The sequence below is a fragment of the Erpetoichthys calabaricus genome, chromosome 16 (assembly GCF_900747795.2).
Source record: "Erpetoichthys calabaricus chromosome 16, fErpCal1.3, whole genome shotgun sequence".
In the NCBI taxonomy this organism is placed as follows: domain Eukaryota; kingdom Metazoa; phylum Chordata; class Cladistia; order Polypteriformes; family Polypteridae; genus Erpetoichthys; species Erpetoichthys calabaricus.
The window spans coordinates 42,579,454-42,723,632 of record NC_041409.2 but is presented as its reverse complement, the minus strand read 5'-3'; the positions used below and the strand labels follow the sequence as shown (position 1 = coordinate 42,723,632).

The window sequence follows — 144,179 nt, the reverse complement described above, 5'->3', positions numbered from 1 at the left end:
TGGACAGACAACAATCCGCTAACCTACATCCTCACAAAGCCCAAACTCGACGCATGCGAGCAGAGATGGGTAGCAAAACTGTCCCCATACAACTTCAGCATCAAGTACATCTCTGGTAGTAAGAATATTGTTGCAGACGCCCTAAGCAGGCAGCCCTTTGTCCAAAATCGTGTTTGCCAGAGGCTCATCAAAGAGCCGTACAAAGCACTATTAGAGGAGTCAGAGCAGGTTAGAGAGGGCATGGTCCAGGAGGCATTTAGAGTCAGTGCTAACAACCAGAATATCAAGTGCTCATTCCCACCAGAGAGCCTTAGACACTGCTATATGACAAGCGGTGAAGTGTCTGCGGTCCTTTCAGGTCATATGGAATGGGACCAAGGAGCCAACCAGAGGGTGGTCACTTGGTTGGCTCAAGACCTGGAACAGCTAATCCCACCTGGCCAAGATGCCTTGCCTGTCTTCTCACTCCAAGAGCTCCAGGATGGAATGCTTGATGGTATCCTGTACAGGGCATGTAAAGACTCAGTGACTGGGAAGAAGCGCCACCAGTATATGACATCTTCCTCCCTAGTCACACATGTTCTTCGTGGTGTCCACGATGATGCCGGTCATCAGGGTCAGAGTAGGACACTGTACCTGGCAAGGCAGAGATTTTTCTGGAGTACCATGGAGCACGACGTCCGAGAATATTGCAAATGCTGCAAACGCTGTGTAGTCAGCAAGACATTGGAGCCAGAGGGAAGAGCCCCACTCGAAAGTATCAAGACTACGTACCCCCTTGAGCTGGTTTGTCTGGACTTTTGGTCTGCAGAGGACTCCAGAGGAAGGAGTGTGAATGTATTGGTGGTGACAGACCACTTCACCAAGATGGCCCATGCTTTCTGATGCTCAGACCAGTCAGCAAAACAAGTTGCGCGCCAGCTCTGGGATAGATATTTTTGTGTCTATGGATTCCCCCAGAGGATCCATTCAGACCAAGGGGCGAGTTTCGAGAGCCAACTGATCCAGGAGCTGTTACAGATTGCAGGTGTGAAAAAGTCAAGAACAACACCTTATCACCCAATGGGGAATGGCCACACTGAGAGGTTCAACAGAACCTTAGGGAACATGATCAGAGCCTTACCGCCCAGGGATAAGATTAAATGGCCGCAAATGCTGCAGACATTGACTTTCGCATATAACTGTACAGCTCATGAGTCAACTGGGTATGCTCCCTTCTACCTGATGTATGGACGGTTCGCTAGACTGCCGGTGGATGTTATGCTCCACAATGTGGAGAGGAACAGTGATATCATTGACTATGATAGCTATGTCAGGAGAATGAGGGATGACCTCAAGGAAGCTCTCATCTTGGCCCAAGTCAACACTGATTCCAGTCAGCGGCGCCAGGCAGACTTGTACAACATGAAGACAAAAGGTTCAGACATTGAGGAAGGAGATCGAGTTCTCTTGGCAAACAGAGGTGAACGTGGTCGCAGGAAGTTGGTTGACAGATGGGACTCTACACTGTACACTGTGATCTCTAAAGATTCAAAGTGCCATACATACCACATCAAAGACACCATCAATGGACAGGAGAAGATTGTTCATAGGAACTTGATCTTGCAAGCTAGCTTCTTGCCAGTGGTAATCGAACAGGAGGTGGAGCCTTCCTTTGATAGTGGCTCTGAACCAAGTTGGGACAAGTGTGATGTGGATAGAACTGCCTCTGTGACTGGATCAGAGTTTGACCCTATAGAGCGTACTGCCAGTTGGGTAGCAGAGACAACCCCTTCAGGGGTTCCTCCAGAAAGAGAATGTGCATCATCTGAACATCCTGAAGTATCCCCTGACAATGCTGTGCCAGAGGCTGACAACTCCCAAGCAGACAGTAGTGATGTAAGTAGTCATGCTGGACCATGTGCTGAGAGTCACAGTGTTGGGGTTGAGACAAACAGGGCCAACAACAGTGAAACGGATAGTATGCATGGTGCAGAAGTGCCAGAACTGAACCACAGTCATCCTGAGGACCAAGTAGCTAGAGGATCAATGTCTGAGATCACTTTGAGACACGATAGAGCACCAAGTAACATAGTAGGGCACATCAGAACAAGAGTAGGAAGGATAGTAAAACCAGTTAACAGATTGATTCAGAACATGACGCAGAGAAACAAACAAGCTAGTGGTGGTGTTAGTGGGTTAGCCAAAACTTTATTTTTGTGAACAACCGTCAGTTATCCTATTGGAATAGTTCTAAGTTAATTAGCAATGTGTATAATATGTATAATTCTGTTAAGTAAGTTCAATGTTGGAGTAACAGTCATTTATTCATTAGGATGAGATTGTGTATAAGGCACCTTCTTACGCAAGTGAACATTGGAAGTCTGGCCAGCTTTCTTTTGACACCTTCCCTTTTGGTTGGGAGACGGTTTTGTCGCACATAAGAGTACTGTGATGTACTGTGAGAAAATAATGACATGCTATGTTATGTTACTGTTATTTAGAACTCTGCCATTACCTGACCCTCAGTGTTTTGAGAAGTTCAGGGGGGAGTATGTGGCTGAGTTAGTTTGTTTTATTGTGAACATTCTCAAAACTATTTTTTTTTTATACTGAAATTCTTCTGTTTTATATATTATGAATTTTGTTTAATGTGAATGTAATCATTGTATCTGTTGTATATAGTTCCTATTTGTCTGTTGTAGCGGGGAGGGGCTTTGTTTAATGTAACACCCATAGGACGCACATGTGACGTACAGCTGACTCCTGACAAAAGCTGGAGGACGCTTTTGCAGGTAAGGTGCTTCTCAATGCTCTCCGTCTCTCGTATAAGCTGACAAGTTTTAAATGAGTGTTTTCTGTCTGAAACTGAATGGAAACATCACGCCATGTGGTTGTTGATGTGTTTTGAGGTCCTGTTGTCACTTTTGGTAGGCAGAAATGGATTTTAAAGTGTTTGGTTTAGCGGAGATCCAACCCCATTGGTATTTTGTTTGGCTTGCTACAGGAGACCGAGAGAGCCTGACGTTACATGTGCTGACTGTGCCCTTTACTGCTTGTCTTGTAGGTATGTTGCAACGTTAATTATTGTCCTTCATTGTTGCTGTTTATATTCAATTGTTAAATTTGTATTTATCGTATTTGTGTAGATATGGTTAATTAAAAAAAAAAAAAAAGCTGGAGGACGCTTTTGCAGGAGACAGAGAGAGCCTGACGTTACATGTGCTGACTGTGCCCTTTACTGCTTGTCTTGTAGAAAAAAGTTGGATGACGCTTTTGTAGAATAAACGGCAGAATTCGGGTATTGCTGTGTCTGTCTTCTTCCAAATCACCAGCAGCCATTCTAAAGCCGCTACACGAGCCCCAACTAGGATTTGAACTCTGGTTAGCGCACCTTATCGTTGTAGCGCGGACAACTGCTTTTACGCTTTGAGGAAGCACTTTAACAGACTAGTGTGTGACCAAATCAACTGCTGACTGCGCAGATATCAATGACGTCATTACACTAGTGCCTCACAATCACGTGACGGGCGCATTTGAAACAAAGCTCCACACAGTGTCGAAACCTCAGTATCGATCGGCCCATCACTAAGCCAGGCAGCCCGTAGTAACTATGGTGAAAGAAGCGGACGGGGCTTTCCATCCAGACGCTGGGAGAGAACTAGGTGTACGTTAGCTGGCACAGCTCGGATACCAAGGTATATACAGTATTAACCTCATCAGTAATTCGAAAAAGAAGCACTCCATGTTTTGGTTGCTTTCCAATTGTGTCCATCCCACACGGTCAAATTCACGTGCAAAGTTGGCACACTCACGGACATTATCTCAACCCAGGGTGAATTACAGTGTTTAACGGGCACAGCCCATTACAGTCGGTGCCTTTACTTATGATGTTTAATGGGCGATTCTAACCTGAATCACTGTGAATTGCCTTATGATGGACTGGCTGCCAGTCCTTGAATCTGTAGTGCTTTCGGGATAGGCACAGCATTCCCTAAGTCTTGAGAAGAGGACAATTATATTAGTAAGATGATCAATTAATCATTGGTAAGTCAATTAGATGATTAAAACATTGACAGAGAACGATTTGTTTCGTAAAGTCCCTTCTGTTTTGTGAAAGTATCAGCTTTAAAACTGTCAATACAGTGGAGAAGGAAGTTCTCATGCATTTCACTTAAGTAAAACTACAAATAAATAAGCAAAAATGTAGTCTAGTAAAATTTGAAGTACTCTGTTGACCTAGATAGATAGATAGATACTTTATTAATCCCAATGGGAAATTCACATTCTTCAGCAGCAGCATACTGATACAATAAATAATATTAAATTAAAGAATGATAATAATACAGGTGAAAAAAACAGACAATAACTATGTATAATGTTAAATATTAACGTTTACCCCCCCTGGTGGAATTAAAGAGTCGCATAGTTTGGGGGAGGAACGATCTCCTCAATCTGTCTGTGGAGCAGGACAGTGACAGCAGTCTGTCGCTGAAGCTGCTCTTCTGTCTGGAGATGATACTATTAAGTGGATGCAGTGGATTCTCCATAATTGATAGGAGCCTTCTGAGCGCCCTTCGCTCTGCCACAGATGTTAAACTGTCCAGCTCCATGCCAACAATAGAGCCTGCCTTCCTCACCAGTTTGTCCAGGCGTGAGGCGTCTTTTCCTCTTAATGCTGCCTCCCCAGCACACCACTGCGTAGAAGAGGGCGCTCGCCACAACTGTTTGATAGAACATCTGCAGCATCTTATTGCAGATGTTGAAGGAAGCCAGCCTTCTAAGGAAGTATAACCGGCTTTGTCCTTTCTTGCACAGCGCATCAGTATTGGCAGTCCAGTCTAATTTATCATCCAAATCAAATTTATACTTAAGTAAAAGTAATAAAAAAAACTTGCTTGAAAATATATTTAAAGTATTAAAGTAAAAGTACTTATGGAATATATGGAATATATATATTCCCTGATTCCGCAGTATAGCATTAGGTGTGCCTACTTGAATGTATTATTGTGTTAAATACAAAAACAGTACAGGTTGTGCCACTTTAATTAAGAACGATGCAGATTATGTTTATAAATGTATTAGTTTAATCCACCTAGCTTGCATGTCTTAGAACTGTGGGAGGAAACCGGAGCACCAAGAGGAAACCTACATGGACATGGGGATAACATGCAAACTTCACACAGAGTTTGCCTAGAGCTGGAACTTAAAACAACTATTATCATTCAAAACAGGAATAGATTTCTGAGATGCATGAATGCCAATGGAAATGCTTAGTTTAAGCTTTAGTAAAGCTGGTAGAAAGAATTTCATGGAGTGTGGCACGAGGATGTGATGATTTTTGAAAGGTCATTTAACTTTGTCATTTAACTCATAGCAGCAGTTAAGAAATGAAGTAGTTAAAAATTAACTGATCAATGCATCTTACTTACCTTGTCTTAAACAACATTAAAACATAACATTTTTCAAATGAGTTCCATAATTAATAATACATTTTTCTAAATTGAGTTCACAAATAGTTTAAAATTCAATAGTTTCCATTTAAAAGGTCAATTAACTGGATAAAGCTACTTTATTCCTAAAAAATACATACACTATGTGGGTGATAGGATAAATCTTGCTGAATAATTCAGTGAACAGTACAAATGAAATGTTCAACTCTAATAACATTGTGCTGAATGTGTACTGCTTTTCCAGTGTTCTTACAGTTCTCAGTGGTTTAAAAAAATGTCTTTCGCATTACCGGTAGATTCATATTTATCAAACAACTTTAAAAAAGTGTGACCATTCTTCCTCATCAAAGCATGTTAAACTTAATAAAAGTCTTCTTGCACCTCACTTACAGATTTAGATTCAATTCATGCTGTAAAGTTGAACATTTTATGAAGGATAAAAAAGGTGTTCATGCACCATGAAACTTCATCTAGAATAAAACACTGCCATGATGCTTTATATACCCTCACTCTTTTGACTCGCCCCTCAAAAAACCCTGAAGACTGTCACATACTTGTGCCACGCCTGCCATTTTTTTCAACATTTCAAATTTGCGCCACGGTTTCTTCACCTAACAAGCTTGTCTGTCTTTCATTTCTTCCTCTCTCAACCTTTCTTATACTTAATTTTGCTGTCAGTCTTCTCAGTTCGATTGTTTCACTGGTTGTAATATGGAATGTGGGAATGCTTATTATGTTTAGTGCCACAGAAGCAAAATCACTCTGTAATGCATCAGTGGAATTGTTTCACATACTTCACTGCCACAAATAATACAATAGATAGAGGGTGATTTATCACATGATACAGAATTTGCTTTTGGATAAACTTAATTTTACCACAAAATTATGTGGTGACCCCAGGGCTGGTAACCACCATTAAGGCGAATTAGGCACAGCTCTTGGGGTGGGGACCCAACTGCACGGATTAGCTACCGAACAGCCGGTTGGCACACTAGTAAGCTTGGCCTAGGGCGCAAAATAACCTAGCACTGACGCTGGGCAACCCATAGTTGTGAGAAACACTGCTCTAAATGAAAGAGGCTGGTGGCATTACATATGCTTTTTACCACTCCTGTGGTGCTCTACTGACTTACTGAAAAGAGTCAATTTAAAAGAATGAACCATTCATGTAACCATAAATTGTAACACATCGTCATGTAGAAATAAATGTACAGTATATGAGTAGAAAGTTGAGCTATTTACTGTACAATATAGTGGAGTAAAAGTCACCCTGTGTGCAGACTGGAACTGTATAAAGAGAACAAATGTTTTTGTTTATGATATTCTTTCTTTTTATCATGAATGAAGATGATTTGTGCATTCCTGTCTTCTCAGTGTTCAGATACAGTGAGTGAAAAACTATTTGCCCCCTTCCTGATTTCTTATTCTTTTGCATGTTTGTCACACAAAATGTTTCTGATCATCAAACACATTTAACCATTAGTCAAATATAACACAAGTAAACACAAAATGCAGTTTTTAAATGATGGTGTTTATTATTCAGGGAGAAAAAAAATCCAAACCTACATGGCCCTGTGTGAAAAAGTAATTGCCCCCTTGTTAAAAAATAACCTAATTGTGGTGTATCACACCTGAGTTCAATTTCCGTAGCCACCCCCAGGCCTGATTACTGCCACACCTGTTTCAATCAAGAAATCACTTAAATAGGAGCTGCCTGACACAGAGAAGTAGACCAAAAGCACCTCAAAAGCTAGACATCATGCCAAGATCCAATGAAATTCAGTAACAAATGAGAACAGAAGTAATTGAGATCTATCAGTCTGGTAAAGGTTATAAAGCCATTTCTAAAGCTTTGGGACTCCAGCGAACCACAGTGAGAGCCATTATCCACAAATGGCAAAAACATGGAACAGTGGTGAACCTTCCCAGGAGTGGCCGGCCGACCAAAATTACCCCAAGAGCGCAGAGACGAGTCATCCGAGAGGTCACAAAAGACCCCAGGACAACGTCTAAAGAACTGCAGGCCTCACTTGCCTCAATTAAGGTCAGTGTTCACGACTCCACCATAAGAAAGAGACTGGGCAAAAACGGCCTGCATGGCAGATTTCCAAGACGCAAACCACTGTTAAGCAAAAAGAACATTAGGGCTCGTCTCAATTTTGCTAAGAAACATCTCAATGATTGCCAAGACTTTTGGGAAAATACCTTGTGGATTGATGAGTCAAAAGTTGAACTTTTTGGAAGGCAAATGTCCCGTTACATCTGGCGTAAAAGGAACACAGCATTTCATAAAAAGAACATCATACCAACAGTAAAATATGGTGGTGGTAGTGTGATGGTCTGGGGTTGTTTTGCTGCTTCAGGACCTGGAAGGCTTGCTGTGATAGATGGAACCATGAATTCTACTGTCTACCAAAAAATCCTGAAGGAGTATGTCCGGCCATCTGTTCATCAACTCAAGCTGAAGCGATCTTGGGTGCTGCAACAGGACAATGACCCAAAACACACCAGCAAATCCACCTCTGAATGGCTGAAGAAAAACAAAATGAAGACTTTGGAGTGGCCTAGTCAAAGTCCTGACCTGAATCCAATTGAGATGCTATGGCATGACCTTAAAAAGGCGGTTCATGCTAGAAAACCCTCAAATAAAGCTGAATTACAACAATTTTGCAAAGATGAGTGGGCCAAAATTCCTCCAGAGCGCTGTAAAAGACTCATTGCAAGTTATCGCAAACGCTTGATTGCAGTTATTGCTGCTAAGGGTGGCCCAACCAGTTATTAGGTTCAAGGGGCAATTACTTTTTCACACAGGGCCATGTAGGTTTGGATTTTTTTTTCTCCCTAAATAATAAAAACCACCATTTACAAACTGCATTTTGTGTTTACTTGTGTTATATTTGACTAATGGTTAAATGCGTTTGATGATCAGAAACATTTTGTGTGACAAACATGCAAAAGAATAAGAAATCAGGAAGGGGGCAAAAAGTTTTTCACACCACTGTATGTCTAGCAAAAACTGCACCCATCTATATACATATAATTCACTAAGCCGGAAGACAAGTAGCCACCCATAGAAAGCACGCCGGAAGGGGCGTGGATTCACTAAGCCGCCGACAAGTAAGCCGCCCATGGCGCACGCAGGAAGGAGCCACGCCCACCAACTCTAAGACCATTGGATATGACGACAACTCGCAGAGCCATGCCCACCAACTCGGACGCGACGACTGGGAAAAAAACGCCGTCATTTATGTTCGTCTGGGCTACAGTACACATGCACCTCTGAGCCACGTTGACTTTTCGCTTACGACGCACGACCGCGTGCACCATAGCAAACTGTTTGACACGCTACATACAGCAATTCGCATCCGCGACAAACATGCGTCTTCTTAGATGGTCCTGCAGGAACACGGAAGACGTTTCCCCTCCCACCAACACTCCTTTTTCCCCGTCCCGCATCTACCCTCGCTCCCTAGGCATTCACACTGCCTGCTCATGTGCCCGGATGCAAAAACTCACCGACCACCCAGTTAGTCCCTTTCGTCTGTGCTATGAGTCCACATGCACCTCTGAGCCACGTTGACTTTTCATTATTCTTTTCGGTTACGACACCCGACCACGTCCCCCCCATCAAAAACCTGCCTATCAGTCAGGTTTTTTTGGAAAAATGTCATTGACGAAACTGTTGCTCTCAAACTTCGCAACATGGCTGTTGGCTTTGTTTGCCAGCATTGGGATAACTTCGGCAACGTGGTCACAAACTGCAACAACTCACCACACAAGGACGCCCTGTCTCTCGAGGCATTCACACTGCCGGAAGACAACCATGGGATACGCAGAAAATAGCCATGTCAGTCAATGCAGATCAGACACCCAGGCAAACAACACTGAATACAGTAATCCCTCCTCCATCGCGGGGGTTGCGTTCCAGAGCCACCCGCGAAATAAGAAAATCCGCGAAGTAGAAACCATATGTTTATATGGTTATTTTTATATATTTTAAGCCCTTATAAACTCTCTCACACTATTATAAACATTTCACGCACAATTATACAGCATAAACCCTTTGTATTCTCTTAGATATTAGGTAAGATTCGTTGACATTATGTATGTAAACACAGTTTACATACAGTAAAACCTAAATATTATTTTAAAGATATCGAGCGTCTCTGATATCACATATGTTACAGCCATTACGACAGACAGGCCACCAGCAATAAATACGTAAAATGCAAGAAAAATTGTATACAGTAAAATGTGTGTACAGTGACACTAAACTATGTACATGTAATAAGTAATTATGGTTACTCACTAACAATGACACGACGACTTGTCCGATAACGATGAGTTTAATTTTACTGCACAACAAAGGATAGCGTTACAGCTCTTCTAAAGGAGCCTCTTCAGGCGACTGTTTAGCACCGCCGTTGTTGTTCTTCCATCACTCTTCAATCCAAATCCCTAAAGCAAATTCCATCCAGACTACTGCCTTAAAACGTCCACTTGCAACTCATTTTGCGCCCTGGTTAAAAGACACTGCGGCCGTAGATCTTATATGCTTTTCCTTCTTTTTAAATAAAAAGAATCGTGGACTCATTTATGCTGTAATGGTGTCCTGCAGCGGTGTAGCTGTTTCCTTCCTTCAACATATGCAAAACTTTTACCTTTTCTGCAATCATTTGCATCTTCTGTTGGCACTTGTGCACGTTAATGCAAAATGAGTGAGATTAGACTTCCTGGTTAATGCAGCACTCCGTCGCTGAGCCAATCAGCAGCACACAGGAACTTAACCGCGTGCTCTGATTGGGTAGCTTCTCCGCCAATAGCGTCCCTTGTTTCAATTCAAATGCGTCCCTTGTTTCAATTCAAATGGGCAAATCAACTGAGGAAGCACATGTACTGTAGACCACCGACATCCGCGAAGCAGTGAAAAATCCGCGATATATATTCACATATGCTTACATTTAAAATCCGAGATGGAGTGAAGCCGCGAAAGACGAAGCGCGATATAGCGAGGGATCACTGTAATCAATAGCTGCAACTACTTTGCCCGCCCCAACTCCTCACCTGAGTCAGTTTCGTCTGTGTTCAGCAGTGTTTCCCAAACTCAGTCCTGGTGAACCCCTGTGGCTGCAGGGTTTTGTTCCAGCCAGATTCCTAATCATTAATGCCGGTGAAACTCATCAGGGATAAGTCGGTTTTTCAAACGCAGCCATGTAGCAGATTAGTCAGGATATAATAATCCGAGATGAATGCGCGCCTCCACGCTGAGTGAAAAGGCAATGTATATTGAGTCTAGAAAACATAATCAGCAAGTCTTTGATAGGCTGCAACAAAATGATGAAAGAACGGGTGCATTTTTTTCACACAAGCTGAGTGGGTGGGTGGGTGGGTGTTAGTTAATTAGTTACTCGAATGGATTTCAAGATTTAATATGCACAAGCGGTAACACTGCAAAAATGTTGCTGTCTCTAGAGTTCCATCTTTTCATTCACTTTCTGTTGTATCCTCAAACCCTCCCTTTTTAGACAACTGTGTCTTTCCAGAAGTGTTCAACCATCAATAAATAATTATGTGGCGTTTGTTATGCAGCGGGTTCACTATTGTGTTGTATTTTGCTCTCTCCAGAGTTCCATCTTTTCATTCACTTACTGTTGTATTCTCAGACCAACCCGTTTTAGACAACTGTGTCTTTCCGGAAGTGTTTAGCATTCAATAAATAATTATGCATGAGATTGAGCATTAACAGGTCTGTGATGCCCTTGGATGTCCCGTACTGCACACGCACTACACTGAATGGATCAACCGGGGCTTGCATTTGTTCCCCACGAGTGAGGAATTCCCAGGAAGTGCGGTTCATACGCTCGCACTGATTACGTCCCTGCCCTTTGTACACACCCCCCTCCCACCCCCCGCTACTACCGTGATTGGGTAACTTGGTGGATTATATATAGAAAAGCAGCCAAAACCGCAAAGAACAATAAAAAGTCTACATGACTCACAGGTGTATGTGGACTGTGCCCGAGCACCGTTCTCCCCCATCCCTCGGTCTGGGAGTAGAAGGCGCGATGGCGGTCCGCCAGTTTTCAGTCACGGACAATTGTGTGTTGGTTCGTTCCATGCATTGTTACAATGTTACTTTTCTTGGTGATTTATTATATTACCCATTTTTTAAATGTTAATTTTCTCCCTGTACTTAAAAATCATTAAAAAAGCGGCCTGATTATGCGGCGTATGGTATGCCGCGGGTTGGCTAGTTATATATATTTCCACAACACCATTCTGAACTTTATTGTATGCATCACCAAATGAAATGCTAGCAGGGACTTGCATTGTTTAGATCTCTCTGCGCTGGTCTGGCGCCCTGCCCGGGGTTTGTTTCCTGCCTTGCGCCCTGTGTTAGCTGGGATTGGCTCCAGCAGACCCCCGTGACCCTGTAGTTAGGATATAGCGGGTTGGATAATGGATGGATGGATGTTTGATGCCAGTGTGTCGTTTCCTTCTTTCTGACAAATGCAAGTCAGTTTTTTGGTTTGTGGTTTAAGTTTTACCAGCAGTCAGCAGAGGGAGTGATGAATGAGCCCCAGGATAAAAGAGACACTGAGTCAAGACATGGAGCTAATCTTGTGCATGAAGAGACGCTCTTCTGAAACTCCACACAGAAAAGGGGTCACTCTAGTAAATCCATCAGTTGTATGAAAAGTTTGATTTCTTAGTCATCATAGAAAGCATTTGCAAGTCAAGCTTCAGCTAGCTGCCCAGTGATGAACCTTCATTTTTTTGCCAAGTCATTCTCTTCTGGTACTTTCATGCCTGCACAGATTTGGGATGTGAGGGGCTGCTGACCTCTATTAAATTGCTTCAGTGATGGCTGCTTGGAAGATCTCTAAGAGCAGTTCGTCATTTAACAATGTAATTGTGAATATGCATACTACTGAATGTGCTCTATAAAATGAAGAATAAATGATCAACAATTCATCCATTTTAACTGCTTTGTGTAATTTAAGAGTAACTCCCATCCTGGCCACACTTATTCACACAGTGCCAGTTTAAAATTCCTATTTAAGGGTTTTCCTCCTACATTCCCATAACCAGCTTCTAACTTAGCTGGTGATTCTAAATGGGTCCAGTTTGACTGTGCCCTGCAATTAGTTGGTCCCTGCCTTGTACCAAGCCTAATTAAGTCACCTTGGACAAAGGCGTCAGCCAAATAAATGTGAATATACTGTGAATTAAGAAAACGGCTGAACCAGAGTTGTAACTTAATGCTAATAAATACACAAAATAATGATATCATTTTATTTTATGTTAGTTTTTTGCTCCTCCACCACAAGTTTCTTCCAGTATCTCAGAGATGGAGGCATTTCATCAACATGAACTTTAAATCGGGCAAATTTAAGCATGCATACTGTATATCATTGTGCCTTACTATAGATTGGCATCCCTGTATCTATCTGAGGTATACAGAGGTGTACAGAGTAAAGAGGAAAAGAGACAGGACTGTTCCTTGTAGTATTTCAGTGTTGGCCATATCTATATCAGAGACACAAGTCCTTGAGCCCCATAAACTGTGGTCTACCGGATAGATAGTCCATTATCCAAGAAACCATATGCTCATCCACCTGCATAGCTCTGAGCTTACCCCTTAGCAAGGATGGCTTGATAGTATAAGAAGGCACTGGAGAAATCAAAAAATATAATCATCAAAATGCTTACAGTTTTATCCAGGTGAGAGTAAGCCTTGTGGAGCAGATAGATAACTGCATCCTCTACTCCAATCTTTGTCCAATAGGCAAACTGCTGTGGGACCAGGGGCCTCATGCATAATGCCGTGTGTAGAGCTCACACTAAAACATGACGTACAGACAAAAGTGGAAATGTGTCTACACACAAAAAAATTCAGATGCACAAAACCATGCTTAAGCCAACTTCCACACACTTCAGCTCCATAAATCCCACTCAGTGTGAAAAGTAATGCATGTGCATGCTCCTGCCGCCCCACCCCAACACCTCCTAGAATATTTTAATATGCAAATCAATATAAATATCACCTTCCCCGTTCAGTGTTTGGTTAAAAGACAATGGCAAAAGCATGTGAAAAACAGAATTTCAACGAATGCGAAAGTGGAGTCAAGGAAAAACATACTATTTGTTGGCTTAAGCAGCGGTATAAGCTACAAAAGGAAATTGATTGAGTGATACAGAGCGAACTCAAAAGTTCAAGTGCAGAAAGTCGCACAGTGCCCGAAAAAAAAAAAAGAAGTGGTCAGATATAGTGCTGGGAGGTATACCGGTTCATACCGAAAACCGTTTTTTATTTTTTTTATGATATGGATTTTTCTTCTACCGCAACACCGGTTTAAATTGCCTAAACGACGTTCGGAACGTGGCGCAGCGGGAAACTGTTCACGTGGGGACCTTTTTCACTGCTACACCGCTAAACACAGATTTGTTGCACTAGGGCTCTTTTTCACTGCTACACCACCAAATAGTGGGCGGTAGCATAGGTATGCTGCGCGGTGAAAATGGACAGAGAGTATTCTGAAACTGAAGCTGACGATAAAGTTAAACATAATGACACAGAAGAAGTTTTGCCGAAAAAAAAAAAAAAGGAATCACATCCGTTTCCTGGAGATACTTTGGTTTTAAAAGGTCAGATGTGTAAATACTGTTTCTATACTACTGGATAACACTGCAAGCCAAGTTGTACTTGTTTTTGTACTTGCTAGTGTATGTTTTGCTTGTATTGATCCTGCGATGTGCTGGCGACTCGTTCAGAAATGGGCGCAACTCTGAATTGATGGCATAATTAAACATGTATAACGAACATATTTTTAAAGTTCTGAACACTCCGTCGGCTAAGTTAATAACTAGTTTTAATTTCACAAAGACGTTTATCTGTGCGGTGATTGCTGCAGGCGCCTGCTGTTAGTGCGGAGGAAGTCAGTTTAAGAAGCGTAGTGATTAACGACTGGGTCGGGGAACACTTAACACAAAGTATTTGATGTGCTGCATTAACTTGTGACGGGGTTTGAGAAAATCTAGTAAATTAAACATTGATTTTAGGATGAAGTTTAGTTTACAACATTCTACTTTATAAAATAAACTATGAGAATAAAGTGGAAATGTCGACTTTAATCTTGACATAGTCAACATGTCGAATTTATTCTCGACATATAGTTTGTTTTTTTATTCCGTGTCCATATTTTTTTTTCTTCACAGTGGCCCTAATGCGCTTCCATAGGGCTATACCACAAACAGCATTATAAATGCAAGTTGCAGTTTTTATTATTTATGTATGTAGCTTAGCTTGAAGCAAGGTCCATATTAATGCAGTTTGCCTAAATGATGGTACAGTTGGTAAGATGTCATCACCAAGTTGCACTTGTTTTATTTTATTTTAATTTGGTGAATACAGTGTAATGCACCTGGGCTTGAAGCCTTGAAGTAATGGTGCAGCTGTCAGTAATACTATTATGTATTTTATTGTTGTTATTTATTAGTTTAAATATTATGCATAATGATGGTAAAATTGTTTAAAATGTCACTTAAACGTGTCAGTGGACAGAGATTGTTAACATTAACAGAAAGTGTAGTTGGTTTACAAAAAATATTTACTATTTATTCCTTTTCTAAGACGTGTTCAGTGCAATCCAACTTTTGACAAACACCTCTGGATATTTTACTAAGTCTAAATGCCTCTTTGGATGGTTGAAAATATGTTGTCAAAATCATAGTTTAAGCTTTTGCAAAATTTGTTCAATTAAAAGGTTCTATATTTTGACTGCATCTGTCATGCAATGTGATTCCTTCTCTTTAGTGCCACCCCCTTGAAAACTATCACTTTATGGGGCCATGCAAACCTGGATTAATACTTGTGTGCACATTAAAATGTCTTTTTGTACAATGTACAATTCCCATAACAGTCTAATAAGTTATTCTTAGCCAGTCTACTGCAGTAATTGCAGTGGAAAATGTGGTTAACATCCACTCGTGCATGGGGAAAAAAATACCGTCTAATACCGTGAAACCGGCAGAATTTAGAAAAATACCGTGATATAGAATTTTGGTCATACCGCCCACCTCTAGTCAGATATCAAAATCAAAAGGTGAGTCGTAGCCCACCATCTGAGTGTCTTACAGAAGCGTATTAGGGTACAGAGAAAAGAAAAAAATGGTGGAGAAAAAAGGTCGAAATGTTCCTTTTAATGTTGTAGTTTATTTTGTCATTAGAGTAGAACGTTGTAAACTTAATCTTCAAATCAATGTTGAATTTACTAGAGTTTCTCAGATCCCATTGTAGCTAAAGTAGCACGTTAAATGCTTCTTATTGTATGTGTTCTTCTATGTGCTGTATGTGTGTGAATCACTATGTGCTTCTTAAACGGGCTTTCTCTTATGCCGAAAGAACACAGAATACATTACATTAATGAAATTACAGCTTTCTGAACAATTTAAATACCAAGATGTATACTTGATATCATTTTCATGATGAAATGAGTTAAAGCATGTATTAAACATGGGGGCGCGGTGGTAGTGATGAGCTGAGGCCCCGTCCAGAGATTGTTCCTCCCTCCCACAAGATGGTTGCTGTGATGTGTGTGGCCCTCTATGAAATAATTTTTTTGCAGCATTACTGTCTCTTTCAAATGTACCAACACCCAGTTACTGTCCTTCCTTTTCTTTATTCACGTAACCAGTCACCACACAATAAGCCCTTTAATTAATGTCAGACCATCTGTAAGCTTAGAACGCTGATTCTTCAAAACTTTTAAGGAACATTGAAATATCTTCATAGTACAAATTTAATTATTTCATCCATCTATCCATCCAGTCCCAGCAAATATACAGCTAGAGGCAGGACCAATCCCTGGATGGGGCGCCAGCTCATTGCTATCGCTGCGCCACTGTGCCTACATGTTAAATTATTAACAGTATACATTATTTAAGTGAAGTTAAAAATTGATCTGTATAATGTAATATACATGCTTTAGTGCATTTCTTCTTAAAAATAATATTAAGAGCTCCAAGAAAATAGCTGTTGGAAATCTAAATCGACTTAAAAGCCACTCGTCATCATTTGTAAATACGTGCTCTCTTCTATTGAATTGAATTGAATTCCTTTATTATTATTGCATGGTACAATGAGATTAAAAAATGCAAATCCTCCATAAACTTATTTTCCTATAAAATAATAAAGTAACAATAATAATCTTTATATATAATACACTACCATGGCTGCTTGTTTGTCTGTCTAGGATTTTTAAATCCAAACGGTTTGCCTGAAATTTGGAACACATATACTATGTTACGTCTACTATCCGATTTCGGGGTGATGATTGACCTTCAAGGTTATTCCTGTTTTTATTTTATTTTATTGTAGAATCAACTTTTGGCAGCGGCCAGCAGGGCAGCTGTGCGGCACATGTGTATGGGCGCCGTTCTCATCCCTACCACCTTCGCCATCACTTACCCTACCTCTTCATATCTTAAATCATTCTTAAAGCAGATTGAAGACTTAAGTGCCAGCTTAAGTGAAAAATTAAAGAAAACGTACTAAGTAATTGCAACACAAACACTGACTTAATCAGTTTTAATGCGAAAAGATGCCGACAAAAGAAGAGAAGAAGCGGGCCGCTAGGGTGGAGAAAAGAAGAGCTGCTCAGGAAGCAGCAAGCGCATCAACCTCTGAGAAAACGAATGCAAAATGTACAGAGAAAGAGTATGAAAACTATGAATGCTCAAGTCAAGTGTATTTACTGCACATTATCGTGTAGTGTGCCGTTACTTGTGATAATAATAAAATAAAAAACAACTAAAAAATATACAGTATGAAAGCATAAGTACAATATACAGTGCATCCGGAAAGTATTCACAGCGCATCACTTTTTCCACATTTTGTTATGTTACAGCCTTATTCCAAAATGGATTAAATTCATTTTTTTCCTCAGCATTCTGCACGCAACACCCCATAAAGACAACGTGAAAAAAGTGTACTTGAGAGTTTTGTAAATTTATTAAAAATAAAAAAATCGAGAAAGCACATGTACATAAATATTCACAGCCTTTGCCACAAAGCTCAAACTTGAGCTCAGGTGCATCCTGTTTCCCCTGATCATCCTTGAGATGTTTCTGCAGCTTAATTGGAGTCCACCTGTGGTAAATTCAGTTGACTGGACATGATTTGGAAAGGCACACACCTGTCTATATAAGGTCCCACAGTGGACAGTTCATGTCGGAGCACAAACCAAGCATGAAGTCAAAGGAATTGTCTGTAGACCTCTAAGACAGAATTGTCTCGAGGCACAAATCTGGGGAAGGTTACAGAAAAATTTCTGCTGCTTTGAAGATTCAAAACCACCAGGACTCTTCTTAGAGCTGGCCGGCCATCTAAACTGAGTGATCGGGGGAGAAGGGCCTTAGTCAGGGAGGTGACCAAGAACCTGATGGTCACTCTGTCAGAGCTCCAGAGGTCCTCTGTGGAGATAGGAGAACCTTCCAGAAGGACATCCATCTCTGCAGCAATCCACCAATCTGGCCTGTATGGTAGAGTGGCCAGACGGAAGCCACTCCTTAGTAAAAGGCACATGGCAGAGTTTGCCAAAAGGCACCTGAAGGACTCTCAGACCATGAGAAAGAAAATTCTCTGGTCTGATGAGACAAAGATTGAACTCTTTGGTGTGAATGCCAGGCGTCACGTTTGGAGGAAACCAGGCACCGCTCATCACCAGGCCAATACCATCCCTACAGTGAAGCATGGTGGTGGCAGCATCATGCTGTGGGGATGTTTTTCAGGAACTGGGAGACTGGTCAGGATAAAGGGAAAGATGACTGCAGCAATGTACAGAGACATCCTGGATGAAAACCTGCTCCAGAGCGCTCTTGACCTCAGACTGGGGCGACGGTTCATCTTTCAGCAGGACAACGACCCTAAGCACACAGCCAAGATATCAAAGGAGTGGCTTCAGGACAACTCTGGGAATGTCCTTGAGTGGCCCAGCCAGAGCCCAGACTTGAATCCGATTGAACATCTTTGGAGAGATCTTAAAATGGCTGTGCACCGATGCTTCCCATCCAATCTGATGGAGCTTGAGTGGTGCTGCAAAGAGGAATGGGCAAAACTGGCCAAGGATAGGTGTGCTAAGCTTGTGGCATCATATTCAAAAAGACTTGAGGCTGTAATTGCTGCCAAAGGTTGCATCGACAAAGTATTGAGCAAAGGCTGTGAATACTTATGTACATGTGATTTCTCAGTTTTTTTATTTTAGTAAATTTGCAAAAACCTCAAGTAAACTTTTTTTTCATGTTGTCATTATGGGGTGTTGTGTGTAGAATTCTGAGGAAAAAAAATTATTTAATCCATTTTGGAATAAGGCTGTAACATAACAAAATGTGGAAAAAGTGATGCGCTGTGAATACTTTCCGGATGCACTGTACATGTTCATATAGTGCAGATAGTGCAAATGGTTCATAAAGTGGCTCAGGTTGTGCAATATTACAACTGTAGTCCAAGTTTACAGTGAGGTAATTGTAATTCTAAATGCAAATGGTTCTACCAGGAGTGCTTGATGGTCTGATTGACTGTGTGTATAGCTCTTATGATGAAACTGTTTCTGAACCTCAAGGTTCGTTCAGGAAAGGCTCTGAAGCATTGCCAAATGGGAGAAGACTGTGCTCGTGGCTAAGGCATTGTGTGCTATAATTATTCTCCAGGGTTAGATGCTGTATCCTGATAATCCTCTGTGCTCTCGACACAACCTGCCGTAGAGCTTTCCAATCAGCTGCTGTACAGCTGTGATTCCACACTCAGATACAGTGGGTTAAAATACTCTGTGTGGTGCACTGAGAGTAGCAATGCTAAAGCAGCTTTGGTAATTGGAATAGTTTGGCCATTCCATGGACCATTATATTGTTACAATTAGATGCCTTAAATTTATAAATAATATGTGGATAATTTCAGTGTATTTGATAAAGTCGTGTCAGGGATGTGAACCTAAAAAAGAAAAGGAAACCACACAGGATCAGTAGCACTGCTTTGACACTGGGTGCTGCCAGTTTGCCAAACTGAGTGGAAACTTGTGTATGCACAAGGTAAGACTGGCGTAAGAATGTGCATGGCTTTATGCCAAGTTTAGTTTTTAATACATCTCGAAGTGAGCATAGAAATGGGTGTATGCATCATTTTTGTCACGAAGTCCAGGACTAGTTCCTCAAATGTTTTTAACAATGTGAGATGTAAAGGTCACTGGTCTGAATTAATTAAGTGAAGAAGCACCTGCCTTCTTTGGAACAGGAATAATGCAAGATGTTGCCACAGCAGCACATAGCACTAGCACTTTCTGGAGCCTTAGAGACAGACTTGTCAGGTGACAGAGGACACCACAATGTTGGTCAGCACAGGCCTTAAGAATTCAAGGACTGGTTCCATCTGGTCCTGCGGCTTTTCCTATGTGCAACTTCCTAAGTTGTCTCCTCAATTGGTGATCAGTCGCAGAAAGCCCATACTGATGGTTAGAGGTAGGCTTGTTGCTGGCCATTCCAGTTACGGTGGTAGGATTTGTTAATGTGTTAGAGATGGTGTGGGGGACTGGTCACTGAAAGAAGGGGACAGTGAGAAGGAAAATCTACTTAAAAAATTTGCCAATTGGGTTAGGGCTGTCAACCAAATATCTGTACTTTTACTTATTTTCTCCATTCCTGTTTCTGTATTTTTGAATTTCTGTTCCCATCTGTTAAACGGTTTACGTCAATAAGACAAGTAGATTTCATATTAGTACTGACCCACTAGCTGTCAGATGCACAACCTTAACACCCTGACCTGAAGAGTCTTCTTTATTAATGTAATGAATGTATCCAAGGATGTCTGGCTGGTTTGCTGATAGGAATGACTGTTACTGTTGGCATCATGTCATGTGCTGGTAGTGATCTTCTATTTAGATGAAACTTTATGCAAATGATATTATCTTGAAAATAAACTATTTCTAGTCAGTACTTATAATTTAAATGTTAACTTCTATGCTAAGTGGTTGTTTTAACTGAAACAAAATAATTAAACATACTGCAAGTGTCACTGTCTGTGACTAAAGTTATCCAAAGTGGCATCTGCAGCAACACATTGACCTTTAATCAAGGTGTCCATTTCAGAGCAGGCACACACATTCTTTGCTTAATTAGGTTTCTAACGTCTAGTTCTGAAAAACTATGAAATGCTGCTTTAAAGAAATCTGGTGTGTAGTTGTACCCAGTGCCATGACCAGCTGTCTTGATCCTGTGTGTTATGAGAGGACAGCCGTTTCACAAATATGAACAAAAACAGTGTTAAATGATGTAATGCTGACTCTTCATGATGGGATGTGCTGTCACATGCAGAGGTAGTTAGTTATAAGCAATTTGTGTAATTTGTGATGAACGTCTTTAATTAAGCATAAGCAAGGGAGCCGGCTAATGCCTTGTACCCTGAAGAGACAAAATAATATGTTGGGTGTGAACATAAAGCACTTAACTTATAGAAAACATAAATAAGCAAGACATGAAGACTTTGAACATGTTAACTTAAGCTCAGGAGAAAGAAAAAGAGAGAAGAAAGGAAGAAGCATAATTCTATGAGAAGCATCATCATGAATATGAACACAATGGCCAATTGGGGCTTAAAGTAGATAGATAGATAGATGTGAAAGGCACTATATATTAGAGAATTAGATTTGGAAGGCACTATATTGTAAGTGGATGGATAGATTGTTGGAAATTCTGGGAAAACAGTAGTTATGCTGTCAAGTAAGCCAAAAAGATCATGTCCCCAATAACTTCTTTTTTGATTAAAACTATGACACAAAGGCAGTTCCTTTTGTCATGCATTCAACCTTTTGTTGAAACTTCACTCATAAGTAGTGCTAAACATCAAAGGAAGACATGACCGATGGCAGGAAGTTGGTCAGTAATGGAGTTAAGCCTATTCCATGTATTTATTATTCAGGTTTTTTTCCTTCTTATCCATCCAGCGGTCTCCATTGAATTCTACTAGAGGTTAGCCCTGTACCAGCAGATGCAAAATAAGATGAGATGCAAATCAGGTAATTTTTTTATTATACAGTTTATACAATACAATACAGTTTATTTTTGTATAGCCCAAAATCACACAGGAAGTGCCGCAATGGGTTTTAACAGGCCCTGCCTCTTGACAGCCCCCCAGCCTTGACTCTCTAAGAAGACAAGGAAAAACTCCCAAAAAAACCTAGTAGGGAAAAATGGAAGAAACCTTGGGAAAGGTAGTTCAAAGAGAGACCCCATATAATTATTACAAAATCTATCCATCTAATTTCCTTATCCAGTTCCAGGGAGCAGATGACAAAGTATATCTATCTATTGATCTATCTATCATTCATATTATTCTTTTGTAATTAATGTTGCTTTTTCCACTTTAAATTGTATGACTAATTAATCAGGATATGCACATTTTTCCCAGCCCAGACCAGGATCAGCAAATATACAAAGAAGAGAGACTGAAAGAAGGTCCATAGAAGATTACCATGGGCCCTGGCTTCTATTTTATTGCTCTTCTCTCAATCAGAGTCTTCACCAATATATCTTATTGAACTGATCTTGATTTCTGGTTTTCTGTTTCTGAGCCCACCCCAGGGGGTTTGATTGAGCTCACAATTTATGCATGTATGTGTTTATCCCATGTTAGTAGATATGTCTGTCTAAGTGTATTTTGATTTGTCCATTATGATCTCATTTAAGGTACTGTATGTAGCATTACAGATCAGCCATGTAGTCACTGTTACTTTATACTGGCCCTGTTCTGTAAAAGTGAGTACAGTTTAAAATTAAAAGAGAATGCTAGTAAATCAACAAATGAATATGATGGAGAAGACAACCACCATGCACGCTGCCACAGTACTAATACATGGCCTTGCAGAGTGTCATTCCTTTCATTAGCTCAGGTCTTGTTGTTTCCATGTAGATTATTTCCTGTCTATTTCATTTTTCTTCCCATGTTTCCAAATACATGCAGGTTTAGGCTAACTGACACCTCTGAATTATCCTTATGTGTAAGTTTCAGTGGGTCTAGTGATGGATGGAGTAGTGGATTGGTAGTAGGATTTGGTTTCTGTGTTGTGCCATTTTACTGCTGGGGTAGGCTCCTTGACCCCACATTGCATTAGAGTATTATGTTTGTTAATCGCAGACTGCATACAGGTACAGGCAGATTACACTGCCAGGTCAAAAGATAGTTTCACGCTTTAATATTTTATAGGGCTGACTTTAGCTTTGATTATGGCACACATTCATTGTGGCATTGTTTTGACAACCTTATACATGATTTTAGCATTTTTTTTTTTGTTCAGATTTGATTTTTTGATGTTGTATTGACAATGGTTGAGTCGAACTACACCATAAACCCTTGAAGATAACATCTGTCACACACGTGTGCTTAAGAGACTGTCAACAACCCCAGAGGTGAGTGAAGTTTTAACAGATGAAGGGTTGTTTGATGGTATTGATGCCTTTCTCTGAATTTCCAGAACCAAAGAAGACAAATAATCACTCACCAACAACAGTTCACATTCCAGAAAATGGCTGTCCATCCACTACTTAATCTTCCCCGTCACATCTGGCTTTTCTTGATGACATCACTTCCGGTTCCCCATTGATGACGTCACTGCCGGCTCCCAATGATGACGCCACATCCAGTCCTCCATTGATGACGTCACTTCCCTTTTGATCATTAACAGCAGCCATGTTCTTGTATAAAAGCAACCCTCAATCCTCTGTATTTTGTCAACTGTTTGAATTTTTTCTACATTTTGACCAATTTGCTAGCCACCACAGCAATATACGGGGCCAGTCCCCAACTCTTTATAGTTATTTTGTGACTTTTTATCACACATCCCAAAGAGTTTCAGTGGTGTTAAGGTCAGGACTGTTTGGTGGCCCAATTATGTGCGAATATGATTCACCATGCTTCATGAATCACTATTTCACAAGTCTGAGCCCAGAGTATACCCCTGCCATCTGGGGAAAAAAATCCATTGAGGGGATGACCTGATCATTCAGTAGATTCAGGTACTTAGCTGACTTTTTGTTATTGCTGCATACAGTTGCACAGCCTATTCCAGACTAAAACCCAACGGTGCATCACTTTTTGTGCTTCCCTTCTTACCCTGATGCACCATTGCTCTGGAATACAGTAAATATGGAGTCAATTTAACCAATTGACCTTTTTTCTTTGCTCAACAGTCCAATCTTCATGCTTCCTAGCAAACTGAAGTAATTTTTTTGTCTGATTAGCCTAACTAAGTGTTTTTCTTGTGGCCACAGTGGTGTTTAGTCCCAGTTCAGTAAGTTCACGTCACACTGGTATGTGGAAATGCTTTTACTTTCACTGTTAAACACAGTCATGAGTTCTACCTTCGTTTTTATATGATTTGAATCTACCAGGCTTTTTAGTGGTCTTTAGTCATGGTCATTCAAACTTTTTTCCTGACAGTCAAGTTCTTGTCTCAATAAAAAGCTGCTGTTGCTGTGGTCCTCTGTGGGCACAGTAAAATAGTCCTGATGTTGATGACCTGGATGACTAGCAAGGTCAGGTCTCTCTTCAAAGACTGCGACTCAGCCTTCAGATCAGCTGACCGTGCTCTGTATTGTACTGCTAGAGCCGAGCTGAAGATAAGAATAAAAGAAACTAAGGTGATCTATAAGAGGAGGATTGAAGTCAACTTCTCAGAAAAAGACTCTTGATGTGTGTGGCAGGGAATATAGGACATTACCAACTATAGGGGCTGCAGTACAACATTTGTGGACTTGGGGGCCTCACTGGCAGAGGAATTGAACTGCTGCTTTGCACGTTTTAAGAAATTGTATCTGCACCCAATTTTGTTCCCCAGGCTCCCTTCAGACTCTCTGTATTTCCCCGAGCCACTTGGAACCAGGGGAGCTACATGGACATGCTTTTTATCAACTATAACTCAGAATTTAATACAATTATTTCAGACATTCTAATTGGTAAATTGCCTATCCAAGTTCTCCCTCCATTCTTCTGCACCTGGATAAACCGCCCTCAGACAGTGAAACTTGGCCGCCACTTTTCCCCAACTCACTTACTTAGCACCGGTTTTCCACAACGCTGCGTGCTGAGTCCACTGCTGTTTGCCCTTTACACACGACTACAGCCCTTCCCACCCTAATAACCCCATCATTAAATTTGTCAATGACACTACGATGGTTGGACTCTTCACAGAGGGGAACAAGTCTGCCAACAGAGAGGAGATCCTGAAAATGTCAGCTTGGAATTCAGAAGATAACCTGACACTGAACGCCAAGTAAAAGAATAAAGAGAAGAAGAGGGGGGAGACGTGTCTAGAGGCAGGAGGAGAAGAGGAAGGTAAAGAGAGTGGAAATGAGAGTAGGAACTTTGAATTTTGGCAGTATGACTGGTAAGGGGAGAGAGTTAACAGATATGATGGAGAGAAGGAATGTTGATATATTGTTCGTGCAAGAGACTAAAAGGAAGGGGAGTAAGGCCAGGTGGATCGGAGGTGGATTCAAATTGTTCTATCATGCTGTGGATAGGAGGAGAAATGGAGTAGGGGTTATTCTGAAGGAACAGTATGTCAAGTGTGTTCTGAAGGTGAAAAGAGTGTCAGACAGAGTAATGATTATGAGGCTGGAAATTGGAGGTGTGATGATAAATGTTGTTCGTGCATATGCCCTGCAAGCTGGGTGTGCAAAGGATGAGAAAGAAGATTTTTGGAGTGAGTTGGATGAAGTGATGAACAGTGTACCCAAGGGACAGAAAATGGTGATTGGAGTGGATTTCAGTGGACATGTTGGTGAAGGGAACAGAGGAGACGAGGAGGTGATGGGTAGGTATGGTGTCGAGGAGGGGAATGAAGAAGGTCAGAGGATAGTGGATTTTGCCAAAAGGATGGACATGGCTGTGGTGAATATGTATTTTTAAAAGAGGGAGGAACTTGGGGTGACATACAAGAGTGGAGGAAGATGCACAAAGGTAGATTACATCCTATGCAGAAGAGTTGATCTGAAGGAGATTGAAGACTGCAAAGTGGTGGCAGGGGAAAGTGTAGTTAAGCAGCATAGGATGGTGGTCTGTAGGATGATGTTGGAGATCAAGAAGAGGAAGAGAGTGAGGGTAGAGCTAAGGATCAAATGGTGGAAGCTGAAAAAAGAAGACTGCAAGGTTGAGTTTAAGGAGGAGGTGAGACAGGCACTGGGTGGCAGTGAAGAGTTACCAGAGAGCTAGGAAACTACAGCAGGTGTAGTAAGGGTGACAGCAAGAAGGGTGCTTGACGTGACATCTGGAAAGAGGAAGGAGGAAAAGGAAACCTGGTGGTGGAATAAGGAAATACAGGAGAGTATACAGAGAAAGAGGATGGCAAAGAAGAAGTGGGGTAGTCAGAGAGATGCAAAAAGTAGTCAAGAGTACAAGGAGGTAAGGCGCAAGGTGAAGAGAGAGGTGGCGAAGGCTAAAGAAAAGGCGTATGATGAGTTGCATGAGAGGTTGGACACTAAGGAGGAAGAAAAGGACCTCTACTGATTGGCTAGACAGAGGGACCGAGCAGGACAGTGACAGCAGTCTGTCGCTGAAGCTGCTCTTCTGTCTGGAGATGATACTATTAAGTGGATGCAGTGGATTCTCCATAATTGATAGGAGCCTGCTGAGCGCCCTTCACTCTGCCACAGATGTTAAACTGTCCAGCTCCATGCCAACAATAGAGCTTGCCTTCCTCACCAGTTTGTCCAGGCGTGAGGCGTCTTTCCTCTTAATGCTGCCTCCCCAGCACACCACTGCGTAGAAGAGGGCACTCGCCACAACTGTCTGATAGAACATCTGCAGCATCTTATTGCAGATGTTGAAGGATGCCAACCTTCTAAGGAAGTATAACCAGCTTTGTCCTTTCTTGCACAGCGCATCAGTATTGGCAGTCCAGTCTAATTTATCATCCAGCTGCACTCCCAGATATTTATAGGTCTGCACCATCTGCACACAGTCACCTTTGATGATCACTGGGTCTATGAGGGGTCTGGGCCTCCTAAAATCCACCACCAGCTCCTTGGTTTTGCTGGTGTTCAGGTGTAGGTGGTTTGAGTCGCACCATTTAACAAAGTCATTGATTAGGTCCCTATACTCCTCCTCCAGCCCATTCCTGATGCAGCCCACGATAGCAGTGTCATCAGCGAACTTTTGCACATGGCAGGACTCCGAGTTGTATTGGAAGTCCGATGTATATAGGCTGAACAGGACCGGAGAAAGTACAGGGGTGTGTGAATAAGAATAAGGGGTGTGTGCAGGACTGCAGTAACTACAGGGGAATAAAATTGATGAGCCACAGCATGAAGTTATGAGAAAGAGTAGTGGAAGCTAGGTTAAGAGGTGAGGTGATGATTAGTGAGCAGCAGTATGGTTTCATGCCAAGAAAGAGCACAACAGATGCGATGTTTGCCCCGAGGATGTTGATGGAGAAGTTTAGAGAAGGCCAGAAGGAGTTGCATTGCGTCTTTGTGGACCTGGAGAAAGCATATGACAGGGTGCCTCGAGAGGAGCTACGGGATTGTATGATGAAGTCGGGTGTAGCAGAGAAGTATTAAGAGTTATACAGGATTTGTATGAGGGAAGTGTGACTGTGGTGAGGTCTGCGGTAGGAGTGACGGATGCATTCAAGTTGGAGGTGGGATTACATCAGGGATCGGCTCTGAGCCCTTTCTTATTTGCAATGATGACAGACAAGTTGACAGACGAGATTATACAGGAGTCCCTGTGAACAATGATGTTTGCTGATGACATTGTGATCTGTAGCGATAGTAGGGAGCAGGTTGAGGAGACCCTGTGGAGTTGGAGATATGCTCTAGAGAGGAGAGGAATGAAGCTCAGTAGGGACAAGACAGAATACTTGTGTGTAAATGACAGGGAGGTCAGTGGAATGGTGAGGATACAGGGAGTAGAGATGGTGAAGGTCGATGAGTTTAAATACTTGGGATCAACAGTACAGAGTAATGGGGATTGTGGAAGAGAGGTGAAAAAGAGAGTGCAGGCAGGGTGGAATGGATGGAGAAGAGTGTCAGGAGTAATTTGTGACAGACGGGTATCAGCAAGAGTGAAAGGGAAGGTCTACAGGACGGTAGTGAGACCAGCTATATTATATGGGTTGGAGATGGTGGCACTGACCAGAAAGCAGGAGACAGAGCTGGAGGTGGCAAAGTTAAAGATGCTAAGATTTGCACTGGGTGTGACGAGGATGGTTAGGATTAGAAATGAGTACATTAGAGGGTCAGCTCAAGTTGGAAGGTTGGGAGACAAAGTCAGAGAGGCAAGATTGCGTTGGTTTGGACATGTGCAGAGGAGAGATGCTGAGTATGTTGGGAGAAGGATGCTAAGGATAGAGATGCCAGGGAATAGGAAAAGAGGAAGGACTAAGCGAAGGTTTATAGATGTGGTGAGAGAGGACATGCAGGTGATGGGTGTAATAGAACAAGATGCAGAGGACAGAAAGATATGGAAGAAGATGATCCGTTGTGGCAACCACTAATGGGAGCAGCCGAAAGAAGAAGACTGAACGCCAAGTAAACAAACAAAATCAGGTTTTATTTCAGGAAAAGCAGTGTAGACCTGGCTCCCCTTCATATCAACAGGAAGTGTGTGGAAAGGGTCCCAGCCTTCAAATTCTTGGGTACCTTCATCTCTGCTGATCTGTCTTGGACTGCAAACACCAAGGTGGTCATTAAAAAGGCACAACAGCAACTTCACTTCCTGAGACTCATTAGAAAGAAATAATCTGGATCAAAAGCTGCTGGTGAACTTTTAGTGCTCCTCCATAGGGAGTGTGCTTATATATATATCACAGAGTGGTACATAAGTTGCACTACACTAGTCAGGAGAGGGCTCCAGCATGTCATCAGTGCAGTTCAGAATATTGTCAGCTGCTCCCTGTCCTCCCTCAAGACTTGTATACTGCTCGCTGCCTTGGCAGGACAAAAAACATTTTGAAGGACCCCCTGGGTTCACCTGTTTGACCTGTTGTCTTCTGGTAGGGGCTACCGGTCCCTCAAATTAAGGATGAACAGACTGTTTCTTTCCCAGAGGCATAACAACATTGAATCTCAACATGCACTGACCATCTCTCTCTCTCTGTGTCTCTGTCCCTCTCTCTTTTATTTTTTTCTCCTTCTGTTTCTCTCTCTCCACCCCCACTCTATGTAGTACTTTCTTAGTTACTGTGTAAATGATTGATTTTATTTTGCGTTGCATCTGAAGGGGTAGTTGTTGTGTAATTTTGTTATACATAGTATAATGACAGTAAAGGCTTCAACTATAATGGATAGACAGGGGTGTGTGAGGTGTGAAGGCTTTCTTTGAGTGGTAATAGTGAGTGCTGGAAAAGGAGTAATCAAACCAATGGAAAATTAAATAAACTTTTACCACAAGTAAATTATAACTAAACATGTTTAATAAGCTGATCAGGTTTGTGGAAACATAAAAAGATCTAATATTACTGAAATAGCTGTTTGAAAAATAAATTTTAATAATAGTAATAATGATGCAAAATAAGTATTAAAAAAAACAGCAAAATTCAATAAACATGACGGCCTCCATCACTCTCTTCCTATTTTACATTTTGCCTTCACTTACTAGATGGATGCTGTCATTGCTCTTTGTAAATAGCCAAAATCATCTGTTGTCATGCACAATAGACATTTGTAGGCGGCAGTAAAATGCAAGAAGAAAGCTGCTAAATTCTTGTTTATCATTGTACACTTGGGGAGCATATTCATTCAAGTGGTCTTAGAAGATTTGCGCGCATTACAATTCTTTATATCTGGACTTATTTATCTGAGGGTTCAGTGTTCAGGTTACCTGCGTTAACTCCAGAAGGCTTAATTTGAACCCAGGTCTGGACACTATATTTATGGAGGTTGCTTGTTTTTCCCATTATATGACTTTTTAGCATTAATTTTGTGTTAATGCCACATCTATATAGCCAATCATAACTGAAATTGCGTTGTAGCATGATGGGCAGTTAAGTATTAGCATGCTTAGTAAGAATAGCCTAAATAAGGAGCAGGATTGATGGGAAAATGCAATTATTTGGGACCTTCTTTTTCTTGGCCCATAATAGTCCTGCACACCACAACACATATTCCAAATTGCTTGCTTACAGATGTGACAGACTCCCTGAGCTGCTCTGTATTTTACAAAAAATGTGTCTTATCCTATCTATGTCATAAAGACAGGGCCAAACTAAAACTTTTCATAGGCTTAGCAATGCAAACAGCTTACGTATCTAAACAGGCTTAGAAAAGCAAGAAGCAAAGTGTCCTCACACACTGCAACCTGATAAAGTTCATCAAACTACCTTCAATGAAATTAATCAAGTTAAAAAAAAAGATAAATAATCCCAATCCAAGTAATTTAACAACTCCCTAGGGATTTGGTTCTCTAATTCAATGAGTGACATTTTCATTTGTGCAAACGGCCTTGAATGTGACTGTCATTTAGCAGGCGTCTCAGCGCCTGCACTTCCCCCCTCCCTGGTACCTACAAGCCAAGGTTTACATTAAACTTGAGAATGGTTGAGAAGCCAGCTCATCTACAGATCAGCACTCGGATACCAGACAGGATGCAGCGAAGTGGTGTGCAAATGATGTTGGCCACAGCAGCAGCATGGCTTCAAATAGCAGGCAGTGGGTGGTTATATGTTAGGTTGCACAGTCTTAAACATGTGATGGTAGGAGTTGGAGTGGTGCTAGACCTGTCACTTGGGCAGATTAAGGGCAAAGGCTAAGACCAATTTCCAAAAGGCAAATCAGTACACATTCCTCCTACTTCTTCTGAAGATTGAGCGTCTCATAGGTGTCCTGGCTGCGGGGTGTCAAACCCTGCAAAACAAGAAAGGCAGGACAGAGCATGAGTTGTCATCATATTTCATAATTATACAGCTACTCACCAAGGAGTGTGCAGAGTTGGGTTGAGAAGTGAGATTTATCAGAAATTCATCTGAACTGTGACCATGAACACTACAGCTGAAGCGAAATGCTTAAACTTTTTTTCTGAGACAGTAAGACCAGTGGTGTTAAAGGTCAGAAGCACCACAGCAGCTGCCGGCAAAGATGCTATTACAGGACAGTCCCTCCAAAAATCAATGAGTTCTACAAGGTGGCCACCAGTCTTAGCAGGAGCAGTTTTACAGGAGGGGCTCAACAAAGTGTTCTGAAACCCTGGAGTGGCTTTATTCTTACCATTTGGGTACAGTAAGAAGTAGCATCCTCAGCAAAGAGCCATTTATAAAGCAGTTCTAGTAGATGATGGATATTCTGACTTTTAAGGGAATTCCATAAAGTGTGGTATATCTAAGCATGACAAGTCAGGCCATCCAGAAGTAATTTCCTATGGCCCTAGTAAACCTCACCCATACAAGGACCTTCATTTTGGCCACTGCTGCAGCTGCCACATTTTTGGCCTCCTGAAAACTCTTCCTTGTAACTGGAGACCCTCATGTTAACATTGCGCAGATCTCTTTGTTCTTTATTAACTATGACTAATTGTTGCCAATGCTTGACTGAGGTACAGTTACCTAGGTTTGTGGTGCACAATATATGGTTGATCAAAGAAATCTGTATGACCTGCAAGCACCATAAAACACTGCACATTAATATAAGACCCCACCCCTATTTACGTCAAATCATTGATGAGTTGTTCACTGTGATAACCACTGTTGCTCACAGAAGAGACCTCAGGGATTTACAAATTCATTACAGTAATACCTCCTCCATCGCGGGGGTTGCATTCCAGAGCCACCCGCGAAATAAGAAAATCCGCGAAGTAGAAACCATATGTTTATATGGTTATTTTTATATTGTCATGCTTGGGTCACAGATTTGCGCAGAAACACAGGAGGTTGTAGAGAGACAGGAACGTTATTCAAACACTGCAAACAAACATTTGTCTCTTTTTCAAAAGTTTAAACTGTGCTCCATGACAAGGCAGAGATGACAGTTCCGTCTCACAATTAAAAGAATGCAAACATATCTTCCTTTTCAAAGGAGTGCGCGTCAGGAGAGAGAGAGAGAGAGAGAACAAAGCAAGCAGTCAAAAATCAATAGGGCTGTTTGGCTTTTAAGTATGCGAAGCACCGCGGCACAAAGCTGTTGAAGGCGGCAGCTCACACCCCCTCCGTCAGGAGCAGGGAGAGAGAGAGAGAGAGACAGATAAAAACAAACAAGCACAAATCAATACGTGCCCATGAGCTTTTAAGTATGCGAAGCACCGTGCAGCATGTCGCTTCAGGAAGCAGCTTGCACAGAAGATAGCAACGTGAAGATAATCTTTCAGCATTTTTAGACGAGCGTCCATATCGTCTAGGTTTGCGAACAGCCCCCCTGCTCAATCCCCCTACGTCAGGATCAGAGAAAGTCAGCGCAAGAGAGAGACGGAGAAAAGTAAGTTGGGTAGCTTCTCAGCCATCTGCCAATAGCGTCCCTTGTATGAAATCAACTGGGCAAACCAACTGAGGAAGCATGTACCAGAAATTAAAAGATCCATTGTCCGCAGGAATCCGCGAACCAGCAAAAAATCCGCGATATATATTTAAATATGCTTACATATAAAATCCGCGATGGAGTGAAGCCGCGAAAGGCGAAGCGCGATATAGCGAGGGATTACTGTACACCTAAAAGTGTGCTTTGACGGACGGAGTAGTATTACAAACACAAGCAGAGGACTTCAGAAAAGTGGAAAACAGACATCTGGTTAGATGTGTCTTCCTTCACCTTGCAGTTATTAAGCAGATGAGTCCACAGCTCATATTGTTTGCCTCATGCAGTGCATGGTTTAGGTGGCTGTCTTCTGGTGAAAGTACAATTTTCTGGCATGGTCCACCGATTTCCAAAGTAAATGCCAATAAATACACTACAAAACAGCTTCATTCAAAATGAAACATTTCTGTCTTAATGACCAATTTCCAAAGGGCTTGTTGGTCAGTGAATGGTTTGAAGAGCACAACAATGATGTAAAACATGACTCATGGATATCTTGTTGCTGATTGCTTAGCTCATTACAGACCAGTAGCATGCCTTCAAACACCATTCAGATCCGTTGACAATGAATGCCAAGGTGTACTGAAGCAGTTTTTATATAGCTCAGGGTGACTCAACAGCCTATTAAGACAATTTACATAGGTGTTTCTTTTATTTTGTCAGTACCCTAGTTTATAACAAAACCAACTCTCTTCCAAAAGACTTTGTTCATCCCTGGTGCGTGTAACAACTCTTGTTGTGATTTGGACACAATTCTAGGAGAAAGTCATGCACCCAAGTCATCCGGCATCAGTGGAGCAAGCCATCTGGTGGCCACCTGAGTCTAAACAGCAGATATGTCAGCACAAGGCACACAGTGGGATCAATTGTGTACATACCGTATAGATTCCTTCAGCTTGTTTCTGTAATAAAAGAGAAGAAATCGGCAAGTGATTAAATTATTCAAAAATGTCTCCTAAGATAGTCAAGCAAAAGGTCACAAAATTAAGTACAGGAGTACAAAAACACATCTTCTGTTTAGTTTTAGCAGATATTCTCAAGTATAAACAAAAATAAAAGGCAACTTTGATCCCAGAATAATCAAAATATTTTTTTATTTTTAACAGTGTGTATCACAGAGGTTCAATTCCTGTGGTTAGGCCTTTGCAATGACCTCATACTAGACAGTGTTCCAGGAGCATACTTCCCAATACATGGCACAGTACAAGTAGCACAAACAGAAAGGAGATTGGTTTATAAGGTTATCAGGACAGAGTGAAGGTCACACATTAAAAGATTACATTGGTTTATAAGGTTATCAGGACAGAGTGAAGGTCACACATTAAAAGATTACAATGTGCTGTAGACAAAACACCAAGGATAAAGAATTGGTTAACAATTAGAGAACAAGAAGCAGCAAGACATCATGACACAAATTAACAAAGGATCTTCAAGTGGAAAGTGGAAGATGGTTTTGAAATAGAGATGGATCCAACATAGTCAGATTGTTAATAGAGAGTCTATGACAGGCTAGGACTTGCTTCAGCAGCCAAGCAGAACTATTGCCCAGACCAAATCTTACAACAGGCATTTGCATTTCTATTGGCAGAAAATATATTTCCAAAGATAAACTAAATTATATCCAGTCTTGGTTCCAAGAAGGGGTTTGATAAAGCAATAAAGTCAAAATAAATAAATTTAAATGAATTGAGGTGTTGTTGGCATGTACACCTAGAGAGGTTTAAATCTGAAAGTACTCCTTATGAGAAGGACCCAGGAGTCATAGAAGACTCATCACTATCTACAGTACATCAACACACTGTATAGAAGAAATGAACAAGGCTAACAGAATGTTAGGTTACACAGAACGATATGCAGAGTTCAAGTTAAGGGAGGTCAAACTGAAGTTGTATAATGCACTATCGAGGCCTGTCATAGAATACTCTGTACAGGTCTGTTCTCCATATTAAAGAAATGATGTAGAATCACCAGAAAAACTTCAGAGGAGAGTGACTAGGCTGATCCTGTGACAAAAATTAAGAAGGGGCATGACTGAAGTGTTTAATATTATGAAGGACAGCAGTGAGCTGGTGCCCTTGCCCAGGGTTTGTTTCCTGCCTTGCGCCCTGTGTTGGCTGGGATTGGCTCCAGCAGACCCCCGTGACCCTGTATTAGGATATAGCGGGTTGGATAATGGATGGATGGATGTTATGAAGGAATATCCATCCATCCATCATGCAACCCGCTATATCCTAACTACAGGGTTACGGGGGTCTGCTGGAGCCAATCCCAGCCAACACAGGGCGCAAGGCAGGAAACAAACCCTGGGCAGGGCGCCAGCCCACCGCAGATGAAGGAGTATATATATAGTAATTATAATTAATATAAGGTATCTATATATATATATATAAAATCCCTATGTGCGTCCAGGTGTCTGTGTGTGGGTGTCTTCTGGTGAAGTGCGCATGCGCGGGGCACGGTGCTATGCGCGATATTACTGTCAGAGAAAGTTAGAGGTGTTTTACGGAAATACAAACAAGTATTACTGCCAGAGGAAATTAAAGGTACACAATACAGTGACGCATATTACAGCCACATACAAGCCAGTATTACTGTCAGAGGAGATTAAAGGCATATTACCGACGCACACGCCTGTATTACCGGCAGAGAAAATTAAAGGTATATTACGGACGTACGGACGTATAAGCCAGCGGACGTACAAGACGGTATCCTTCAATAAGGGCGCGCACAGGCATCCTTCAGTAAGGGCGCGCACAAAAAGGCGAGACACAAAAGGACGACCTCAATTGGGTGCAGCGAATAAAGGCACGCGTAAATAAAGATCTGCACCTGTTGCTCTTCACAAATTCCAGAGCACTTTGAACTAAATTATCTACACGCCCTTATTGAATACAGCCGTACAAGACAGTATTACTGTCACAGAATATTAAAGACACACAATACACGGCGGCAGCTCACGAAGAACGGTCAGCTCAGCAAGTAAACATCAACAAAAGAAAGGCTGAAAGAAAGAAAAATACGACCAACAAAAAGAATGAGGTCAAAGTCCCTTGCCATTTAATATAGACTGTTCCTACTAATGTTTATGCACTACTGTTCTAGCGCCCGTTATTGTAACGGGCTAAATGACTAGTAGTAGTATAAATAAATATAGTGGATCACAGCTGTTAGTTTAAAATAAGTTCTTGACAAATGACAGAGTTGGAAAATTGTTCAAGGCAAATTTTGCACAAACATTATTAGCAAGTAGTGTTGTAGAAAGTAGAACTTTAGGGACCTTCAGTCACAACATGATGTTGTTATTTAGGACAATATTTGAACAGAATGGATAAGCTTGATGGCCTGTTCTTGTCATAGTTGTCGATGTTCTAATCCAATAAGAACTAGACTGAAGCTATAGTTCATTACAAGAGGTCATTTTCCCTATAAGCTGACATCCTATGCTAAAGCAGAAAAACTAAAATCAACAGATGTTAACCAAAGAATAACCTAAACTACCAAAATAAAAATGCAACCAGTCAATAAACGCATTCAAAGTTTTGAACACCACAGTAAATGCAGTAGGTATAATACTGTATATGAATATATCAATCAAATATTAATCAAATGATACATAATATATTAAAAATATATCACAAGAACACAACCTTATCAAGGCTGACAACACTTGTACAGTATGTATAATCAATACAAACACTGTGGTGGGTGCAAGACATTATGGTTCACTGAAATGGGGGGATCATGTCTAAAAAATGTTGTAATTTCTACACGGTGTGACTGAAATGTATGCAAATCCCCTTAAATGAAAGTTGGCAATGTGCAATTTAATCACGTCTGAATTGTTTGATTTGTAACTTTAAACTGTGAAGCAGAGGGGTACATCAAATAAAAATATGTCTTTGTCCCAAACATTATGGAGGGCACTGTGTGTATATATTTTGTTTTTTTTTTTTTTGTGCTTGGCTAAAAAGGACTGCAAGACCCACAAATAAATGTTGGGGCGCCAACTAAAGAAAAATAAACAAAAATGGCCACTTAGGAAGCAAATGTAACTAAAAAGTCCAAAACTGAAAGAAAAGTCATCAGGAAAGGTATTTTTGTTTGTTTCAGTCACCAGTTAGGAGTTCTGTCCTGCGGTGCGTTCTGTTCAAAAGGGGCTGAGTCTTTTGACATCATTGGGCATCTTATCAGTAATGCAGAGGAAATGGAAGAGGAGAAGATCAGCGCTAGCATCCCCTCTTGAGCCAGGGTGGTAGTACATACCTTAGACGAGCCCGGAAAGTTATCCATAGACGCGCATGTGTGATTACTTTTATATATATATATATATATATTGTGGCACGCGGCTGGGGGTGGCACCAAGCCGGGACACCCAGGAAGACAGGAGGAGGGCTCATGACTTCTCCAGACCACGAGGTGGCAACCGCCCTGGTTATATTGGGGGCCACGGGTACAGGGCTTGGAAGCTCAATCCTGTAGGGGTCCGTGGTCACCGCCAGGGGGCGTCCCCATGCCTGGAGGACCCTGGACCCCAGCACTTCCGCCACACCCGGAAGTGCTGGGGGGAAGAAGAGAGGGGACACCCGGAGTGCTCCCGGGGAGACAGCCGGCACTTCCGCCACACTGGGGCGTGTCCATGGGAGATTGCCGGTGCACACCTGGAGCACATCCGGGTGGAGATAAAAGGGGCCGCCTCCCTTCATTCAAGGCTAGAGTCGGGTGGAAGAGGACGAGGTCTTAGAGGAGAGACAGGAGGCGGCCTGAAGAGAGTGAGGCATTGTGGTATTGGCCTGGACTTTGGGGAAGTCTGTGGGTTGTGTGGCACGTCTGTAAATAGTGATTGTATAATAAACGTGTGTTGGGTGACAAAATGATGTCTGCCTGTCTGTGTCCGGGCTGTTCCCCACTATATATATATATATATATATATATATATATATATATATATATATATATATATATATATATATATATATACTAGTCATTTAGCCCGTTACAATAACGGACGCTAGAACAGTAGTACATAAGCATTAGTAGGAACAGTCTATATTAAATGCTCATTCTTTTTGTTGGTCGTATTTTTCTTTCTTTCAGCTTTTCTTTTGTTGATGTTTACTTGCTGAGCTGACCGTTGTTCGTGGGCTGCCGCCGTGTATTGTGTGTCTTTAATTTTCTGTGACAGTAATACTGTCTTGTACGTCCGCTGGCTTGTACGTCCGTAATATACCTTTAATTTTCTCTGGCGGTAATACAGGTGTGCGCGTCGGTAATATGCCTTTAATCTCCTCTGACAATAATACTGGCTTGTATGTGGCTGTAATATGCGTCACTGTATTGTGTACCTTTAATTTCCTCTGGCAGTAATACTGGTTTGTATTTCCGTAAAACGCCTCTAACTTTCTCTGACAGTTTTATCGAGCATCGCACCCTGCCCCGCGCATGCGCACTTCATCAGAAGACACCCACACACGGACACCTGGACGCACATAAGGATTTTATATATATAGATAGATATATATATATATATATATATATATATATATATATATATATATATATATATATAATATACGTATGGACAAAAGTATTGGGTTGCTTGACCATTACACCAACAGGAATTTTAATGACATTGCATTCAAAGACAGACTTTAATATGGAGTTGGTCCTGCCCCCCCACCCCATCCCTTTGCAGCTATAACAGCTTCCACTCTTCTTGGAAGGCTTTCCACAAGATGTTGGTGTATTTATGTGGGAATTTGTGCTCATTCATTCTGTAGAGCATTTATTTTTTATTTTGTAGAGCATTTTGTCAGGCACTGATGTTGGACGAGAAGGCCTGACTCGCAATCTCCATTCCAGTTCATCCCAAAGGTCTTCAATGGGGTTGAAGTTACAGCTCTGTGTGGGTCAGTCAAGTTCTTCAACTCATTCAACCATGTCTTTATAGACCTTGCTTTGTGAACTGGGGCACATTCTTGCTGAAATAGAAAAGGGCCTTCCCCAAACTGTTTCCATAAAGTTTGAAGCATAGCATTGGACAAAATGTCTTGCTATGCCGAAGCATTAAGATTGTCCTTCACTGGAAGTAAGGGGCCTAGCCCAAACCCTGACAAACACCCCTAACACCATTATTTCTCCTCCACCAAACTTCACAGTTGACAAAATGCAGTCAGGCAGGTAATGTTTTCCTGGTGTCCGACAAACCCAGACTCACCCATATGACTGCCAAACAGAGAAGCATGATTTGTCACTCCATAGAACATATTTCCACCACTCTATCCAACACTTGGCATTGGACTTGGTGATGTGAGGCTTGCATGTAGCTGCTCAGCCATGGAAATCCTTTCCATGAAGCTCCTGCTGCACAGTTTTTGTGATTACATTAATGCCAGTGGAACTTGGCAGTTGTTGACCCTGCTCTGTGACTTTACGTGGTCTTCCACTTCGTGGCTGAGTTTCTGTTGTTCCTAAACACTTCCACTTTCAAATAGTATAACTTACAGTTGACCGTAGAATATCCAAGCAGGGATGACATTTCAAAAACCATCTTATTGCAAAGGTGGGATCCTATCACAGTATCACTCTTGAAGTCACTGAGCCCTTCAGAATGACCCATGTTGATTCACAAATGTTTGTAAATGGAGACTGCATGGCTGGGTGCTTGATTTTATATATCTGTGGCAATGGGTATGACTGAAATACCTAAATTCAATAATTAAGAGGTGTGTCCCAATACTTTTGTCCAAATAATGTTTATATACACATTTTTTCAATATGTTTTATTTCTCATTAAAAGGGTCAAAGTTATTAATGGACCATTTTAGCAGATCTGTATCCAACCACTCATCTACTCATTCTGTGAAGCATCATGAACTTGCCCTGGATGGCAGTTGGTTCCTATTTTATTCCAGATGTTCCTGGAATAGGCACTGGCCCCACTTGACTAATAACTATACACAGTTTAGAAACACATATGAATGTGCATTAGATGGTGTTTATGTGGCGCACTATACTATTTTCACTTGCATTTACAAATATGCATACATCAAAGATATGCACTATTTAAGAAAAACTCAAGTTGTGTTGAAAATCCTATAAGAAGCTGAAGTGCTCAGAAATTTCACATTTTTTATCATTAATACAGTCCAGTAAACCCGTCCTATGCTATTGTAATCTCTGTTTGGGACTTAGAAGAAACAACAGTGATCGCAGTTGAAACAAAGCAGAAGTTGGAAATAATAAGCCCTGTGCTCAAAATGCCATTACAGAAATATGTCGAGCTGATGGCTGGACTGAGCTGGCTAGCTTTTCCAGAACATCGCAGTTTGCTAGAAGTCATATCAGCACAGAGCACAAGCAGACAGTTGCACTGACACTTCTCCTGCTTAGCAACTCACACTGCTTTCAGTGGGTTGACAGCTTCCTGTTTCCGAAGTGACCACTGCGGTACAAAGTAATTTTTTTTTCCATTAGCTACCCTTCCTGCTCTGAGGGTATCTTGGTAGGCCTCTCAGACCCAGTGCAGGCTCTCTTGGTAGAGGCATTTTATCAGTATGAAAGCAAGCCCCCATCAGTGCTGTTCTTCTTATCCAGTATGGCTCCTCTGTTAAAACACATACTTTTTTCTGGCTGGCATGATGGTTTGTGCTGCTGCTTGCTGGGTACAGGGACACAGTTGTGTATAATTTGCAATTTTGCCTTGTGTCCTACACCCTGGGACCTCTGTTTTCCTCCCACAGCCCAATGATATGCATACAAAGTTAACTGATACCTCTAAATTGGTCCAGTGTTGCTTTATGGCTAATAAAAAGAATGGATTCAAGAACTGAATGAAGGTGTGACGTTCAGTTTCTGGATGGGTGTTTTGCAGACAAAACTAATCTTACACACCAGTCCTGCTGGTGAACAGAATAATTAGGATGCCCTAAATACTGTACAATTTAGCCACGCCAAATACCTCCTAATATTCACATCTAACAGCTGATTTAAACAGGTTAAAATAAGCTTCACATTGCAATGTACATTTTTTCTTACCAGTTACAGGGTTCATCTTAAAAGTCTTTAAAATAAATATGGATCAGCAGCCTATAGATGTGGTTATCTGCTTCAGTCCCTGTGGTTGCAGGTTTTTATTCATAGTCTGTGAGTCATTTTACCTCAGATTGATCTGGCTGGTTTTATTAGTCAGTCTTTTTGACATTATTGTGTACTAGGGGGCTCTGCCCCCTGCTCGCTTCGCTCGCCAACCCCTGGTTTTGGGAAATTACAAAGTGCGTGATGTATGAATGAGATATAGCATAGTGTGAAGGTGTAGATGACGCATATAGGAAGCAAACAATAAAGTGTTTGGTACAGTGTAAAGGTTTATTGGAAAATGTCTTTGTACACAACATTAGTAGTAAAGATGGTGTCTTGTCCTTGAATGAGTATTCCTTGGCATGGAGCATTTATGACCTCAACTTTAACGTCAGATGAACGTCGAACTCGTGGGAAGGCCACATAAAGTTGTCCATGTCCAAAAACGGGCACAGAGAGGTAGATGCCAGACTTGTCCATGGTTTGTCCTTGTGATGTGTTGATGGTCATGGCAAAGGCAGGTTTAATGGGGAACTGTCGCCGTTTAAGTGTAAAAGGTAAGTCCAGGTCAGAACTTGTAAGGTCAATTCTAGGAATTAGAACAGTATTGTTAGCATGTGATTCTGTAAGAACTGTTGCTTGAATAACATTGTGTGTCATGGTGTTGACGACTAAACGTGTACCATTGCATAAACCCTGTGTAGTGTTAAGGCTTCCTAATAGCATGATTATTGTTCCGTTTTTAAGGCTAAGATTGTGTTGTGGAAATCCGGCTGGGTTGCGCGTTGTAGACGGCGACGTGAATTTTTTTTTTTTGATGCGGGTTCGTGTTTGTGGTCCTGTTACTCGAGCCGTCTAGTTTTGTACCCGTGATCGTGAATTGATGACTTGTTTGATCTTTAGCGTTAGGAATATGGATAAGTAATAAGGAGGATCGCACTCACTGTTAATATGCGGAGTGTTCGTTTCTTCGTATTATCACCAATCAGGTCTCACGCCTGTATATGTATTGTAGTTCGGTGTCTTGTTGTTTATGTATGACGTCGTCGCGTATTTTAAGGTGGACTGAACAATAGCTGAGCGCATGGTATGTGGAGCAATAGCTAAGCACTGTCTAAAATCTCCTCCTAATAAAAGTACCTTTCCTCCAAAGGGAATATTATTATTCACCAATGTTTGTAGAAGTTTATCAATGGTGTTGAGTAAGTGACTGGATGCTATTGTACATTCATCTATAATTAATAGTGTGGCAAGACGGATGTCACGTGCATTGTTACTGTTCATTTTCATAGTGGATACCGATGTTTCTGTGATTGGGACCGGTATTTTGAATAAGGAGTGACATGTGTTTTTGGAGCCAAGACATTTTTTCTTCCGCGGTTTCAGAAGCGCGTTGTAGGTGCCGAGGTGATTTGTGCATATTTGCGTTCTTGATTTGTCTCGGGTGCACTGTTCCAATGCGATGTAATATTTGTCCACATACGCGAAAGCAGTATGGGCCATTGCCTTTTGGTGGCCTGATATTTACTCCGGTAGATGCAAAAGCAAATGAACTATTGTAGGATCTAATGCAGTTCATAAAGTTTTTACTTTGAGGTACTTCGTTAGTTAGAAGCTTCTGTAGATATGCAGGATATGAATGTAAAGGAGGCAGTCTAATTTGACCCTTTTGACAACAACGTGTAAATTCATTACTTGTATTGCCAGTTGTTTCTTCAGGGAAGTTAAGTGAATGACTATGATTGCAAATGACATTCATTAATCCCAATGAATTTTCATGAATAGTGGACTTATTATTGAACGCGTTGTCAGCTAACTGGCGCAATCGTTTAGCAGGTGTCTGTCCTTGATGTCCTTGTCATGCGGGTTCGTGTGTTTGGTCCCGTCACTCGAGCCGTATCGTGTTGTACCCGTGATCGTGAATTCATGACTTGTTTGTTCTTCAGCGTTAGAAATATGGATAAGTAATAAGGAGGATCGCACTCACTGTTAATATGGAGCCTTTTCTGTGGTTGAACGGTTAATAGTGCATCAGTGTAATGAGATTGACCTATGCTGCATAATTTGAACGTGTTCAGATGACGCATGTTTAATACGGACGGTTCGTTCAGTAATGGGGCTTTGTGTGTCATTTCTTATTTATGTTAGTGTGGTCGTGGGTCTGAATCCTCCTTTTTGTGTATGTTTCGTGTGCTATGTCCGTAGTCTGTCCCGTTTCGTGTCCAATGGGTTTGTGTGGCGCTCGCGTCTGACTTCTTTTTTTTTGTGTGCTAGGGGCGCGTTGTCCCACTTTTTTTTATCTCTGTTAGTGGAGGGGGTGTTTGTGTGTGGTGGGTCTGAATCCTCTTTTTTGTGTGCGTACCGTTTCGTGTGCTATGTGGCGCTTGCGTCTGACTCCTTTCTTTTTGGTGTTCTAGGAGCGCGTCGCCTCATTTCTTATTTCAGTTACTGGAGGGGGGCTTTGTGTGTCGTGGGTCTCAATCCTCTTCTTTGTGTGTGTTCCGTTTTGTGTGTCATGGGCTTCGTGCGGCGCTGTGTGCGGCGCCGGCGTGTGACTCCTTTTTTGTGTGTGCTATGGGCGCGGTGCCTCATTTCTAATTTAACGTTGCTTTCCATTCGGTTTCCGTTGCTTGGAGTGGGGGGGGGGGGGGGGGGGGGGGGGTTGTGGTGGCGCCTGCGCAGTACGTCTTTTGCGTCCACGGCCCATGGCCGGATGTCCCTGCGTCCATCCGGTTTACCATTCTCGTTTAGTAATATGGATTCTGAAATGACACAGTACTGCGATATTTACATTTATAAGATATAAATATTTTTGTTTTGCTATAGCATTAAATGCTTAAATCTCTTTTCCTATAAATTCACTCTTATTTCTGTGGAATTTGGTGCTTTAGTTGTATCTTATTAACAGCAATTAACAACATGCAGTGTAGACACAGGACTCATTAGGAAATAATGGATTAAATGATCAGAAGACTTAAAAAAGTGGGAAAAAAATCAGATGATAAATATCTCAAAACCTAGTTTAAAAAACAGTAAATAACCTTATGTAACTAACATAATTGCTTCTACATTCCAATACAAATCTGGCAACCCATGCTTGTAAATTCTGGATTGACATCAGAACATAGAAACTGAGAAATAACATCTTGCTTAATTATTGTAGGAGTTTGATTAAAAGTAGAATTTGATTGTGACGACAACCTGCAGCCAGCCGGACTGAACATGAGAACCACTTGTCTAACGGACCTAAATCCATATCAGTGTAACATATGAACATGAATAAGAAATTCTGGCATGTACCCTGTCTTAGTTGTACTCCAGCAATCTTCAACATCCTTAGTGCCAATAAGTATTATCAGGATAAGAGAGAGTGTAAGTGTGTGTGTATTGAAACCTTGTGATGGGCAGGTGCTCCATCTATATTATGTCTTTCTTTGTTCCTAAAGCACCCTTGATTTGTGTATAGACATCTGTGACCCAGGACTGCAATAAACGGACTCAAAAAGTGGGTTATCAGGATGAAAGAGTATGTGTGTATTAATGTGTGTGTGTGTGTGTTTGTATATGTAAGGAAACCTTATAATGCACAGGTGTGCCATCTAATTTATTTCTTTCTTTGTTCCTAATGCAGCCTGTATAGCCTGCCAACACTGGTAACCCAGGACTGGATTAAGCTGGATCACAAAATGATTGATCAAATTAATTGATCATCAATTAAAGCATTCACATTGCTACATTTTCACTGAAGTCTGATAACAATTTCAGATGAGGCAGACCATTTCTTTCCAACTGTACCCCGTGTCTATCTTTGTCACTACCTACAGTGCATCCGGAAAGTATTCACAGCGCATCACTTTTTCCACATTTTGTTATGTTACAGCCTTATTCCAAAATGGATTAAATTAATTTTTTCCTCAGAATTCTACACACAACACCCCATAATGACAACGTGAAAAAAGTTTACTTGAGATTTTTGCAAATTTATTAAAAATAAAAAAATTGAGAAAGCACATGTACATAAGTATTCACAGCCTTTGCCATGAAGCTCAAAATTGAGCTCAGGTGCATCCTGTTTCCCCTGATCATCCTTGAGATGTTTCTGCAGCCTAATTGCAGTCCACCTGTGGTAAATTCAGTTGATTGGACATGATTTGGAAAGGCACACACGTGTCTATATAAGGTCCCACAGTTGACAGTTCATGTCAGAGCACAAACCAAGCATGAAGTTAAAGGAATTGTCTGTAGACCTCCGAGACAGGATTGTCTCAAGACAAATATCTGGGGAAGGTTACAGAAAAATTTCTGCTGCTTTGAAGGTCCCAATGAGCACAGTGGCCTCCATCATCCGTAAGTGGAAGAAGTTCGAAACCACCAGGACTCTTCCTAGAGCTGGCTGGCCATCTAAACTGAGCGATCAGGGGAGAAGGGCCTTAGTCAGGGAGATGACCAAGAACCCGATGGTCACTCTGTCAGAGCTCCAGAGGTCCTCTGTGGAGAGAGGAGAACCTTCCAGAAGGACAACCATCTCTGCACCAATCCACCAATCAGGCCTGTATGGTAGAGTGGCCAGACGGAAGCCACTCCTTAGTAAAAGGCACATGGCAGCCCGCCTAGAGTTTGCCAAAAGGCACCTGAAGGACTTTCAGACCATGAGAAAGAAAATTCTCTGGTCTGATGAGACAAAGATTGAACTCTTTGGTGTGAATGCCAGGCGTCACGTTTGGAGGAAACCAGGCACCATCCCTACAGTGAAGCATGGTGGTGGCAGCATCATGCTGTGGGGATGTTTTTCAGCGGCAGGGACTGGGAGACTAGTCAGGATAAAGGGAAAGATGACTGCAGCAATGTACAGAGACATCCTGGATGAAAACCTGCTCCACAGCGCTCTTGACCTCAGACTGGGGTAACGGTTCATCTTTCAGCAGGACAGCGACCCTAAGCACACAGCCAAGATATCAAAGGAGTGGCTTCAGGACAACATCCAGGTCCGTCTCATTCTCGTGCTCAGCTCCTTGGTATACCTGCGAGCTGCGAAAAATGAAGGCGGCTGGGCGTGTCCTGCCTCTGGGCTGACTGTCCATAAACAGGCTTACAGGGAACACATGAGGGCGTATGCAGAAGCTCTGAAGGTTGCATGGTCCAAGTTTTATTCCACCATCATCAGAAATGGCTCCAGGAACCCTAAAAAACTTTTTTCAACCATAAATCATCTTCTCAAACCTCCTTTACCTGCCCATTCTGAGACCACCGATGAGAGATGCAACATGTATATCAACTTTTTTAAACAAAAAGTTGATAATATCCGTTTACACCTCTTTACCAAGGATATCTTGCCCTTCCCAATTGTTGACTCATTGTCTGAGACTGTCCAGCCTCTTTGCTCTTTCTCTGTTGCCACACAGTAAAAGGTGGAGGATGTCATCAGGAAAATGAAACTGTCTACTAGTTCCCTGGACCCTTTCCCCTCACCCTTGTTGAGGGCCAACATTTCTGCCGTCTCTCCACTTATCACCAGGATAATAAATCAGTCCCTCCTGGTTGGCCATATTCCTTCTGCACTAAAAACTGCTGTCATCAGACCTCTACTGAAAAAATCCACCTTGGATCCTGAAGTTCTCTCTTAACTATAGGCCCATCTCCAATCTTCCATTTCTCTCCAAAGTTCTGGAAAAAATAGTTGCAGCACAACTTCATGATCATCTCAAACTGAATAACCTGTTTGAAAAGTTTCAGTCTGGTTTTCGCCCTGGCCATAGCACCGAAACAGCCCTGGTCAGGGTCACCAATGATCTTCTGATGACGGCAGATACTGGTTCACCTTCACTACTTATCCTCCTTGACCTGACAGCTGCTTTTGACACAATAGACCATAACATCCTTCTTCACCGCCTGCAATACACTATTGGACTCTCAGGAAATGTTCTAAATTGGTTTACATCATACCTGACTGGCAGAACTGAGTATGTCGCCCTTGGCAGCGCAAAGTCCCACACCCACAACGTCACCTGTGGTGTTCCACAGGGCTCTGTGCTGGGCCCTATCCTTTTTACTATCTACATGCTCCCCCTTGGAACTGTCAGTGGCAGACATGGTTTATCTTTCCATTGCTATGCCGATGACACTCAGCTTTACCTCAGGACTACTCCCACCTCCTCTACTGCTCCTCTGCCAACATCTACATTGACTACCTGCCTGGAGGAGATAGAGGCATGGATGAGGCTCAATTTTCTTCAGTTGAATAGATCCAAAACAGAAGCCATCTTAGTTGGTACATCACATCATCTCCGCTCCTCTACCATCACCAGTATTACTTTCTCTGGCCAAAATATTCCTCTTTCCACATCTGTTACTAATTTGGGTGTTAGAATGGACTCCCAACTTACTTTTCACACCCACATCAAATATCTCTGTAAGTCATCTTTTTACCATCTCAAGAACATTGCCAAACTCCGCCCATTACTCACCCTGGCAGATGCAGAGAAGCTCGTCCATGCCTTTGTCTCTTCCAGGCTGGATTATTGTAATGCGCTCCTCATTGGGATTCCTGGCAAGAGTATCCAGAGACTCCAGTATATTCAGAACAGCGCTGCCAGGATCCTGGTGAGGGTGCGAAAGCATGATCACATCACCCCAATTCTGAAAACCCTTCACTGGCTCCATGTTTCATTCAGAATAGAGTATAAGGTCTCCATTCTTACCCATCAGTGCATTTATGGACATGCCCCTCTTTATCTACAGGAACTCCTTACCCCTCATACCTCCTTACCCTCTCTCCGCTCTGTACACACTAACACTCTTCAAGTCCCCAGAACTAAGCTCAGCAGCATGGGTGACAGGGCGTTTTCATCTGTGGTGCCGAGACTGTGGAATGCCCTCCCTGATTACCTGAGAGCCCCACAGTCGACCGAGGCCTTTAAGTGAAACCTAAAAACTCATCTTTTTAGAAAGTCATTTTGTTAATGTATTTTATAGATTCTTCTGTTTTTTTTTTATTTTTTATTCTATTTTTACTCTCTAGCACTTTGGGATTGCTAAAATATAAAGTGCAATATAAATAAAATTTATTATTATTATTATAACTCTGTGAATGTCCTTGAGTGGCCCAGCCAGAGCCCAGACTTGAATCCGATTGAACATCTCTGGAGAGATCTTAAAATGGTTACGCACTGACGCTTCCCATCCAACCTGATGGAGCTTGAGAGGTGCTGCAAAGAGGAATGGGCGAAACTGGCCAAGGATAGGTGTGTCAAGCTTGTGGCATCATATTCAACAAGACTTGAGGCTGTAATTGCTGCCAAAGGTGCATCGACAAAGTATTGAGCAAAGGCTGTGAATACTTATGTACATGTGATTTCTCTGTTTTTTAATTTTTAATAAATTTGCAGAAACCTCAAGTAAACTTTTTTCACGTTGTCATTATGGGGTGTTGTGTGTAGAATTCTGAGGAAAAAAATGAATTTAATCCATTTTGGAATAAGGCTGTAACATAACAAAAGGTGGAAAAAGTGATGCACTGTGAATACTTTCCGGATGCACTGTATATGACCCTGGCTTTTCATAGGGTCAGGAGGAGGTCAATTTTAGGATGTTGTATCCACTGTTTCTAAGAAAGCCTAACAGATCTTCCAAAAGGCAGTTACTTGAAGTCTTGTTCACACAGCTCTGACTTCCACTGAATTAAACTCCAGCTCAGAGCATGAGACGTTCCCTACACTGGACGTCTTCTGTCAAAACTAGGACAAAGAAAACTCCTACATCAAGAAGCCTGATCCCAGAAATAATTATGTGAGATGGTGAGACAGTCTATATCTAGCCTGATTTATTTAATCTGCAGCCTGAATTTAGGATTCCCTTCCACTATTAAAGCTTTATAGTCTATACTGTCACATGTATAGACTATACTGAAATTGTTCCGTGCTCAAGAGCCAGTTTCGATTGCCAAGTTTAAGTCTGGCCTAAAAGAAATTGCACCAAACCCTGCTACTTTCCCTACAGTGTGGCAGAAACTTTTAGCTTCTTCAGACTGAGCCTAGAAAAGCTAACTGGTTGAGCATGATACTGGCAAACACCACCCTCAAGCTTGGCATAACGGCTTGGTCTGCTCATAACTGCACACATATTAGTTTAGGCAGACTGATCTGTTAGTCTGACTGTTTTAATCTACTGTATCTTCGTAGCATAGTCTATGGAACTGCCTACATGGACTTTTTACATTTACTGTATTAGCATTATTTACTTATTATTTAGCTTATCATGCACATTATTAGGAGTATGTTGGAGAAATTGTTAAAAATTGTTGCATGCTAATGTGAGTTCCATCCATCTGTTTTCTGAACCCACAAAATCCAACTGTATAAGACCATAGAGGGCATAGGCGATACCAGCTGTATCAGACACTAGGCAGGAGTCCACCCTGGATGTGACACAAGTTCATTAATACTCTCAATCACACACCCAAATTCAATCACAATCTAGACTCACTTATTGACCTAGTATACATATCTTTAGAAACTTAAAAATAAATAAAAGAATATCAGAAGAGAAATCATGTGAACCATACGTATTGACAAACCAGTCTGACCTTTCCATAAAAATGTACTGATACTGTTGGTGTAGTTACAAGATTGAAGTGGTGTTTCAAGGCTAAATCAACTTCTCTTTTTAAAAACACAAAAAATAACTAAAGGGTTGCACTATGGCTAGTTAGGCTGACTCACAGATTATGCATCCTATCATCAAATGCTTACATGGGTTTTCTTACCACATGTAGGTGAGGTTAACTGACCACTCTAAATTGGCCCCAGTGTAAACAGGTTTCAGTTTATGACCTGTGATGGACTGTTGTTATCTGCCAAGTACCCAGGGTTTCTGGGACAGGCTCCTGCCACATATAATCATGAATCAGATTAAACAGTTTTGTGAATGTGCAAATATGTAAAAATAACAGCCTATTAAGCCTTTGGTAAGTGCATCCCTTGGGAGCATTCTTATTCCTGAGAAGTCATTTATTAATTGTGACCACTCAGGGCAATACAACAAAATGAAATATATAAATACAGTATATAAATAAATATATGTTGTGCAGGAAACAGGCTTTAGATGGTGAGACTGTGTTTTATTATTAATGTTTTTCTCATTTTTGAAATGGGTTTCTTTTAAGAACTACGCAGTTATTTGTTTTTGGAAGTACTGCTAAATTCATTTTTGATGTTAGCTTGTTTTGAACTCATTTTGCTTTAGTTAATAAATATTCACTTCTTTTTGTGATATCATTTTAGTTATTGTGGGAACCACCAACTTCTGGTGTAGCTGCCCCAACATTGCTAAGAAAAATGGGCCAAAATGTGCAATGGTATATGGGTCAGCACTGAACACTTCCTGATCATCTGAGATTATGGAGAAACACTGTGAGAATTTAGCGAGTGCTTTTTTTTAAAAGGTTTCATGATTAAAGAACACTGGCTATGATTAATCAACTTTGAGTTTAGCATTTTGTTGTGGTTTTAACCATGGATTGAATTGACTAAATAGGTAATGCTCTTGGCTTGTTTTTGACCAACATTCATTTTTTGGTCCTCATTTAAAAATGTTTTTCTGCTGTTTGATCTAGCACAGCATACAACGGGGGGCCCAAAAAACAGAATTTCTTTATAAAAAATTGTTTATTTATTTTTACACTTTCAAACTACAGTTACCTTCAAAGTACTCTCCAATGCAATACACTTATCGATACATTTTTTCCACTGCTCAAAACAGTTTTGGAACTCCTCGATTTTGATCCCTTTTAGGGCTTCTGATGCTTTCTGTTTCACATCTTCCACATCGGCAAAACGTTTCCCTTTGAGGACTTTTTTCATCCGGGGAAACAAAGAAAAAGTCAAAAGGGATGAGATCGAGTGCGTAATTCCCCTCATGTCAAAGAAACAAATGATCATTGTTTTCATATTCGAAAGTCATGCTATTTTGGGTCGTGGGGAAGAGGCAGTTTTCCATTGGCTGGATTGCTGCTTCGTTAACCATAGCACCAAGAATCATCTCCAGTTATGATTTTGGAAAAAAAAATCAGGGTCAGCCTCTAACTGCTCCGTCAATGCACGGCACACAGCTAAGTGATTGACTATTTGTTCAGGTGTGAGGAAGAGAGGCACAAATTTTGCTGCAACTCATTTCATGCCCAAATCTTTTGACAAAAGAAGAAATGTGTTGAAAGAGTCTTTGAAAAAAAATTCACTGAAGCCAAACACAGCACCTCAGAACAACACCAGTTGGCACAATGATGCAGAAGGGTTTTTTAGAATGTTCACCTAGTATGTACTAAAAGTGACCCACCCTCCAGAAGATATGTTCATTTTTTTTTTGGTTGGGGCCTGGGGGGTGTCCCCCAATGTACATAAAGTACCTTCTCTAAAAAATGTAATTAAAGGCAGGAGGGATTCATACTGCTTTAAGAGTACAAGAGTTCCAACTCTGGATGTCAAAAACAAGAATCTGGATGAACAACAACAAAACTTTTTCAGTCCACATGGCAAGTGAGTATTAAATGGCACAACAAAACCCTCTTTGAGAGCTACAGTGTATACTCTTTCAAATCACCAATTACCAAAAAACTATGAATAGCCTATCATGTCATTAATTAATAGCGTCAATGTGGTTAAACAGTAGATGACAGAAAATCTCTTGTGCTTAAACTCGGGGGTGGGGGGGGTTTAGCAGAAATTCCCACAGTGAGTGACATAACTGTTAGTTCTCATCTTTCTTTAGCATTAATATCTTGCTTCTCCATCTTAAAAATATAGGAAACCAAAGGGTGATATGGTGGTTTAATAAAATGCATGAAAGAGGTAGGTTACTTCAATTAATTCAAGTATAGTTCAGTAAAGTGTCCCTGAATGGCATTTTCTGATAAAAACATTTTTAAGCTTTCATATTATTTTCTTAATACTTTACTATTAGGAAGTTAATTTCAAACCTAAATCTAATTATTTGAGTCATTGTCAAAAGGATCATAATTAGAAACAAGAATAATTACCATACGGCAAACCATCCAGGGCTGAATGGCTGCTTGCTCCTGGTTCTGTTGGGATATGGCACTACTCCCCACGAACTGGATTAAGTATGATCAGAAAAGGGGAGATGCTATACTGTAGTTCTATATCTTAGGTTTCTGCAATTTCTTTAAGGTGAGCACAATTCACAAATCTCTTAATATAAAAAACAGTAACCAAAATCTATAGACCAGAATGTACACTGTAGACATGTGTACAGTTCCAAAAATACCCAGAAGTAATACAGAAGGACTAGTCTTTATTGAGGGCCCTCAAATTCAGGAATGATCTTCTTTCCATAGATGATACCAGTCACACAGATTTTTCACATTTTCATAATAAATAAATACCTGTCTGTTATTCTGTTTGGGTAAGTTGTGGTAATTATCATAATCAGCTAGTATAGTTCTTATTCATCTTTATGTTTTCTACTGCTGGGCTTGGCCAAATTGTCCATCCTTGTCTTTCAACTGGACATCAAAGAGACAAACACATCCACAGTTACTGACCCCTATAAAAGAAAAATTAACTGCTTGCAAGCTACTTAGGGTTAATAGCTGACAAAGCCATTTTGCTATAACGGCAGGTTATCCATACAGGCGTCTGTCATAAGACAGGGTGCAGTAAGCTGAACTAGGACAATTTTTAGTTTCTTTAGGAATGCGAAAATTTGACACAAGAAAGAGGACCTTTCCTTCTTTAGGGTCTATCTGACAAAAGTAAAAAAAATAAGAATAGATGACCCATTAGCATAATAAAATAAAATGCTTAAGTAAACAATATTATGTTTTTTTTTGATAAATAAGAGAAAGGGGGAGGAAGGAGAAATTATAAAAAGCCAATCGAAAAATGGTTTCTTCCACACCCCGCAGAAACAGTATAGAACATCAAGAGCAGTCTCTGATGCGAGCTTGCACAGTGTGTGTGGCTGGGTGCCCAGTTGGCCTGAGTCATTTACTTGTTCTTGTCTCAATGACGCTTGTCCCCCAGACTTATTTTCTCCCATACCAGTTCCAAATTTATTTTCTGTTTCCTCTCTTCAGTTACCACCTGGCCTAGCTTACCTTGCTTTACATTTCCTTCCTTCAGAGGAATTAGAATGTATTCATTGATTTGTCTTTATACTGTATGTGCCTGTTACAAAGTAATGTTACTTTTACTACCTATACATCTCCATTTTGAAATAAGTTATTTTAAACATAACTACTGTAGTTACACAACCCATTACTAATTCAATGAAATTCACTCTAATTCAGTGGTCTTCTACTTATGAGTCAAGCTCGCTATATAATAACTACAAATACAGTATTTAAAAAAAATCTTAAATATGAGAGAAGTGGGAAACACCAAGTAAGTGCTTCTCTAAAATCTTACCCAGAAAATTAAACTTCCTCGCCAGCTATGAATATACCATTTCCCGATTTCATGCTCATGCTGCAAGACGATTTGTGTGAAAACAGAAATTGTATGAATCACTAAACAGATAATGTATATAATAAACTGTTGAAAAAAACAATAGACAAAGGAATTTCATGTTAGAGACAGCACTTTTGTTAGGAGTTGCTCTACTTTCAATTTTAATGAAGCACAGAAAAAAGAAAGCCAAGTCAAAGATGTGTTTCATGACCGCGTAACTGTAGTCTGCAAGGGCCAAAGTATGTTTCACCTCCTCTGGTCACTGATTGTCCTCACTATCTTTTCTAGCACTAGGTATCCAGGACACTTTAGCACTGCTGTCCAAATTACCATGCCGTACCACTAAACATGGAGCACAAATTAATTTGAGGCTGCGACAGCACTTTGTGATGCATTTATCTTATACAGCACAGTACATTAGGTGTGGTTTTACCACAGACACTGCCTCCATTAAACACCTATGAAAAGGACATATGGTAGTAATATATGAGTTTTGTATCACAAAATTTGTTTTTGGATCAATAACTCTTGTATCAAATAAACTTTACTTTTAAAATGGTTGAACTCTTGATGTTAATGCATTACTTCTGTATAGTTAAATAGTTAATGTTAGTATACTTAAATATGTCAGTCAGTTTATATAGCTCCCTTAAGTGTGATTACCTTACACATACTTTTGGAGTATTCAATTTTAAATAGTATACTGAAATTAATATGTAGGTGGCCTTTCCACCACCTACACAACTTGGACCCCAGTTCGAATCTCAGCAGAGATACCCTCTGTGTGCAGATTGCATGCTCTCCCTGCATTTGTGAGGGTCTGTAGACAAATGCTGCTAGATTAAGTGACAATACTACATCATCATGGCAACTATGGCAATTTGCTACCTATCGGCAACATTCTAAATCCTAGCAAGAGATTAATAAAGATATATATTTGTATACAATATTACAAAGAGCCAGTAAGGGCAAATACCACAGCTTAATTCTAATGTCACCCAGCACTTTCAAGTTTATTGTGCAACAGCCCCACAAGAAAGCCAGTCTATGCATCCATATTTGTCCACGCAAAGAATTTTTTGTTTGATCACTTTACCACCTTTCAAAGTGTTACTTTCTTCCTTACGAAAGAACTCAGAAAGGAGTAGCTGCTCTCAAACCTGACGATTTCAGCTCCTTTAATTGTTCTGCACTAGTCATATGCCACGATCCCAGAATCGGTCTCACTCCTCTTTTCTAGGCCGTTTTTTTTAGCACTTTTCAGTCTATTGTGTAACATCGAGACCAAAACTGTGCAAAACATTCCAGACAAAGCCTCATCAATGTGTTAAATAACTGCCTTTTACTTCTACATCACAGGGTGTGGGCACTTTATAGGTCAATATCCAATAAGCATTTTTCATCATTTCTGTGCACTGTTCAGTTGAAGACAGTGATGAGTCCAAGTCTATTTGTACAGTATACTTACTGTATACACTAAAAGTCTCACAATATGTAATTATATCAGAAACTTTAAATTCTTTTGCTGAAATCTTTACATTTACAGTACTTACAGTTTACCCTAACTTAATTTTCCATATACCACATCTGGACTGAATAAGGTCTAGGTCAATTTTTGCAATTTAATTTACTAAAAGGCCCTTTTGCTATTCTGTCTAAATTTCTTGCTAGAGTTTTTTTTAACAGATAGATCTAAATTAATGGCACTTTTTGGGGGGATCTCTCCTCTCTAAACATCTGCTGTTCTGTTATGAACACATCCATGTACATGAAGAATGTTTCTTTCTGATATTTTATAGGTGCCAATGGAATGGTTAATTTCAGGGTAAAGGATTGGGGTCAGGCTGTCCTTTACCAAATGAGCAAGACTGGGTTGATGTAGACTGTAATTCCTAATAATTTGTAACACATTCTGTCAAAATAAGCCTAAAGACTGGACAATCTTATCAATATGGTTCATTAACCAATGTGCCAATTTTCTGCATATATGCACAAGTCTTCATGTCAGAAGTATGCCAGATTGACATCATCACCAATCAAATAAATGATAGATAGATAGACAGACAGACAGACAGACAGACAGACAGACAGACAGACAGACAGACAGACAGACAGACAGACAGATAGATAGATAGATAGATAGATAGATAGATAGATAGATAGATAGATAGATAGATAGATAGATAGATAGATAGATAAACAATATTTTGTAGCACTGCCTAGCAAAGTTCAAAATAAATATATGGTGGATTAGTCATCTGACACACGTGTTTTGTAATAACCCCACACAATCCTAGCAGACAGTTGCATTTCTGTTTTGCTTGTTGCTGCTTCCTCCATTGATTTGTCATACAGCCTAAGCCAATAACCTGAATTGTCATGGACAGGGTATAGGGTCATCTTCAGCAGTGAGTCACATTGTTCTCCTGAAGCCAATGCAGGTGGAAACATCATGGACAAAAATGGGATCTGGGCAGCATTCTTAAATGGCAAGATATCGTAAGTGTCACAGTGAGCTGCATTTACTTAAATGTTCAGCTATCCTATTGAAAACCCAGCCACAGGGGATGCATAAACCAGTGTGTTTCTTCATGTCTGTCCCAAGCCCAGATTAATGGGGAGGGTTACATCAGGGCATCCGGTGTAAAATTTTGCCAGATCAACATGCGGGGAACGATACAAATTTCCAAAGCGGATCAGTCGAGGCCTGGGTTAACAATGGCTGCCAACAGTTTGCTGGGGGAAATTGGGTTAATGTTGGCCAAAGAAGGAGAAGAAGAGGGGGGAGATGTGTCCGGAGGCAGAAGGACAGGAGGAATGTAAAGAGAGTGGAATTGAGGGTAGGAACTTTGAATGTTGGCAGTATGACTGGTAAGGGAAGAGAGTTAGCCGATATGATGGAGAGAAAGAATGTTGATATATTGTGCATGCAAGAGACTAAATGGGAAGGGAGTAAGGCCAAGTGGATCAGAGGTGGATTCAAATTGTTCTATCATTGTGTGGATGGGTGGAGAAATGGGGTAGAGGTTATTCTAAAGGAGCAGTATGTCAAGAGTGTTTTGGAGGTGAAAAGAGTGTCAGACAGAGCAATGATTATGAAGCTGGCAACTGAAGGTGTGATGATGAATGTTGTCAGTGCATATGCCCCTCAATTTGGGTGTTTCAATGGAAGAGAAAGATTTCTGGAGCGAGTTGGATGAGGTGATGGACAGTATACCCAAGGGACAGAAAGTGGTGATTTAAGCGGATATCAATGGACATGTTAAAGGGAACAGAGGAGATGAGGAGTTGATGGGTAGGTATGGTGTCAAGGAGAGGAATGAAGAAGGTCAAAGGATTGTGGATTTTGCAAAAAGGATGGGCATGGCTGTGGTGAATACGTATTTTAAGAGGAGGGAGGAACACAGGGTGATGTACAAGAGTAGAGGAAGATGCACACAGGTAGATTATATCCTATGCAAAAGAGTCAATCTGAAGGAGATTAAAGACTGCAAAGTGGTGGCAGGGGAAAGTGTAGTTAGGCAGCATAGGTTGGTGGTCTGTAGGATGACATTGGAGATCAAGAAGAAGAGGAGGAGAGGGAGGGCAGAGCAAAGGATGAAATGGTGTAAGTTGAAAAAGGAAGACTGCAAGGTTGAGTTTAGGGAGGAGGTAAGACACGCACTGGGTGGCAGTGAAAAGTTACCAGATATTTAGGCAACTGCAGCAGAAGTAGTAAGAGTGACAGCAAGAGGGGTGCTTTGTGTGACATCTGGACAGAGGAAGGAGAAAAAGGAAACCTGGTGGTGGAATGGGGAAGTACAGGAAAGTATACAGAGGAAGGGGATGGCGAAGAAGAAGTGGGATAGTCAGAGAGATACAGAAAGTAGACAAGAGTACAAGGAGATAAGGCCCAAGGTGTAGATAGAGGTGGCAAAGGCTAAAGAAAAGGCGTATGATGAGTTGTATGAGAGGCTGGACACTAAGGAGGGATAAAAGGACCTGTACCAGTTGGCTAAAGAGAGGGACCGAGCTGGGAAAGATGTGCTGCAGGTTAGGTTGATAAAGGATAAAGATGGAAACATACTCACATGTGAGGAGGGTGTATTGAGCAGATGGAAAGAGTACTTTGAGAGGCTGATGAATGAAGAGAATGAGAGAGAGAAAGTTGGATGATGTGGAGATAATAAATCAGGAAGTGCAACGGACTAGTAAAGAGGAAGTAAGGACAGCTATGAAAAGGATGAAGAATAGAAAAGCTGTTGGTCCAGATGATATACCTGTGGAAGCATGGATGTGTTTAGGAGAGATGGAAGTGGAGTTTTTAACCAGTGTGGCGGATGGCCGGGTCCCATGCCAGGCCGCCCCTTCGATGTTTATTCAGGAGCAGCCCTGGACGGTGCAGTACCTCCCCCTGGACGTTGGATGGCTGCCCCCCTTGGTTGGAGCGGTGCCTCAGTTTCTCACAGGGCTTAATTGGGAGTGCAACCGGAAACAGGTGATCGAGCACCTGGAGCACTTCCGGGTGGGCAGTAAAAGGAGCCAGCAACCACCACTCAGCGGCCAGAGTCGGGAGGAGGAGGACAAAGCTTGAGGAGGAGTGGAAGAGAGAGAGAGGAGTGTGGTTTTTGTGCTTGGGACTGTGTTGTGGCTGGGGGACACGGGGAAGATGTGCCTTCCAGCTGAAGAAAATAAAAATCTTTTCATTTTATACATGCCTCCCATGTCCATCTGTGTCAGGTCAGGCCCAATATAGCGCCTTATTTTTACACCAGATTCTTTAATGGAATTTTGGAAAGTGAGAGGATGCCTGAGGAGTGGGGAAGAAGTATACTGGTACCGATTTTTAAGAATGAGGGGGATGTGCAGAGCTGTAGTAACTACAGGGGTATAAAATTGACGAGCAAGTTATGGGAAAGAGTAGTGGAAGCTAGGTTAAGAAAGGACGTGATGATTAGTGAGCAGCAGTATGGTTTCATGCCAAGAAAGAGCACCACAGATGCAATGTTTGCTCTGAGGGTGTTGATGGAGATGTATAGAGAAGCCCAGAAGGAGTTGCATTGCGTCTTTGTGGACCTGGAGAAAGCATATGACAGGGTGCCTCAAGAGGAGATGTGGCATTGTATGAGAAAGTTGGGAGTGGCAGAGAAGTGCGTAAGAGTTGTACAGGATATGTACGAGGGAAGTGTGACAGTGGTGAGGTCTGTAGTAGGAGTGATGGATGCATTTAACGTGGAGGTGGGATTACATCAGGGATTGGCTCTGAGCCCTTTCTTATTTGCAATGGTGATGGACAGGTTGACAGACAAGATTAGACAGGAGTCCCCATGGACTATGATGTTTGCTGATGACATTGTGACCTGTAGCGATAGTAGAAAGCAGGTTGAGGAGACCCTGGAGAGTTGGAGGTTTGCTCTAGAGAGGAGAGGAATGAAGGTCAGTAAGAACAAGACAGAATACATGTATGTGAATGAGAGGGAGGTCAGAGGAATGGTGAGGATGCAGGGAGTAAAGTTGGTGAAGGTGGATGAGTTTAAAAACTTGGGATCAACAATTCAGAGTAAAGGGAGGAAGAGAGGTGAAAAAGAGAGTGCAGGCAGGGTGAAATGGGTGGAGAAGAGTTTGAGGAGTGATTTCTGAGAGACAGGTATCAACATGAGTGAAAGAGAAGGTCTACAGGACAGTAGTGAGACCAGCTATGTTATATGGACTAGAGATGGTGGAACTGACCAGAGAGCAGGAGACAGAGCTGGAGGTGGCAGTTAAAGATGCTAAGATTTGCACTGGGTGTGACGAGGATGGACAGGATTAGAAATGAGTACATTAGAGGGTCTGCTCAAGTTTGATGATTGGGAGACAAAGTTAGAGAGGCGAGATTGCATTGGTTTGGACACATGCAGAGGAGAGATGCTTGGTATATTGGGAAAAGGATGTTAAGAATAGAGCTGCCAGGCAAGAGGAAAAGAGGAAGGCCTAAGAGAAGGTTTATGGATGTGGTGAGAGAGGACATGTAGGTAAGTAGGTGTAACAGTGCAAGATGCAGAAAACAGGATGATATGGAAGAAGATGATCTACTGTGGCAACCCCTAAACAGGAGCAGCCGAAAAAAGAAGAAGAAGCTATCCTATTGAAGTTAATATCCTCTTCCACAGTAAAAAATTCCAGACAATAAAAATATTTGTATAGTTACTACCTGTATTTTCATACATTTTATTATCCCTATACATCTGAACAGAGTCCATTTTTGCTAAAGAACATTTTTAGGAGTTTCCATTGACTTTTTATCATTTTTCTCCAACTGCTTAGTGATATTTCTAAATAAACTTTTTCCTACTGACCACATAATTTCTTGTGATGTAGAACCGGTGCAGCTGCCTCATGATTTCAGAGATAAGAGCATGCATCCTTATCTGCCATGTTTAAAGGTGGTTTCTTGGACTTTCTAGTTAGGAAATCTTGCAACCTAATGGTTCTGTATGATTGTGATTCTGGGTACAATATGTATGCTTGAGTGTTTCTTCTAATAAACTGGTGTCTTTTCCAATACACCTGATGCTGCTGGAAAACTCACATAATGATTCACGCCAAAAGAACAAAGGCAACTGTTCTTATTTAGATGGTGTAGTGTGTAGGTTAAGGCACTGGACTTTAAATCTCAAGATTCTCTGTGACCCTTAACACTTCAGTGAACGTTGGTGCACCAGGTGTAACAGTATAAACAAAACATAAAGCTACATACAATAACAATGTCAAAATTTTAAAAAATAAACTAAAAATGTAAAATGTAATGTAAAAACTGTTATTCCTTTAAGTCACTGAAGAAATCTACAATATTAGTTATTGAGATTGGTTTCTAAATTTTAGTATAGTTATTCAGAGTTTAGTACTGCCCAGAAATATGTCTCGCCTCCTCTGTGTTTGTGCAGCCAGTAATAAATAATGAAGGCATCTTTGCTTTTAAATTGCTGTATGTGCTCAACCACTGTGATGTTTAGAACAACAACAACATTTATTTATATAGCACATTTTCATACAAAAAGTAGCTCAAAGTGCTTTACATAATGAAGAAAACTTTACATAGAAGACACTCCTGATTGCACAAGCCTCCACTTTTTTGATGAAAAGTGCTCCTTCCTCTTCTCAGTGCTTTATGTGTCATTTTTTCTGCACACTGGACCCCAAACTTAAACCACTACTGACAACATTTATTGTTGTAACACTGAGAAGCTCAAATGTGAAGTTTTCCTTTTTTCTTCTTAGTCAGCATATGCTTTAACCACAAGGAGTCATCCTTGAAACGTCTCCATACAGTAGGTGTTCTCATAAGCAAGAGGTGTTTGCAATACTGCATGGTCCTATGGTGTTCAATGTGGATGTATATTAATATCCCAAGAAGAGATTTGTGTAATTCAGGAAAATTAAGAAAACACTTTAATGTTTAGAAAGTCACAGAGGTTTCAAAATGTGAAAGGTCATAATTAATTTGGTTGCTATTAGAGTAAAATGACCATCTTTCATTGGTAATTTGTTCAGTTTTACTGTTAAGAACTGCTAAAAAATGTCTCAAGTCAAAATCAATACAAACACATCTCAGTGAATAACTCACCTCAGATGAGGAGGCAGTCTTTGCTGATCTGCTCTGAATGATCTAAAAACAGATAAAAAAGGACAAGAACAGTTGTAATGAAGAAGTGCCAATAAACACTTTCTAATGACATGAAACTAACATAAGGAAAATTGTACACTTTGCAGACCTCGGTAAATCAAAAATTGCATGCTATCATTTCCATTTACATAAACCACAACTTGGAATCAGCTAGAAAAGGAAATCTACATAAGATTGTTAGGGTACACAAAATTATATTATGCATTCTTAAAATGGCACCCTTTAACATGCATGCTAATTCCGTTGACCCTCATCATTTGAATTTTTACCACAAGTGTCGTACTTGTAAAGTTCACTGTGAATGCACACAACAGCTGAAAAGTAAATACTCCAAAATGATCTGTTCTAAAGTTCTAATTGCCCACTGGTTAAATCAGTCCATTAAAGGGAATATTTAAAGTGAGCCAAAATACAGCCAGTCCTGGTCAATATAAACATCAATTATTTTGACTCTTATCAGCACAACACAAAAATTCAGAAAGTCTGAATTAGCATAAACCATGCTAATTCAGGGTGTTCATAAGTAATGTAATGAAATTACTTAATGAAGTACAAGTACATAATAAACAAGAATAGTTGCATTGAGTTGTTGAAATATTAAAATGTGTGCTTCAGTTTAAATGTTTAAAGTTTAAATACTATCAATTGTAATAGAAAATCAAAAATAACATCATATTCATATTCACTGACCATGAAATAGTAATAGTAGATACAACTTATCACATACTTATGTCTGAAATTTGTCATTTCCAACCTTCTGGGAATGGCTCTTAGAAGGCTAGGACATCCAGTAAAGAATCAAATATCACAAGTATTATTAAATGGAAATAGCATAAACAACACAGCACATTCTTGTATTACTGATCTACACGTTTTTCAGTTTTGTGAAAAGAAGTACTTTGACCCCTCATATCCCATTAGGTGGTGAAACCCTTGTGTTAGTTGATGTGCTACACACAACTTAATGTCCTTCTGATAATTTTTGCTGAAGACACCTATTGATTTACTCTTTCTCGTAAAGGTGTAATTTAATGCACAATATATAGTCCAAAAATAGCCTAAAATTACAGCTTTTCATATCTAGAGGGACAAAAACAGGGAGGAATCTGTATGTCAACCTCCATAGATTGTCTTGTACCAGAGAGTCAGGAAGCATCAGACTTAAAATACTGAAGTGATTTCAAAGCATTCATGAGTAATACTTATGAACAAAAGAATTGCATAATAGTGGCATAATCCCGATTGCTGGGATCAAAGAAAATTCTTGAGTAGATCAGGAAAAAATGTTGTTGATATCTAACCATCAGATACTCTACTAAACTATAATGAGAGACATGATCTAGAAATGGAAAATAGTAGTAAACCATCACAGGATTGGCTTGTCTACACATTTACTCCAAGGCTACAGCGTGCAATCATCCAGGCAGTCTCAAATGATTCTAAAAAACATCAAATGAACTGTAGGCATATCTTCCTTCAGCAAAGGTCAGTGTTCATGACTTCATAATCAGAAAAGACACTGGGCTAAAAAGGGCTTTACTGAAGAACAGCAATGCGGAAACCACTGCCAACCAAGAAAAGCATAAATACTTGTCTCTTGTTTGCCAGAAAGCATATGGGAGAATGTCCCATGGACAAATGCAAGAAAAACGCATATTTTTGGTTGACATGAGTTCTGTTAAGTCTGGTATAAAGCTTACATAGCTTCCATAACAAGTCCATCACCCCAACACTCAAACATGATGGAGGTATTATGTCAGGGTGGTGATGTCTCAGGACCTGAACAATTTGCCATAATTGATGAGACCTTCACTTCTGCTCTGTATCAGAAAATTCTTAAGGGCAATATCTGGTCATTTATGTGTGAGGTAAAGGTTAAGTTTATGTGGCTTAAGGAACAAGGCAATGATCCAAAACAATAAAGCAATTCCACATCAGAAAAACTAAAGTAAAATTCAAGTTTTGGACTAGTCAAAGTTCTGACCTAAAGCTGATACAGATGTTGTGATAAGCCTTGAAACAAGCAGTCCATGTTTGAAAACCTACTAGTATTTCTGATTTAGAACAGTTCTTCAATGATCACTGCACTAAACCTCCTCCACAATGTGCTTCTATTAACAGTACTTGGTTTTAATAAAAGGTAAATCCTAACTGAGTAAATCTAAAATGTAAAGTTAAGGGTAATTGGGAAAAAAAACATCTACTATTGTTACCAATTACCAAGTAGTGTGGTAGACAGCAGAACTTTAGAGACCTTCAAAACACAACTTGATGTTATTTTCAGTAAATTAGGAGGATACAATTGGTGAGCTTTGTCGGGCAGAATCGCTTGTTGTTGTTAAAACATTTCTAATATTCCAATGTTCCAATAACTGTGACAACACCATCAAGCACAGGGCAGGGGCTAAGCTTGAACGTGGCAGCAGTCTATCACATAATACATTCATGCACAAGCACAGGGCAGGGGCTAAGCTTGAACATGATAGCAGTCTATCACATAATACATTCATGCACAAAGCACGGCAATTCATTAGTTGCTAATGAAACGTGCACATCTTTTGCATAACAGAGGAAACCCACACTGAAATGCGGGCTGACCCAAAATATGTCTATGTCCTTTTTAACACATGTCACTGAGTACCACAAAAGCTACTGAATACCCCAGGAAACAGTTAGGTAGTCATGGAAAATAGTCTTTTAAAACATTTATGAAGGGATCAGGCAAAAATAATTAGATGAATCAAGAACAGGATTTTGTGATGGATTTTCTAAGATCTCTAAATATTAAAATCTTTATTAAATTAATGCATACCTTCTTTTGAAAGAAGGAAAATGGGACCAATATTACAAGTATTAGATGCAAACTCTATACAGTTAGTAGTTGACAAAATATTATGTCTTATTACCATTCCAGAATTAAATAAAGTCACTCAGTGCATTTTAGTATATTGCAGAAACAGCATCTGAAACTCAATATCATACTTACATAAAGTGCCTGCAAGACATATGCCTCTGTCCGTTCACCAGATAAATGATCAACAGCTCAGTTCGTTTAAGTACATATAAGTATGTGCAGGTACAATGAACACAAACATTTTCGTAACTGTTTAAATGAACAACTTAGTGCCCAAGAAATGACGGCACTTTGTTTGCTGACAGACTACACAGACAAGCCTATTCATCATTCAGATTTTGAAAAGAAATAAAGAATAATCAAAAATTTCATAATAAATAAGATTAATAGATGGGTTCCTGCTTGTTTTGGGTTTAGTCATTTTGGACTCTACCCAGGACAGTGATATTTAATAAATGAATGGAGTTTTTAAAAGTCTGAATGATACTTTTTTAATGTATTAATTGTAAATATATTTATATAAAGTGTATTAATTAAGAGCCAGAAAAATGAATGGACAGGTATTTCTATATACCATTCAAACTATTAATAACCCTACTTATGATGTTAAGAATTAATAAATAACAGTGAGAGGTCAACCTTTGTTACAGGGCCCCAAAGCTGTGGAATGGTCTGCCTGCTACTATAAGACTACTTCAGCTTTTAAATCTCAGGTGAAGACTTACTACTTCAGTTTAGCATACCCTGTGAAGAGCTCCTGATCAGCTGTGCATACTGCATCTCTGTTGTTAGTCATTAGTATAAAAATATATGTAATATGATATTTATAAACTGTTACTAACCCTGTGTTTCTCTTCTTGGTATCCTTATGTGGCACTTGTTGCCACTGGTCTACTGCCAAGTTGTTTGCCTCCCTATGGAAAATTCATCTCTGATAAAGGAGCACTGAAATCATCAGGCAGAAGGTCCTTTCATCAGATTGGCTGGCCCAGCACTGAATCAGCTGTAGAATGGCCATTAAGGTGGATTCTGCAACTAGTTTTTGGACAGATATTTTTGTTTTTCATTTATGTTAATTAGTTTCTACTTTTGTGTTTGATATATTTCAACAAATCTGCATCCTCATACTGTATGTGTTAGTTCTGTATTTAGTGAGTGGTATAATTTAGTCTTGCATTTTGACTTGTAGTTTGTATCAATTGGCCATCCAGCAAAGTCAAGTTTATCAAGAGCAGTGCAGTAATCTTCCTCTTATTTTTTTCCTGAAAATCCGTAAGTATGAATCCCTGCAAATTCAAAAATATTTGCATAAACATTTTGTTCTGGTGCATGTGGAAAGAGGAGTAGGCATGTTGATCCCACTAATGGTGAGAAAAATAGCCAAGAGAGATAAAACTCCATTTGTTATGTGCATGTGGAAAGAGGAGTAGGCATGTTGATCCCACTAATGGTGAGAAAAATAGCCAAGAGAGATAAAACTCCATTTGTTACTGCATAACAAATGTGACAACAGCCAAAGAAAAAAAGTAAATTGTGGCTATCTTTTAGCTTACCGTTGTACAATTACATAGCCAAAGACAACAGATGGATGGTTAGGCAGAAAAAACAGACACACATATACCTTAAGCCTACAGTAGAGCACAGTAAGAACAATCCCATAGAGAAACAGGATGGCATCGAGCACGTAGCAGATCTGAGGCTCCTGGAGAGCATCTGAAAGACAGAAAGAAAATGGTATAATGCAGGGCATTTAGCATCTTATCTAGTCCTTCCAAATAAGACAGTCATTCCCACATCACCACACCTCTGAAAGTCAACATGATTCATTAAGGCTTATTTTTTATTATTCTTCACACATTTCATATAAGAGGACCATCACAAAGTATTAGTCAGCAGAAAAGAAGCTGAAGGATATGTCAAATATAGCCAGCTTTATTAAACTGGAGAACCAAATTTACTTGAAAAAAATCATTAATTAATTAAGAAATTATCTACACATTATGGGCACCCACTTTGTCCAATACAGGGTGCCTACTGCAGAAGCAAATTATGAGAATCCCTTGAATGGATGACACTTTAACACAGGGTACACACACTCTGGGTCAGTTTTGTGGCAACCATTAACCTAACCAAATTCTTTGGGAATTTGATGGAAAAGGGAGGAAGTGGGCAGTGGACCCAAGATTTGAACTGAAGATCCTGGGGAACTAACCACTGTTCCATCCTGCTACACCACCTTTCAGCCCAGTAAATGCAATTTCCACTCTGGTTCATGTGCATCACATTTCAGTAAATTTCAATGCGTGTTTACTTTTAATCTGAACATTTACAATCTTTCCCAATCTGCTGTTTATGATAAAGTGCAGTTTTTTTAACTGTTCTTATCTCATTCTGCAAGAAGGCTTTAAAATTTGGACAGCCATTTCCTTTTTAGTTATATTCTGTGCTTAAATGTAAGCAGTTTTAAGAGTTCTTAAACAGTATTTTAAACCAAGGAGGAGAGTGCAAAGAACATTTCACCAGTAAAACTCTCATCACATTTTTCAACTAAAAAATACAGATGTGCTTAAACTCTTGGCAATTAGGATGCAATTGCTGCAATTTACAGGGGCCAACTGTTTAAATACTATGACAACATGAATGAATCTCACCGTTTGTGTAGGTGGTTCATGGTACAGAAAGGTTTCTTAAGCATCAGTGCAAGTTACTTCATTACCATTTTTACGATGTGAGAGAAGAATCCCCTAAGGTGGGTGGGCTGAACCTTTACCCTGGCAGGACTGATGTTTGTTATGGAGCTAATTAGTCAGGAATAGTGCAGCAAATGACTTGTTAATGTCCTCCTTTTGTTCACTTAAAACTGGGATTCCATGTGGTGTGCGACAGTGGGCTTCAGGGTTGTACAGATTTATATCTTCCCCATGCTACTTTGACAATCTCCTACAGTGTATAAAGCAAAGAGCCACAAGGGTGGAGGGTACAATCAGTTAGCCTAGTAGTGCTTACTAGAGGAAGGCGAAAGGAAACATCAAGGCAAACCACACAGTATGTCTATGTGTTTGAGATCCAAACATCTCCTTCTCAACAAAGTAGAGACCTCTTCTTCACAAGCATCAACTGCAGGTCTACCAAGGAGCAAACACTGCCAGCATGTATGTATAGTAAATACAGAATGATCATACCACTGGAAACCACAAACAATAGCTTTAACAAATTCTTCTCAAATGGAGGAATCACAAAGCAAGCTAGACTATACCAAGTGAAGGTGAATGTTTTAAATCCTCAACATCATTTAAGTGTCAAAACTGTCTGTTTAGGAAGCATGCGCCACATCCTTTGAAATCTACTGAAGTTCTGGGGGCAACTTCAAATATTAATTCTATTATTTTTATGCAAACTCAGTATGGTCAAATATAAGAAAAAAATAAATAAACAAAAGCAGGATTTGGAGGTATCTGTATTTCACTTCATATAAGGAAAAAAAGAAACATCAGACAGGATACAAAAGGCTAAGTGCCCTCCCCTAGGATCCTTAGTAAAATACAACTCCTCAAGAAGATGACATGGCCTCCTAGACTTAACTGATACCACACTACCACACAAAATGTTAATTTATGTATGTCAGTATGAGGAGACTACAGTGTGGCTCCACCTAACCACATGGACCAGGTCTAAACTGTGAAACTGGCCTCTCTTGCTCTCTCTCTCTCTCCGTTTCTCTCTCTGCTACATTTGTGTGTTTTTTTGTTTTTTTTTTTGGCCACAGTTCTTTAATGACAGTTATAGAAAGCTATGAACAAGCGAGGAGTATGAACTCAAGTATCACATTACAATGTAACACTGAAGAGTATCAATAAACAGTACTAGGCAGCATTGACAGGCAAAATATTACTGTATATGGGAAGGATAGACTGAAAAAACACCAACAACATATTAAACATCTACACAAATAAACTTACAGTATATGTACAGTACATATTTGTAGAATTTTTGTGGGTTTTAATGTAACTGCATTGACTTACAAATAATTGAAGAGCCCATCCAGTGGGAATGTTACTGAGCCATAGAATGCAGTATCATGCATTAAACCTTAAATACTCCGGTCAACTTGCAGTCCATTTATAACTGAAATTTCTTTGACACTTAGTTTCTTGTGACCCTGAAAAACATTATGAGGGTTTGAAAATGACTGATTGATGTTTGGTGTTCTTTAAAAGGCAGAGGCCCAACACTGATGCAGGCAACTCTTGAAGCTAAAATAACAAGATGGTTATCAACAAATTATTTCCTGCCTTTTAACAAACTAAAGAGACTAACAGCCAAAGGAAAAATTACATATATTGTGATATTGGTTGGCGCCGACCCAACACAGACTGACAACGGAGGCACGTGTAAAATAAACAAAAGAATTTTTACTCTCTTCTTCACCTGTGGTGCACGTCTTCCCCGTGACCCCCACAGGCACAACACAGTCCCAAAATACAAATAAAAATCACCCCAAATCACACTCTTCTTTCCACTCCTCCCAGGGCAGCTTCGTCCTCCTCCTCCCGACTCTGGCACGCTGAGTAGTGGCTGCAGGCTCCTCTTATAGCCCACCCGGAAGTGCTGCAGGTGCTCATTGACCTACTTCTGGCTGCACTTCTGGGTGTGGCTGCGCTCCTGCCCAGACGGGCTCATTAAGCCGTGCAGCTCTATGTAGCTCCCCCTGATGGAGACCATGGAGCCCAAGGCAAGGGTCCCTTTACAGTGTCATGCGCATAGGGAACAGCTGAACGGCCCTAGTGACTGCAATTTTATCCAGGGGTTGGTGCTGTGTCCTAATGCCTCTCAATCTTCCTCCCTCTGCAGACCGGTTAATTTACAGCTAGAACACCTCTGATGTCACTTCCAGTGTCCGTCCACCTGAACCCACCTCTTCCTATCAGATGAAACCAGAAATATCCCAAGAAAATCCACATGAACGTGGGGAGAGCTTGCAAACACAACAGGGGCAGTGCGTGAGACACTTAGAGCTGTAATGCCTTGACCAGCACTAACCTCTGCATCAGATATTCTTCATTACATTTATATAGCCATAAACCTATGAGTATTTCAAAAATGAATGTTATAGGACAAAACCAATTTATACATTTCTGTTGAATATAGTAAGCACATATCACTAAAAACACACAAACTTTTAAAATCAAAGTGATAAAGTATGTCTGTTTCAGCAATGGAAACAATTTAATCACTCAGATAGTCACTTATGACAACCATACTTAACCACAAACAGAATATGATTTCTGGATTTGTAAGTTTTGTTAATTTAATTTTTATTTATGAATTTTTGTTCTTTTCTAATGATAATATTAGTAATAATAATAGTTAAATGTAGCAGATATTTTACTAGTATAGTATATTGTTTTATATTTGGGGTTCTAATGATATTTTTCTCAACATAAAATGTATTATAATTTTTGTGACACACATCAGTTATACAAGAAGCAGCTTCTCCAGGGGCCTCATTTATAAAGCTTGTGTATGCACAAAAAGAGGCTTGAAATATGCATATGCAACTTCCCACGCAAACATTTGGATTTACAAAAGTAAACTTGCCTGGGAAAACTTGCTTATAACTATGTAAACTCTAACCCATGCCTATGTAATATATCGGAAAAACTGGGAAATGATGACACCCTACATATATATATCACCAGGCTGTAGTTATAATGTGCGTTGACATGACAACATATTACACCTTAAAAGTAATGACTATGATATACAGACTGCATTTTAGCTCCCTTTAAAGAGGGCCAATGCTAAGCATTTGCACTGAAGAACTTTTTTGGTTATTCAGCAGTTTACCTCTGCTACCTTTTGTCACTTCTTAGGGAACTGGCCAGAAGGTCAGGAATACCTCAACCAAGTTTCAGTCTATCATGCCCACTGTGCTGGAAGATGCAAAATCCAATTATCGTATGGTGTGATGGCATATACTGTACATAAAACATTTCTTGTTTAGCCAACATAAAAAGCAATTTCCAGCAGTATCTGATTCTCCTAATGTAAATGAAGCACTTTACTGCCCTCATATTGTCATTAGGGGTCCTAGCGAGAATGAAGCTGCTTTTGTTAACTGCCAGAGCCCTCAGTTTTTCACTGGAACAGTGATCGTGTCATTACATGTACTAGGTAATAGTGTATAACCACTCAGATACTGGCTTCTTATGCCTTTTCATAAGCCCCAGAGAAAAGGCACTATAATGCTGCATATGATCCTGCACTCTCAGTTGTGGAGTGTTGCCAGATACTCTTGAATGCAGGAAACGTGTCTCCATGCATCATGTGTGTGGCTGCTATACCAGCCAATGAAGTTCTGCAGCATTGTGACTGCATATATTGATTAGCATGCTCCATATATGGATGTTTCATGGTAATTGTGATTTATAAATGGTAAATTGTGTAGAAATTTGTGCTCACCAGGTTTTATCAATTTTATTTTCATTTTTGGTGTATGAATTTTCTTTTTTTTTTTTGGTGTGCACATATTTTCACACTAAAATCCATACTGAGTTTTATTAATGAGGCCCCAGATGAACAGGGGGAGTGGCCCACACCTATTATAGTACACGTGATGACCTGGATATAATTTGGACACAAAATAACACTGTATATTAAACTTCTTGAGTAATAAATATATTCCTAAAATATTATAATCAATAACATTTACGTCATGCTAATGAAAACAATGGAATAATGGCTGTCCCAAGCCTTCCTCAGCCAAAGAGATGAATGGTGCAGCTGGCACTTACTTTATGCTCTGAGGTCAATCCATCACCAATGCAACACAATAAAACTGAACAAAGGTAAAGTACAAGAATGTATGAAGATGAGGTGTCATTTTTCCTTGACAAGCAAGGAGGGAAAGGTCAAGAGGCAACAGAAATTAAGTGTTATTCATCAGTCAATTAAAACGGCACCTAATCTGCAGGCCTGCTGTATTTGGCTTTATAATTCACTGGACTGTTATGCATTTCCTTCTGTTCACCAAGATGGTATTCATTTATTACATACTATACTATATTAATCTGTTGAACATGCTTTGAAAGCTCTACCTAAAATGCATTAATGATACACACTTCTCCTTTAGAGTTTTATACAGCAGCCATATACTGTATTTTTTGTATAGCTCATTCTGATGCTTGCTGTTTCAAATTTATTACAATAAGTGAGTTTTGTTGTCCTTGTTGTGTTGTTTTACTGTACTGCACATTTTGTATATTTGATAATGTATTGGCTTATTGTCTTGACTGATTTGATCTTTTCATAAAAAACCCTAACCAAAAAGGCAGACATATTTACAAAAGTGTGACAGAAGTCATGTCAAGATCAAGAAACAAAGATTGGACAAAGCAGGAGTTAATTCAGAAAAATCAGCAGCCAAAAGAAATGGACATGACAAGCTTAAAATAGTGAGCAAAGCAAAGTCAAAAAAGGCCTGACAATAAATGGCCAGATAACCTAATTTTGTTCATACTAAACAAGAGGTCTGCCTTTTGTAACAACATTCACAAAATTAGTTTGTATGTGGTTTACTCTAAAAATAAAATGCCTACAGTGATGGGTGCAAATGCAATTAGGACATGCCATTAGCAAAGCGTGGTGTTATAGCAACGAAAACCGAAGATGATGAAGCAACAGTGCCATCACCCTATGACTAATGTGTTGAGTAGGACTAACAGGAAATCCCAAGATACAAATGTTGTAGTCAGTGGCAAAAACTTCTTAAGGCCTTTCTGGTTATGCAAAGACAAGTTTACTAATCTTTCATCGCATTATAAAACAAGGCAAAAGTCAAAACCAATAATCTTTCCCTAATTGATTTACTTTTCTTTTTGTTGTTGTTGTTGTTCAAGCTTGAATGTAAGGTTTTGCCTCTGATTGATTCAAAATTTTGCTACGTTATTCTGTTCACCAAACACCTTGAATAAACACATCAATCCTGAAATTATGTACCGTGCTTAGATGGAAAAAAACAATTAAAAAGAATCAAATAAAACAAACATATTGGATACTACATACTAAATCATTCTGAAGAATGGGACAGAATCACAAGTAGAAAATAAAAATTAATTGTTGAAATTTTCAAGTAAATTGTGATGATGTAAAAAAGCACTATGTGATATTGCATTCTGCTAATGGCACCATGGAGAATGAAGATTAATTGCTTGCTGAGTAAACTAGAGCCAAAAACTGCCCATTCTCATAGGATTGGGTCTGTTCTTCCATCCCTTTATCCAGAAGCAGTTGTCACTACATTTACCAGGGATCAGCATTTTGAGTAGTTTTACATTTGGATGTATTAATTTGATATTTGACGATTATAAAAAGGGTTAACGTTTGCTGCTGGGTGTTGGGATGCAGCTATGGTTTTGCTAGTAGCAGGGGGATGGGTAATGTTGAGAATGCCACATTTCATGCTAGTTTCAACAGAACAGCTCATGTGCTGCTGTTGCTGCTTCAGATTACTTAGTGAAGCAATTGCTTTGTCTCCTGCATTGCTGATGGAAAAGGACTATAGTGCACAGTAATAAATAACCAGCTTGTCACTGTAATTTACACTTTAACTTGTTAATCAAACATATTCAAAGATTAAGAAAGGACATGACTGTAGTGTTTAAAATTATGAAAAGAATTAGTACCGTGGATCCCAGTTGTTACTTTAAAATAAATTCTGCAGCAAGAACACAGAGACACAATTGGAAACTTAACAGCAGATTTCACACAAATGTTGCTGCTTTTCCTCAGGAAAAGAACCAGACACATGGGATAAATTACTGAGCACTGTGATACATAGTTGGACTTTAGGTCATCTTGATTTGATGTTATTTTAAACTATCTAAGTGAATAGAATGGATGAGCTTGTTGGATTGAATGGTTCTGTTCTCATCACAATGTTTGTAATTTTTTAATCTTTTGAAATTTAATGAAAAATGAACAGATATGCTAGTTTCTGGAAAAAGTTAAGTACACCCTTGGTTCTAAGATATGATATCGCTCACTTTGGCAGAAACTACCTTGAGTCAGCATTTCTTCTGTCTAACAGTCTCTGACATCAGTTAGGTTAAAGTTTCTCCCATCCTCCATACAAAAGTCCCTCAACTATGTGATGTTTGAAGGGGGTCTTGTGTGTATGGTCCATTTCAAATCCCTACCACCCTATCTCGAATAGGACTTTGCAATACAGTTAACATTCGAGTACTGTCATTTGGAAACTTCATTTAGCTATCCAGCCATTACACATCTTTTTAAATAATTAGAATAATTTTGATGAGAAAGGGCCATTCAACCCAACAAAGCTTGCCAATGTTATTTTGGAAAAGTTATACAAGTAACATCAAGTGAAGTTTTGAAAGTGGTAATTTATTCCCTGCCTATGGTTCTTGGTGTTAATAAAAAAATTCTAACATTTCTCAAAACCAAGCTTTCTGGATACTACTGAAAGCAAAAAATTCTAAAAAGAACCTTGGTCGTGATCTTGATGTACCAAAGGCTCTTTTTTCAATAATTTTCTTCTTTCCTGCATGTAATAGCTGTTTGTTTCAAAAACTAAAATCCAGTCTCAGTGCTGTGTTTCTCTAATACTCAAGTGTGTTACTTCTTCTATTGTGTATTTTGAGCTGTGTGGGTGTGTCTGAAAGGATTAGTAAAGATAACTAGTAAAGGCTGTGAGATCAAGGAGCCTAGGTTTCAGGGAGTGTGCGGCTCTGCAAAACAAAGGAGCTCTCCTTGGGCGTCTCGGAGAAAAATGGGGTAGGGCTAAGCGTTTACAGGCTGCCTTTTTATTACAATTGTGTGTCCATTACTGTGCTTAGTTAATTCAGCTCTTGCTGTTTCAATGTTTACTCAGAAACCTTTAGATACTACACTTTTAGTACCTCAACAATAGATTTACACACCGCATTCAATTGCTCAGGTACTCTCTCCCGTCCACAACTAATGCATAATTTATAAAATACTAAAATACTGTACCATAATAATATTTAACATAAAATTTCCAAACCCGTACACTACAATTCAAGGGTGAACATCCCCAGGATGTGAGAGGAGAAACTGTGAAGGTAACATCTTCAGGCACAATGCAGTAACCATTCCTGAACGTGGTCCCAGACTATCACATACACACACGCACACACCACACCAGTCCAATTATGCATCACCAGTGAGGCTAACACTCTACAAAAAAGACATTAGAACTTTGATGAAAAACAACCACAATTAACATTGCATAATGATGTCTTCTGTGAATTTCAAAAATAAGCTTGATTTTGAAAACGTTGCAGAGCAGGACTTAATCTGACCATAGTGAAGAGTAATACTTTTTTGTGTTCAGAACTAGCTCCTGCCTTTACACTGTTGCCTCTTTCATTTATTTCAAACTTGTGATCAGTCACTTAATTGCATTTGTTTTCTTGTTTGTGACACCAGAGGCGTTCAATAATTCAATAATTTGAGTTAGGAAATGTTAGCTTTGTTTAGCATTCCTTTTATTGTAAGGAAATTTAACAAACAATTTTCAAAACTTACACAGTCCATGAAATGACGTTTTAAGTGTTTTTGTTTCAGAAATTTAGAAAATTCTCTTAAATTAACTACCGCATATACTCACGGATAAGTTCTCCCGCATATAAGTCGGGACTTGATTTTACTGTATAATTTCTGGTATTTTATAATGTCGGTCGTATAAGTCGATTGCGGAAAACGCACGCTATTGGTCCAAGGGATAATAATATGCTAATATGCTAGTTATATATGCACACCTGAGAGAGTAACCACGGAACACACTCCCTTTTTTTTCTGTGGGTGCGGCAATGTGCTGTATCAGCGCGTGCTCCTAACCTCTCTCTCTCTCTCTATTGTGCCTACGTGACCACACGGTAATACCCCAACTATTCCGAAGCAACTTTTGCATTGACTTGTGTTTTTTGTATCTCACACCCTCATACACCTTATCATAAGAGCATCCCTTATCTATGATGGAGTGTTCGATTAGAAGAAAATATGAAGCTGGTTTTAAATTAAGGGCAGTAAGTGCTCCAAGAGAGGGGCTGCATTTGTGACAGCTTAGTAAGCCAAATGGTGGAGCTAGTGAGAGAGAGAGAGAGCCCAGGAGCAGAAGAAGGATGCAATTTCGATATGACAGCATTGATGTGATAGGGGATGGCAACCTGGGGAGCTGTGGCTATTGAAAGAGGTGCCAGGTCCGTGGACTGCAAGGGCCAGATGCAGAGGCAGTTTGGGTCCACAGGTGCTAGAGAAGGTGGTGATCAGATCAGAGAATGTGGCAGTCTACAATCTGGGGACACCTAGTGATCCTGACAAGAACTGGGAATGGATGGTGGCAGTTGGAACATTGTTGATTGTATCTTTCCAGATGAGCGTTTGTGGTTTTAACTCAATTTACTGGAAGACTTTATTTAATGGTACTTATTGGTGGAAGAGTATTAAATAACTCTGGGATACTGGATTATTTATTGTACTATTTATGTATTTATTGATTTTATTGGTAAAGTTTTAGTTTTGCACCATGTGTAAGCACTTTAAATTCTGTGACTAAAATAAACTATTGTGCACAAGTAAGACTCATGTGTCCCTCGCCCTGGCTCATCCTCGGTCGTGACTATCAATGGCTCCAGGTTCAGGAGGGTAATGGCAGCTACAACCAACATCATATAGTGCCTTTCATGTCTGTGCACACAGCGCCTTCCATATCTACAGTATCTAGTGAATGGTGCCTTTAATACGTCAAGCACACAGACTTTTTGTACATTAGTATTTCACATTCTCGTTTAAAGATTTAATTATGTCATTAAATACCTTGTTTGTGATGATTTATATATCCCAATGACAAATATGAAAGTGATATGAAAGATCAATCCTAAGAAACCTCTGGTCAGAAAGTTTACCCACACACTTAAGTCAATTTTTGGTTCGAGCAGAAAATAGACCTGAACCCATCACCATACACACATTTATACCAGACAGTTTTACAGTCAAAAATCAACTTAACCTGAAGGCCTTTATGATGTTGGGGAAAAGCTGGAGCATCTAGAGACATGTAATAAGCACACACATAGAATCTGGAAGCTTGAAACAGAGAAGGATCTTGGGTGCATTTGAATATAACCTCCTGGAGCAAGGTATCATAGCATTAGCCATTTAAAAATGACAGCTAGGCACCACTTTTAAATATACTGTATAACTCAGTGGCATGCTGCAAACAGGATAAAAAGGACGCATTGGATAGACTCTCTTTGAAACAGTTGAAACAGCAGGATAATTAGCATTTCTTCTTTGTTGGGTAATTAACATTTGTTCTTTTTTTGTTACTGAAACACACTGCAGTGAAAAATAAAACAGGATTATTTTTCATATAGGGCGGCACGGTTCGCTTCCCAGGTTCTCCCTGCGTGGAGTTTGCATGTTCTCCCCATGTCTGTGTGGGTTTCCTCTGGGTACACCAGTTTCCTCCCACAGTCCAAACACATACAGGTTAGGTGCATTGGCAATTCTAAATTGTCCCTAGTGTGTGCTTGGTGTGTGTGTGCGTGTGTGTGTGTGTGTGTGTGTGTGTGCGCGCGCCCTGCGGTGGGCTGGTGCCCTGCCCGGTGTTTGTTTCCTGCCTTGCGCCCTGTGTTAGCTGGGATTGGCTCCAGCACAACACCGTGACCCTGTAGTTAGGATATAGCGGGTTGGATAATGGATGGATGGATGATTTTTTATATACTCATACTGTATTTAGAAAATCAAATCTTTCAAAAATACATTTAATAATGTGACATCAATTGGTACAAACTGCTCCCACATTTCACATAGACATACACTAAACAGTTAAATGTATTAGAACTCTAGTTTCATTTCCTTGTGAATGTATTATTAGTACTGTAGTTGCTCAAAGGCTTCAAAACAGTCTTCTCAGCACTAACCTGAGGTTTAACTTTCTTGACTTACTGTGTGCCTCTCCTGCTACAAGAATAGCTACCAATATAAATGTTGTGAAAATTCTATTAACTTCTGTATTCAACTGGAAGAAGGTGAAGTGATAATTGAGACAAATGTAATGGGCTGAATGTCATTTGTTAGACTTTATGCGATCTATTTTTCATAAACAGCTGCAGTCCTCAACACAGTGAGGCAGTTGTGGGGCTGCATTTTTCATTACCATGGATCCAGTTCTAAAATACATATAGATCATGACTATCACAGAGTGTTGTTAATCTATTATTTTCTCGTTCTTACATTTTATTTCACCAAAGGAAGCACAAGCAAGATCTAATTCCGGAAATAATGTCAGTTTATCATGAAAATTATATAAAACTATCATTACAATAAAAGAATATGAGAAAACATTTTCAAAAGGGACAATAGGTCATCCCAGCATTGCTTAACAAATCTAGAATAGTGACAGATCAGTGTCAAAATGTGAGAAACCGTGAAGCACTACTGTACACCACACTATTTTGTAATTTATTCCACACATTTATAGTTCTCTGTTTGAAGAAAAACCTTTCTACCGTTAGTGGAAAATTTAAATTTAACAATTTTCCATCTGTGCTCCCATATTCTTCTTGAAAAACTTTTTTTTAATGTGGGATAATGGGAATCCACTGCCCTAGCACATTTATAAGTCTTAACCTTCTTTTGATTAAACCAAAAATGTTCGACTACAGCAATCCTCGCCCATGACTCACAGAATGCAGTTGCGGGATCAGTCTGCTTACTTGTATGTGCCCTTATGTCATTTTTTTTTTTTTTTGTAAAATGGGGACCAAACATTCTTATTGTATCCAGATGAAGTCTCACAAGGGTGTAAATTAGGGGTGGGCAGTATGACCAAAATTTTATATCACAGTATTTTTCTAAATTATCCCGGTTTCACGGTATTGGACGGTATTTTTTTCCCCAAGCATGAGTGAATGTTAACCACATTTTCCACTGCAATTACTGCAGTAGACTGGCTAAGAATAACCTATTCCACTGTTATGAGAATTCTACATTGTACAAAAAAACATTTTAATGTGCACACAAGTATTAATCCAGGTTTGCATGGCCCCATAAAGTGATAGTTTTCAAGGGGGTGGCACTAAAGAGAAGGAATCACATTGCATAACAGTTGCAGTCAAAATATAGAACCTTTTTATTGAACAAATTTTGCAAAAACTTAAACTATGATTTTGACAACATATTTTCAACCATCCAAAGAGGCATTTAGACTTAGTAAAATATCCAGAGGTGCTTGTCAAAAGTTGTATTGCACTGAACATGTCTTAGAAAAGTAATAAATAGTAAATATTTTTTGTGAACCAACTACACTTTGTTAATGTTAACCATCTCTGTCCACTGACACGTTAAAGTGACTTTTTCAACAACTTTACCATCAATAAACTACATAATATTTAAACAAATAAATAATAACAATAAAATAAATAATAGTATTATTACTGATAGCTGCACTATTACTTCAAGCCCAGGTGCATTACACAGTATTCACCAAATTAAAATAAAATAAAATAAGTGCAACTTTGTGATGACATCCTTACCAACTGTACCATCATTTAGGCAAACTGCATTAATATGGACCTTGCTTCAAGCTAAGCTATATACATAAATAATAAAACTGCAACTTGCATTTACTGTATAATGCTATTTGTGGTATAGCCCTACGGAAGTGCATTAGGGCCACAGTGAAGAAAAAAAAAATACAGACAGAGGGAAGAAAAAAAACAAACTACCGGTATATGTCAAGAATAAAGTCGACATTTCCACTTTATTCTCATAGTTTACTTCATAATTAAAGTAGAATGTAGTAGAACTAAACTTCATCCTAAAATCAATGTTTAATTTACTTGATTTTCTCAAACCCCGTCATAAGTTAATGCAGCACATTAAATGCTTTGTGTTGTGTTCCCCGACCCAGTTGTTAATCACTACGCTTCTTAAACTGACTTCCTCCGCACTAAGAGGAGACAGCAATCACCGCACAGAATCCATTCATTTCATGGTATTCCTGCTCTCTAAAAATTTACAATGCTAAGATAAATACTTGATATCATTTTTATGATGAAATGCATTAAAGCAGGTATTAAACAAGCACGGTAGTGTGGCGGTAGTGCTGCTCCCTGGCAGTAAGGGGTCCTCAGGTGTACGTTTAGTGTAGAGTCCTTTATGGCAGGTGTGACGAGGCTCCAAAAAACTGGATGTATGAATGGGTATCACACAGGTTTAACTTAAATATTGTGTAAATGTTGGGTTTGTGATCTGGTGGTCGGAGACACGAACACAGAATTCAATTTGATGTTCTTCTGAGCGGGCTTTCTTTATTGCACGCGTGCCGTCTGCCTGACGTACCAAAACCCCAGTTCTTATCCTTCCTTTTACTTTCTCCACATAACCAATCACCACACGATAAATGTCTTTGTGAAATTTAAACTAGTTATAAACTTAGCCCACGGAGTGTTCAGAACTTTAAATATATCTTCGCTATACATGTTTAATTATGCCATCTATTTAGGGTTGCGCCCATCCCAGCAAACATTGTGTGCAAGGCAGGAGAAAATCCTGAACGAATTGCCAGCACATCGCAGGGTGAATACGAGCAACACATACACTAGCAGGGTCAATATAGCATAACAAAATCCCACATCCTACATGACTTTGAAAGGAAACTGAAGCATGCCGAGTAAACCCACAAGAAAAACATGCAAATTCAAGGCTGGGTACACCCGAGGCAGCAGTGCAACCTCCACGCCGCCGTGCCCCCACATGATTAATACATGCTTTAATGCATTTCATCATGAAAATAATATCAAGTATTTATCTTAGCATTCTAAATGTTCTGAGAGCAGAAATATCATGAAGTGAATGTATTCTGTGCAGTGATCGCTGCGGGTGCCTCCTCAGTACAAGAGGTCAGTTTAAGAAGCATGTACTCGATTTAACATGGCTCGGGGAACACTTAACACAAAGCATTTAATGTGCTATATAACTTATGACAGGGTTTGAGAAAATCTAGTAAATTAAATATTCATTTTACGATGTTCTACTTTAATGGCAAATTACGAGAATAAAGTCAACATGTCGACTTTAATCTTGACATAAACGGCGAGAATAAAGTAGAAATGTCGAGAATAAAATCAACATGTCGTCACACTATTACACAGTACCCAGGTACATTACACAGTACTGAAAACAAATAAAACAAGTACAACTTGGCTTGCAGTATTATCCAGTAGTATAGAAACAGTATTTACACATTTGAACATAAATGTCCACATCTGACCTTTTAAAAGCAAAGCATCTCCAGATAACGGACGCGACTCCTTTTTCTCGGCAATAGTTATTCTGTGTCATCATGTTCAATTTTATCATCTGCTACAGCTTCAGTTTCAGTTTCGGAATGTTCTGTGGCCATTTTCAGAGTGCAATACCTACATTACCACTACCTATTCAGCGGTGTAGCAGTGAAAAAGAGCCCCCGTGCAACAGCGCTGTGATTAGCGGTGTAGCAGTGAAAAAGGTCCCCACGTGAACAGTTTCCCGCTGCGTTACGTTCCGAACGTCGTTTAGGCAATTTAAACCGGTGTTGCAGTATAACAAAAATCCATATCATAACAAAAATAAAAAACAGTTTTCGGTAAGAACCGGTATACCGCCCGGCACTAGTGTAAAGCAAGATAACCTCCCTTAATTTATAATGGGCACACCATTGACACTAACCCAAGATAACCTTAACCTTTCTTTAGCCTTCTTTGAGCCTGTAGCCCAAACACTGTCTGATTTAAAGAAAACATGTCAAAGAACTGAGCATAAATGGATAGCCCATTATGAAATATTGAAGGCTAAAATAACTACTAGCATTAAAAAAGAGGAAACCCAGCATCTGGTGATGTCCATGAGTTCAAGACTTCAGGCTGTCATTGCCAGCAAAGGGTTTTCAACCAAGTATTAGAAATGAACATTTTATTTCCAGTTATTTAATTTGTCCAATTACTTTTGAGCCTCTGAAATGAAGGGATTGTGTTAAAAAATGCTTTAGTTGCCTCACATTTGTATGCAATCGTTTTGTTCACCCCACTGAATTAAAGCTGAAAGTCTGCACTTCAACTGCATCTGAGTGGTTTCATTTAAAATTTATTGTGGTAATGTACAGAACCAAAATTAGAAAAAAATGTGTCTGTCCAAATATTTATGGACCTAACTGTAAGTCTGAAAAACAGGTAAACACAGTAGTGGAAGTGAAGAGGGTGAAAGTGTGTTGCAGTTGTTAAGATAATTGCAAGTAAACATCTGATGAATTTAGTATTGGTATTCTGTATGACTCACCAGTTGGTAGAAGCAATAATAAGAAAGATGTGTTTTGGGTTGGGTTAATGAAGTGACATCTGGGGTGCCTTAAGGAAGGTAATTGTACAGGCTGCTAATATGAAGTCATGTTGGTCCCAATGCTGATGGTTATAAGGGAGTCCATGAGCTCTTAGCTTTGGAATAAGGGATGTAGAGGGTTAGAAGGTTCCACATTTTGGTGAGGTGATGGAAATTCCATGCAACACTATGTTTAAGAAGGAGGAAAACCAACTGTGACATTTAAATATAGTGCTGTAAGGAGCACAACAGACAATTTGTTATTGAGAAAAGTTGATCAGTATACAGTATGAGGAAAATCTGAAGGTGATCCCTGGAGAAGGTTGTGTATCACAGCATTGTTTGGTTTCAGGAGGCATAACGAAAACTAAGGAGATGCACATACTGAAACTGAATGGCTAGAAGTTGAATTTGGAGAGAAGTAATTTTGCTCAGATGCCGATAAGAAGAGCATATGAGGTTTCCGAATGAGGATTGTGATAAAGAATGTCTTGGCAAAAACTGAATAACTTGTTTGCAGTTAGACAAAGAGACTGCCAAGACACAAGAAAATAAACTAGTGGAATTGTAAGGTAGAGAAAGCAATTGAGGAAAAGAGTAAATGCTATGAAGGAGTAGCAGAAGGTAATAGGAAAATCTATAAACAAAGCAAAAAACTAGAGAATCATTTGGAAGGACAGAAAAAGCTAAGAGATGAGAGTTTGCAAAAGAACTGCTGAATGAGGAAGGAAAAAAAAATAGATGTCTAACTAAGCATATGGCAAACAAAGGACAGTATGTAGTAGGTGTGAATTTCGTGAAAAATGCCAATGGAAACATTGCAATTGATAATAATGGATGGAAGAAGTAGACAGACAATTTGCAGAACTATGAGAACAAATGGAATAACAATGTTCACTGCGAGAAAATAGGACTAAGATGAATGTTTTTGAAAGATGAAATCACAAAAGCACTGAAAAATATTTGGATAAGTAAAGTAGCAGGCCAAACTTGAGTGGCACTGGAAATGTTGAAAGCAGAGGAAGGTCCTGGACCTCCATGATGGTTTACAAATATGTGCAATATGATTGTGTGTGATGGGAGCAATCCTGAAGACTAGAAAAGAAGTGTGCTCAATCCAGTATACAAACGAAAGGGTGATCCGTTAGAGCAGGCATGTCAAATACGCGGCCCGCAACAGAAATCTGTGCGGCCCACATGACAGATCCTAGTTAGCACTAAACTTGTACAAAATGATTACTATCATTTGTGATTGAATCATTCTGCATCTTCGGCGTTACTTATTGACTTTTCTTACTTCTGCCTTCTGACAAAAGCGCGTTTTCCCATGGCATTACGGTACCGGAAACGTCATCTGCTAGTATAGCCACGAGCCTTGTCCAAAGTTAATGAGCCGCGATGTCGCAACTGAAGTGCTAGGCTGCAGCAGCCTGGCAGCAGGGGCAGCCTTTGGCAAGTGCAAACTGTGCACCTGCACAGGGCCGCCACGCCAATATATATTGAATATAAAACAGAAAGAGAAAATAACGACACAGCTGACGGCAATGTGGCCGAAAAACATCGTGTTTCTTGTTAATTAGTGTATTTACTAATGTTGCTCGAGTTGGAGCAGTAAGCTATATGTAGTATTATGATGTTCTGCCGTAATGAGAATATCAAGGGCCGCCACTTGGTTTTCAAGTTACGGACACGCGCATATAGAAGTGTGTCATGAGCACAAGGCGGCTATGCAGTGTCCGCAACGGACGTGGCCATCCGCCGTGCATAAGACACCATATTGACTTTGGCGGGCGAAGGGGCCACCGATTCTTTCTCTGCCCAGGGCTGCCACGAGCCTAGAGCCGCCCCTGGCAGGCTACACTACTGGCTGGGCTGCTGAGACTGGCCACTGGGCAAAACTGACCATCACGAGTAGTAATAGCTCACATATCTTCACGTTTTTTTGCTCTAGTTTTATGTAATTTTGTGCTAGTATTGTAACGAACAGTTAGTGCAGACTACAGCTGAAGATGTGAAGTGGACGCGAGAAGTTGGTGAGTTGTTTATTAACAAATTTTTGTGATTTTGAGTTTGTAAAATTAGTGTAGGTCAGGGGGCTTTTTGCATATCGGCTTATTTTACAATATAAACTTTCAAGTAAACTTAGTAAAGTAAAATTTGATTTTTGGAGGATTTGTTTTCCAACTTTAATTACTGAGCAATGACTTCAGTGAGCATTTTCGTAATTTCAGTTCACATGAACAGGGCTTTGCACTGTTTACGTCACCATACTCTTACAACGTTGAGAATGCGCCTGAGAATATCCAAATGGAATTGATTGAACTGCAGTCAGATTCTTTTCTGAAGGCAAAATACAACGAAGTTGGTGTGCCAGGCTTATATGCTTACCTGTCACCTTCGTATGTGCAGATCCGTAAGTTGGCATCGAGAGTACTGTCTATGTTCGGAAGCACTTAACTTTATGAGCAATTGTTTTTGTTAATGAAAGCTACCAAAACCCGCATCGCTCAAGACTTACCATCGAGCACCTTTCATCCCTCATAAAAGTTGCCGCTGCACAAGATTTCAAGCCTGATATTGACGAACTGGTTACTAACAAGAGATGCCAAGTGTTGGGACAAAAGAAATAGATCTCACACTGTAAGACTCCTATATAAGCAATGAATATAATATAATAATATAAGGACCTAGCTAAGAGGCTAAGACTCTAATTGTACGCTGTTGTACAGAGACTGTATGGAAATAAATTGCTTTTCTTTAAACTTTAAGTGTTACATTTTTTAAAGTTTTCAGTATGTTACAGTGCGGCCCACTGACGCACATATGGCAGTTGAAGCGGCCCACCAATGGTAATGAGTTTGACATGCCTGTGTTAGAGAGTGTCTCATATAAAGTAAGCATGCATTTAGTGTAACTAATGAATGTAATTGGTACACTATTAGAGAAAAGAATCAGGGATCAAGTAAAAACTAACGAAACACAGTTTGATTTCATGCCTAGGAAGGGAGAAGCATATGCGATTTTTGTTGGTAGGCAAATGCATGACAAACAGAAATGTGCTGTAGTATGCATTTATGAATTATAAAAAGACATCCAACAAGGAGTCATGAGAAGTGGTGTCATGGAAAATACTTAGTAAATAAAGAAGGCATCATTAAAGTTGAAATTTAAACATGGACGTTCTTTATTTACACTTACAGGTGGAGTTCCACATGGTCTGGTTAATGCAGCATTGCAGACTGAATAAATTTAACAGAGTACTTACTTTAATTAGCTAGGTTCATTTACATAACTACGAAGCATTTCAAACACACCAATCAGCATAGACATAAATGGTATGGTCCAGAAATATACCTCTGAATTAAGTGTCATTTAAGTTCCCAAAATAGTTAATCATTAAGAGTCATGGGAATACCTATTAAAAAGAAATAAGACTTCTTAAATGTAAATTGTTATAAGAGAACAAAGTATAAATGTTATATATACTGTAATCTAATCTTCTAATTTAAATGTACTGGTACAAATGTCATAGTGTTCCAGCTAAACAGGCAGGCTGTTTCAAGTGCATTTTTCTCTTACACCAGTGAGCTATTCATCGAGAAAGTTAGATGTGCATGAATTTTTTGTAGTAACATCAACATATGAGGAAGCATAGATTGTGGTCAGGCAGCAGATGGTGATAGCAAAGACTTTGAGGTGAATACGGGGATGCACTAGAGAGATGTTCAGAGTTTGTTACATTTCATGAAATTGATGACGTTGGTGACCAGAGAAGACGAAATACCAGGCCCAACCGGAGAACTCTTGTTTGATGAATATCTTATGCAGATGGCAAAAACTGAAGCAGAACTAAAGAGGTAGACACTAAAATTGAAGCTTCTTTAGAAGCAAAAGGCTGTAAGGTAAACGAAAAACCAAAGGCAATGGAATGAAGCAAAGGGGCAAGAAGCCTGGAAGAGATGGGTGCATGGCCATGTAGTGTATGTGGTGGAGATACTGGGAGAAACTCAATTCAACACACAGGTTGTTGAAAGTAGGTGCACAAAAGATGTAATGGTGTGAAGGGACATCTGCAGGCAGGAAGTGCAATCATTATTTGTGGAAAGTGTGAGAGAAGGATGCAGAATGCTGATGTAGCAAGTTTAACTGTAAATAGTTTTATAGGGTCATTATTGTCATGTGTACAAATTAGAGTGAAATTCTTACTCACATGTGGTAATCAACACTCAAGTTGCCACTCTCCCACGCCATGATTATGTAGTATTCCTACCACACCTTACAACTTTGGTGTTCCTTACCAGATAAATCTATATATCCATAATAGAGTTGTTTTGGAAAAAGTAGGAAAACTCTACTAATTAGGTGACATATTTAGCACAGATGGAGGTATGGGCACAGCAATGGTTATGAAGGAGAGACGTGCATGGGAGAAATTCTGGGGGCTTTCTGCCATCTAAAGGAGTCTTTTTGGGATGGATGAGAGACATTTACGAAAGCTATGTGACTTTGCTCAAAGGGTAGATGAAGGCAGAAAATGAAGCAAAGCTGGAAAGAACAGAAATGAGAATCATCAGATTGATTTGTGCAGTGTCAAGAAGTGAGAGGAAGACGAATGCTGAGCTAACAGAAAAATGTAACATGGATGCGTATGTGCAAACAGTGGGGCAACTTCTGGAGTAGGAAATGATAAACAATCTGGGTTTTTTTGTGTACATGCAGACCTACTCACTTCATATCTGCTGAAGCATGTGGGTGCTCTAAGAGGTAAAACTATGTAAACTGCTACACACTTGTCCTGCAGTGGACTAGTACAACATTAAACTGAAGTTCACAAATGTTTCTGTCCCTGTCATTTGAGTTACAAAACTAACTGTAAAATCACAAATGCATACAAATACTTGACTGGCTCTGTGAGGGCATATCTTTTTAAAAAAAAAATAATTGAAAGACTTTAATTCTACTTTACATGATAGTTTTTTGGCACTGATACTATCATCTGCACTTTTGTGTCTGACCTCTATGTTTGATTATCTTGCATTGGTGAGATTAACAAGGTTTAAGTGCATTTGGGTATTATCATATCTTATTATTAGGGTGACACCTTTATAAAAGATCACTTCAACATTTGAGACACAGTTTCATTTGCTTTTTTAGTTTATTTTCATTTGGAGTATCAGTAAGTGAAGTGACTTGCTCATGGTCACACAGTGTCAGCAGTGGAAATACATAACCTCAGCGTTTGAAGTCCAGAGCTTTATCCACTACACCACACTGCCTGTCTCGACATGTAATTTAATGTTAACAGAGCCTGAGATACTTTAAATGGTTTAAAAGGCAGGTTTTTGATTTGTGGTCCTCTGAGGTGAATCTGTTTTTCCTTTTAAAGTCTAAAAGTGGACTTTTGGATCAGATGAAGAGAATGAAAGGAGAGAAATTAGTGAATATGTGCTGAATGTGCCAGGGCATGCGTTGAATGTGTGAATGTGTGCTTAAGTGGGCCCTGGAATGGACTGGCACCCTGTCCAGGGTTATTTCTTCCCTCGTGTTAAATGCTGCTATGATGGACTCCAGTCCTCCACAAATCTGTACTGGATTAAGGTGGGTTTAAAAATATTATTCTAGGCTATTTAATTTAGGATCCAATTTTCCCATAAAGGAATTGTGGGAGTCGTACACTAACCTGTCAGCAATGAGCAAAAAGTAAGAGGCTATATTTTAGTGCATTTTACACTAGACACATGACTTATGAGTACATTTCTGTGTTCACTCTTTAAGGGATGTAAATATTAGCAGGGTAACATCACCTCCACAGAACACAAACTCATGTAGGAGAAGTAACACGCAATCGTGAAAATTGTACAGAAATGCCAAGAAGAATGAAGATTCAATATGAGACAACAGAATATGCACAAGGTTAAACAAACAAAGAACGAAAGGATTAACAAACACATCAGGGGGCAATAAGACAACATAAACTAGCAGAGTAGTACAGGAAGGCTCACACGTCAAAGAGAGAATATTAGAGAAAGTAGACTTAATTGTACTCCTTTTTATTAAACTTTAACTTATTCATATATTTTTACTTATCAAAGTATTATCTTGCCTGGAAAACTTTTGTAATTAATCCTGAGCTGTCTATTTTACTGAACACTCAACTATTTATTACACTTCTTCTTTTTAAAGTGCCTGCAAACATGCTGTGGTTTCAGAACAGGCAAGTGGTGGGGAATTTGTCAAACCGGCTCAAGTTTGGTCTTATTGCTTAAAAAAAAAAAAAAACATTCACACGTTTGCTTTTATTGCTTTAGAAAAATCTGCTCACAGTTTTTCTCACAGTTTAGCTGACATTTATAAACTGTTGAAATATAAAATATCAATAAAAGCACAAACACCCTTTCCAATATGAAATTTCAAATATACTTAAATCTATACGTTTTTGTTTTAATTAATATTTCAATAATAACAACATAAGTAAATAAGAAAGTCTCACAGGCCTTAGAAATATGAAATCAAAAACCTACTAGTGCTCTGGGCAGCCCCATCCTGGACACTTTACTACTGGCAGGTGTTTTTCAATTTAGTCCAAGACTCAGTGACAGGACAATGATAATAAAAAGTGGACCTTTGAATGTTAGTCTGGTCTGTGTAGAAAGAGATAGGAAGCTCTTAACGAAAACAGTCGCAATGACAGAGGAAGGAGGACAAAGAAACCTGGTGGTGGAATGGGGAAGTACAGGAGAGTATACAGAGGAAGAGGTTGGCGAAGAAGAAGTGGGATAGTCAGAGAGATGAAGAAACTAGATAGGGGTACAAGGAGATAAGGCGTAAGATGGTGGCAAAGGCTAAATATAGGTGTATGATGAGTTGTAGGAGTGGTTGGACACTAAGGGGGGGGGGGGGGGGGGGGGGGGGGGAGGACCTGTACCAATTAGCCAGACAGGGGGACCGAGCTGGGAAACATACGCAGCAGGTTAGGATGATAAAGGATAATGATGGAAACATACTCACAAGCGAGGAGGGTGTGTTGAGCAGATGGAAAGAGTACTTTGAGAGGTTGATGAATGAAGAGAATGAGTGAGAGAGAGAAGGTTGGATGATGTGGAGATAGCGAAACAGGAAGTGCAACAGATTAGCAAGGAGGAAGTAAGGACAGCTATGAAAAGGATGATAGGGAGGATGTTATTCCAGATGACATACCTGTGGAAACATGGAGGTGTTTAGGAGAGATGGCAGTGGAGGTTTTAACCAGATTGTTTAATACAATCTTAGAAAGTGAGAGGATGCCTACGGATGCAGAAGAAGTGTACTGGTACCAAATTTTAAGAATAAGGTTGATGTGCAAAACTGTAGTAATTACAGAGGGATAAAATTGATCAGCCACAGCATGAAGTTATGGGAAAGAGTAGTGGAAGTTTGGTTAAGATGCAATTTTTGCTCTGATGATGTTGATGAAGAAGTATAGAGAAGGCCAAAAGGAGTTGCATTATGTCTTTGTTGATCTAGAGAAAGCATATGACATGGTACCTAGAGAGGAGTTGTGGTATTGTATGAGGAAGTCGGAAGCAGCAGAGAAGTATGTATGAGTGGTACAGGATATGTACGAGGGAAGTGAGACAGTGATGAGGTCTGTGGTAGGACTGACGGAAGTTTTTAAGGTTGAGGTGGGATTACATCAGGGATCGGCTCTGAGCCCTTTCTTATTTGCAATGGTGATGGACAGGATGACAGATGAGATTAGACAGGAGTTTCTGTGGACTTTGATGTTTGCAGATGACATTGTGATCTGTAACAAGAGTAAGGAGCAGGTTGAGGGGACTCTGGAGAGGAGAAGATATGCTCTAGAGAGGAGAGGAATGAATGTCAGTAGGACCAGGACAGAAGTAGAGTTGGCGAAGGTGGATGAGTTTAAATACTTGGGATCAACAGTACAGAGTAATGTGGAGTGTGGAAGAGAGGTGAAGAAAAGAGTGCAGGCAGGGTGGAGTGGGTGTAGAAGAGTGTCAGGAGTGATTTGTGACAGACAGGTACCAGCAAGAGTGAAAGGGAGGGTCTACAAGACAGTAGTGAGACCAGCTATGTTATATGGGTTGGAGATGGTGGCACTGACCAGAAAGCAGGAGACAAAGCTGGAGGTGACAGAGTTAAACATGTTAAGATTTGTATTGAGTGTGATGAGGATGAACAGAATTAAGAAGAAATACATTACAGGGTCAGCTTAGGCTGGACAGTTTGGAGACAAAGCCAGAGAGGTGAGATTGCGTTAGTTTGGACATGTGCAGAGGAGAGATGCTGGGTATATTGGGAGATGGATGCTAGGGATGGAGCTGCCAGGCAAGAGGAAAAGAGAAAGGCCTAAGACGAGTTTTATGAATGTGGTAGGAGAGGACATGGTTATGGTGGGTGTGACAGAGCAAGATGCAGAGGACAGAAAGATGTTGAAAAAGATTATTCACTATGGTGAACCCTAACAGAAGCAGCCAAAACAAGAAGAAGACTGAACCCAAGCATTGCATCTCATCTAGTGAGTAGAGATTCAAAAGACAATGCTTCAATTTGTATACACAAACTTTGCTGATAATTGAAAGTGATGCCCTGAAGGCAGGACATTTTAGTAGACAGACAGACAGACAGACAGACAGACAGACAGACAGACAGACAGACAGACAGACAGACAGACAGACAGATAGATAGATAGATAGATAGATAGATAGATAGATAGATAGATAGATAGATAGATAGATAGATACTTTATTAATCCCAAGGGGAAATTGGGTAATGAAAGTAATGAAGTAATGAACAGATACTGACCCATAACAGGTTCCTGATGCCAAGGAGAATATAATTCATTTTGGAAGAAGCCAATAGGATCTTTTAACCACTATATATGAACATAGAAAATTTTGTACACTGCAAAAAATGAAATCTTAACAAGCCAGACAATCTTGAAAAGAAATAATAGATCTTGTTTTTTTATTTTAAGAATAACTGACTTGAGTAGATTTGTATGTGTAAGATATATAATCTCATTTTTAGAAAATTTAACAAGTTAAACTTTCTCACTATATTGGCAGATAATTTTGCTTGATTCTAATACCTTTTTCTTGTTTTTTATTTATTTTTTCTCATTTTGTCACACTGATTTTTTGCAGTGTACTCCAAGAGTATATCAAATTTGTCTGGATTACTAACTGCTAAATTGCCCTAAACCCCACCGTGTTGGGTTAAAAGCTATTAGGCTCTCCATTTCAAAATGACCCATCAGTTTACCAAAGTTTCTGACAACCAATTTTTATGAAGTACATCCTGTTTTTGTTGTATTTGCACTGGTGTATTTGATTATGCGACTTACTATTTAGATAGAACAATTCTGGGGGTTTTAATTTATAGCTAAGTTTTGAAAGTTTAAAGATCTAGATTACATCACTCCATAGTCTTCTCTATTCAGGACTGAAGGGGTTGGTTCCATATCCTTCCTGAGTACAGTATGATATTGATATGTTTTTTCAGTCTGGGGATGAACTTGGCTGCTCCTCTTTGTACAGCTTCTAGTGTCGTGGTGTCTTTTCCGATTACATAAGAACAGTTAACCAGTCTAATACCAGATCTTAGTCACAATGAAGTTCGGATTTAGCCTAAGAAAGAATGATCAACACACCTTTGAAACTATATAAATGAGTGATACAATAAGTAAAACTGAAGAAAGTTTATATGACAAAAAATTGAAGATCTCTTTTCTACAGATGAGTCCCAAAATGGTATTTGTCAAAGACAATGACATAATAATAATAATAATACATTTTATTTATATAGCGCCTTTCCCATGCTCAAGGCACTTACAGAATATAACAAAGAATGGCAGCGTATACAGTATATAGCATTGTACAATCCAGATAAATACATAAAGAAGATTAAGACAGTGAATTCTGAAAAAAAAAAGAAACAGACAACATAATTGATGGTCTAGCACACACACACAGATTACATTAGCATCTTGACAGAGAAGTAAACTGAGAGAAGGGTAATAAAGTCAAATAGAGCTAAAAGCCATCCTGAACAGATGAGTTTTGAGTTGTTTTTTAAAAGAATTCATGGAGTCAGCTGACCTGATTAATTTTGGTAGGTCATTCCAGAGTCTGGGCACTATACAGCTGAAGGCCCTGTCACCCATGGAGTGTAGATTAGTGTGGGGCACAACAAGATTGCCAGAATCAGAGGACCTTAGTGGGCGGGCAGGTACATAGTGATGGAGAAGGTCACTGATGTAGTTTGGTGCGAGGTTATTTAAGGCTTTGTAGGTTATTAGTAGGATTTTATATTCGATTCTGTAAGACACAGGGAGCCAGTGGAGACGGAGCAGGATGGGTGTTATGTGCTCGCTGCTGCTGGTTCGAGTAAGGACTCTTGCAGCTGAGTGCTGTGATATAAGATTAGAAGGGGCACCTGCCAGTAGGGAATTACAATAATCGATGCGGGATGTGATAAAAGCATGGACAAGTTTCTCAGCGTTAGAAAAGGAGAGGAAGGAGCGAACACGGGATATGTTACGGAGGTGAAAGTAAGAAAGTTTCTTAATGTGATTTATGTGGGCGGAATAAGAGAGGGAGGAATCAAAAATGACACCAAAATTTTTTACAGTAGAGGCAGGTCTGATGAGATCACCGCCAAGATAGACTGGGAAAGAGCTCATTTTATTAAGTTGCATTTTAGTACCAATTTGCAGGAGTTCAGTTTTATTGCAATTTAATTTTAAAGAGTTCTGCTCCATCCAGGTTTTAATTTCACTAAGGCAGGTTGTGAGCTGAGAAAGCTCTGATGAAGTTCCACTTGTAACATTGAAGTAGAGTTGAGTATCATCTGCATAAAAATGATAACCCAGTCCATAGCTACGGATAATATGGCCAAGGGGAAGCATGTAAATACAGAAAAGCAGAGGACCGAGGACAGAGCCCTGAGGGACTCCTTGTGTGACTGGCACTGAGCTGGATCTGCTCTTGCCAAGACTAACAAACTCTTGCCTATCAGTCAGATAGGACTTGAACCACTGGAGGGCAATGCCAGAGATACCCAGCATGATCTCCATTCTGGACAGTAGGATGTCATGTCTGACAGTGTCAAATGCTGCACTGAGGTCTAACAGAATTAATATGCTGGTTTGTCCAGAGTCTGCTGCCATAAGCAAATCATTGGTTACCCGTAGCAGAGCAGTTTCACAGCTGTGCCGCGCCCTGAAACCAGACTGAAAGGGTTCCATCAAATTATTAGAGGTTAGGTAATTGGTGAGTTGGGAAGCTACAACACGCTCAAGAACTTTTGACAGGAAAGGTAAGTGGAAAATAGGGCGGAAATTGTTAAGATTGTCAGCATCAAGACCAGACTTTTTTACCATTGGGGTTACAGAAGCAATTTTAAAAGTGAGCGGCAAAGAGCCAGTGTCAAGGGATGAGTTTATTATTGTTGTAACAGTCGGGATTATGGCATGAAGGCAGGATTTAAGTAGTGTGGTGGGGATGGGGTCCAGTACACAAGTAGTCGGCCTCATCTTACAAAGCAGGTTATTAACAGACGCAGATGTGACTGGTGAAAACTTAGAGAAGGAGCTGGATGGAGTGGGAAAACAGGGAGAGATATAAACAGAGGATGTATTTATGTTAGTTGAATTATTTAGATAATTAATTTTGTTACGGAAAAAGTGGAGGAATTCCTCACAGACTTCAGTAGAAGAGGTAGTTGGGCCAGATGCGGGTTCGAGTAGTTTATTAACTACAGAGAACAGAACCCTTGGGTTATCGTGGCCACTTTCTATTATTCTGCTGTAATGGGTGTTCTTGGCAGCAGTTAGTGCTTCTCTGTAAGCTCTTTGGTGGTCAGAGAAAGCCTGGATGTGCATGGTGAGGCCAGTCTTACGTGACATTCTCTCAAGGAGTCGGCCAGCTGCTTTCATAGATCGCAATTCTGAGTTATACCAAGGAGCTGAACGTTTAAAGGAAATCTCCTTATGTTTTAAAGGAGCTGTTTTATCTAATGCTGAATGAAGGGCTGAGTTATAGTGGTCAACAAGACTATCTAGTGTTGGTGGAATAGATGAAGACAGTAAAAGATCAGAAATGGATCCAGAAAGGATAGAGGGACAGATATTTTTAAGGTTTCTGTAAGAAATTTGTTGTTTACAGGTAAGAGGAGGGAAAGGCAGTGAAACAGTGAAAAATACTGCTTTATGGTCAGAGAGTCCCAAATCAGTGCTGTAAATGTTGGCAACAGATAGTCCAGAAGTGCAGATCAGGCCCAATATATGACCGCCAGAGTGGGTTGGAAAATCAACATGTTGTGTCAAGTCAAAACAGTCCAGTAAGGATAGGAATTCATTCCTCAGTTTAGATGTGGGGATGTCAATATGGATGTTGAAATCACCAAGAAGGATAATTCTCTGAGAGTAAGAGCTTAGGTGGGTCAAAAGTTCAATCAGATCGGATAAGAAGGATGCATTGTATTTTGGGGGACGATAAAGAACAATGAGTGAGACAGGACCTTATTTCGTTATTAGTTTAAGACATATACATAAATGTCAGCAGGAAACGTATGGCTTGATTGAAGTTGACAGGTATTTGTTCTAAATGACTTGGCATACTCAGAAAATACAGGCACATCACCTAATGGTGCCGAAAGTCTTGGCAAAACATCTCAGCAGCATCTGCTACCATAGTGGCTCCCAACATTATTTTTAGGAGACCTTTGGGGCTGCATGTTCTTTTCCATCCAATACTGTCTCACATCTCATTATTTGGTTTATTTCTGTCTTCATTTCATTGTAAGAAATTATTGTGATCATTTTATATTTGGTTGATGCCTTTATCCAGGGTGACTGACAAAGTCAGAATATGACACACCTATTTACATACTGTAAAATGTGCACAGGCAGGTGTACAAAATGGTGCAAAGGAGATGATCTGGCAGCCATGTGGCTTAGAGCTCAATGCCTAAAATACATTAGTTTGTTAACACATTTAGAATGTTTACCTTTGTCTTTTAGGTATTATAAATTATCATTTTTGTTTATTAATATTTTTAGCATTATTTCAGTAACTCATTACACTGCTATTTTGTGTATATGTTTCTCATTGGGTGCTGCCATTTTGTGTATTTGTTTACAAAAGAGCATCACCATTTTGTGTTTCTGCAGTTCATGCATGTTTATTCACTATAGGGATGTGCAGCTGTTAGGCAGGTGAAGCACATGTCATGTGACACAAAGCATCACGGCAGTTATGATATATAAGATGGCTGCCTGCATTAAACCGCACCTGAACTTTGAAGAATTCCAGGGAAGTCCTTGCAAGAGATTGCAAACAAATCAACATTCAAATAATTTAGGAAAACAATTGGGGTTTCAACTTATTTTTGTTTTTCTAATGTCTTTAGTATTACCCACTAACTGTGTTCATACATTTAGCAACTTTAATGTTCAGACTTTTCTTAATATCAGCAATTGCTCTTTTGCTTTGATCCTAAAAAGACAGAATGTTAAGATTTCTTCTACTCACTATAATCTCTCTGAGAGGATTCTTCTAACACCCTGTTCAGGCAGAATAGTCAGATCCATCTTACTTTAGAATGATTTCATACCTTTTAATACATTCAAATAACAAGTTTGAGAAATGAGAAGAGACCATTCAGTCCGTCATGTTAATTTTGTTAACTTGGAGCTCATCTGACACAATATCTCATTCTGATACTCCTAAAAACTTTCCAAAGTGTCTGTTTCCACTACATGATTCAGAAATTGAATCTAGACTCTCAAAAAACGGGATACTCTTTGATCGCCTTCTTTTTCTTTTTTTTCACATTCATTGTCAGGATTTTGTTACACTACTTTTACCTAAACAGCTTTCAATAAAATGTCAACCAAGAGCACAGAAATGCAAAAAATTCTCATTCTCACAAGCAAACTAAGGATTTAAATTTAAAAAAATCATGGCACTTTAAAGCATTAAGTGCAAGCCAGATTTGGAGAACTAGATTATGGCTATTTATAAAAAACACATTCACTTATTATATACATAGTCTTTTGGCTGCTTCCATATTGACACAGACAAAAAACAAACAAATACATGTTTAATTAGAACAAATCCTCCGCTTTCCTAATATGTACCTGCCAGGAAATATGTTCCATGTGTGCACCGCCAATAAAATGGAGACTAACGTTGGCATACAACATGTCCCATATTGAGCCTCATGTCTCTGAGTTTAAATGAATGCAAAACTGGCCTTGTGCGTCAAGGCCTGAAATAACACATACTTTTTACTAGCTTTGTCTGCAGAAACACACAAGTTTGCTTCCTTGGCATAGAAGAAACAAGTTAATTGAGCAACCTAAAATGTTACAATGTTTTAGCCAACAAAGATAAATGATGACACTCTTACAACCAGAACCAGGTTTGGTGGCAAAATGTTTAAAGTCAGCAACCAAAAATGAAACAAGCATAATGTTATTTACCTTGTAAAGAATGCTTACATTTTCAATTTGGAATCATCCATCCATCCATCCATTATTCAACCCGCTATATCCTAACTACAGGGTCACAGGGGTCTGCTGGCGCCAATCCCAGCCAACACAGGGCACAAGGCAAGAAGAAACCCCAGGCAGGGCGCCAGCCCACCGCAGAATTAGCAATCACTAATTGTTAAACATAATAGAATTGATACACTAAATAATAGCAACATAATATCACTTATACGCTCAACTTTGTTTTTTTAGGATTAGGTCTGTTTTTGCTTTAAATTTTTTTGTATTTGCTTCCTTCTGCTTTAAAGGCTAACTCTGCTGAAGCAGTTATACCTATTGCCCTCAGTCTCACTATGTTGTTGAAACTAGTCATTTTACCGTTCACATATGCCTGCTCTTCTTGGCTGAATTTGCCATTTTCACCAAAGGGGTTAAAAGCAGGTCACATGCTTTGCCATATAACATCAGCATGCAGGGGTATGTATATCTTCTAGTGTAATAAAGTGATTCATGCAAGAGGCAACTGAACAGCACAACCACAGCTGTAAAGTCTTTAAGTCCCTCTTGGTTGATTCCAAGCTCTTGGTATTTACTATGCACTTGTACATAACTAATACCTGATAACCACCTTGACTCAGCTACTTTTTTATTAAATTGGTATTATTCATTAATCTGCAACCGTTATAAAAAGTGCAATGCCTGTTTGGCACTAGTCCTAACAGAGTGAACTTTAATTTTCATGTGAATTGAAAAATGACACTTGTGTGCACAAATAAACTTACACAGTATAATGCATCTGTGTCAGTGAGTGATAGCTTTGATTTTGCTGAAATCAAACAATTCAGTCGACTGTAACATTAACGTGTAATTACCAATAAGAAGCCACTTGAAAGATAAAGACTAATAACAGTGTGTCCATCCATCATCCAAACTACAGGGTCACAGGGGTCTGCTGGAGCCAATCCCAGCGCAAGGCAGAAAACAAACCCCAGGCAGGGCGCCAGCCCACCACAGGGCACACACAACCAGCACAATTTAGGATCACCAATGGACCTAACCTGCATGTCTTTGGACTGTGGGAGGAAACCAGAGCACTCAGAGGAAACCCATGCAGACAGGACCCAGGAAGTGAACCCAGGTCTCCTAACTGCGAGGCAGCAGCGCTACCACTGTGCCAAATAACAGTGTGTTTACTTACTAAATGTCTGGCAAAGATGGTGAGGCTCTTATGTTTTACGATTGTTTTACAATATAAGGGTCATTAATCTTTTTAAATATACTAGGTCTTGAATACAAATGTATTTAATGAAGTTTAACTTTTTCAGTTAAAATCACATAAACTCACATTTATTCTATATAGATTTAAGACAACAGAATATATTTCCAAGTTTTTATCTAAACTTTAACAAAAGAATCAGGTCAAACTGAAAGCCATCAGAATTACTGAGTTATTCATTTGTAAATTTATTCTAAAAATATTCAGAATCCTCCAACTCTACAAATTTTACTATTAAACCTTTCTACTTTGGGCTTCTTTCATTTTTAATCCAAGCTACAAACTGCAATGTTAAAGTTTAGAGTATATAAAAATGGTGAGAAGATTCCCAGAAGTGCGGGTTAGCCAAAATCACAATTCTGAATTGGCTCCATATGGGTGTGGATATGTGAGTGATGGGGCCATATGATGGGCCCATGCCCTGTTCAGGGATATTTCCCAGCTTGGCCTCAGTGCTACATGGTCAGCCGAAGAACAGCACAATCTAGAATTGGAATAAGCAGATCTGACACTGTCACATTACCATATGGAGTATGGCTGCAATCAAATCCTTTTATATCAGGATGCAATATTTGACCATTAATACCTTCTGCCCTGTTCAGAAATATAAACAAAAAGTCCCAAGCAGTAATGTTAAACTTCAGTTAAAGTTTAAAAAAGGTCAAACAATTAGCACAAGTAAATGATTTCCTTGGATCAAACACTTCCACTTAATTTCAATTTAGTAAATTAAAAAAGACAGCAATAAAGTGGTACAGTGGGCTGGTGAGCCACTTTAGCCTTAAGAACTCAGTTCAGTTCAGTTTTTTTGCCAGTGTCCTCCTCTAGGTGAAATCTGCATGTTTTCTTTATATTGGCAAGGATTTTATTTCCCATGACCAATGGTTTCCTCAAACAGTTCAAGGCATTTGTCAAGGACCAGGAGTGCACACTCCTAAATTTATTCTGTATATGCAAGATTATCCATATTTTGTGACACAGTTCACATATCTGCTTTCGGGTTTGTTTTAAACCTCAAGATGCTTTAATATGTATGGACACTTGGCGTTTAGTGCTACTTTTCCTGGAACTCTGTTCCTACCCTTTGTTTAGTTTTATTTTCTTTGTTTTTGTCCTGACTTTGCACTAATTATCATAATGTGTTATCTTTTACACTTATTTCCTTTCCTAAATGTAATCACTTATATTTCTCATAAATGAGAAATTATTTTCATTAAACACATCTCCATACTCTGGTGCCAGTATAAACAAGAATGTACAGTATTTAATGCAATTGATAAAACATATAAACTACCATTTTCATATATATATATATATGCATGTTTTCTATGTCGGCACAGTGGTAGTGCCGCTGCTTTGTGGAAGATTGTGGGTTCGCTTCCCGGTTCCTCCCTGTGTGGATAGTGCTTTGAGTACTGAGAAAAGTGCTATATAAATGTAATGAATTATTATTATTTATTACTGGTTCCATACCTGGACAAACACATTTTGACCCGTAATTCATTATTACTTATTATAATTTCTTAAATGTTTTTGGCTAATGACTATACATAGTACTTTGTAATACCTTCTATTCCTTGTAAATGATTATTCATTTTATTCAGATATTTTTATGAAGTCAGACTTATTTCAAGAGAGATGATTTAAACAATATTTAGAAAAGATCACAATAAAAGTCACAAACAAAGTTCTCTAAGGGTGCAATGGCATCTGCCAACAATCTGCTCAGCACATCAAGAGACTAAAATAGAGAAACATCTTTCAGGTTAATTTATTGTATTAATAAATTAATATTATTGTATTAATAGCTAATGGTTTAAAATATTTTTTTATTTACTGTTTAATTATTCTGTTTCCTTTTGTGTATTTTAAAAGCAAAGGCAGTGGCTGGGCTCCAATTGTGCAGGAGTGCCTCAGGTAGGGTAGCCATCTGGGTTACATTTTAGACCTCTTCTAGCCCCATTCAACGTGCTGGGGTGTTGAGTTTTATCACTGTCTTGGCACCCTCCTCTTTGTTGGTCTTCTACTTCTGCGTAAGTTTAAATGTTTTTTTAAGGAATACTTAATTTCTTGTTTTTTAAAGATATATATATATTTTTATTTGATTTGTTTTTCCCTTTAAAGTGGTCTCTTTTAGAAAAGATTTAAGCATGGGTTTTGGAAGTTCTCACTTCATGAACTTCTGGAAAATCGTTTTGGAAGTCTTAACTTTAGTTAAACTTTAAGATTCTGTTTAGTTCTTAATTAATTACAATTTTATTGTTTTAATGTTTGATGGTTTCAATAAATGTGTAGTGATTCAAATCTTAAGGAACCAGGGCTCTTCATGGCATAATCATAACAAGTAGAGCACAGCAAAACATTTAAATTATATGTCGAGATAGTTAGCTTCTCTGCCTTTGTCATTTAGAATTTAAGAGAAGAGAACACATTTATTTTTGGAGGTGCTGCATGGTGTGTCATATCCTGTGACCAGCATAGAAAATTAGTGCTTTAGAACTCAGGAAAAATGCAATGAGCCCTGACCATCTATATTAACAAACAAGACTAAAGGGAGGTAAACCAAACTGAGCACAACTACATGTGCGTCATTTCAAGCCAGTACACTTCAGATCATTAAAAGGAGCTCTTTACTAGAAAACTTAAAATGTGTGCTTCCGGAACAAAGCCTAATTAAAACATGAATGCAAAAAACATATAAAATTGTGGTAGATGTCATGTAAAAATACATGTTGTGGTGTGAACAAGCCAAAGGGCCTCTTAAGTTAATTAGTGCTTGGGACCAGGGTCACATATCTCAGCTCATTATTTTTAACTTTCCACACAACATACAGCTTACCATTAAGGCAAATCAGGCATTCGCTTAGGGTGCAGATCATAAGAGGAGGGGGATGGGGGGGGGAAGGATGGGGTGGGGGGAGGGACCCAGCTGCACAGGTCAGCTACCGAACAATCATTTGGCACACTAATAAGCTTGGCCTAGGGTGCAAAATAATCTAGCACTGGCGCTGAATATATATCTAGGGAGAGTATTGTGACGAGGTTAACATTTCAGCATTCCTGCAAACAATCTGGCTACTTTCCTCATGCTGTGGTATGTCATAGTGTGAATGTATCGTCTGTATAACGCAACAAAGGAACTGTTCAAGTCGTCAGTTATTAGAATACTGCAAATTGTTAAAAGTTTATTGACTTTGAAAAAATCACCTCACTATTCCTTTTGCTCTACAAACAATAACTGGGCATTTTGTGCACACAGTTGGAGGGGAATGTACTATTTGTAATATGTATGTTTTTTCCAACACAAAAAATTTATTTTATTTCAATTCACATAACAAAATATTTACCTGCCTTACAGCTTTATGTGCCAAAACCTCATATGGCTTAACAGCAGAAATTTTTGGACAGTCAGTTGTACGAAAAGAATGTTAGTTTGCTCAAACTGATCTCACTTTTCTCTGTACTGTTACTGGATGGATGGCAAAGTGTGAACCAAAATTTAAATTATTTTAATCACCCTGACAAAGGAGGATGTGGCTGATGTGCTTTCTTCACAAGAAGGTCTCAGAAGAAAGAAGGCACTGATATAATTAAATTGCTTCACAATGAACAGGTCTTCTTTTCACCTTACTTTAGTTACTTAAATGTAAGTCCAAGTATCCTGGAGTCAAATCAGACAACCAGTTGCTATCCATACTTCAAGTGTTTGCATTAGTTTTGTTCCCACATCTCAAACACATGCATGTTATGTTAAAAGGCAATTCTAATTGGACCCATGAGTAAGTGAGCACTGCGATGTGCTGGCATTCAATCCAGGGTTGCATTCTGCCTGGGCCCCTTGAACTACATTAAAGTTAGAGAATGTTATGTGACTTTTGGTATCAATTAATATTTCTTGGACACTGTGGTTACTTTGGGCCTATCAGCAATTTGAAGAGTGTTCAACAGATGTCAATTATTGTTATTGGCAAACAAAAGAGATGAAAATCTACGTTTACAAGAATTGAAGCCAAGACTTGGTGCTACCACCAGATGATATTTTGGAACACAGTCAGTGGACTATTGATGGAAAAATCAAAAATTTTTAACCTTAAGCTAACATAGATGACTATGCTGTAAATCTTCATTCCATTTCAAGTTATGGTGGTGCTTTCAGCAAACCATAACCATATGCACTTCACAAAATCACCATAGCAAATGCCCCTGTTACCTGAATGGCCTCTGCCAAGGTGTGTTCATTGTGGTTCCTGGGATTTCAGAACAAACAGACATTTCACAATGGTAAAAAAGGGCTCAATAGACTGCAAAATATAATGGTAAATCTTCATGAGCCTGGCTGACTTCATCATAAAGGCTTGGAAGGAATTTCATACCGGTCAGAGAGCACTCAAGCTGCTCCCTGTGAATGCAGCGGACAAGCAAAGGATAACATCGGCACAAGGGCTAAGGGCTCCATGGCTGAAAAGAAGCAAGAATAAATGGACCTGCACATCAGAGTCACAAACAACAGCTGACATGTGACATGATGAGCCCGTAGAAACAAAATGTCAAATTCCTGGTGATGCACAGGACCCCCCTGGCATTTGGAGCCAGGTGCGATTCCCTCCTTGGGCTGCCTTCAAGAAGGATCCTTCATGTTCTCCCAACATTAACAAGAATTTGCCTCAGGACTTTGACTACCCCACATTAGGTTAAGCTGACCTGCCCCAACTATCTAAACTGACGTGTGTGTCTGTGATTGAGAAAGTGTGCCCTGCGTCCCATTCGAGGTTGGTTCCTACACTCCATGTGACACTGCCAGGATTGGCTCACACTCACAGAAAGGAAATTGATTTAGACATTAAATCTACTCCTGACTACCCAAAGTAACTTAAGAAAAAGAAAGCGACCATCCTGCCAAGCAGCTTGGTCAGAGTTCACCCAAGAATCCCATTATCAAATACTGGCCAGGCCTGAATCCTGCTTTTGCCCACTTGCCTTACACAATATGCACAAAGCAGCCCGTAGCTGGAAAAAACAGCAGCATGCTGGTGTACAAGGTGCATGGAGACTTACACAAAAAGACCTGCAGCTTTATCTCTTGCCAGAAGTGTACCTGTCAAACACAACTCATGCAAGCAGTCAAGGTTTTTTTTTCTTTCTTTCTTTTTCCTTTATCCTTCTTAGATACTGCTGACAAATGATAAAATTATCTTATCCTTAGAAATCTTCAGACTCAGCATTTGGGTTTTCAGTGAAGTCTTTTTTTTATTTTTATTAATTTTATTGTAATCAGTCATACAAATCAATCAATTTATACAAATAATAGGACTGAAGACAAAAAAAACAAGTTGACCCGCGCCCCTGAGAAAGAGAGAGCCATGGCCAACAGAGCAAAACTTAAGGCCTGTAGACAAACCTAAATTTATGAGTTTAATAGACCAGTAGAGATGCATGGAGAGCAAAAAGAGATGCAGAGATAATTGCTTCCTTGTGCTTTAAGAGCTGTTTCTAAAATTTTACTGATTATATCCTGCCAGGTTTTAAAAAATTCTGTACAGAACTTCTAACTGTATATTTGATTTTTTCCAATTTCAAACAGTATAAAACATCGGCTACCCACTGACTTAAAAGAGGAGCCAGTTTAGCAAAATAAGTCTGCGTGCCAAAAGTGTAGTGAATACAATCACTGTTTGTTTGTCCTTCTCCACATTGAACCCATCTGGAAGAACACCAAACACAGCTGTTAATGGATTATGAGGGATTGTGACACCAAGGCTGTCTGAAAGGCGCTTAAAAATTTTGGTCCAAAATGATGTTAATTTGGTGCAGGCCCAAAACATGTGACCCAGTGAGGCTGGGACTTGATTGCAGTGTTCACAGGTTGGATCTTGCCCTGGAAACATTTTGGACAGTTTTAGGCGAGACAGATGTGCTCAATATATAATTTTGAGTTGAATAATTGTATGGTTTGCGCTCAGTGAAGTCTTAAGTATAGGTCATGTCGGCACAATGGTTAGTGAAGCGTCCTATAGCAGCCACAGGATCCTTGGTTCAGATTCCTTTCACTTCACTGTCTATTCTACATAGATTTATGCACGTTTCTGCCACATATTCCTGTTTCATTTCATGTCCCAAGAAGTGTGGAAACCCACAACCCTGTACTAGTATAATCCACCTAACCTGCATGTGTTTGGACTGTGGGAGGAAACCCACGCAGACACGGGGAGAACATGCAAACTCCACGCAGGGAGGACCCGGGAGCGAACCCAGGTCCCCAGGTCACCCAACTGCAAGGCAGCAGTGCTACCCACTGCGCCACCGTGCCGCCTGCTTTTCCCATTTCAAGTTCATTTGGAGATAAAACCATTCTCGGAGGCATCAGATCAAAAAACAAGGCAAAATCCTACCCTGAACTGGATGCATATCTAACAAACTCAAACACTTATTTACCATCATCCCTTATCCTAATGGGCTTCTCCTTATTAATCACGTAAAACAAAAATCAAATAAAAACTACAAAACTTCCTTTTTAATAGAAGTAATGGCAGTGTCAATTCATTTTTGTTTAGTTCAATAGCAGCATGTTACTCTCCAACCATTCATTTATTCAGACATTTTGAAATCTGAGAGGTTCATTGACCATAGTCAAGCAAATTTGAGTCAACCTGGGACAGCACACCAGTCAGTGTCAAACATTCAAATATGATAAGTTCAAAATATATCATTCAACCTTTTAATTTTTGAAAATGATGTTTTTTTATATTATGAGGTCAGCGTTGAAGCATATTCCACACAAACCATTATAGAAAACCCATTCTGGGTGCACACTTGCTCACACTGGACCAATTAATCTAGCACAACATGGAGCTAACAATAATAAATGAATAACCTTTTCCTGCATTATTAGCTAAAGCTTTTACGTTGAAAACCCAAATTAAAAGCCCAAACATTGTTCAATTTTGAATTTAAATTAACGTAGTGTAGCCGCTCTTAATATAATCCACTATGGTCCAGCATTTACCATTTGTACAATACGTGCCTTCTTGCAGTTTCACAAGTTCACAACCACAAAAATAATTTTAGAATGTAAAGACAGAAAGAAAAATTACAGAATTACGAAAACAGGACATGACTGTGACCGTTAAAATTAATGCCACGTTTTTACCAACTGTTCCTGTGTTTGCAAAAATTCTCCGATAATTTTAAAAGTTCTCACTTCTGCTCAGACAACAACACAAACAACCTAAAGCCGAGTGTAAGCTACTGGACCCGTCTGAGGGCGTGCCTGACACCCGCCGCTCATTCCCCCTTTGGTGCCATGCTGTCGGGAGAGACTCCTGCCCCTGATACTCTAGACTGGATAAGCAAGATGAGAAATGGACCAAAAGGAGTATTGTTCACTTCAGTTTGTAACTTTAGACACGGTTGCACAAGAGCAGTCGAGTTACTATTTTGTTCATATACACTGAAAGCAATTGGGGGAGGTAAATTTTTAAAAACTAAATAATGAGCCGTTGAGGAGAAATAAGTAAGGCGATGGAACGTATTCTGATGCTCGTGAAAACACATGCAGTCGGGGTTTACAATTTTCACGTAAACGCATTTTATAGGAATTGTATCATTTAAAAATTCCGTTAATCCCTTAAGAACTCCAGCTCTTCCGTTTCATTTTGGCTTTGGTTCATGTTATGCTCCACTAAGAAATCGTGAAAACGGGTTTTGTCTAGATTTTTGCAGCGTTTCATTTTAGCAATATAAAAATCACGAAGATAAAAAGCAAGCCGATTAGGGCTGAGAAGTAGGATATATGGATTCATATAATTTTGATTTTAGAATAACGTAAAAGATGGAAAATGATACCGTTACTGCGTACTTCTCTTTTCGTGTAAGCCCTTATAAATAAGTGCTTCAATAGTTAAGATAACTGTAAAGTTTGATTTGTGTTTCATCTTTATTTTAAATTACTGTAATTTAATAGGAATAAAGATCTGGTCAGTGGTGCCTGTTTATCCCGAAGCTCGATGTATATGGAAACGGTGATAATTGAATAATTTAGTAAACACAGTGGCGAAGTTAATCTTATAATATGATTTTGCGTGAAATTACGATATCTACATTAGCTAGCACAGTCTTTCCTATGTCTAGATAGAAAAGTACCCACATTTTAAGAAGTAACATCTCGATATTAAAATGTAATTTATGTTTTGTTTAGAATTAATACCAGTGTATTGTAACGTAAATGTTCATTCAAAAATAATTTGTGAACAATACTGTACAAACCAAAGTGCAAGATCACATTCCAAAAACCTGCAAGTTGACTTTTCTGCCGACTTGGACTTTGCTTGTAACAAGCTGGTGTGGGTTATGTGTAACGGCGTGCCCCAAACCACTGACACCCCTTACAGTAAATGTTTTCCGCCCGATACTAACAGCACAGCTGGCTTCTGAGACGATCCCTAACTAAATTTGGTTGAATTGAGCTGGGACGAATGGAAGGATGGATAAATGGAGGGCACAGCAATAAATAAATGAATAAATAAATACTGTTTAACATTTGTTTCAGACGGAAGAATTCGTTGAGTGCTAAAAAATAGGCCGTTAGAATTATCGGCATCGAATGCCATCTGTTAAATTTCACTTGTTTATTTCAGAGACGAGATTTTTAATTGTCAATAATTAAACATGTTGTGAATGTAGCCGTACTACAATATTTCATATAGAAAAGCTTTGATGTACTATGCCCCATTCAAAAAGTTTTTTTTTGCACGAGCACAACTAAAGTAAATTACATTCTTTGAAAGATGGGAACCACGAATACTTCCAATGCGCCACTGGTTAGACCGACCGCGTGTGCCCACACTCTTAACACGAACCAAAACATCAGCCTTTTTTGGACATCTCCAAGGTTCAAATCGTGACCCAAGTGAAACACATTTCGCCTAAATTAACGGGCGTATCTATGCACTTTATTGGTTAGTACGGAAACTCGGACATAATGACACACTCAGATGGTACTTACCTGCCGCTCCGAAGCGACACCACAAAACGAATAAAGCCAAGGTGTACATCTTTCATCAAGTTATATAACTCTTGGAATCAAGAAATAACCGAGGCCCGGAAGGAGAGAGCGAACGGCAACGCAGCGCTCTGCAATTCGAAGGCGAACGAGGTGTGAAGCGGTTCTCTTCTGCCTTTAACTTGTAATAGCCAAGCATCAAGTGACCGTCTATTCTCGTTTCTTGTACACAACGCCCCCTTTCCGCGGAAGTGCGGAGCTGATGTTACTTTCAATTAAATAACATCTTACCTCGACAAAACATTGGCAATTTTGAAATACTGCCAAAGGCGTTTCCAAGTTTTAATTGTACCAGGGTTTTAAGCCCCCTTTAATGTTTCGAGAGTGTTCACATATAACATCGGGGGAATTATGTTTTACGAATATAAGGTACGAATAGATCAGGGGCTTGACGCAATAGATCTGATGTTTCTTTAGCCTCTAGACTCGCCACCTCCCCTGTAGACGGTACTGTTCTAAACTATAAAGTTCCGATTTTCAAAAAACAATAAATAAATAAAGTAAAATCCACATAAATGGATATTATTTACACACATTTACCTGAAGGAAATTTTGCAAGAACAAAAATCAGAATTTCCAATTCTGATTCCCCCATCTGCTACATAAACATTAAGAGTTAGGGGATGGATAGAATGGGTTACCGCCCTTAGGTCAACTATTCCCCAGAAATGAGTCTGTAATCATCCCAGCTTACATTAATGAGGCTTGATGAAGTGTCTAAACAAATGTGGACCGCGAACGCAGGGGTGTTCAACACGATATGCCGCTCAGCATTTGTACTTAGTTATCTCTTATGTATTGAAGGAAATAAATAAATTGTTTTGTGGTTTCCGAACGATTATTAGGTGAAGGATGCCTAAAATAATGAATAAGACTTCATTTTCCATTTACACAGCAACTAAAACATTTTAAATATAAGGAGATCACAGCTTCAGAGTCCTGGGTTCAAATTTAGGCCTGGTCATGGCTGATGTGTGGTTTCCATGTTATTACTGTGTGTGTGTGCATGAGTGTGTGTGAGTGTGCCTATGTCTGAGAGAGAGAGAGAGAGTTTCTGTCTCAATTAATCGGATTTTCCCCCTACATCTCAAGCTGAGAATTAAACTGTGTCCTACAACACTGGACACCTTCCCAAAACAGTGTACAAGAAGAGGTACAATAGAACTGTTTCCACATTAGGAAACATTTGGTGCAGTCAGCGGTTATTTAATTGATAACTTTGTGGCGTAAGGTAGTGTGCCATAACCACAGGGCGAAAGCAAGAGTATTATAATGTATATTTAATGCATGCAGTATAAAGTAATACAGTATTTATAAACATTTAGTAATCCCTTTCTATTCTATTTCTCTTCTTGGTATCCTGATCTACTGCCAATCTGTTCTCCTGCTTACAGAAAATCATCTCAGACAAAGGAGAACTGGAATCATTGGATTGAAAAATTCTCTCATCAGATTGGATATCCCAGCACAAAGTTCACAATAGAATGCCCAGGTGGGGTTGAGTGGATAGTTGGCCGATGTCTCCAAGACTGTGCCTTTTACAATTTTCATCTCCTCTGTTGTCAACTGGCTATAGTTCAACAATTGTCTTTTGTTTACAATAATCATTTTTTTCTTTGATTTCAGTGTGTTAAAACATTTCTGTATCTTTATATGAAATAATTCTGTGTTAGGAATTTGTATTATCTATACTTGTATTCTAACTGAGAATTTCTTCAGAGCACGAAAAACCTGGACTCAGTGCAGAGCATTTTACAAAAATAAATCATATTGCATTGTATAAAAAGCATGTATGCAAGTATGTCCTCCAACTTACAGGGAAAACTCGGGAGTTGGTGGCAGGACTGGCACTCCAGCCACTGTGAAAAACCTCACACTGGCAAACACAAACATGAACACAGCCTTTATGAATCATATACCAAATGACACATAACAGAGACATATGCATTGCATGGCGCACTGCAAATGTTAACGCTGAGGTCTAGGTTAAGATTTCAGCCCGTCTTAGATGGCTAGCACAGCTGGTATTAAATAAAGGGAACCAGAATAGACATATTATATAATTTCTGAATTGCAACTTAGTAAGTCATAAAGACATCCAACACCCATATCACCACTCTGAAACCACTCTGAAAAGGTAGTTTCCCCCTTGGTTACTTAATTACATTCATCTGACTGAACACAGCCTGACCTGATTGCAGCCTGCCCTGTTGACTCTGAACCTCACCATCTATTGCCCCTTGCCATGAGAGAGAAGTGGTCTCCACAAGTTATCTGAAGGAACACTATGCCGCAACCAAGGGAAATTCCAGAATAGATGAGTAAAAAACTTGTTGAAACTTTAAAATGAAGAAAGGGTTACAAAACTAGTTCTAATCCTCTGGGACTCCAGTACATCATAATGAGAATATTTTGAAGAGTGTTGAATCTTCACTGGAAAAGCTGGCATGCCAAAATGACCCCAAGGGCACAGTGAAGACTCATTCAAGAAGTTACAGAGGATCCCAGAAGAGCATCTGAAAAACTGCAAGCCTCTCTAGCCTCACCTAAGCTCAGTGTTCATGACTCCATGATAAGAAAGAGACTGGGTAAAAATGGGGTCCATGGGAGACTAATATGGCAGAAACCTATGCTATCCAAGATGAGCATCAATGCTGATATTGCATTTGCAAAGAAACACCTGTATGATCCCCATACTTTTTGGACTAATGTTCTATGAATAGTCAAGTCAAAAGTAGAACTATTTGAACGACACGGGTCACACTAGATCTGCTGTTCGATATATTAGGGAGAACATCTGGTCATCTTTCTCTGACCTGAAGATGAAGCGTAATTGGGTTAAACTGCAGAACCATGATCCAAAACACAAAAGCAAGTCTACAACTGAATGGCTCAAAAAGTAAACAAAATTCAGTAATAATGCAGTTCGCACTAACTAACCTACCAATGTGTCTGAATTAAAGCAGTTCTCAAAGAAGAGGCATGTTTAATTCGAAACAGTGATGCGAAAATCTCACATCACATTAATGGAAGTTAATGAAACCAAGTTTTAAAACTATGGTGTCAATTAGTTTTCCACATGAGTATTAAAAGTGTTGTGTAACTGTGCTCCATAAATGCAAATATGATTTAAAATATGATTTAAATACTGCATTCATTCTGAAGATCTGAGGCCATTTATCATGTAAAACATAAAAAAAACCAGAGGACACTAGGAAGGGGACAAATACTTTTCTTTCAGCACCATATCCCAATGACAATGGACACAGTATAGTAAACAGCCATGGGGTCAGATTAATAAAACTTGCATGCCCACAAAAAGAGTCAGAAAATGTGTGTACACAACTTTCCACGCAAGCATCGGGATTTATCAATGAAAATCTTGATGGGAGAACTTTTATATATTTGTGGCAAGTCTAACCCATCTGTATGCAACATGTTTTAGAAAACACCCTTGATCAAGTAGAGAAATGTAGCCAAACAGCTACATGATAACTTTCCCATATAAAAATACTTGAAATCACCTTGCAACTGATGTGACAAACATATTAAAGCTCAAAAATGAAAGAAATGATGTATAAGACTATATTCTAGTTCTATTTTAAAAGAGCTAATGCTGTATAATAATAATAATAATTCTTTACCTTTATATAGCACTTTTCTCACTACTCAAAGCATGTTAGCATGTGGGGAGCCACTTCAACTGCCACTAATGTGTAGTATCTACCAAGATGATGTGACAGCAGCTATTTTTGCGCCAGGTTGTGAAGTGGTGAAAGATAGCTAGCCAATTAGAGACAGGAGAGGATTAGGAGGCCATAACGACAAGGCCATGGAGGGCAATTTAGTCTGGACATCAGAATACACATTACTCTTTATAAAGGATGCCCAAGGATCATTTATGACCACAGAGAGTCAGGACCTTGGTTTTACATCACATCAGTAAGACGGTGCCATGTTTACAGTACAGTGCCCCCATCACTGCCCTGGGGCATTGAGATCCACATTCAGACCACAGGGTAAACGCCCCCTGCTGGCCTCACTAACACCTCTTCAAGCAGCAACCCAAGCTTTTCCTACATGGTGTCCCAACCGAGTACTGTAATCATAGTACAGAAACTGCACTCGTTAAAGTAGTCAATGACTTGCGGGTAAATGCAGGCAGAGGCCGTTTCTCTGTTCTCATTCTCTTAGATCTGAATGCCGCATTTGATATCATAGATCATAATATTCTTAGAAATCGCCTTAGTCAATGGGTGGGCCTCTCTGGCAGTGTCTTAAATTGGTTTGAATCCTACCTGGCAGGTAGAAAATTCTTTGTTAGTTGTGGTAATTATACTTCAAAGACACGTGATATTCTATATGGTGTTCCACAAGGCTCTATCCTGGGTCCGCTGCTCTTTTCAATCTACATGCTTCCGTTAGGTCAGATTATCTCGAGGCATAACGTGAGCTACCACAGCTATGCTGCTGACACACAACTGTATTTATCAATAGCGCCTGATGACCCCGACTCTGTTGTTTCACTAACACAATGTCTTACTTGTGTTTCTGAATGGATGAGTAGTAATTTTCTCAAGCTAAATAAAGAGAAAACTGAAATTTTAGTGATTGGCAGATATAATGAGGTTATTAGAAATAAATGTGATACATTAGGTTTAAAAGTCAAGACAGAGGTAAAGAATTTAGGTGTAACTGTTGACTGTGATCGGAATTTTAAATCGCATATTAATCAGATCACTAGGATAGCATTTTTCACTTAAGAAATATAGCAAAAGTTAGAACTCTTATATCATTGAAAGATGCTGAAAAATTAGTTCATGCTTTTGTTTTCAGTTGACTAAATTACTGTAACACACTCCTCTCAGGACTACCCAAAAAAGACATCAATCGATTATAACTAGTGCAGAATGGAGCTGCTAGAATCCTAACTAGGAAAAGAAAATCCGAGCACTTTTCTCCAGTTTTGATGTCACTACACTGGTTACCTGTGTCATTCAGAATTGACTTTAAAATACTGCTTATGGTTTGCAAAGCCTTAAATAATCTCGCTCTATCTTATGTTTTGGAATGTCTGACACCTTACATTCCAAATCAAAACCTTAGATCTTCAAATGAGTGTCTGCTTAGAATTCCAAGAGCTAAATTTAAAAGAAGTGGAGAGGCAGCCTTCTGCTGTTATGCATCTAAAATCTGGAATAGCTTGCCAATAGAAATTCGCCAGGCTAATACAGTGGAGCACTTTAAAAAACTGCTAAAAACACATAACTTTAACATGGCTTTCTCATAGCTTCATTTTAGTTTAATCCTGATGCTCTATATATTCAATTAATTATCATCATTATTCATGGTGGCTCCAAAAGCCGTACTAACCCCTACTCTCTCTTCTGTTCTTTTTCCGTTTTTCTGTGGTGGCGATCTGCGCCACCACCACCTAATCAAAGCTCCATGATGTCCCTACATTGATGGATTAAAGGCCAGAAGTCCACAAGACTGTCATCATTAAGTGCTTCCATGAGAACCCTGAATACAAAGAGGACTGATTGAGGTCATTTATGTTAGGTAGAATGCCTAGAAGGGGCTGGGTGGTCTCATGGCCTGGAACCCCTGCAGATTTTATTTTTTCTCCAGCCGTCTGGAGTTTTTTTTGTTCTTTCTGTCCTCCCTGGCCATCAGTCTTTACTTTTATTCTATGTTAAGTAGTGTTCTCTTATTTTAATTCTTACTTTGTCTTTTTTTTTCTGTTTCTTCATCATGTAAAGCACTTAGAGCTACATTATTTGTATGAAAACGTGCTATATAAATAAAAGTTGTTGTTGTTTTACTGGTCAGGCCAAACAAGCTTAGCTACAGGTGGATGACCTCTTCTGAAGTGTATGTGGTATGCACCGAAGAACTTCTTTGTAATTCCATAGTTTATATCAGGTACTTTATGTCATTTCTCAAGATTATAAGTGAAAGTGCAGTACAAACACAGGTGTGATCCACTCCCTGCATACATAAAGTTATAAATATCATGACCTATTGATTAGTCATAGTCTAATGATTTATCTTTACATGGCTTGTTTGGTGCTGCTTGAAAACTGAGCACACGGACATTTATGAAAGTAACAAGGTTTCAGTGATTGGTTGGATTTTTATTTTTTAATTTTGTTGCTCATGATGATGGCTGGCTCATGAGCTGATTTACTCACTGAACAGCTATTCCTGCTTCCTAACATAATAGGGACAATTGACAGCATTCACAGCATATATAGGGCGGAGTGGTGGCTCTGAGGCTAAGGATCTGTGCTGGCATCCCAAAGGTTGCCGCTTCGAATCCCCGTCACTGCCAAAAAAGAGATCCTACTCTGCTGGGCCCTTGAGCAAAGCCCTTAACCTGTAATTACTCCAGGGGCGCTGTACAATGGCTGACCCTGCGCTCTGACCCCAAGGGGTATGCGAAAACTAACAAATTCCTAATACAAGAAACTGTATAAGGCGAAATAATAAACAAAACAGCAATAAGGGCACCTAGTGAGAATAATACTTCTTTTGTTAACAATAAGAAGTGGCATTCCATTAACATGCAAGTCATCTGAAGTGCCAAGGTGAGAATGACAAATGTTCTGACTTGGTGGCCTGGGTTAACCCATGATTCATTATTTCGAGGTAAAATAGCATTGGCAGACAGTTTGGTCATGAAACTACTATAAATAGAGGCTGACGTGTTGGTAAGGTAACTGGCTGATTACCTTTTATTTTTTTTATATGTTTTATATGGTCTGCACTATTAATTTTTACAGCCATCATGTCATTACATGATATCATTACATTACATGTGATAGTGGATACCCAGTCGGACACTGGCACCTTATACCTTTAACTGATCCCACGCTTCAATTCTGTGCTGAGTATACCACAAATGCTGGTGGCAGTGACTCAGTATGTCAGGAGGGAGGCTGCTATACTAGCCAATGAATATGTGCAGAATTGTATTGTACATGTATGAAGATGATTAGCATAGTCCATATGTTGTCATAGTAGGGTTCAAGGTCTTCACATACATTTACAAAATGATTGTAATTTATAAAGGTAAATTGCAGAAATATGTGTGTTAGCCAGGTTTTATAAATTGGATTTATTTTGCCTGCGGTGGATTGGCGCCCTGCCCAGGTTTGGTTCCTGCCTTACGCCCTGTGTTGGCTGGGATTGGCTCCAGCAGACCCTGTGTTCGGATTCAGTGGGTTGGAAAATGGATGGATGGCTGGATGGATTTATTTTGCCTTTATACTTTTCCTTATCTGTGGTGGGCTGGCACCCTACCTGGGATTTGTTGCTGCCTTATGCACTGTGCTGGCTGGGATTGGCTCCAGCAGACCCCCATGACCCAGTTTTGGGATATAGCAGGTTGGAAAATGACTGACTGACTTTTCCAGTCTATCTATCTATCTATCTATCTATCTATCTATCTATCTATCTATCTATCTATCTATCTATCTATCTATCTATCTATCTATCTATCTATCTATCTATCTATCTATCTATCTATTTTCTATTAAATAATTACCTATATAAATCATGGAAAAACATTTATAAATATACAAATGCAGGACCTCACAAGACACAATCATACACAACCACTCAGGAACAATTTGTACTCATTAATGAACCTTCATACATGTCCTATAAATGAGGAACAGCATGTAATCCAAGAGCAGGATTAAATTCCAACATGCTGGAGCAGTAATCCAAACAAATGTGCCAAGGGCACAGAACGTGTATCTGTTACTTTTTTATACTTTTTTGGCAATTCAAAATGTTGGGGACCCAGAGCCTCATGCATAACGCTGTGCACAAAATTCACACTAAAACATGGCGTACAGACAAAAGCGGAAATGTGAGTATGTGCAAAAAAATCCAGATGCATAAATCTGTTCGTATGCCAACTTCCAAGTTCTTCTGCTACATAAATCCCAGTCAGCGTGAAAAGTAATGCACGTGCATGCGCCTGCTGCCACACCCCAACTCCTCAAAGAATTATGCCTCTTTGAATATGCAAATCAATATAAATAGCCCTTAAGCTCAGCGTTCTGTAAAAGGACAATGGCAAAATAGAAGAATTTCAGCGAATATCAAGTGGAGGCAAGGAAAAACTTACTTTTTGTTGGTTTAAACAGTGATATAATCAACAAAAGGAAGTTGATCAAGTGACATAGAGTGTCGGAGAAACTCGAAAGCTCAAGTTCACAAAGTCGCACAGTGCCCGAAATAAAATAGAAGTTGTCAGATATCAAAGTCGCCATAAAAAGGCGAGTCGTAGCCCACCATCTGAGTGTCATATGAAAGCTTATTAGGGTACAGAGAAAAGAAAAAAAAATGGGGACACAGTGGGAAAAAAACTCGAAATGTCAACTTTAATCTCGAAATTTCCACTTTAATCACGTACTTTATTTTGTCATTAAAGTAGAATGTCATAAACTTAATCTTAAAATCGTTTAATTTACTAGTTTCTCAAATACCATTGTAACTAAAGTAGCACGTTAAATGCTTTGTATTGTATGTGTTCTATGTGCTCTATGTGTGTGAATCACTATCTGCTTCTTAAACAGGTTTTCTCTTTCTCTGACAGGACACATAATCCATTACATTTGTGATATTACAGCTCTCTGAATAATTAAAATACTGAGGTGTATACTTGATATCATTTTCATGATGATAAGAATTAAAGCATGTTAATAACATGGGAACACGGTGGTGCAGTGAATGTGACAAACTGGCGCTCTGTCCAGAGATTGTTCCTGCCTCCCACAAAATGCTTCCTGCACCATGCGCGACCTTTGATAAAATAATTTATTGCAGCAGTACTGTCTCTCTCAAATGTACTAACCCTCAATTCCTGTCCTTCCTTTTGTTTCTCCAAGTAACCAATCACCACACAATCAGCTCTGTAATAGATGTCAAGCCATCTGTAATCTTAGAATGCAGGTTCTTCAAAACTTTTAAGGAATATTGAAATATCTTTGTAGTACATGTTGTGGAATTAAACGCTCTATAGCACCCCTTGAACCCACCAGACAGACGCCCAGGACACACGTTTAAAAGCACCAAGAATACTTGCTTTAATATTCTTCTATAAAGTGCAGAAAGCACCGCACTCTCCACAATTCTCCAATCAATAATCAATAATCAATAATACAAATCAATAATAATACACACTCCTCCAACTCCCAGCAGTTCCGTTACACTCCCACCCAACTCCGGCTCAGTCTGCTGGGGTTTCCCACAGTCCTTTTAAAGTCCATGACCCGAAAGTATTTCTTCTCTGGGTCAACACCACATCTTCCTTCATCATGTGTCCCGGAAGTACTGCGGGCTTCCGTCCGTGTGACCCCAAAGTACTTCCGGGTTGACATCATCATAATATTCCCCTGGTTCTTGGTGAGCTCCCCCTGGCTGCACCCACTTCACCCAATAGGGCTGAAGAACCGGACTCCATGTCCCAAGCATCCCAGGGGATGTATTGTCCTGTAAAGGCTGTTTTCTTCATTTGAGGGATGTCCAGGCTGGACTGAAATGCCCGTCGTCCATCACAATGTTTAATCTATCAATCTATCCAGCCAGTGTCGCAGCAATCCCAGCAAACATACAGCGCGAGGCAGGCACAATCCCTAAACAGGGCGCCAGCTCATCGCTACCGCTGTCCACCGCATCCTCACATATTAAATTATTAACAATATAGATTATTTAAATGATGTTATAATTTTATCTGTATAATGTAATAAACGTTTTGCTGCATTTCATCTTAAAAATGATATTGTCATCATATGTAAATACACACTTTATAAAGTGGCTCAGGTTGTGCAATAACTGTATCGCAAGTTTATAGTGAGGTAATTGTACTTATAAGTAAGTTTAAGCAAGTTTATAGTGAGGTAATTGTACTTATAAGTACAGACAGTTCTACAAGGAGCACTTGATGGACTGATTGATTGCGTTTATAGTTCTTGGGATGAAACTGTTTCTGAACCGTAAGGTCTGTACAGTAAAGGCTCTGAAGCATTTGTCATATGAGAGCAGTTCAAATAGGCAGCATGGCTGAGGCAGCGTGTGCTTGATGCTGTATATCGATAATTCTCCTTCCAATCAGCTACTGTAGAGCTGTGATTCCACATTCAGATACAGTGGGATAAATACTCTGAGTGATGCATTGAGAGGAATAACGCTAAAGCAGCTATGGTATTTGGAATAGTTTGGCTATTCCGTGCCCATTATATTCTTACAGGTTAATTGCAATCAGATGCCTTAAACTAATAAACGATATGTGGTTAATTTCAGTGTATTTGATAAAACCGCGTCAGGGATGTGGATCTAAAAAAGAAAGGGAAACTACACTGGAACAAAAGCACTGCTTTGACGCTGGGTGCCGCCAGTTTACAAAACTGAACTGAGAACTTGCATACGCTAAGGATTTAGATGGCACTTATAGAGACTTCTTTTAATTTTAGAGAAGATACTTGCAGCAACACTGGTGTAGATCTTGCATGAAAGTTATTTCTGTTTAGGATAAAGTGTGTTTTCTTGAGGCAAAAACACGGCCTGACATGAAACAAAAATATCACTCCCCCCATCACGCCTTCCCCTCAGCAACTTTTAGTGACAGATTCAGCAAGCTGAGAAACATTTGCATGAAAACGTTGTCTCCAAGTGCAATGCTGCTCTCAAAAACAGGAAGGCTGGAGCTGAGAAGCCATAATGTCAATCTTAAATTCTTGTCCTTAAGTCTGTATAGCCACTAAAATGGGTGTGGAGTTTTTGGAGTAAATTTGCATCTCCACAGGTAATAACAAAGCATTTCTACTATTTTATCCACTGGCATTTTTTGTCAATAGTAGTATAATTATGCTATATCTGGCAACAACTTTTACCTTAAAGTTTGAAAAAAAAGTTTGAAAATTCCAGGTTCCAAAGTACAGGGTAAGAAAAGCGTGTCATGTTTAACTCAGCAAAAGCTTTACCACAAGTATCATTCCACATAAAAGTGCAATTCCCTGTGCCTCTTCTTCAATGAGTTAAGGGCTAGCACAGGCAGCAAGATGAGGGTTAAATTATCTATAATACCCAGGCAATCCTAAGGTGAGGATACACCAGAACCTTGACAATCTTTTTTGTTTGGATTTTGTTTAGACTGTTACCCATGGAATAATTAAGTTAATGAGTCTTTGACATACCAAGTTTATACTTCTTGGAAATAGATAGATAGATAGATAGATAGATAGATAGATAGATAGATAGATAGATAGATAGATAGATAGATAGATAGATAGATAGATAGATAGATAGATAGATAGATAGATAGATAGATAGATAGATAGATAGATAGATAGATAGAGTAATCCCTCCTCCATCGCGGGGGTTGCGTTCCAGAGCCACCCGCGAAATAAGAAAATCCACGAAGTAGAAACCATATGTTTATATGGTTATTTTTATATTGTCATGCTTGGGTCACAGATTTGCGCAGAAACACAGGAGGTTGTAGAGAGACAGGAACGTTATTCAAACACTGCAAACAAACATTTGTCTCTTTTTCAAAAGTTTAAACTGTGCTCCATGACAAGACAGAGATGACAGTTCCGTCTCCCAATTAAAAGAATGCAAACATATCTTCCTCTTCAAGTCAGGAGCAGATGTCAGAGAGATAGAGAAAAAAAGCAAACAAATCAATAGGGCTGTTTAGCTTTTAAGTATGCGAAGCACCGCGGCACAAAGTTGTTGAAGGCGGCAGCTCACACCCCCTCCGTCAGGAGCAGAGAGAGAGAGAGAGATAGAGAGCCAGAGAAAAACAAACAAGCACAAATCAATACGTGCCCTTCGAGCTTTTAAGTATGCGAAACACTGTGCAGCATGTCGCTTCAGGAAGCAGCTTGCACAGAAGGTAGCAACGTGAAGATAATCTTTCAGCATTTTTAGACGAGCGTCCGTATCGTCTAGGTTTGCGAACAGCCCCCCTGCTCAATCCCCCTACGTCAGGATCAGAGAAAGTCAGCGCAAGACAGAGACGGAGAAAAGTAAGTTGGATAGCTTCTCAGCCATCTGCCAATAGCGTCCCTTGTATGAAATTAACTGGGCAAACCAACTGAGGAAGCATGTACCAGAAATTAAAAGATCCATTGTCCGCAGAAATCCGCGAACCAGCAAAAAATCCGCGATATATATTTAAATATGCTTACATATAAAATCCGCGATGGAGTGAAGCCGCGAAAGGCGAAGCGCGATATAGCGAGGGATTACTGTACTTTATTAATCCCAAGGGGAAATTCACATACTCCAGCAGCACTTTACTGATACAAAAAACAATATTAAATTAAAGATTGATAATAATGCAGGTAAAAACAGACAATAACTTTATATAATGTTAACGTTTACCCCCCCGGGTGGAATTGAAAAGTCGCATAGTTTGGGGGAGGAACAATCTCCTCAGTCTGTCAGTGGAGCAGGACAGTGACAGCAGTCTGTCGCTGAAGCTGCTCCTCTGTCTAGAGATGACACTGTTTAGTGGTTGCAGTGGATTTTCCATAATTGATAGGAGCCTGCTGAGCGCCCGTCGCTCTGCCACAGATGTCAAACTGTCTAGCTCCATGCCAACAGTAGAGCCTGCCTTCCTCACCAGTTTGTCCAGGCGTGAGGCGTCTTTCTTCTTAATGCTGCCTCCCCAGCACACCACCGCGTAGATGAGGGCACTCGCCACACCCGTCTGATAGAACATCTGCAGCATCTTATTGCAGATGTTGAAGGACGCCAGACTCTTAAGGAAGTATAACCGGCTCTGTCCTTTCTTACACAGAGCATCAGTATTGGCAGTCCAGTCAATTATCAGTTAGTTCAATCTCTCTTAGGCTGCCTAACATCAACAGATGACATACCATTCATTACTAAAATTACAGCTTCATCAAGGTAATATTTGAATATTCAGAATGAAGTCACAATATCTGACTCACCACAGGTTGAAATGTTAGATTAGAAAAGCACAGCAAGGTCCAAATGGAAGACAAATGTGGTTGTATGGAGGTATAAAAAGCACTCTTTTCACAACTGGCAGATAGTATGGTGTAGTTATTAAGGCTTTGGACACAGGATTTCAAAGCCTGAGGTTGTGGGTTCAAATCCTCCTACTGACACAGTATGACCATGAACAAGTTACTTCACCTGAATGTGCTCTAATTGGGGGTAAAACAAAAATGGAAATGTAACCAATTGTATCTGAAATGCTTCAAGTCACCTTGGATATCAGTCAAATAATAAGTAATAATAGTAACTGGCCTCTCTAGTTAGATCAATAGTTCAAGTGTTCATCAACAGGCATCATCAGGTATACATCAAATTTAGAAAATGTATATAGATAATGTGTAAAAATAGGTAGTATTAGTATTCAATAGCCTCAAGCTTATACAAAAATGTACAGTTCAGTCCACTTTAAGAACTGTAACGAATGGACTATAGTACATCATTTGATATAATATTTAGGTTTTACACCTAATTCAATCAACTACTTAACATCTTAGTGAATTGATAGTTCTCTGGGATTCAGGTTTTTTGTAAAGACACTTGTGTCCACATCCCCATCCACATCCAGATTTTAGGTGCATAACAGCAGAAGGCTGCCTCACCACCTCTTTTAAGTTTAGCTCTTGGAATTCTAAGCAGACACTCATTTGAAGATCTAAGGTTACAATTTGGAGTATAAGCAGTATTTTAAAGTCAATTCTAAATGGCATGGGTAACCAACGTAGTGACATCAAAACTGGAAAGATGTGCTCAGATTTTCTTTTCCTACTTAAGATTCCAGCAGCTAGTTGCAATCGATTGATGTCTTTTTTGGATAGTCCTGAGAGGAGTGTGTTACAGTAATCTAGCCGACTGAAAACAAAAGCGTGAACTAATTTTTCAGCATCTTGAAAAGTTATGAAGGATCTAACTTTTGCTATATTTCTTAAGTGAAAAAATGCTCTCCTAGTAACCTGATTAATATGTGATTTAAAATTTAGGTCAATAATTACCCCTAAATTCTTTACCTTTGTCTTGACTTTTAAGCGTAATCGATCAAGTTTATTTCTAACACCCTCATTATATCCATTTTTGCCAATCACTAAGATTTCTGTTTTCTCCTTATTTAGTTTGAGAAAATTACTACTCATCCATTCAGAAACACAAGTAAGACATTGGGTCAGTAAATCAAGAGAGTCGGGGTCATCAGGTGCTATTGATAAATACAGTTGTGTGTCATCAGCATAGTTGTGGTAGTTCACATTATGCCTTGAGATAATCTGACCTAATGGAAGCATGAAGATCGAAAAGAGCAGTGGACCCAAGAGAGATCCTGGTGGAACACCATATAGAATGTCATGTTTCTTTGAAGTATAATTACCACAACTAACAAATAATTTTCTACCTGCCAAGTAAGACTAATTTAAGACGCTGCTAGAGATGCTCACCCATTGACTAAGGCAATTTCTAAGAATATTGTGATCAATGGTATCAAATGCGGCACTCAGATCAAAGAGGATGCGAACAGATAAACGGCATCTGTCTGCATTTACCCGCATGTCATTTACTACTTTAACGAGTGCAATTTCTGTACTGTGATTTGCTCTAAAACCTGACTGAAACTTGTCAAGAACAGAATATTTATTTAGGTGATTGTTTATCTGCATAATGACTGCCTTTTCTAAGATTTTACTTAAGAAAGGCAGGTTAGAAATAGGTCTAAAATTTTTAAAAGCAGAGGAGTCAAGATTTTTTTTCTTGAGCAGGAGTTTAACAATAGCAGTCTTAAGACAGTCTGGGAAGACCCCTGTATCTAATGATGAATTTACTATGTCAAGAACACTGTCAATTAGCACGCCGGAAACTTTTTGCTATTGGGTTAAGGACACAGGTGGAAGGTCTCAGAATTATTTTAAATAAATCAGGTAAATCTATCCTTGACAGTGGGAAGAAACTTCCTGGAGAAAATCCACCAAGACCCAATGAGAACATCCATGACATGAACCCTGGTCTCCTTATTGCGAGGCAGCAGCGCTACTGCTGTATTTCCATGCCACCCCACGATTCAGACATGCTTTTTTTTTCTGTCAATATGTCTTTTGCAGTGGAGTTTTTTTTAGCATTTTTTGCAACAGCAGAGTTTGGCTGCAGACCTCTCTGTGGTCTCTCCAGCCACAGAATCCAGTGACGTCATTCAGGGGCCTTTGGCTAGAGGTGTGAAGTAGACATCACTGGCACAGAGCGATTTGTGAAGATATCAATCATAAATAAATAAATAAATAACTGTGACTGAATTTCACTACAAAAGCCTAATATCAAAAGTTATTAGTGTGGGAGAGTTTTCTGTTTCTACATTTGTATTGTAGCAAACAACTCGTTAAAACTATTTACATTGTGTGTACATTTAACCAAATAATATTTAAAAGTAGTCTCTTGTTAAAAATACATTTGTGCCCTGGGTTCTGACCTGATAGAAATATGTTTTTAGGTGGGCAAGGACTGTCTGGGGTCATGGAGATTTCTGGAGAAGTTGGCCATAAAAGCAGTTATTATGAACATGAATGGATGGGGAGCACAGACAGAGCACTTAAGGAAAGCATTGTGCCTCCCTGCAGTTAAATCCATTAGTCTGGGTGTGTGGCTGCCCACAAGGCTTGAATTTGGTCCCTGGCTTTGGGTCAGCTCCTGAAGTCAGGGAAAAGTGTAGTATATGAGTTGCCTCCGGTGAGGCATGAGGCTGCAGCAGACCTGTGTGGCATAAAGGAGTGGCCGATGAATACGGCAGTGGGTGTTGACACTGAAGAAACCAGTGGCCCTTTTAAGGACTACTTATTACCAGCATTGCCCAAAGTATTAAATCCATTACTTTATCTCTTGTTTGTTACATTGCTGTCGGAAGTGGAAGAAGAATTGACAAATAACCTGAGATGGAGGACTAGTTTAACACTACTCCAATGGCTCATGAGGCCTCACTTAAGGCTGGGCAGACCAGATTGCCTCACTCCTCTTCAATGGCCCAGGGAAAGAACATTTTGTTACCCTCAAGGATGATGGTTTTGAGAGAGTAGCAGTGTAGTGTCCTGGGTGTTTCCTGACATTGGGAGTGTCAGGGGAGTGGAGATACCAGGAAATACCTGTGTTCCTGTTACAACAATGCACAACAGAGTTTCTGGAGGTGTGGTTAACTGGCGTCACACCAATGTGATACCTTATAAGCCAATACCATGTGCCTAATGGTATCTGACATTGCAGATGAAATTATGAAACTTGCTGTGTAATTTTGATGTGGTTAAGGTATTTGAACATTATTGAATCCTCTTTTGACTTTCAAGTTTGGTTGAACATTTTGATTTTGACAAAACATTTTCAGTCCTTCCCTGTTTTGACTCCAGCAGTATTTCCTGGCTTAAAAATTCAGCCTCTGGTCCATTCATTCTATGCTGCTCAATTTGTTGTTACTGGAAGTACATTCAGAATCACATGAATTCATCCAGACATAGATTCCGCAAGATGCTGAATGCTTTTTTCAACAATGTTGTGCCGTATAGGAATAACTGTATTGTTTAGTTGCTGTAAATTGGACTTTTACAGTCTTGATGTGAACAGCCCTTTCTTTCTTATACCAAAGATACTCAGGGGCTGTGTAAGATACTGAAGCAATTAAAGGTTTCATTTTTCCAAAAACATTCAAAAATACGTTTCTGTGACATGGCCATCTAAGTGTGGATAAATTGTAGTCATGAATGTATGCAGTGGGTCAGCAATGCTGTTCCAATAAGCCAGGCCATTCATATTTCTTCATTTGGTATAGGGGGCCTTAACGTGTGCAAGGAAAACATCCATACATCAAACAGAATGGCTCCATAGACTTGCACGAATATTTGATCCTTCTAGATGTCATTTATCTGGTTTTGGCGCATGTGCTTGCTTGTAAAATTACAATAAAATACAACTTATGTTTTGTACTGCACTCTTCATTGAGTATAGATTATACTAATCACGGAATTGGTACTCATATAAATACAGATTTGTTAAAACACACAACAACAACAACAACATTTATTTATATAGCAGATTTTCATACAAATAATGTAGCTCAAAGTGCTTTACATGATGAAGAAAAGAGAAAAAAAGACAAAGTAAGAATTAAAATAACACTAATTAACATAGAATAAGAATAAGGTCCGATGGTCAGGGAAGACAGAAAAAAACAAAAAAACTCCAGACGGCTGGAGAAAAAAAATAAAATCTGCAGGGGTTCCAGACCATGAGACCAGCCAGCCCCCTCTGGGCATTCTACCTAACATAAATGAACAGTCCTCTTTGTATTCAGGGTTCTCATGGAAGGACTTGATGATGATGGTCATGTAGACTTCTGGCTTTTAATCCATCAATGTAGGAACATCATGGTGCTTTGATTAGATGGTGGTGGTGCAGGTCGCCACCACAGAAAACCGGGAAAAAAAAAACAGAAGAGAGAGTAGGGGTTAGTACGGATTTTAGAGTACCATGAATAGTTATGATATTTAATTGAATATACAGAGCATCAGGATTAAACTATAATGAAGTTATGAGAAAGCCATGTTAAAGTAATGAGTTTTTAGCAGTTTTTTAAAGGGCTGAACAGTATTAGCCTGGCGAATTCCTGTTGGCAGGCTATTCTAGATTTTAGGTGCATAACAGCAGAAGGCTGCCTCACCACTTCTTTTAAGTTTAGGTCTTGGAATTCTAAGCAGACACTCATTTGAGGATCTAAGGTTATGATTTGGAATATAAGGTGTCAGACATTCCGATATATAAGATGGAGCGAGATTATTTAAGTCCTTTGTAAACCATAATCAGTATTTTAAAGTCAATTATGAATGACACAGGTAACCAGTGTACTGACATCAAAACTGGAGAAATATGTTCGGATTTTCTTTTCCTAGTTAGGATTCTAGCAGCTGCATTCTGCACTAGTTGCAAATGATTTATGTCTGTTTTGGGTAGTCCTGAGAGGAGTGCATTACAGTAATCTAGTCGACTGAAAACAAAAGCGTGAACTAATTTCTCAGCATCTTTCAATGACATAAGAGGTCTAACTTTTGCTATGTTTCTTAAGTGAAAAAATGATGTCCTAGTGATCTGATTAATATGTGATTTAAAATTCAGGTTACAGTCAACAGTTACCCCTAAATTCTTTACCTCCGTCTTGACTTTTAATCCTAATGCATCAAGTTTATTTCTAATAACCTCATTATATCCATTACTGCCAATCACTAAAATTTCTGTTTTCTCTTTATTTAGCTTGAGAAAATTACTATTCATCAATTTAGAAACACAAGTAAGACATGGTGTTAGTGAAACAAAAGAGTCGGGATCATCAGGTGCTATTGATAAATACAGCTGCGTGTCATCAGCATAGCTGTGGTCAAGGTCAAGAGACCTCGGCAAACCGATTGCCTGTCCCCTCCTAGGTTTTCAAGTGTGGAGTCTGTACTGACCATCCAGTCTGATGAGGGAATCATTTCATCCAATGAACCCAGTGCTCCTTTATCCAAGATGATTTTTCAATACACAGGACAGCAGCCTTGCAGTAGAGCAGTGGTACAAATTATCACATATAGATACCAAGAAGAGAAACAGAAAACAGGAGGATTAGTAACAGTTTAACGATATTCTATTACTTATATTTCTGTACAAATGACTAAAAAACAGAAATACAGTATGAACAGCTAATCAGCAGCTGTAGTCTGGATATGCTAGACTAAAGTAGTATGTTTTCAGCATAGATTTTAAAAGATGAGATTGAAGGGGCACGTCTTATATTACCAGGCAGATTGTTCCACAGCTTTGGGGCCCTGTAACTAAAAATTTGACCTTACACTTTTATTAATCCTTGGAGTCTTAAGGAGGCTGACATCTAGAGATCTCAATGTGCATCCAGATATCATAATTTATTTTTTTTTTTGTTCTTTATTTCGCCTTATACAATTTCTTGTATTAGGAATTTGGTAGTTTTCGCATACCCTTGGGGTCAGAGCGCAGGGTCAACTATTGTACAGCGCCCCTGGAGCAATTACAGGTTAAGGGCCTTGCTCAAGGGCCCAGCAGAGCAATGGCCTTTTGGCAGTGGCGGGGATTTGAACCGGCAACCTTCGGGATACCAGCGCAGCTCCTTAGCCTCAGAGCCACCACAGTATCAGATCAAAAGGTAAAATTGGGTGTCTTCTGCATAGGAGTGAAAATTAAATGTTATTTTTTCTAGTAACATTTGCCAATGGAAGCATGTAAAGTAAAAACAATAAAATTCCAAGTACGATTTGACAAATGGGAACTAAACCAAGCAAACACAGTAGCTGTGAGCCTATGCACTAAAATAGAATGGTCAATGGCAGGGGTGGGCAGATTTTTTGTTCCAACCCAGTTGCTTAATTAAAAACCAATCCTTGTCAATTATTTAATTTCATTCATTTAGTGGGATTATTATTGTTGTTATCTATTAATCTAGAATAGTAATCCGAGTGGGCCAATAAGGAGTGATTTTTTATACTTCTTAACATTCTCTGTCCATGCAGTTTGGAAGTTCTGCAGCTTTGTTGCTCTATTTTCTACTCCAGTTTTTGACATTCAAATTTAAGAGGTTGAATATTCTAATTAAACCAGGGTGAGTTTCTGTGTGGTTTAATCATGTTTGTTTTGATGAAATACAGTACCCAAAGCCTCTTTCAAAATCACATTTTAATTTGTTGTTAGCTGATCCAAATTTCTCAAAATATATACAAATTTTAATACAGAGCGTGGTCAGGTTCAGCAATGACAGACTCAAAAACATAATTTTTGGGACACCAACCCAGTCGTCCCTTTTATTCACCCAAGGACAAGAGAAAAAAAAATTATGTTGGAAAATAACATGAAGAATGCATCTTTGTACGTATCCCATAACAGGAGCTTCAAACATGCTTTGAAGGCGGTCTGGCTTTTAGGGAGATCCATCCTGCGGCTTGCTTGGGCCAAAGGATATGCCTCCTTCTGGGACTATTTACCCTCACTGGCCGGGATCTCAGCACTCTGAAGGATAAAAAAAGACAGTGTGGCAACAGTGCCCCCTCTCATCTCAATTTCAATTTCAATTCTTTATTGTCATGTCATGTGTACAAGAACAAGTACCATATACAATGAAATGTTTGCTTGCATGTGCCCACACAGACAGTAAACATAGACAAAAAAAAACAAAAAAAAAACACACAATAAATAAATGATTATAAATAACTAAATAAATAAAACCAGAATCCTAGGAATAAATAGAGACAGTGGCAGAAGTATATGTGCAGGTAGCAGTGGTGGTGACACAAGGTTACTGATTGTTCATGAGTCTGATTGCAGTTGGGTAGAAACTGTTCCTGAACCTGGAGGTGCGCATCTGAATGGACTTTAGTCACTTCCCAGATGGAAGGAGGGTGAAAAGTGTCAGTGCAGGGTGCCTGGAGTCCCTCCTGATACAGTTAACTTTCTTGAGACAGAGTGCAGTGTGGATATCATGGATCGCAGGGAGCTGTGTGCCCGTGATATGCTGTGCTGTATTCACCACACGCTGCAGAGCTCTGCAATCCTGAATAGAGCAGTTGCTGTACCAGGATGTGATGCATCCTGTCAGGATGGATTCCACAGTACGTATGTAGAATCTGCACAGGGTTATAGGAGACATCCAGGTCTTACTCAGTCTCCTGAGGAAGTAGAGGTGTTGTTGGACTTTCTTGACTACTACCGCAGTGTGACTTGCCCATTTAAGCTCATTAGTGAAGGTGACTCCAAGGAACCTAAAGCTGCTGACCTGCTCCACAGCCTCACCTCAGATGAAGATGGGGCTCTACTCTGTTGCCTGTTTGTGGAAATCCACAATCATCTCCTTAGTTTTGCTAACGTTGAGGGTGAGGTTGATGTCCTGACACTATTCTGCCAGGAGTCTGACCTCCTCCCTGTAGGCCGTCTCATCGTCCTCGCTGATCAGACCTATTACAGTGGTATTATCAGCAAACTTGAGGATGGTGTTAGAACTGTACTTAGCAACGCAGTAATGGGTGTAGAGAGAGTAAAGCAGGGGGCTCAGCACGCAGCCCAGCGGGGTGCCAGTGTTGATGGTGATGATGGAGGAGGTTTTTCCACCAATACGCACTTGCTGAGGTCTGCCAGTGAAGAAGTCTAGTACCCAGTTGCACAGTGAAGAGCCAAGCCCTAGATCCAGGAGTTTACCGATGAGCTGGGATGGAATGACGGTGTTAAATGCAGAGCTGTAGTCCACAAACAGCAGCCAGGCATAACAGTTCTTGTTCTCCAGATGAGAAGTGTGAAGTGTTATGGAGATGGCATCCTCAGTAGACCTGTTGCAATAGTAGGCAAACTGGAAGGGGTCCAGACTATCAGGGATGATGTCCTTGATGAGTTCTAGCACCAGCCTCTCAAAGCACTTTTACTATGGCAGTAATCATTAGGGCAGTCTACTTTATTTTTCTTTGGGACAGGGATGATGGCTGTGTGCTTGAAGCAGGTGGGGACAGATGAAACCCTCAGAGATGTGTTAAAAAATATCCGTATAAACAGCAGATAGCTGGTCGCAACATGTTTTTAAAACGCGACCTGAGACTTCATTTGGGCCAGGTGCTTTGCGGTTGTTTAGTCGAGTAAAAGTCTTCCTCACATCATCCTTGGAGAGCCTCAGGCTGGAGTCTTGCGGTGCTGCTGGGGGTCGCACAGGCCTGTCAGTGTTAGCAAGCTCAAAGCGAGTGAAAAACACGTTCAACTCGTCCGGGAGTGAAGCAGCGGTAGCTGTGGCCACGTGTCCAGGGTTTGTAGTCTGTGGTCAGCTGGATACTCTGCCATATCCAAGAAGCATCTGCTGTGCTATTAAACTGAGAGCCCAGTTTGTGGGTGTACTGGCGCTTTGCATATTTAATGACTTTTCTTACAACTTATTCGGCAACTTATTACACAACTTGACAGAGCCAGTGAAGGAGTCATCCAATGCACATGCATGACAAGAGCTATAATGTAGATGTTTCTGCCCTTACCAGTATACTTGTAAATTAAAACAAGGACAGGTAACAAGTTAAATGTAATTAAGAAGTGATCAGAAATAATTTTATTTAAAGGAGTAATATTTAAAATTTGTATCTCAACTAAATCTAATGTATGTTTATGGCTATGAGTCATGGACAATCTGACAAAACTCCACTGAATTTAACAAATTGTCATGAACGAGGGCTGATTTTTAGGATCCTTTACTATTTTTCGTATTAGACACCATTTTGCGTAACTATCATTAAGGTTGTGGCCCACATTTCTAGGGACATGGTCTCCAACCTCAAGTTCAACAGCACAACAGGATAAAAGGTCACTGTAATGCATCAGGCTTTATCTAATCTATGCATATATGATCTTCATGTTTTGCCCGATTCTTGACTTTGATTTTTGCCTCTCGTCTGGGTTTTGGTTGCTTTGCTAATTTTTTATTTGTTTTGTTTTGCCTTTTTCATACAACTCCTGCTTCACCTCAAAAATTAGTTCATCTGTTTCCTGCCAGGACAAAGGATTGGATGAAGATGAGTCACCCCAAAGATGCGGAGTATTTTTATGGACACGCAAGACATGCAGGAGGAAATTAAAGTCTTAAAGAAACAGTAGGAGAAATGCACCATAGCAAGCCTCAGATCTTGTTTTGCAGGGGACCCTAATGCGTGTTGGGACTTCCTCAATCAATGCTGCATTTTTTTTGAAGCACAAGCTAAAACACATCTGGATGAGCATACACAGATTTTGTTTATAATATCCCTGCTTGATGAAAAACCTCTTTAGTAGACTTCTGTGATATATGACACTAACAACCAATGCTGTTTTCAATTTAGTAAAATGTTAGATATAACAGTTTTGAAGTATGGGCAAACAGGTTGTTAAACTGTTGTCAGGATTCAAAACCCATAAATTAATATTTAAAGAGGATTGTGCACTGAAATTAACGATGAATTAGTCAGCCATAATCTAGATAACACACTCGATGCCGTGACAGACATAACCCGAAAAGTTGGTACATAACAATCTGACACCAATCACTTAACATAGTGAATCAAAGATTGCTTCAGAGCATAATGAATTGGGCAAAACAATGATAGATACTAGAGAACGGCAGTGCTGAATAAAAGAACAACTCTGCTTTGACTGTGGGAAAGTGGGACGCATGGTGTCTCCTTGTCCTAAGCTGCTGGAAAACTAAAACACCTACTTTATCTCTGAGTTGGTACGATGAGAACTTGTAGCCAAACTCTGTACAAAGAACTTTGGTTAATAATATCATCAGAGATGCTCTGTTCAACAGGATGTCAATCCTGTCTTCTGAATATTCTGAGTATTTTGATGTGTTTAGTAAGCAACAAGCCCTAGTGTTACACCTACACAGGGACAATGATTGCACCATAGATTTAATACCAGGGGCCTCATGCATAATGCCGTGCGTAGAAGTCACACTAAAACATGGCGTATGAACAATAGCGGAAATGTTTGTACGCACAAAAAAATCCAGATGCATAAATCTGTGCGAACAACAGCTTTCACGTTCTTCTGCTCCATAAATCCCGGTCAGTGTGAAAAGCAACGCACGTGCCTGCTGCCACTCCCCAACTCCTCCCAGAATTATGCCTCTTTGAATATGCAAATCAATATAAATAGCCCTTAAGATCAGCATCCTGTGAAAAGACAACGGCAAAAACACGGGGGGAATAGAAGAATTTCAGCGATTACCAAGTGGAGGCAAGGAAAAATGTACTATTTGTTGGTTTAAACAGTGGTATAAACAACAAAAGGAAGTTGATCGAGTGACATAGAGTGTCAGAGAAACTTGAAAGTTCAAGTTCACAAAGCCTCACAGTGCCCGAAATAAAAAAGAAGTTGTCAGATATCAAAGTCGCCGTGAAAAGGTGAGTCATAGCCCACCATCTGAGTGTCATATGGAAGCTTATTAGGGTACAGAGAAAAGAAAAAAAAATAGGGACACAGTGGGGAAAAAAGCACAGAACTTTAATTTCGAAATTTCCACTTTAATCATGTAGTTTATTTTGTCATTAAAGTAGAACATCATAAACTTCATCTTAAAATCTTTAATTTACTACTTTCTCAAATACCATCAAAACTAAAGTAGCATGTTAAATGCTTTGTATTGTATTTGTTACTCTGTGTGTGTGAATCACTACGTGCTTCTTAAATGGCCTTTCTCTTCCTCCAACAGGACACAGAATCCATTATATTCATTATATTACAGCTTTCTGGATAATTTAAATACTGAGATGTATACTTGATATCATTTTCATGATGATAGGAATTAAAGCATGTTATTAAACATGGGAACACGGTGGCGCAGTGATAGTGACAAACTGGTGCTTCGTCCAGAGATTGTTCCTGCCTCCCGCAAGATGCTTGCTGCACTGTGCGCGACCTTCGATTAAATAATTTATTGCAGCAGTACTGTCTCTTTCAAACGTACTAACCTCCAATTCCTGTCCTTCCTTTTCTTTATCCAAGTAACCAATCACCACACAATCAGCTCTGTAATAGATGTCAAGCCATCTGTAGGATAAAAAAACGCCAATTCTTCAAAACTTTTAAGGAACATTGAAATATCTTTGTAGTACATGTTTAATTATTCTATCCATCTGTCCTTCCAGTGTCGCTGAGAAGAATAAAACTGAATAAAAAAAAAAAAACAAAGCTAACCTTTACCAGTATCAGAAATTACACCGGCTGTTACAGACTGGAATCAAATGTATGTTTTTATTCTAAAATAATAAAAATACATGTAGCTCACTTCTCAAAACGGACTCATCCGGGATCGAACCCATGAAGTTTAGATCACCAGTCAACAGCTGATACCGTTGTGCCACCGAAGCGATCGCAGAAAATGTGTGTCAATGTCGCACCCTAATGTGGGTTGTTTTTCTGCAGTTATATTCTTGAATAGAAGCACACTTGTTCTATTATATTTGTACCTTTTGTGAAAGTGTTTCTTTGATATTTGGAATTCAGGCTTCACACATTATACACTTCATGTCTACATTTTGTCAATTATTACTAAAACATGAAAACCTTTTCTGTTTTAATGATGTGTTTACATAGATCGTTGTAGACATGGAATACACATGAAATGCAAGTGTTACAAATAATGATATAGTATTCATAAAAGGTGTCATTTTGCTTGACTTCTCACTCTATACAACTCTAAGCAACTGACACGCAGGTAAACAGACTTGAGCTGAGAAAACTGTGTGGGATGGGGGGGGGATGTGATAGCAGGGTGCTTGCTGTTTGCTGCTTATCAACACATTTACAGGACAAAAGACAGAGACGGAGAAGTGCGAAGAGATTTAAGGTGGGACGGATCTACGAGTTTTTTTGTAGGCTCTGGTAATTCTAGTGTTAATATTAACAATATAGATTATTTAAATAATGTTAACATTTTATCTGTATAATGTAATAAACATATTTTGCTGCATTTCATCATAAAATGATATTGTCATCATATGTAAATACGTGCTTTACAAAGTGGCTCAGGTTGTGCAATATTATAACTGTATCCCAAGTTTACAGTGAGGTATTTAAGGTTTAAGGTTTCTTTATTTAGTCATGTTTACACAAAGGAACATGAAAATTGCCTTCTCAGTTGCATCTAATAACAGACAGAATGAAATAAAACAGACAAATAGAAACAAGACAGGTTAAGGTAAGGCAGTTAGATAATGCATATTATATCAAAACCTTAATCATTTTCTCCAATATTTCTTATTGAAAAGCTGTATAGCACAAGGAAGAGTTTCTGGAGCGATTTGTATGGGTTTTCAAAGCGACTGTCCTTCCTGATTTACTGAAGTTTAGTTCTGCATGTAATGGATGTCTGTCATCAGTTGAGATGATTTCCAGTTTCTTTAACATTGCTCTCTGACACACACTAGTCAAATCATCGACATCAGCCCCAACAACTTTAGCTGCATACTTCGTAATTTTCTGGAATTTTTTTGAATTTTGGTTTGTCAGACTATTAAACCAGGCAATGAAACTGAAAGTGATCACAGACTGAATCAGACTGTGATAAAAGAACATCATGAGGTCCTTGTCTACTTTAAATAATTTGAGTTTATGGAGGAGAAATAAGCACTGGTTGCATTTAGAGAATATTATTTTTTTGTATTAGTATTCCTGTTAAGATTGTTGTCTAGGTTAGTACCTAAGTATTTATATTCAGTCACTATTTCTACCTCCTCCCCCAGAACTACAATGGGTGAACATTCAGATTTCTGTCTCTTAAAATCAAATATAATTTTTTTAGTCTTTCTTACAATCAGTTTGAGAGAGTTTTTATCGCACCAGTTTACCATATGCTCCACTTGATTTAAATAGTGTTTTTAATCCTCCCCAGATATGCATCCTATGAGCATGGTGTCATCAGAATACTTGATAATGGAGCAGTGGTCATTGTTCTGTCTCAGGTCACTTGTGTACAGAATAAACAGTAATGGTGATAAGACACACCCCTGCGGGCTTCCTGTGTTTGAATGAATGACTAATGAAAAAGTGTCCTGTACTTTAACTGTCTGTGAACGATTTAAAAGAAAGTCCTAAATCCATAGTGTAATAAATGGGTTTACATTCATACTGCTCAATTTCCCAATCAGTATATGAGGCTGCATGGTATTGAATGCTGAAGAAAAATCCAAAAATAGTGCTCTGACATATGAACCAGGCTGATCAAGAAAGGTGTAGATTTGATGTAATATAACAAGCAAAGCATCTTCCACACTTTTGTTTGCACAGTAAGCAAATTTATTGTTTTCTTGTGAAGACTTTATCTCTGTCATTAAAATGTTTTTCACCAAATGTTCAAAGCATTTCATTGGAATAGAGGTAAGTGCCACTTGTCTGTACTTATTTAAACAGCTTGGCCTAGAAACCTATACAGGGTACAGGGGTAATGATAGATTGTTTACACAGATTAGGTACAATAGCACAGGTCAGAGACCAGTTAAAAAGCAAATGAAAAACTGGAGAGAGGTGCTTAAAGCAAGACTAAGAGTTCACCTGATATGCCGTCTGGTACCACTGCACTGTTTTAACCTGTTGCAAGCCTTTCTCCACTTCAGTTAACCTGCACCCCATCACAGCAGAATTCCTGGTGTTTTTATAAAGCATCTCCTTTATTTCTGTAATATGGGTGCTGAAATCGCTTGTTTCACATCTGGCAAAAAAGTTATTCAGTTCATCTGCTAAAAGTCCCTTCGTTTTTAGTCCCTTCCAGACCTGCTTTGGATTGTTATCATTAAACCACCTCTTGATTTTTTTCCCCCATACATCTTTTTATTTTGTTTAATTAACCTGTTAATCCTTTGCTGTAAAATTCGCTTATCTTCTATCTTATTTTCTTAGAGCTGTGATTCCACACTGAGATACAGTGATATAAAAACTCCAAGCAGTGCAGTGAGAGTAATATGGAAAAAGATGATCTGTTGTGGCAACCCCTAACGGAAGCAGTTGAAAGAAGAATAAGGTGCAGTGAGAGTAACAACACTAAAGCAGCTATGGTATTTGGAATAGTTTGGCCATTCCGTGGACCATTATATTGTTACAGGTTAATTACAACCAGACGGCTTAAACTAATAAACAATATGCGGTTAATTTCAGTGTATTTGATAAAGTCGCGTCAGGGATGTGGATTAAAAAAAAAAAAAAAGGGAAACCACACTGGAACAAAAGCACGGCTTTGACGCTGGGTGCTGCCAGTTTACAAAACCGAGCGGAGAACTTGTGTATGCCAAGCGTTTAGCCGGTGTGAAAACGTACAGTTAGCACAGTTAGAGCAGACAGAGACGCAAATACCTGCAGGAAGCAGAAAGGAGGAGGACTCGCTCTGTATGTGAATACAAGGTGGTGCCACTCTGGACATGTAAACGTCAAAATATCCACTTTCTGCAGGGACATCGAACTGTTGGCCGTAAGTCTGCATCCCTATTACTTGCCCAGAGAGTTTGGACATGTCATTGTTGTTATTGTTTACATCTCTCCTTGGGCAGATGTGGAGATAGAGGGTGACATCAGCCACTCCGCTGTGGCTAAACTACAAACACAGCACCCCAAGGCGCTTGTACTAATCTCTGGAGACTGTAGCCATGTGACGCTGGACAAAACATTACCTGCCTTCTCCCAGTATGTGGATTGTAACACCCGGGGAAATAGGTCTATTGACCTACTGTATGCAAACGTTAAAGACGCATACAGTGCCACCCCGCTGCCTGCGCTTGGGAAAGCAGATCATAACCTGGTTCTGCTTCAGCCTCACTACAAACCAATAGTGAGGGATCTACCTACAACCACACGTTCATTCAGGAAGTGGTCACCTGAGGCAGAGCAGGCTCTGAGAGACTGCTTTGGAACTACGGACTGGGATATCCTGCAGGGGTCACATAGTGAGAACATTGAGGAGGTTGTTGATTGCACTACTGACTACATCAACTTCTGTATGGACATTGTAGTTCCAGTAAGAACAGTACGCTGCTATGTTAACAACAAGCCATGGATTACAAGTGACATCAAGGGCCTTTTAAACCAGAAGAAAAGGGCTTTTAAAGGCGGTGATCAGCATGAGCTCAAGCGCGTGCAGAAGGAACTCCGAGTCTTGCTCAGGGCAGCGAAGGAGCAGCATAGGAGAAAGCTGGAGCAGAAGTTACAGAATAACAACATGAAGGAAATGTGGGATGGGATGAAGATCATCACTGGCTGCAGCTTGAAGTAGGGTGCCACCATCGAGAGAGACGGGGAGAGAGCAAACCTGATGAACAACTTCTTTAAAAGGTTTGACCACCCTAACCCACTCTCACCTCAGAGTACTGCATCCTCCACCCATCCTTCTGCTGATACCAGCATAGGAGAGAGTTTCTCCCCACCCACAATTACAGCAGCATAGGTAAGCAGAGAGCTGAAGAGACTTTGTGCCAGCAAAGCAGTGGGTCCAGATGGAGTATTGCCATGATGGCTGAAAGCCTGTGCGTTGGCGCTGGGGAGACTTCTACAGCGTATCTTCAACCTGAGCCTGGAACAGGGGAGAGTCCTGAGGCTTTGGAAAACATCTTGCATCACCCCAGTCCCAAAGGTATCATATGTCCTAGTGAAGATCATGGAGCGGCTGCTGCTTCACCACCTGAAGCCACAGGTCCGCCATGCCCTCGACCCTCTGCAGTTCGCATACCAGGAGAAGGTGGGAGCTGAGGATGCCATCATCTACATGCTACACCGATCCCTCTCCCACTTGGGCAGAGGCAGTGTTGCTGTAAGAATTAAGTTTCTGGACTTCTCTAGCACCTTCAACACCATCCAACCTCAGCTCCTTAGGGACAAGCTGACAGAGATGGGAGTAGATTCATTTCTAATGGCATGGATCGTGGACGATCTTACAGACAGACCTCAGTATGTGTGTCTCGGGAACTGCAGGTCTGACATTGTGGTCAGCAGCACAGGAGCGCCGCAGGGGACTGTACTTTCTTCGGTCCTGTTCAGCCTATATACATCGGACTTCCAATACAACTCGGAGTCCTGCCACATGCAAAAGTTCGCTGACGACACTGCTATCGTGGGCTGCATCAGGACTGGGCAGGAGGAGGAGTATAGGAACCTAATCAAGAACTTTGTTAAATGGTGCCACTCAAACCACCTACAACTGAACACCAGAAAAACCAAGCAGCTGGTGGTGGATTTTAGGAGGATCAGGCCCTTCATAGACCCCGTGATCATCAGAGGTGACTGTGTGCAGAGGGTACAGACCTATAAATACCTGGGAGGGCAGCTGGATGATAAATTGGACTGGATTGCCAATACTGATGCTCTGTGCAAGAGAGGACAGAGCCGACTATACTTCCTTAGAAGGCTGGCGTCCTTCAACATCTGCAATAAGATGCTGCAGATGTTCTATCAGACGGTTGTGGTGAGCGCCCTCTTCTACGCGGTGGTGTGCTGGGGAGGCAGCATAAAGAAGAGGGACACCTCATGCCTGGGCAAACTGGTGAGGAAGGCAGGCTCTATTGTAGAGCACAGAGCTGGACAATTTGACATCCGTGGTAGAGCGACAGGCGCTGAGCAGGCTCCTGTCAATCATGGAGAATTCACTGCATCCACTGAACAGTATCATCTCCAGACAGAGGAGCAGCTTCAGCGACAGACTGCTGTCACTGTCCTGCTCCACTGACAGACTGAGGAGACTGTTCCTCCCCCCGCACTATGCGACTCTTCAGTTCCACCTGGGGGGGAAAACATTAACATTATACAAAGTTATTGTCTGTTATACCTGCATTTTTATCACTCTTTAATTTAATATTGTTTTTTATCAGTATGCTGCTGCTGCTGGAGTATGTGAATTTCCCCTTGGGATTAATAAAGTACCTATCTATCGATCTAAGACCTCACAGAATACAATCATCTTCCATAGTAAGTTAAAACTTTCTAGTAAAATACGGCTTTAAAGTGTCATCCGTCAAAAATTTTGGCCAACCAAATAATACATGCTATTTTACCCTTCTCAGCAAACGATCTCTGTCAGTTTCCTGTGTAATGTCTTTTAAAGTAAGCAGAAATTTATCCAGAAAAAGTACCTTATATATTAGATTTGGTTTAGGACCCTTACTTGAATGTAGCAGGGGCAAACAGGATAATGCAAGATTAGCAACCATCTTTGCATTTCAGCAGCAGCGAGTGTGGGTATACCAGTCTTGTAACCCAGAATCTTTAATAACATGTGATGATCCGTTACTAATCTAAATTTCCGGCCAAACAAATAAGCATGGAACTTCGTGATTCCAGACAGTCCTAAAGCTTCTTTTTTAATTTGTGAGTAATTTCTCTTGGATTTGTTTAGCATTCATGAGGCAAATGCTAGTGGCCTCTCTGTATCATCCTTCATTTTGTGAGAAATTACTCACAATTGCTCCAGAGTTTAGCAAGATGCCGAAGTCTGCCTGCGAAAAATGTGGAGTTGGTATACCTTTGCGGTTTCTCCTTCTACATATTGATAGCTGCAAATACTTGAATCATTTTGCACAGGTCAGTGCTGACTTCAACAGAAAAATACCCAAATGTTAAAGAAACAAAATAATTTCATATGCATTGTGTCTAATACTCCCAGGTGCAAGATGCTTTTTTCCCATGAAAATATGACTGCTATCAATTGAATGAGAAAAACGGAACATTCTGAGGGTAATTGCAATGGCTTATTTAAACTGTTCATACTTTAGAGAAATAGGTTTTGATATTTAAAACTAAGGTTCTTTAAATTAATTATGTGGTTCAAGGTTATGTTTTCATAAAGCTAATCAAGTTACATACTATCTTTGTATATACCGTATATAATCGTGGATAAGTTCTCATGCAGATACAGTGCATCCGGAAAGTATTCACAGCGCATCACTTTTTCCACATTTTGTTATGTTACAGCCTTATTCTAAAATGGATTAAATTATTTTTTTTTCCTCAGAATTCTACACACAACACCCCATAATGACTACGTGAAAAAAGTTTACTTGAAGTTTTTGCAAATTTATTAAAAATAAAAAAATTGAGAAAGCACATGTACATAAGTATTCACAGCCTTTGCCGTGAAGCTCGAAATTGAGCTCAGGTGCATCCTGTTTCCCCTGATCATCCTTGAGATGTTTCTGCAGCTTAATAGGAGTCCACCTGTGGTAAATTCAGTTGACTGGACATGATTTGGAAAGGCACACACCTGTCTATATAAGGTCCCACAGTTGACAGTTCATGTCAGAGCACAAACCAAGCATGAAGTCAAAGGAATTGTCTGTAGACTTCCCAGACAGGATTGTCTCGAGGCACATATCTGGGGAAGGTTACAGAAAAATTTCTGCTGCTTTGAAGGTCCCAATGAGCACAGTGGCCTCCATCATCCGTAAGTGGAAGAAGTTTGATACCACCAGGACTCTTCCTAGAGCTGGCCGGCCATCTGAACTGAGCGATCGGGGCAGAAGGGCCTTAGTCAGGGAGGTGACCAAGAACCCGATGGTCACTCTGTCAGAGCTCCAGAAGTCCTCTGTGGAGAGAGGAGAACCTTCCAGAAGGACAACCATCTCTGCAGCAATCCACCAATCAGGTCTGTATGGTAGAGTGGCCAGACGGAAGCCACTCGTTAGCAAAAGGCACATGGCAGCCCACCTGGAGTTTGCCAAAAGGCACCTGAAGGACTCTCAGACCATGAGAAAAAAAATTCTCTGGTCTGATGAGACAAAGATTGAACTCTTTGGTGTGAATGCCAGGCGTCACGTTTGGAGGAAACCTGGCACCATCCCTACAGTGAAGCATGGTGGTGGCAGCATTATGCTGTGGGGATGTTTTTCAGCAGCAGGAACTGGGAGACTAGTCAGGATAAAGGGAAAGATGACTGCAGCAATGAAACAGAGACATCCTCGATGAAAACCTGCTCCAGAGCGCTCTTGACCTCAGACTGGGGCGACGGTTCATCTTTCAGCAGGACAACGACCCTAAGCACACAGCCAAGATATCAAAGGAGTGGCTTCAGGACAACTCTGTGAATGTCCTTGAGTGGCCCAGCCAGAGCCCAGACTTGAATCCGATTGAACATCTCTGGAGAGATCTTAAAATGGCTGTGCACTGACGCTTCCCATCCAACCTGATGGGGCCTGAGAGGTGCTGCAAAGAGGAATGGGCGAAACTGGCCAAGGATAGGTGTGCCAAGCTTGTGGCATCATATTCAACAAGACTTGAGGATGTAATTGCTGCCAAAGGTGCATCGACAAAGTATTGAGCAAAGGCTGTGAATACTTATGTACATGTGATTTCTCAGCTTTTTTATTTTTAATAAATTTGCAAAAACCTCAAGTAAACTTTTTTCACATTGTCATTATGGGGTGTTGTGTGCAGAATTCTGAGGAAAAAAATGAATTTAATCCATTTTGGAATAAGGCTGTAACATAACAAAAGGTGGAAAAAGTGATGCGCTGTGAATACTTTCTGGATGCACTGTAAGTCGGGACTTGATTTTACAGTATAATTTCTGGTACTTTATAATGTCGTTAGTTTTCCGCATTCAACTTATACAACCGCTATTGGTACAAGGGATGATGATATGCTAACGCCCACCTGAGAGAGTAACCACAGAACACACTGCCTTTTTTTTCTATGTGGGTGTGGCAATGCACTGTATCAGCACGTGCTCCTAACCCCTCTCTCTCTCTATTGTGCCTACGTGACCACAAAGTAACACCCGAACTATTCCGAAGCAACCTTTGCACTGATTTGTGTGTTTTTGTATTTCACACCCTCATACACCTTTATTGTAAGAGCATCCCTTATCTATGATGGAGTGTTCAATCATAAGAAAATATGAAGCTGGTTTTAAATTAAACGTCGTTGAAGTAGCAAAAGAAATTGTTAACTGCTCTGTTGCAACAAAATTTGATGCATTTGAGAAACTGATGCGAGATTGAAGGACGCAAGAAGATATTAAAAAAAAAATAATTAAGTGTCGTATTTTTGAACGGGCTTATAAGTCGGGGTCTGATTTTATGATCGATTTTTTGGGTTTCAAGGCCCGACTTATACGTGAGTATATACGGTACTCTTCCTAGTTTTGTTTAAATCTTAACTAATCACAATCACATTTCTCCCTCTTGCTCTTACCATCAGAACATAATGTCAGCTCTCTCATTTGTAAAGATTACAACCCTATACATAGTGCGCGCTGAGATGCACTCAAGCTCTTTTGGAAAAAGTTACTGCTTATGCTATTTTTATTGGGTCTACCTATCGACAGAAGTTATTTTTAGTTAGTGTAAATGTGATCATATCTAATGAGGAAGTCCTTTTTCAGCCAATTCAAATACTGTAGTATTTTTTGTAAACTCTGCGTGTTTAATTCTTACATTATGTGAGGTCAATAAATCCGTGGTCATTGTTTCAAATTTGGTTTTAAAAGTGTTACAACACACCATTTTAAAATTATCATTAAATTTATTGAAGAAAAAAAGTTCACCAACACCTATATCACCAATGTAAAAAATGACAGGTTAAATTAGACTAGACACACCCAAGCTTGAATGCTGCCAATGCTTCAGTGCTACTGAATCTAATTACTTCAACAGAACCTTTCCATCAATGTGATGTTGGCTAAAAGATCTCAATATGCAGCTCACTGTGCCTCGATTTAAAGAAATTCCTGAAGACATGAGAAAGAAAACGACTGAAATATATCAAATGGGAAATGGTTAGAAAGCAATCTCTAAAACTCAGGGACTCCAGAAAATCACCACAACAGCCATCACCTCCAAATGGAGAAAACTTGGAACAATGGTAAATCTGCACCAGCAGTGGCCAGCCTAGCAAAATTGCTCCAAGAGAACATAAAAACTCACCATGTAGAGTCACAGAAGAGCCTAAATAAATATCTAAGGAACTGAAGGTCTCTCTCTCAGTTCAGTTAATGTCAGAGTTCATGATTCCATCTTTAAAAGACACTAGACAAAAGTGGTATCAATGGGAAAGATGCAAGGTGAAAAACAAAGTTAACCAAGAGGAACATAAAGGATTGTCTAATATTTGACCAAAAATAAAAAACATCTTGAGTAACCCCAATGTTTTTGGATACTGTTCTGTAGACTGATAAGTCAAAAGTAGAATTTTTTAGAAGACAAGAGTTCCGTTACATCTGGCATAAAGGCTTTCCACAATAAGAGCATCATGCCTACAAGCCAGCCAAACATGGTGGTGGTGTTTGTGTGGTGATGCTTTCCTGCTTCAGGGCTTTGGCAACTTGCCATTACTGAGGGAAGCATGAATTCAGCTCTATACCAGAAACCAGTAAAGGAGAATTTCCAGTCAGCAGTCCATAATCTAAAACTCAAGCACAGATGGGTTATGCAGCAGGATGACAATTCAAAGCACAAGAGAAAGTTCACCCCTGTTTCGCTGAAACAAAAAACAAAGTGAAGATTTTGGAGTGGCCTAACCAAATTTCTGCCTTGAACCCAATTGAGATGTTGTGGCGGGACCTTAAATGGGCAGTTCATAGTCTAAACCCCTCCTATGGCTAAATTAAACCAATTCTGTTGCGAGGTGTGGGTGAAAATTTCTCCACTGCGAGCTCAAAGATTACCAGAAGCATTTGATTGCAGTCATCGCTGTTAAAGGTGGCCCAACCAAGTATTAGATTGGGGAGGGCAGTGCCAGTACTAGGTTATTTTGATCCCTAGGCCAAACTTATTAGTGCAACAACTATAGCTAACCTGTGCTGCTGGGTTTTCCTACCCTTATGATCTGCACCCTAGGCGAATGCCTAATTCCCCTTAATGGGGGAGGAGATATATAAATTTCCTTCAATAATCAAATTATCTTTTAAAAACTGTTTACTCTGCTTGATTTTTGTATTATACTAAATTTGGAGAAACAATCATGTGTTATGAATAACAAAAAGGATTCGGAGTACACTTTTGACAATCTAAGTCAAGAAAGAAAGATACAGTGTATATTGTGACCAGTGACACCACCAGTTAGCTGCCCATAATGGCAGCGTCCATCACTCACGTGCAGTTCAGTAGTTCCCCTGCTCCGTTCTTCCTCTTGCATTGTGCTGCCAGCTGCATGCTCTTAACTACAAGTTGTCTCTCTGTTAAACGGTAAACCTATAATAAAAACAGCTGCCCTTCAGAAACTCCCTCTTAAACAGTATTTCAATGAGAAACAAACAAATTCTTACCCGTCACCTTTGCGGGATCAGCTGCATGCTTACCACGCCACATGCTTCTCACATGACGTTTATAACATTTAGAAGACCGAGCCCTGGCCAACCTAATGATTCACTCTCCTGTCCTCTCTCCCTCAGACAGCATCTGCCCCAGTCACTGCTTCCAAGCCACTGAACCCGCTTGATGAAATCGAGACTGTGTTCTTTTGACGTGGAGAGGGGAGCTGGATTGCTTTGTTTGACAGTTGCAACCTATGTGGTTATCTGCTGTTGATAATCCCCTTCCGAATAATGTCTTGTGTCTGTACCTGCCAGTTCAGCAATAAAGATCTTGTACCTTGCAAACCTGATCCCTTTTCTAGTCTCCTGTGCAACTCTGTGACCCAAGGTTGACAATATGATGCACAATTTTATAATGAATTATCAGGTGGGAATAATTAAAGTGCATTATGTCCAAGGGTGTCTTCATTTGATTCTTGGAAAGTCAAATGCTTAAGTTTAATTAGTTATATTTTTTAAGCATTGTTTTGTAATAAAAGGAGAAAGAATGAGAAAGCAAGTTGAGTTGTTTCTAATAATCTGTTTAAAGTAATGAAAAAAGCTTTCTGTGAGAGGTTTTATAAGGAATGCAGCATTTTAAAAAGCACAACTATACACTATTTTCAATGTATTAGACAGGGGGGTGTCCAACACTGATCCTGGAGGAATGCAGAGCCTGTGGGTTTTCCTTCCTGACACTTTCTTAATTAGTGACCAATGTCTGCTTTTAACTACCTTCTTTTACCTTTGTTCGTTTGGTTTTTAAGAGTCCATCCTCTGAATTGCGTCTTTTTTTCTTTGAAAAGCAGCCAAACAATTTCCCTTGGGGAATAAAGTGTATTAAGTCAAATGAAAATTAAAAAAAAAAAAAAAAGAGCTGTGAAGTGAGCCAACAGATTATCCAACTAAGTCGTGGCCTCAAACTCCAAACGATTTCACTCTGACAAATTTCTCAAATTGGAAGCATATTCTTGTTATTAATTGAAACTGTTATTAAATTTTAATTATAATAATAATTGGTGCCATCATTCTCCCACAGTAGACATTTCCAAAACTTTCTTTTTTCTAAGAGCAACATCAAAATGTTTTTGGACCTGAGCAGATCAGCATTATTAAGATCTTCACCATTCTTTATTTTCAAATATTGTATGAAAGACATAGATTAGCTAGTCATGTGATGTCTTGTATCTTATTATTGAGGTACAGTTGCTAATTAAATAAAATGAAAAAATAAGAAACATAACATGTCAATATTTTCAACAGCAAGTCAATTAAAATTATGGCCATTTGAGTTAAACAGCAGCAAAATCTGGTCACTAATTGAGAAAATGGTTAGAATGATACAAAGGTCTTAATTACAGTACATGCATTTCTTTTAAATACTATATATTTTTAGCCAAAAAGGAAATATGACATCAGCTGTAAAGGTACAGTGCATCCGGAAAGTATTCACAGCGCATCACTTTTTCCACATTTTGTTATGTTACAGCCTTATTCTAAAATGGATTAAATTCATTTTTTTTCCTCAGAATTCTAAACACAACACCTCATAATGACAACGTGAAAAAAGTTTACTTGAGATTTTTGCAAATTTATTAAAAATAAAAAAAATTGAGAAAGCACATGTACATAAGTATTCACAGCCTTTGCCATGAAGCTCAAAATTGAGCTCAGGTGCATCCTGTTTCCCCTGATCATCCTTGAGATGTTTCTGCAGCTTAATTGGAGTCCACCTGTGGTAAATTCAGTTGATTGGACATGATTTGGAAAGGCACACACCTGTCTATATAAGGTCCCACAGTTGACAGTTCATGTCAGAGCACAAACCAAGCGTGAAGTCAAAGGAATTGTCTATAGACCTCCGAGATAGGATTGTCTCGAGGCACATATCTGGGGAAGGTTACAGAAAAATTTCTGCTGCTTTGAAGGTCCCAATGAGCACAGTGGCCTCCATCATCCGTAAGTGGAAGAAGTTTGAAACCACCAGGACTCTTCCTAGAGCTGGCCGGCCATCTGAACTGAGCGATCGGGGGAGAAGGGCCTTAGTCAGGGAGATGACCAAGAACCCGATGGTCACTCTGTCAGAGCTCCAGAGGTCCTCTGTGGAGAGAGGAGAACCTTCCAGTAGGACAACCTTCTCTGCAGCAATCCACCAATCAGGCCTGTATGGTAGAGTGGCCAGACGAAAGCCACTCCTTAGTAAAAGGCACATGGCAGCCCACCTGGAGTTTGCCAAAAGGCACCTGAAGGTCTCTCAGACCATGAGAAAGAAAATTCTCTGGTCTGATGAGACAAAGATTGAACTCTTTGGTGTGAATGTCAGGCGTCACGTTTGGAGGAAACCAAGCTCATCACCAGGCCAATACCATCCCTACAGTGAAGCATGGTGGTGGCAGCATCATGCTGTGGGGATGTTTTTCAGCGGCAGGAACTGGGAGACTGGTCAGGATAAAGGGAAAGATGACTGCAGCAACGACCCTAAGCACACAGCCTGTGAATGTCCTTGAGTGGCCCAGACTTGAATCCGATTGAACATCTCTGGAGAGATCTTAAAATGTCTGTGCACAGACGCTTCCCATACAACCTGATGGAGCTTGAGAGATGCTGCAAAGAGGAATGGGCGAAACTGGCCAAGGATAGGTGTGCCAAGCTTGTGGCATCATATTCAAAAAGACTTGAGGCTGTAATTGCTGCCAAAGGTGCATCGACTAAGTATTGAGCAAAGGCTGTGAAGACTTATGTACATGTGATTTCTCAGTTTTTTTATTTTTAATAAATTTGCAAAAACCTCAAGTAAACTTTTTTCACGTTGTCATTATGGGGTGTTGTATGTAGAATTCTGAGGGAAAAAATTAATTTAATCCATTTTGGAATAAGGCTGTAACATAACAAAATGTGGAAAAAGTGATGCGCTGTGAATAATTTCCGGATGCACTGTATATCTATCTAATGTGTAGTACTGTGCAAAAGTTTTAGGCAGGTGTGAAAAAATGCTGTAAACAAAGAATGCTTTAAAAAATGGAAGTGTTAATCATTTATTTTCATCAATCAACAAAATGCAGTGAATGAACAAAAGAGAAATCTAAATCAAATCAATATT

The 144,179-nt window shown here is 39.7% G+C and overlaps 1 protein-coding gene across 1 annotated transcript; it reads right to left on the bottom strand.

Annotated features, from left to right (window-relative positions):
* Positions 1-28,876: 28,876 nt before the first annotated feature.
* Positions 28,877-105,399, bottom strand: fcer1g (Fc epsilon receptor IgFc epsilon receptor Ig). Its single transcript, XM_028821744.2, has 5 exons — positions 105,196-105,399; positions 64,637-64,728; positions 60,102-60,143; positions 32,858-32,881; positions 28,877-30,323 (listed from the first exon to the last, which is right to left on the bottom strand). The coding sequence occupies exons 1-5, from the start codon at positions 105,242-105,244 to the stop codon at positions 30,267-30,269; spliced, it is 264 nt and encodes an 87-aa protein (XP_028677577.1). The 5' UTR covers positions 105,245-105,399; the 3' UTR covers positions 28,877-30,266.
* Positions 105,400-144,179: the final 38,780 nt, after the last annotated feature.

Bases quoted from the DNA above. Each gene is read 5' to 3' on its own strand.
- fcer1g (XM_028821744.2), bottom strand. From the start codon at position 105,244: ATGTACACCTTGGCTTTATTCGTTTTGTGGTGTCGCTTCGGAGCGGCA. The intron at 64,729-105,195 runs GTAAGTACCATC...TCTGTCTTTCAG, and splicing joins GTGTCGCTTCGGAGCGGCAG to ATGCTCTCCAGGAGCCTCAG. The intron at 30,324-32,857 runs GTATGTACACAA...CTTGTTTTGCAG, and splicing joins AAGCTGAAGGAATCTATACG to GGTTTGACACCCCGCAGCCA.